Source organism: Phocoena sinus, chromosome 19, assembly GCF_008692025.1.
Source record: "Phocoena sinus isolate mPhoSin1 chromosome 19, mPhoSin1.pri, whole genome shotgun sequence".
NCBI lineage: Eukaryota > Metazoa > Chordata > Mammalia > Artiodactyla > Phocoenidae > Phocoena > Phocoena sinus.
Genome location: NC_045781.1, coordinates 30993115 through 31108071, shown reverse-complemented (window position 1 = coordinate 31108071; position 114957 = coordinate 30993115). Strand labels below are relative to the sequence as shown.

The window sequence follows — 114957 nt, the reverse complement described above, 5'->3', positions numbered from 1 at the left end:
CTTTCCTGTTCAAACAGAAGCTACTGTCCGAGGCAAACTCTTTTGCCCTCCCCATCCTAAGAAACAGATTCTCAAGGACCCCAAGGGCAAAGACAACAGGGCATATAGAGTATGCCAATATGCAATGCTGGGCTTCTGCCAGCCCCTCAACCTTTTTTTTTTTTTTTTTAAAGATCTGGCCTTTATCATTGTTAACAGTAAATCAAATGTCCACACCTTCTTCTCAATGTTTCCCTACAGACTGTGCAGCTCTGCAAGTTTCCTTCTTTGAAGGATCAGTCCTGTTTTATCTAACCCCAGGAGGCACTCCCCTCTACCTTCTTTCAGACTGAATGCCTGTTAAAGGCCCCTAAGTCTGAATCCAGGCATGTGGAGCTGGTACAGAGGATGTGGGGAGGGGGCTGGCACAGGAGGCTGAAGCAAAGAATCTGCTCATTCAAACCTTTGCTGAATGAGCCATCGTGGGCTAAATACCTAGGAGAGGGCACACGGAAGCTATTTCAAAAATCGAGATTAGGACAAAGAATTTTCCTCCCTTCCTGGGTTAGCCACTTACAACCAACAGTATTTCCACTTAGATGATCCTGGCAAAAAAAGGAAAGAAAGAGCCCACTTAGACTTCTGAACAACTCTGGGATGGGGACTTGATGACCTGGCTATCCCCAGCTACCTAGCACAGCCCAGCACATGCAGGACTGTAACTGCTGAACTGAACTTAGGCTGACACATCAACACACAGGCCTGTTTAGGCAGGCCCTCCCTCAGCCATAGCCAGTCACAACAGTTACATGTATAACAAGGCAAGGAGAAGCACAGATCACTTGAAAATAATTTTGGAAACATTTTAGTTAGTGGTTTTAAGCTTTTTTCCACCAACCTTTTTAGTTAGAAACAAGTGGCAAGACATTTATTTCCCTCCTGTCCCTGTTCTGTGAGGGATACTAGTATACTATGAAGCTGTCAAAAGATGGGTCGGAGATAGGTGACTTCTGAATTCAACCTACAAAGAATGAAGAACAGGGGACCATCCAGGACCTCAAAACAGCCTCATTTTCCTGCAGGGAGCTACACAATTTCCGCTTAATGAGTTGCTGACTTCCTCCTGATATTCCTGAAATGCAGGCACAAAAGCCTTTTTTTTACTGATATAAAATGAGCATCTTGAAAAATACCATAAAGTGCACATCTCCATTAGGAATTTTATAACGTTTTCTCCCAATTTGCTGGACACAGGGCTCAGTCAATCTCTATGACTGACTGAGGCTAAGTGAGAGTCCAGGCAGGCTGGGGCCTGCCAGCGCTCTGGTGGGCCTGGGACAATGCCCCAGCTTGGGGTTTTATTCAGCGTTTGGCATGCCCGAGTCACTTTCTGAGTGACATAATGGAAATGTGGCAGTGATGTGAACTACCTAATGAGCTAGACAAAGGTTCAGATGCCTAATGGAGAAACAATGATTGTGGGGATCAGTGTAAAGCAGTAGGACGTTGGCACATCTGCACGTTACAGTTAAATTAAGTATTAAAGCTTTGGCCAAAACAGTTCACTCAAACAGAGCGGGCAGGGGTGAGAATCCAAAGAGTAAATGCTCAATTTTTTTCCCCTCTATATCAGCAAGTGCGGGATTCTGTGGGAAAGTCTATAGTACTGTTCTTCAAGTAACCTAAACCCTCGAATTTAAATGATTCATCAAAAGAATAATAGTGGCTGCTCTACTGCCATTACAAGTCCCTAATTAGACGGTAAGTTATTGGAGGGCAGGAGCAGGGCCTACATTCTGGCTTCAGTGTGCGTGGGCATCTCCTGCTCTTTGATGAACGCGTCCAGCTCAGGAGTGATAAAACCAAAGGATTCGCGCTCTGAGAGCTCACTAGTTCCACTTGTTTTCCCTTAGAAGTTAGGCGGCCACGGTTGTTTTAAAAAAAAAAAAAAAATCAAAGGAACAGAGTCCATGCAATCAAATCCCTAGGCCTCTGAAAGGGACTCAGATCAAGTCAGTACATCCCTCTGAGTGTCTCAGTGAGTTTATTATGAGCCACTCGGAGGCAGGAACTGACCCTGTCAGCCTCCAAGTACCCTTGATTTTGTTAGAAAGATTGGAATCTCATCCTGGGAAGATGAAAGACTACCAGGACCACTTTCTCTCAGTTTCTCTGGGTAAATGGTGAAATCATGGACCAGTATCAAGGGAAAGGATTTAGCTCCCTGACTGAGTGAGCTAAGGATGACTTTTAACCTAATAATCTATCACAGGACCATGATTTCTGGCCACAAGCTGTAACCATGAGTACACGGGAACCTGTTAGATGCTGTGACCTTCTAAACTCGGCCTCATGTCTCCTGCATCTCTGCACCCAGCAGGCCTTGCTTTACCACAGAATCCGTCGACAGGACAAGCCCTGGGTTTGCTCCATGAGCCTGGCCCAGCCCTTCTGGTATGAACCAAGTTACCTTATTTCTCCTATAAATGTCTCTCGCTACACAAGTTCTCAAATGCCAACCAGGGACTGCGCTCCTCTCAACTCCACCCAGCTCCCCCTTCAGGGCAGCTTTCCTCTCCCTTCTGTCCAAGGGTAGAGGACCTCATCCCCCTATGCAGGGCTCACGTGCAGCTCTCCTATTTGGAGCTGGCAGAACTGCATGACGCAAGGAAAGGCAAATTCACAATTAATTCTCACAATGAGAATGATGAACAAGAGGTGAGCCAGGGAGCAAATACATATTTAAACACCTTGTGCCTTCTCTCCTTTATGACACTGTTATATTTCTATCTACAAGATCTAGTATCAAAAAAAAAAAAGAACCCTAAATCAAACTTTATAAAAAGTCCTCAGAATACTCTTTTTAAGACACTGTTAAAGCAAACTGTTTGCTTTGTTTAAAATATAATCAACACACATAAATTGGGCACAACTTGCTAAATCAAGTCCCCTGCAGTGCTTGCGTTCTGAGACTTTCTTAGTAAAGCCCAACTGAAGGTGAATAGATGGGACTAGAGGAGGGGGACAGCTCCTTAGGCTACATCCTTGATAGATATAAGGGGATCCAACTGATGAACAGCAGATGGCCCCATTATCTATCTATTAGCTCTTTACTACAAGGAAAGGCAACAATTAGTATTTTTATAACCAGAGGATTGTGAGGGTAACCATGCCCTGTGACGAGAGTTTCCTCTCTAGAAGCAAAAAAGTACCTTTGGAGACTCTGGGAATCTTAACATCCTCCTGGGAGAGCCCACCTCAGGAGCAGTCCATAAAACGGGTAGAGCCGACCATACCCAATTTCTCGTAGCCCCAGCTGGTCCATTCAGCAACAAACACTCGTCCTCACGTCCTCTCTAGTTTAGTCCAAGGCTTCGGGAGAAACAGGGCCAATGATGGGGGACAACCTCTGCTCAGGGACCACACATCCACGGTGCTGATGCCCAATGTAATGAGACCCATGAGCCGGCCTGGCCAACTGGCTTCATGAGTGGGAAAGGGAAGGAGAGGGGAAGCTGTCCAAGCAGAAGAACCAAGCACCAGAGAAGGGAAAAGAGGGGCTTAGAAGTCCTCTTGAAGAGAAGAGTACACAAGGCCAAGCAGTCGCCTCGCAGTACTGCAGCTACAGAGGGCTCCCAGGTTTGCCCTCCCTCGAGCTCCAGCTGAGACCCTGACAAGGTTCGTTTACTAGGCTATCGTTTCCTAGGCCTATGTTTTCATCTCCAGTGGGATTTCAACAGAACAGCAAACCAAATAATTTGGAGGATGGTCTCGGACCCCCGGACGCCAAGGCCCACCTTGGTGAGGTAAGAGGGAAGAGGACATGGAGTGCTTGGTATTTCACACACAAATCTTAACTTACCAAGGCTGAGACTGGCTTTCACATTCAAATAAAAATGTGAAAAGCAAACTGTGACCCTGCTACAGGGAATGTTATATCTAAATAAAAGCAACTCCCAAAGGCTTCATTTCCTTGCTCATTTTGGGTGAATTTTTAATCATTTAAGGTCAACTTTAACCAAATCACAGATGCCTATATAAGCCTATAATTTTCTGGCCCAAGCACTAGTGAAGACATTTCCTCCCACACAAATAAAAATTTGAACAAAATTTCAAAGGAAAAACAAAACAAAACAATGAAAATAAAAGAATGTGAAAAGAAATACAAATCAAAGAAATTTATTGGTGTTGACAAATATACATAATACTAAAAAACAAAACAAAACTAACACAACAGAAACAAAACCAGAAACTCCCCCCACCCTGGCAGGCCCACAGGCCTGAGGTACTGACAGCAAGCAGCCCCAGGAGCCCCTTGGAGCATCGCACTTAATTCATGAGGACCTCCATCTGCACCAGCCTCGCGTTGGTGTCCCCAGATGTCCGGTAGGGTATCATCCCAGCAAAGGTAATCAGGGCTCGGGCTTGGCTGCGGAGTTGCTGAGAGAAAGGGGAAGAAGAGAAGAAATCCAGTTAACTTACGGGTCAGGGCACTGTCCTGAGAACCACCACCCTGGCCTTCCATTTTCTACCCCTTGGGGGTCAGGGCAGATTCCCGGTGGGTGGATGACAGTCTCACCCTCCACCATCATGTTCCTCCAGCATGGTGCAGAGTTAGCAAAGCTCGGCTGCTGGGGCCTCAGTTCCAAAGCCTTTCTGCTTAGCAAAAGATGGATGGGTGTGCCGGGCAAGCTGCCTCACCTGACACGTCTGACCAGCTGCTGACACGGCCCTGTGCTTCAGACTGCCTGCTCTACTTCTCTGAGCCTCTCTCTCTCTCCTGGCTGGTTTCTGTCCAACTGTTACCATGGGGTCCTGAGTTTCTTTCTAGGACCCTCATGAAGCACCTGCACTACCAGAGGCAACAGTCGTGCCTAAGTGAGGCCCATTCCAGCTCTTTCCTCTCCTGCATCTTCCCCTTTCCTTCCTTTCACTCCTTACATTCCTTCCTTCCTGACAGAAGTGCTTGGCCCTCTTTTCTCAGGCAACAATATTTATGAGATTCCTGGATTGCTCCAGGAAGGAAAAAGATTTAAACTCAGGTGTTTCCAACAACAAAAATAGGAACCTTCACTCCAATTTCCAACTGATAAATTACTGAATAAAGAATAAAGAAACGTAAGAGAACAGCTTCAGGTTGCCCCACATTGAGGTGTGTTGGATGCTTATACCAGCAGGAAAGGAAACCATATCTGGAATAGAAAAGGAGGGTCTACACACATCTTTTGGATCAGTAATGAGATTTTTAAGAAAAATTCAAGGGTTACTTACTAGGCTTCTTAAGGACCATTCAAGAAGAAAACTGAAAGGTTAAGTGCCTTTTACCTGATATGTGAAGTAAATTGGCAAGTAAAGGTCCTAATTAATGTCCAAGCCAAAAGAAATTTACTTTATGATGAGAGTATCCATCAGATTTTCTTTAAAAGTGCAAAAATGTGCATGGGTTCTCCTAACTTGTAGCTACTTTACGTAAGCTCTAGGGGTATGCAGGCCAAGGGACACATCCACTCCCTGGCAACACTGCAGCTTAAACCACGAGGCCAATTCTTGGGCAGGCGGCTTTTTTTTTTTTTTTTTTTTTTTTGAGTACGTGGGCCTCTCACCGTCGCGGCCTCCCCCGCCGCGGAGCACAGGCTCCGGACGCGCAGGCCCAACGGCCATGGCTCACGGGGCCAGCCGCTCCGCGGCATGCGGGATCCTCCCAGACCGGGCCACGAACCCGTGTGCCCTGCATCGGCAGGCGGACCCCCAACCACTGCGCCACCAGGGAAGCCCGGGCAGGCGGCTTTTACACTTAAGTCTTTCCTTGACTCCACCCATCCCTTCCTTTCATTACAAAGGAGAGTGGTGGGTAAGGGGAAGACAGGAGAATGGCTTTATCCATCATATGTAAAAACTAAGTGCCTAAAAAAGAGAGACTAAAACACACAGCGTGTGAGTCCAGCTAGTCTTAAATCAGTTCCCTTCAGATGTGGAAAATGGACCTGCCAGGCCACCAGCTCTGCTCTCTGTGAGCAAGCCCTGCTCTGACCTGTAAGCAGTACAGAGAGTATCAGAAACGCCCACCACTTCAGTAGTTGTATTCACAACAGCACTGCTGCCAAGGCCCTAGCACAGCGAGCCCACTGCTGGCACATCTCCTATGTAGGCTCTTGCCTGTCCAAGGGCAGATGGCAGACCTGCAGCTGCCTCTCATGCACACACGGATGGGCCTACCACGTCGGAGGACCACTTCTGAGCACTGCTATGTATGCTGCTAAAGGTGAAAATTCCCACCATCACTCACGAGGCAGAGGTTCTGACAGTGACAATGCCTGTAGGGGTCATAGCAGAGAGAGCCCATGGAGGCGGGAGATAGATTTTCAAGGCTCTAGTTTCTTGATTGCCAAAATCAGGTATGGCTGTTGTACACCATACTGAGAGACTCGCCAAACATTAAGTGGAAATGTTAAGGGAAAGGTAATTAATTCTAAAACACTGCCTGTTTTAATGGTTTAATTGGAAGTCCAATGCGCTATCCATTGCGCGACAGAATTAATGGTTTAATTGTGTCAAACACCTTTCTTTCCCCTTTTATCAAATCAACTGTACACCATACACTGTTGGAATCCCAGGGTTCTATCTACCTGGACTCTGCGTGACCCAAGCAATGCCGGAGGCCCCACAGGCAATGGCCTTGGTATCAGACAGACCCGGCTTCCAGATGTGGCTCCTTCACCTACCACCTGAGGTGCCCACAAAAGCAAGACACCTCCTGACCCAGGCCTCAGATCCCTCAACTGTAAAATGGGGATAACGACTGTCCTAGGTACCTCCCTGGAGTCACTGTGAGATGACAGTAGAAACAAGGGATTGCATCTAATTGTTGACCAAAAGTAAGTATGGTTTTCATGAAAGTGCTGAACTGAGACTCATAAAATGACCTTCTATTTTAAAATGGGCTGGAATTCTTGTGGAATCAGTATAAATTAGCATTTTGATTTTTTAAAAGGTGATATTCGCTGACTTAGCACATCTTTGTTTTTTAGCTTGAGAAGAGTAGCAACCCCATTAATGTTCGATTTCTTCCGGGAGCCCCCGACACAAACTTTACCCAGCTGCCAGGTAGTAAAGAAACGAGCAATTTAGGGTCATGAGCAGTGGTCTCATGAGGTGCAATGGACAGCAAACCAGAAAGGTGGTTCTCAGCGATGGCTCTGGCCAACCATCTGGCTGGGATCTTACAGAATCACGGTCCTCGATGACTCGCTGGGGCCTGGATGCCGATGATGGACTTGTCCCCTTGAGCCTCTTAAACTGTGTGAACAAGATGTTCATGGTGGCGAGAAGCACTTCTGAGAGGTTGTGCCTGACCTGCACAGAGGGACACACATTAAGTAAGGAGAAAGAACCAAGCCCTGGGGCCAACCACAGGTTGGGGGAGGGGGGAGCAGTGCTCCAGGAAGGCCTGGTCACATCACATCTCCACAGCTGCCAGGTGGAGCGCCACACAGCCACCAAAAAGGAGCTGATGGCATTGAAATGTCAAGCGTGAAAGCAAAGCTCAGGCAATGCTACTCAGAAGGTCAGGTAGGTCACTCTTCTGACCCCTTGTTTATGCCAGTCCTCCTAGGCAGGGGCAGTGAGCAAAAAGCATGCCCACTACGTCTGGCCAGCAAGAGTGATTAGCAAAAGCCTGCATTTGAATGTCAGCAGGCAGGGACGCATACGCTGGTTCTCCAGTCCCTACCACTCCCCACTGTCTCAGACCCACCAGACTGTCTCCATGGGACCAGCACAGCCCGAGCAGAGGCCTCGGGAGTGTCTATGAGGACAGGCCCTGGTACAACACTTCAGTCCATGAAACACTGAATGATGTAACCAGGGGAGGGCAAGAATCAACAGAAGGAGTGGCTAGGGGTAGAACTGTAGCAGGTGTGAAGGGACGGTCGGCAAGAGGTAAGACCTCCTGAACTGTGTGTACCACAGCAGGCAGCTGCCTCACCACATGTGCAGAAGCCGGCCTTCCTTCTTCCTCTAGAACAGAAACATGCTTCCATAAAAGGAATGTGCTTACTAATGGTTTTAAATTGAAACACTGTTAGGAACATCCTGGAACCAGGCAGCTGGCCCTCAGTGCCTGTGGTTCTAGAGAAGAGTCTTACCCTTAGCTGCACATGGGAATAACCAGGGGAGTTCTGGGCTGCAGCTCAGATCAGGGAAACCAGAATTTCTGGGCCTGGGCACAAAGATTCTTTTAAAGGTCTCCTAGCAATTCCAGTGTGTAGCCCAGTTGAGCACCCTTGGGCTAAGCAGTGGCAACATGCTAGAAACCCTGCAGAGAGACAGTAGCTCTGGGGCTCTTGGGCTGATAATTGAGTCCATGGTCACTGCACCTGCTTCTTGAGACAAAATGGTTCAGAGAAGGGAAAGAAGGATGTGAATCATGATGCATATTTCATGTACCCAATGGAACTACTTAGACAAGATCAGAGTTAAGCACTGACACACCCTCTAGAACAAGTGCATAGTAAAGAATCAAACCAGATCCCACAGGATCAACAAGAAACCTGTTTCTCCCAAGAATATGTCTGGTCTCTAAAGCGAGTGTATTTTCTGAGTCAGGAACTCAGACTATAATCTGATGGGGATATGTGTACTCACAGAAAAACCAGTCCAGGATACCTGAAATTGGACTCGTCTTAGAAAACTCAGTCTGGATGGTGACTGTAGTAGGACTGTTAAAGTTACTGGCTATGTTAAAACAAAAGCTTTCAGTTAGAAGTGGGGGAAAAAAGAATTTTATAATTCAGGAAGAAAAGGACTCACCTCATCACTGAAATTTCTGAAGGCAGCCACTCTCTCTTCCACACTTTCCTGATTCAGGGGCACCAGCTTCAACCGATCAATTATCTATTTAAAACAAAACACATCGGTCCCATATGATACAACCATCACAGTCATTTCATCTCCTCAAACACATAGTCAGCATCTAACACATTCATAGTGGGCTTCTTAATAGGAAATGCTAATCCCCTCATTCAAAGGCTTTGATTCTAACTTGCTGACTGACTCAATTCCTATCCTCGTTTTCTGAGGCAGTTTTACAATTCAGAGATTTCAAATTACTCTGAGAAACCTCTCTGTTTTTAGACTAAAGAAGAAAGGAAGAGAAAAAGGAAAAAAAGAGCAACACAGAATGGGGAGGGGGAAGGGTGAGTTTTGACAGGGCGAGAGAGAGTCATGGACATATACACACTAACAAACGTAGTAAGGTAGATAGCTGGGGGGAAGCAGCCGCAAGGCACAGGGATATTAGCTCGGTGCTTTGTGACAGCCTGGAAGGGTGGGATGGGGAGAGTGGGAGGGAGGGAGACGCAAGAGGGAAGACATATGGGAACATATGTATATGTATAGCTGATTCACTTTGTTGTAAAGCAGAAACTAACACACCATTGTAAAGCAATTATACCCCAATAAAGATGTTTAAAAAAAAAAAAAAAAAAAAAAAAAAAAAAAAAAAAAAAAAAAGAAGGTATAGAGCCCATTAGATCACAGTTAATGATCCAGTTAGGTTCTAGTATAGGTTATTTACTTAATGGGGAGGAATGTGTCATGTGTGTAGAAATGTTGGCATCAGATCATAATGGACTTTGATGCCAAGCTAAAGAGTTGGTGCTTAATTTTAAAAACAAGTAGAATCTATAAAAGAAAAGTAATAAAATGCCCACTGTCTGAAAAAAAAAAAAAAAAAAAAAAAAAAAAAAGAGCAACACAGAAATCCCTTTTATATTCACAGGATCATACTTGTCCTTCTTCACTTAACAAGCATACTGGTGACATTTCCTTTGTTTTAAATGAATCTCACGAAGCGTTTTGACATTTCCTTTGTTTTAAATGAATCTCATGAAGCGTTTTGATTTTTCAAGGGCATACATTAACCTGCACTTCAAACACCCTTCCTGAAACTTACATCAAAGGCTCTGTCAATATGCCCACTGTGATACTCGTCAAAAAAGGTGATCAAGTCCAACAGAAGATAGAACGTGGAGTCCACAAATTTATTTGCACTGATTCCCTGAGCCCTATACCTGAAGGACAAAAAAGAAGGAAGGGGGGTATATTAGGAATTTCTGTGCAATCTGTAACTTGAGGATAGCATCTAAAAAATGTCAAACAAAACCTCTTAAACTCTCTAGATGAAGTGAACTAAGGAGTGGAAAATAGTGTTTCTTTTGAAATGGCCAAGCATTTGATGGTGGGTTTGACAGAAATCCACCTATAAATGTTCTGTGTGAAGCACAGTTCTCTTGCCTCAGCCCCCATCTCAGCAAGCATCTCCAACCCAGTTTTCACTGGATCACTTTATTAGGCATATCTGCAGAGGGCACAAAAAGTGACAACTATTGCCCCAGCCTGGGAGTTACACTGGTTAAAGTATGATAACTCCTCGAACTCATGGGGAGGAAGGTAGCTTCTGAAACACTGGCCACTACATCTCTAAGAATTTCCCCATCCATCCATCACTAGCTTTGTTCCAAAATGTCTTTGAGATGGCTGCTAATGACATATAGATGAGTATAATGCCTAGAATTAAACCTCATGTACAGGATTAAAATGTTGAGATACCCTTTCATACCCTTCCTTTTGGCAAGAATGTTTACCAAGTGACAGTGCCAAGTGACAGTTGGTTATGACGTGGGGGAACAGGAACTCTCAAACTGTCAGTGCTGGTGGGAGGGTGAGTGAGTAGAGCCATGCTGGGGAACTCTTTGATGCTACGGTAAAGCTGAAGACGTGTCTGGGTGGGCACTGGGAGCCCTGGCCTTACCGCTCCGCGACGGAGAGCGCCATGTTCTTCAGCCTCTCCTTGTTGGACTGCGGGGCACTGATCTGGGGGACGACAGGGCTGAGCAGTTTGTTCATCAGCTCCAGAACCTTGTCAGCATTCTGTTCGGTTTTTTAAATTAAGAAAGGAATCAATTAAAAATAATCAATAAGAGGAAAAAAACTAAATAACCGAAACCAAAGAGGGAACTTTTGTTCTGTATCTTGATCTGGGTGGTGATGACACAGATACATACCTGTGGGAAACCCATCAAGCTGTTCACTGAATATGTGTACATTTTTCTACTTTTTAATTAGACCTCAATCAGAACACTTTTAAATGAAAGGAAAAATGAATTATAACCCTCTTTTTGCCCACGTTGGTCAGCTGATAAAAGGAGAGAATGTATTCTTCTTCAGGCCCTAACAGTCATCAGTATTCCCCGCATGTTCTCACAACGAGCTACTTCCTCCAGTTCTCTCAGAACCCCTCAGCTGTGATTTTGTCCCCTGACACACACGGGGCAGTGTCTGTGCGGCTGCCCGGAGGGTGAGCACCAGGCATCTTCACCAGCAGCTTCACCACCCAAGCGTGATGGGTGCTTCCTCTGCTGCCAAGGGAGGCTTTGCTCAGTGCCCGTGGGACAGCCTTTCAATATGTCACTCTTGTTTGGCCAGGAAGACCTTATGGGCAGAAATAATTCTGTAAAATGGGAATTTCACCCTGACTGGACTATTAACTGCCTAAGCACTAGGAGAAAATGCCTCAGCAGGGAGAGGGGTACAACAATGGCAGCATCGAAATGTTTGTGCATTTAATGCCAAAAGGCCGATGACAGATCTATTAAGTGCAGAAGAAAGAAAAGAGCACATTTTACCTTGGCAAGGTCATAAAGCTTTGCTGCTTCTTCAAACAGTCCTTTATTTTCTGCCACGGAAGCAACTTTGTTGATAATAGGTTTTGTGTCACTAGTAAACTTATCTATGACTCCAGGCTGACAAGACAAATTATGGAGGGGAGGAAGAGAGAAATGGGGGGACAGAGTTGTTATTTTAAACATAGAGAAGCAACTGAGATCCGAAAACTACTTTAACTGAAAATACTTGCCCTGGGCAATGCACATATTTCATCAGCTAGACTCTGGCTTTCTTGAAGATATACGGTCGTATTAAACATATGAAAAGGACCAAGGAAACTACCCATGAAGAGGCAGACTCAAAGGAAGCACAGGAGTCACCAGTAAGACTGTGCTTTCTAGTTTTCCAGAATGACCTAGAGAATCGGTGAAATCATCAATGATTTTAATTTTGCTGATGAGTAGGCACTAGGGGGAAAGAAACCAGGAGGCTCAGAGAAAGTATCTGAAAGATTATGAATTTGTTTTCTAAGACAGATGGCAAAAGAAATCCAGTCCTGAAAAAATATATGGCAAGTGGTGTCAGGATACTAAAAACAAATTTAAAAAATCTGCATCATCACTCAACAGCAAAAAATGGTCAAGAAAGTATGGGAGAGGCCTGAGGTACTGTGAAGAGAGAGGGCAGACTATGTGACGTCTGACTGGCCATCTGATTCTCCATCAGCCCTGGACCAAGTCGGGTGACCTGCTCCGCCACCCTGGCAGCACAGGAGATCAGTGAAGAGCATGGGCTCTGGGGTCAAGAAGGACTGGGCTCAAATTCCAGCTCACTTCCTTACTAGCTGTGTGATCTGGAGGAAAATAACCTCTCTTGTCTCCACTTCCTCCCTTGAAAAACAGATGACGGTTCCCACTGTGTTGGGTTCTTGTGATGATTAAGTGAGAAAATACATGTCAAGCATTCAGCACAGGGGCCTGGCAGTTGTCACTGCTCCATAAGCATGACCACTGTCACCAGCACTGCCACTGTTCTTCTTCTGGATGGTGTGAGCAGTGGGAGGTCATCTTGAGACTGCTGGCTCTAAACCACCCATTTTTACAAATGAGGAAAGTGAGTCCCTAAGAGAGGCATGTGGAGAGTGCCCGAGTGGGTCAGGAGGGGTCTCTGACACCAGGGCCTCTGCCCCTTCTACATTGCCCAATAGCCATGATGGGTCTTAGGGAACCGCTAAGGCTCACGGGAGCAGCTGCATCTCTGGGGTCAGTGTAGAGTTCTGAGCCCTCAAAAACTATCTTTTGAGAGAGGTCAAGTGCATTTCTAACTTTCCCCTCTGGGGAGAGTAAGTGCAGTAACCAATTTCTTTCTTGCATATTTTCTGAGCCAAGAATGGCAGAAATGTAGCCTTCTCAGCTGAAAATATGGCAGGTGTGAACAGATGAGTATTCTGAACATAATAAAAAAACTATCTAACCACAAATTTACATATTTTAAGGAGAAATGTAAATGTATGTAAAATCAAGGTCATCATTTGGGGCCTGTAGTTTTCATTCTTTGTTTTTAAAACTAAGCAACTTCATTCAGATTTGCGTCTTCAGTACCTTGAATCCTAAAATCTAACTGTATTCTTTGGACAATTATAAACCCCCAACTGCAAACTAACACACCTCTGGGGTGCACTTAACCCACCTTTCTACTTCCATCGTTCTCTAGCTTCCCAAGAATCATATCGAACTGCAGAGACAAAAAAAAGTTTACTCAGTTTATTGGACGAGGATATACACAGAATCCACAATTCTTTGAAGACAAGAGAGGAATAGGGGAGGTGGGAGAAGTCTTGCACAAACTAGAGAACAGTGAGACTGAATCAACGTTTTCATTGTCAGAAACCAAAGAAAACTCTAACACCTCCCTGCCCCCAGCCACATCCACCAAACTCATATTGAGGTGACCATCCAGTATCACATCAGCATGAGAACTTGTACACTGTAAATCATGGGGGCGTGGAGAAAAGTTAACAGACATACCTCTCGACTTTCTATCACCAGCTCGCTCACACAACGCAGAAACATGTTTTCTCCTTGACTGTCTTTCTCGTCTCTAGAAGGGGACAAAATCAACCTGGTTTCTGGTGTGGCCCCAAGGTCTCTGTCATTCTCACAGTGGCAGAAATCAAAACCAGCTGAAGTAAATGGTCAAAAGCCAGTCTAACCTGAGGAAGTAGAAGTATTGGAGGGCCTCTCTCGGGTCCGTGGATTCAAACTTCCGGGTGTAGAGAATGAGTAGCCGCACGAAGTTCAGCCTCCGCATGCAGGGAGGGTCGCCAGGCTCATGGCTGACTGCACCGACGGGGACAGAACTGGTCACAACCACACTGCCCTTCTGACCCATGCAATGGAGAGCTATGGGAACTGAGTCCAAAGACCCAGTGGTGGCACCTACTCCTGCAGCCCAGCCAATGTTTGCCACTGTGAGCTTAGGCCAATCCCCTTCACCACCCTGTCCTCAATTTCATCCCAAGTACAGATTGGAGAAAGTGGCATTTTTAGTAAATCACTAGTATGCTGGTCTCTGAGTGAAAAGATGGTGACAACTGACCATTACGGCATGTGTTCTGGAATGAGTCTCCTGTGCTACTAAGGAAGCTGCAGCCATTCATGCACAGGTATCTTCTCTCCCTCCCCGGACTCCCACCCCATGCAGGTAGGCACACAAGATGGCTGGCTACGCCTTCCAATGTCTCCAGTTAGAGCCCTAATGAGAACCAGTCTCACGACTCTAGGGACTGTTTCTCCTGTACCACCCTCCAGGCGACCTGACTCACTGGCCACAAAACTAGCACTTAGCAAAGCATTTTATCTATTAAACACCTCAGGGAATACTAATGGCGGTGGGAAAGGCAAGAACCCTCATACTAATCACCTCATAAGCCCAACCGCCTACAACACTCTAAAATGATTGGTACCCACTTGCCCAAATCCCTGCTGGCTGCAGCTATGTGTCCACTGCCATCTGATGGGGGGATGTGTTATGGATGTGCCACTGCCAACAAATACTCACGGAGTTGAGCGCTCTGTCCCGAGGATTTTAAAAGCAGCTTTAGCTCAAAGAGCACTAGCGCCACGTGCACAGCATGGCAGCGCAGCCGCTCCATGCGGAAGAGAAAGGCAATGGCAGCTTCGAACTGCGCGGTGAGGAACAGCACTTGGAAGTAGAGGAAGGGCTGATGGTTCACCGTGAAGTGGGACTCACCTGTCCAGGGAGAGGAGGTCAAGCTGACTCAGAAGGAGCCGGCCTCTGCTGGCAGCCCCGAGCCCAGAAGAAGCCCTATGTGCTCAAAGGACTTGCTGGGCAGGACAAAAGCACCAGCCTGAGCCTGAACGGATGCGGGGGCTCTGGACACAGTGGATGCCACTCCAGCCGTGGCCTGTTTCCACAGCCTCCGGACCTCACAAAACAACTGGCGAGCGGGGCTGTGTTGTAAAACCCAAACTGCTTGCATTAGTTGGGAGAGAAACAGAGCACAGGACCTTAAAACGGAATACAAAAGGGGCTGTTTCTCTCCTTTATCCTGATAAAAGTCACTCAATAAGGACAGGAATGATTTCAAAGCTTCGGTATTCTCAGATTCACAGATATCTGCATTCAACACTGCGGACCACTAGTCGGAATTTCCTTTTCTTCCCCCATTTTTTAAACAGTGAGAGAAAGAAAAAATGAAAAGCTATTTCTCCCTTGTTTGTGCTCAGATATAGTCACTGCGAGGTCTCTGAGGAAGCAGTAACCAAGTCCTCTTATGTCTCTCCCTGAGCCAGTGTCTGCCAGAGCAGTTCAAAGAACTAGTGGAGTTTACGGTCAACGACCATGTAAGTCACATACTCTGTTTACGGCCACGTGCGTGGCCTCTACCCAAATTTGAACTCATTGTTTTGTTGTGTTGTGTTTTGAAGATCCAGAGGGTTCTGAAGGAGAGACAGAGTTCAGAGATGAAGGATTTTCCCAGAAAAAAGCTAAGCAGTGACCTTAGGTGGACAAGAGAGGAAAGGTAGCTATGTTCTGGGTATCTTACCGTAGTCTTCCAACAACTGTTTCTGGAACTGAGAGAGAGTGAGCCTGTCTTGTGGGGAGCTGGTGCCGTCATCATCGAAACACACCTGGTTCAACTAAACGCCCAAGAGAAATACAGGCATTGGTACAAGCTACTTCCTGTGCCGGGTGCGGACTTGTAGCCGATCAGCTGCCATGCTCAAGGCTACGCTAATGGCTGTGTTACTGGTTGCGAATATTACACAATAAAAAATGGGCCAGGAGACAGGAAATCCACTAGTCCAGTCACCCTATTGGCATTATACATTAAGCAGTAATATCTGTGTGCAGTGTGTGAGCAGGGGGAAGGGGAGAATGCCCTACTGGGCAAGGGAAGTAGCTCCTGCCTTCAGCCACAGGTAGTCCTCAGTTTTGTCGGCCACCTCGCTCTGGTTGTCAGTGATGTCACATCTGCCAATGATACAGTACACAGCCCGTTTGTAGGGGTCCGTGTTGTTCCTGAGGGCCCTGCGGTAATGCAGTCGGAGCTTGTTCTCCGTAGCTGGGGACAATCTAGAGACACAAGGGAACACACAGACACATATGCTAAAGATCCTCACGGGCATCTGAAAGTACCCAGGTCCCAACCACACAGCAGAGTCACGAAGCCTTCCTTCACGGAGGGTAACACTGTCCCACCCATACCCACGGGTACCATCACTTTAACCAGACTTGCAGCTACCAAAACCTGCGTCTCCACCCACTGGCTTCCTCAAGTAGTGGCTGTCAGAGGCACGTGAGAAGGTCTGGGGAATTAATCCTCCACCCACCTCCCTGGCAGCCCTCAAGCAGTGATGGGCAAGAGTGAGTCAGTCCCTTAAGTGCCTCAGCCCCGCTCCGGCTTCTCCACTCCCTTATCCCTGTGAGATCACCTCCCAAATAAACTCCATGCACTCAAACCCTTGCCTCAGAGTCTGCATCTGGGGGAACCCTAAAACACTGTCCCTACTTTACACTCTCTAACATGAGCAAGACAGGGCTTATGGTTTAAGATAATCTCTGGACACGGCATTATTGACACTGCCAAAAAAGTAACCCTGGTTTTCCACATGTATAACTGGGGTAACCACCATTATTTCTTCTACATACATGTATGTATATTGAAACTGGGTTCGAATATGAACTTTAAGTCCTATTACATTAACAAAAACCAGAGAAAAATGAATGCTTAGCAGTTCCTTAATGCAAGAGAACTAAAAAAAAAAAAAAACTTACTGAATTAATTCAATGATTATATCTCAAGTTTGCTAACTTCTAACTCTGGCCTTTGAGTATGAAGCGTATATTGTCATTTGGGTCAACCGGAAAAGCACTAAATGTGAACAAGTGAAGTGTAATACAACAAAGTTTCATTTACTAAAGCATCCTTGATGTGCCTGGGACTTTGTAAGTGTACACATGGTGTCAGAATGGGGCTCTTTTAATGTTTTCCACTGTTATTCTACAGAGTTCTACTTGCTTTCTAAACTTCATTTTTCTCCCAATCAGAAACTTATTTGGAGCCATGCACAAGGAAAAGAGAGCAATGCCAGTGGGGGCCACCCTGCTGATTCCACGTGGCTTCTTCTGGATGCACCATCTCATTCACTGTACCTTCTGTCCTTGCTGTTCATGTACTCCTGGAACCAAGTTTTAAACTCTCCCAGCTGGTGCTGGGCTCGGTTGACCACCTGTGAAGCGGCAAGCAGGTCTCCACAGCGCAGGCAGTAATAAATTAACGCCCACACAGGATGGCCTTCCACCTCTCCATCCTAAAAGAGGAAAGGTTTAACTGACGACTTTCGATGTGCTGGCCCTCAGCTAAGCCCTCTTCTTGTATTAAGTCACTTAATCTCACAACTCCACTAGGCAGGGACCATGAATGGCCTCTTCCTCTCTGTTTTACAAACTAGGAACCTGAGGCATGGGGACGTTAAATAATTTTTCCAAGGTAAGCTGGTAAGCAGCAGTCTGGCTCGAGAGCCTTTCCTCTACAGCACTGTGTACACAGGCTTCAAAGACAGCCAGTGGGTTCTCCGTGGAACCCCAGTACCCACAGCAATCAGGTGACATGTTCTTCTGTGATAATTTACAGATGTGCACTCAGGCTAAGGACGTTCACTGACCAATAAGAGACTATCATCATATTTGAGTTTATAAAATGTTAACCATTAATGATTAGCTAAATGGATTCTGGCACTTCCATTCACCTGTTAGTTGTTCACTCACTTAGTATCTTTGTTTTGGACACCGTGCTACGTTATGCACTGGGGAATCTAAGAAAGCAGCTCTGTTCCCACTCTCCCAGCACTAGAGCTTCTCTCTCCTAAAAGTGGCTTTGCCATCACCTGCGCAGCAGCCCTGTGGTTACTCCTCTCTCTGCTTCTCCCCAACTCCTCCAGAAAAGTGGACCTCAGACTTCCTTTCTTGGCCCCTCCACCCTTCCCTAGGCAGGACTCTTTCTTAAGCCCAGATCTGATCGTGTCACTTCCTCACTTAAACCCCTTTGAGCAATTTACATCCTAAGTGCTTAGCCTGGTGCTCAAGGCCATCACCAGCTGGCCCCAAGCTGGTCCAGCCCTACCACACACCAGATACACCAGATACTCTTTCCTGCCTCCACGCATTTGTTCACGCTCCTCCCTCCTCCTGGAATACCCTTTTCCCAGACCCCTGGCTGGCAAGCCCCTACTCTTTAAGCACAAATGTGGGCCTCACCTCCTGTATGAAGCCAGGAGCCTGCAGCCCACCACCCTTGGTACACAGCTCCGGTTCAGCACTTTGCACAGGGTCTGTATCTGACGGTAACTAGACTGTGAGCTGAGAAGAAAGGCATGTTCTAGGACCCATATCTAACTCTGTTCTTCCAGCTGTTTGAGCCAACAATCTCAGAAGTCAGCCCTGACTCTGCCACATCCAAGTTCTTCCACAGTCCTATTGGGTCTACTTTCAAAACATGTCCAGAACCCAATGACATCATCCCCCTGCACCCTCCTCCACCCTAAGCTGAGCGACCACCATAATCACCTGGACTCCTGCACCACCAGTCTCCCAAGGTCCCCTAGCTTCTCTCCCTGCCCCCTCTGGTCTCTTCTCCATATAGTAGGTCCCACACATAACCTCATTTAAACTGAAAACGCCTAACCGAGAGAGACTGCTCTGGGAAGGTAACTCATCACATAGAGAAAGATGCCAATACCTGAAGTCCAGGCAAGGGAGCCGGAAGTTTGATGTTCAGGAAACTTCGAACCAACTGGTAAGTCCCAGGCACCCCACCCAGCTGGGCCTGATGCAAGTTGCCAAAGACAGTCACAAGGGTATAATTCTTATAACTGGAAAAAATTTACAGGCAAAAAAAGGGAGGTTGAAAACACATATTACATGTATCTATGTCCATATCCACAAACATTAGACTGTGAACTCCACAGGGAAGGGCCTGGATTTCAACCTAACACAGAAGAGGAAACAGTGCATGCTTAATGAAGCAAACTACATTATTTATTCATTGGGCAGTGGACCACTGTGAAGGTTTCTCATCACTGCGGATACTCAAAAGAATCCCTGGAGCAATATAATAGTGGACTTCAAATGCATTAAGGGCTAATGTGCAGAATAGTAATTGCTCCAGCTCACAGCCTAATGCTCTACTGGGATCTTTTCAAATTTTTCATTTCGAAAAATTTTAAACCTAAAAAAATGAATAGTCCAAAGAATGCTCATATATCCTTTACTTAGATTCGCCAATTGTTAATATTTGTATGATGTTTTTTTCTCTCTATATATACGTAGATATACAACATATACAAACACACATACTTTTTTTCTGAACCATTTGAAAATGTTATAGAAATATAGAAATCAGGGGCTACCTCATCTGTAAATATTTCACCATGTATCTCCTAGTTAGGACATTCTACCTAACTCAATACTACCATGACACTAAGAAATTTAACATTAATGTACTGTTGCTATCTAAAATATAACACATATTCAAATTTCTTAATAACATCCTTTATAGTTTTTTTTTTTTTTAAATCCAGGATCCAGTCAAGGGAATGCATGAAATTTCGCTGTCATACCACTTCCATTTCCCTTAATCTAGGGTCTAACACTTTTTATATAAAGACACTGACCTTTTAAAAAGAATCCAGGCTACTAGCTACCTGGTAAAATGTCCCACAAGCTGAATAGTTTCTCATGACTTGATTCAGGTTCAACTTTTTTGCCAAGAACCCCACCTACACAGCTGATGCTGGTACTGCCACAATGAGGCAGGTAATACCATTTTGCCCTTCTTGGTAACATTTAATTTGATCACTTGGTTAAAGGTGTTGTCCACCAGATTTCACCACTGTAAAAGCACCTCCTTTCCCCTTTGTAATTAATAAGTACTCTATGGGGTAATACTTGGAGGTCATGTGAATAATCTGTTCGCCAATAATCTTTCACCCAATAGTTTCCACTGGTGGTCCTTGCTGAACCCATTGTCACATTGGTGGTTACAAATGATTTTCTATCATTTCCTGTTTATTTATTTGCTAGCAGGCTTCTTAAAATCCTTTACAGTGTTTTAAAATTGCTTTTGTATTAAGATTAAATGGTTCAAGTTATAGATACCCAAACATGGGGTTAATACATTGAAGAACTTTCTAAATATGTTTCTTGTCCAAAACAAAACAGACTGCCTCAAAAAGTCAGGTGCTTCATATGTTCAACCACATAATAATATTAATATTATACCACATTAAGTATAATAACCAACTGAGAGAGACAGGGTGAGAGTGAGAGAGAGAAAAAGAGAGAGACACACACAGAGAAAAACACCTAACTATCAATTACAGAAAATAGACTCAATGGAAATTGATGTAGTCATAAAGAATGATACGGACAAAAAATTTTAAAAGCGAACTATATAAAACCATATATTGTACACATTTGGATCATAAGCTGTGTAAAAGATACATATCGAACAAAATATTCATATGTCCAAAAAGGCGGCAGGGATGGTATGGGGGTAAGGAAATACAACAAGGTGCCAGGGGCCTCTGGGCGGGGGAGAGGGGACTTCTCCCTTTTTCAGGTCCTCTTTTTGGCATCTTCCAAAATTTCTATAACAGTCATGTAGTATTTTCATAATGAAAAATGAACACAATTCAATTTAGCAAATGTAATGAGTTCGCCATCACTGGAAGTATTTAAAAGCAGAGGTTGGAAAAGAGATTACAGAAGAGTCCTGTAGCAACCAGGACAAACAGATGCCCACTATGGTCTCTTCAAACTCGAATGAAGACAACTCACATGCTGGAAAGGGCCTCAGAGCCTAAATTCCTTGAGAGCTAAGAAATGTGTACCTTGCTTCAAAGTTGGAATGTGGCAGGAAACAGAACAATGCTGTTTTCTCAACATTTTCAGCCTTATACCCCAAAAATAATTTGGGACCAGGTCTACTTTGCCACCTGGTGTATTACATCACTTGAAATACTGTACGTACGTTACACTGTCAGTGGATTAGCATTAGAAAGAATATTTTTTTTAGTGAGTACGACTATCTGAAATATTCCCTTTATCAAAAGGGACAACAAATCTTAAAAAGGATGCCATCAGAGAGTGATGCTACTAGAGTGAAAAAGAAAATAAGCATCCAATCGTTGTGCACAGGAAACTCCCAAATAGCTCCAAGTGCTGCTAAAGGAATTAATGGAACAACATAATGCCAAAAAAACGAAATGAAAAGAATAATAAAAGAAATGGGATAGCTTACATATATAAAACCAAAAACTGCAGCCTGGTACCACTGGTGAAGTCAAGCAACAACGTTAAGGATGAGGTTTATTGAAGAAAAAGCAGTCACGAGCAGTCATATACGTACACACGTTAAAAACTAAAATCCTCATGTTTTTTATAAACTGTAAGAACTTCTGACTCATATGTTGCTGACTTGTAGCAAATAAATATCACTATATACATTAGGTTCTTTATGGCTGAAGACTTAGAAATTTACATTACAAAAATTTAGTGAAAGCCTGATATAATACTTTATGAACTCTTTGTGCCCTGTGCCAGAAGCAATAAAAAACCATTTGGAGTTCAAGACTTTTCTTAACAACAGAATAGAGGCTAGCGAGTTTAATATGTCTGATGGTGTTCATCTCATGTAGCCATTATATAATTAATTTAGTATTTGGTATAAAAACCTGTTCTCTCTCTGCTGTACCAGGTCTGAATTACCTTGACTTCCTAATGAACTATATTATTTTGTTGACAGAGGGTGACCACACTACAAGGCCATTGGCAGCTGCATGGGCTCAGCAGCAAAGAACTGCAATTGAGCAAGTGTATTCAGCTTGGCTTTCTCTTCTCAAGCTAACAGAGAGAGGCCCAGCACCCTGTCTCTGAAATAAAGAGGGTCTGTTGCACGCTCACGACAACCTGCTGGTCAATTCAGAACAAGAAGTGTCCACAGGGAGTGGATGAATGGCACGGGCCCTACCAACGAGGGGGACAATAGTTAGGGCACAAGGGCACAGCCACAAACCCCTTGGTGACCAACTCCAATTAGTGAGGAGATGGCAAAAAAACCCCAGGCACAAATCAGAGGCATTAGCGGCCGGGAAGGATCTGGACTCACAAGGATTAACCAAGTAGAGCCAGAAGGAAAACAAAGGATCAAGGGGCCTTCCTAAGGTTTGAAGGTGGTAATGCTGGGTGGGAAAATTAAAATGCCTAGAGAAAACAAAGAGCCTAAGCAGTAATGGCTGAACCACAGGAGGGACAAGGATCCTGACCCAAGGCATCGTGCTCTAATAATCATGACTCTGTACTGAGGGACAGAGAGTGGACAAAGAGAAAAAGAAAAGCCTAACAGTGCTCAATGCTCCCACTCAAAATGATTTTATATCGGTGCATAAATAGTTCTGGTAGAGAAGTGTTTCTGAAAACAGCCTAACACCTCTCAGACTTGCTCAACCTTGTTTAAATTATACCAGCTACAAAGCACTTAGCTTGAGGACTACTTGAAACCCAAGAATGGCTGCCTTCGGGGGATTTTAAAGCCAGCCTCTGTGCTGCCGTTGCCTTACCTCTGCTCGAGGTATCCCAAGGCCTGCCTGACGAACTCCATGCGCACTTCCACGCTGTTGCGGCTCTTCAGGGCATCAGTCGCTGGTGTCAACAACACGTCTGTCATTTGTTTTACCATGGTCCACATGTCAGAGATGTTCTGCACACAAATGAGACTGCATGTGACAATGCTGTGGGGCCGGGGAAATTGCCTCGTTCTTCACGGCAATCTGACTCAAAGGCAGGCGGGACATGGAGCGGGAAGAAGTTAACGTCCTGTCTGAGGCCCTCAGGCTCAAGCCCAGCACAGAGGACGCACCTCTTCCCAGCCAGCTGCCAGGCTCCCGTCTTCCCTGCGAGCAGCTCCCATCTCGAGCTGGTTTTCAGATCAATTACGATTCCAGGTCTGACATAACCACCTACATAACTAAGACCACATAAAACTAACAAGAACACTGAATCTCAGTCGGTTATCCCTTAAGAGAGAGTGAATACATTTATAATCATCCAAATCTCTAGGAGTTTAAACTCAAGTAGCTGCATTTCAGTCCTTACAAGGTCACTGGAGTTTTTTAAGGCTTAAAATAAGAGTTTAACCTAAATAATACAGGTTCTGTCCTCCCAGAGGCTCTCCAGGGTCCACTGCTCTTACCCCACCGTGTGAGTGGCACAGCCTCCTTTTCTCCTGCCTATTCACTCCCTTCAAAAGATGCCTTCCTGTGGCCTCCCAGGAAAGGCACTGGTGATCTCTCCTGTGTGTTACCACCACACAGCTGGACTCCCTCTTCCCAGAATCCTCCTGGCTGTAAACCTCTCCTAAAAATGTGTTCCCTGAACGCTGTGCAAAATATAAAGTTAAGAATCCTTGGAAGACAGTAGCGATTAGAGAAAAAGCAGGTTTACACCTTTTCCAAAGGAAAAGAGAAAATCCTGTTTTCACTGTTTCTCTCAAAAATTAAAAATGTAGAAAATCCACCCTAAATGTGACCCTTTATAGGTGGTGAGATGGTAGATAAATTCTTATTTTCTTTAGATTGGTTTGTATTGCCTTATGTTTACTATTAAAAAAAATAAAGCATTTTTGAAGGAAAAATGTGTACGAGTGCTTGCTTCCGTTATAGCCTTTCCTCCTTTCTCCCCTCCTCCTGGCCACCTACCAATCTATCCATCCCCTTTTAAATTTTTTTCCCCCAGCGGGAGAAAATTGGCCAAGGATAAGAACTGAGGGACAGGAATAAAGATGGGGAGTCAGAGAGGAACAGAACCAAGTGGCTTTTAAAGACCCCACCTGAATCAAGTTCAAGGGGCTCACTGGTGTGAAAACCGCATCACCTTTACAATTCACATCTCATGAAAGAGCCTGTTAGTCTGTCTAAGGAGGGAAACTGGCAGGGAGGAGCTGGAGCCTGACAGAACTTCAAAGCAAACACAGCTTTGCTGGGCCTTTTGCAGATGCATAAAGATACATATATCTATATATTTAGGATCATCATCAAAAAACCACCCCAAGGGCTTCCCTGGTGGCGCGGTGGTTGGGAGTCGGCCTGCCGATGCAGGGGACGCGGGTTTGTGCCCTGGTCTGGGAGGATCCCACATGCCGCGGAGTGGCTGGGCCTGTGAGCCATGGCCGCTGAGCCTGTGCGTCCGGAGCCTGTGCCCAGCAACGGGGGAGGCCACGGCAGTGAGAGGCCCGTGTACCGCAAAAAACAAAAACAAAAACAAAAACAAAAATACCACCCCAAAATTATTTAAAATAAAACTCTGAAGAACAGTTAACATCTTCTTCCAGGGCATAGAGTTTCTCTTCAGCACATTTCTGCCAAGTCAGCAAGCTGCTAATCCCATTGGAACACCAGACCCCACACGTCTCCTCGGGTCAGCTCTGGGCGCTACCTTATCATCCAGTTCTGTGACAGAAGCACAGAGGTCCACAAGGTTAGGCTGCAGGTGTCCGTTGACAATCTTCTCGTTATAGATATAAATCTGAAAGGAAAAGCAAAGTAAATCGCACAAATTATATTTTCACCTTTTCTTTTTAGAACCCCTTGAAGCAGTTCTGAAACCAGCTTCTGCCCAATGGTCAGAAGCTTTCCTTCCTCAGAGTGGCTGAGCTATCCACACTGCCTGGAGGGCAAGGCCTCCAGCCAGCTTCCCAGTTTTGTGCCTAAGCTTCAGACAGCAGCATCGACACCCACGAAAGCTAGCCGCTAGCCCAGCCTTCCTAACACCTGAGGAGTGGGAGCAGGGTGGTCCCGGGGGTGGGGGGGGAGTCCCACGGGCAGTTCTGCATTGCTCTACCCAGGAGACCATCAGTCCCAGAGAGCAAGGACCAAAGTGGAAGGTCTCCTGCTGCTGCTTCCTAGGAACCCAGGGAAACATTTGGTAATCTTTCTGGCAAAAGGACTGAATGGCCCCAGGCCCTGGGCTTGTGGACTTAGTAAGGACTGTCAGGTCGCAGCCCTCCACATGTTTTATAAGAGCAGTTGCTGCCCATCTGCAGTACCCATTTGTCGGGAAAGAATCCCAGCTCCTTAGTAAAATTTTCTCAAGAAAAAGGAACTATGTGACGTTCAACGAATGGAAAAGCCAATATTACTTTGGATTTTATTTTTTAAAAACTAACATAATGATGATAAAAACTATTAAGTTCTACTCTTTGCATCTGAAGTCCTTGCTCTACCGAGGATTGAACAAGGTAGTGATGTTAGACAAGTCAGGACCCTGTCAAACCTTACCTCCCTCTACTCTAAATGGGGGAGAGCATCATGCAGCCTCCAGGAGTGTTATAAAGATTAAATGAAACGGTTTTAAAACCAGAATGTGGTGTTTATTCACTCATGAGCATTTATAAGGAGCCTTCCCTGGGTTACTGTGTTCAACACGGGATATAAAGATTCGCTCTCCACTGGAGGGGATAGCCATGTAAACAGATACATGACATTCCAGTGTCCTGAGTGCTAGTAAACCTTAGTTTTATGAAGTTTTAGTCTTCACAGACACAGAAGATACATGGTTTCTCTCCTCAAAAGCTTGTAATTTCATTAGGCCTGAATTCTGACGGTGCCTGTGGCAATGGAAGTCAGTCACATAATGAAAGTGAAATTTAAAAAAATGTAGATGTAGTGTGGGAGAAAAAGAGAGATCTAAAAACTGAAGAAAAAATAAATGAAGGCCCAGTAGTAAAACATGAGGGAGTTGGAAGGAGGGGGACTTATGTGAGGGAAGCTGATGTGGCTGGTTTCAGATGCCTAGAGTTAGAACTGGCAGTGGTATGCTGAAGGAGAGAGGCTTAAAAAGAGCATTTAGAACATTTTTCTCAACAAGGGGTACAAGAAGGATCTCTGATAATACCATCAGCTCACCAAATAATTCAGTTACGGCATCCCTCTGTCAAAGGCACAGGGTCTAGCAGTTTCTCCCCTCCCCCGTTCACCTCTATAGCCACCACGTGTTTTTGTCTCCACCTACCCCACCCCACCCCAGCCCAGGTTGGACGGAAGAAAGGAACTGGGTGATGCTGAGGGCCACAGTGGCACTGATTGCGGGAGGGCTTCCCTGGTGGCGCAGTGGTTAAGAATCCGCCTGCCAGTGCAGGGGACATGGGTTTGATCCCTGGCCCGGGAAGATCCCACATGCTGTGGAGCAACTAAGCCCGTGCGTCACAACTACTGAGCCTGCACTCTAGAGCTTGTGCTCCACAACAAGAGAAGCCACGGCAATGAGAAGCCCGTGCACTGCAAGAAGAGTAGCCCCTGCTTGCCTCAACTAGAGAAAGCCATGCACAGCAATGAAGACCCAACACAGCCAAAAAAAAAAAAAAAAAAAAAAAAAAATGAATAAATAAATTTATTAAAAAAGAAAAAGAATCGCGGGAGTTGGTCACGACAGAACAGATGTTCCTTGGTCACTGCTGGTGCAGGACAATTTAAAGGGGATGGAAGCCCACCACCCTCAATTCAAGAAACAAGACTGTTTCCCCTTCTTGATACTTTGTGCAGCAAAGCAGCAAATTAGAATAAAATACACAGGTGGTCAGCACTGCTTTATTCAAAAAGTCAATTCCAGGTATGTACTGTCCTAAGGGCAGTTTCAGTCAACAGAGTCCCTGAGCTTTACCACAAAGTGTCTCAATCCATACTCAAACTATCACATGGTCATGATATACCACAAGAACCACAACCCTCCAAATATCATAAGCTTCTCCAGGACAGTAATATCAGGTAATGGTGAGTACATTATGCTTACCAAGGCAGAAAAGCATTCAGAAAATTTCTCTCTACAACGGGGTTAAGAAGCATTTCTGATAATACCATTCACTGACCAGGTGATCAGTTAATACAGAACTCCATTTACTTAGCAGTGCAGTTACTCAAAGCTTTACTGTACATGGGCTGCTGCCAAATGCAAAATGAGATGCCTTGGTCAGTGTGTGAGGCAGATTTCAACTTCCTTAAATCAAACCTGAGTCATTCTATTACCCAATTTGATAGACTTCTCCAGGGACCTAGATGGTAAAATATCAACGCGTCCTCTGAATGAAAACCCAACTTGTTTTCAGGGTTGGACTTTCACATGAAGTCTGTGTTCTCTTTTACTTCCCAGCGGGCTCATAGAGGATTTTCCTGGATTTGATCTTCCTTGAGAACACACTCACCTGCCGGGCATAGGCCATCTCGATGCTGTCCAGAGAGCTTCGACCAGGGGGTCCCGCATCACTGATGTAACTTGGCTGTACAGAAATACACATTCAGAATTGGTTCAGAACAGCATTCAGTCATGTAAAGAAAAAAAAAAACTATAAACATATGTTTGTCTTTAACAAAGCTGTTTTTGTTTCCTAGTCAGACTTCCTCAAAACGATGATTTTTAGGGGCTTCAATAGAAGGCAACTCTCTTACCATGATCACATGAGAAGGGAGCAGGCATGGGACTCAACTCAAAAATAACAGGAGGCTGGAGAAGCTGTAAGGATATCTCAGTAACTGTTTCTAGAAAGGCACCTCTTTGTCACATTCGGTTTCAATCCCCCAGTCCACCTCATCTTCCCCCTCCATGTCTTTACACCAGTGAGGCTGTGGTGTATGTGGGTCTCCTGTTTCCATCACTCATATCAGATAGCTGAGGAAATGGAGTTTATAGGGTCACAATACCAGGATTCAGACATGTCCTATCTAGAGTCCACACCATGACAACAGCTACTGATGAACTTTATGCATCTGAAGATATGAAGCCAGCCTAAGTTGGGCATTCATTCATTCAGCAAACATCTGCCAAGTGCCTGCCTGCCACATGCACAGTGTGTACACATCCATCCCCACAGGATGACAAGACAGCCCACAGAGGCTGTTCCCAAAGAGCTTACCATCTGATGGGGAGAGCTAGACACCAACATATGGAAAAAATTATTAGCCTTTTTTAAGAAAGACTAAAGATAATTTTTAGCTAAGTTTATTTCCTACTCTAAAAAAATATGGATCAAAATCAGGTATGTTCCAATTAGGTATATTAGGCATATTCTTAAATTTCCAATATTAGTTTGTACTGTACTGCAGCAAAGATCAAATTCTTCAAGCTTCTCTCATTAAAAAAAAAAAAAAAAAGCAATGCTCTATTCTCTAAAATCTAAAACAAAGCAGCTTAAAGTAGGTTTCCTGGGAGACACATGACAGATAGCAGCAAAACTTCCTAGCACCACCAAAGCTGGTAAAAGGGATACCAACATGAGCATGCACTGGGGCAGGCCAGAGAATAGGAAGAAGCAGGAAGCAGAAAGGTGGGTTGTAAACCCTCAGGTTCTGGAATGAACACTGGACTGTCAGGACACCTGGGTTCCAGGAGGACTGCTCCACTCCCTTGCTTTGGCATCTGGGCAAAGCACATATCCTTGGAGCCTCAGGTTCCCTTTGGTTGATGAAGGGGCTGTCCTAGACAATCTCGAGAGGTCCTCCCCAGCTCTGATTTTCTGCAATCATTGGTATTAAAAGAGCTTTAAACAGTTTACTGTTCAAAATATCGAATTTGATCTCACTACAGTACAGTAAAAACCAGTGTATTGGAAATTTAAGAATATAACTAATATACCTAGTAGAATACACCTAATTTTGATCCATACTTGTTTATAGTAGGGAATAAGCTTAGCTAAAGTTTAACTTTAGTCTTTCTAAAAAATGGACTAATAAACTTTTCCATATGTTGGCATCTTACTCTCTCGGTCAAATGGTAAGCTTGGAAGATGCTGCTGCTTGGCTGACCCAATGACCATTTCACATCCCTACCTCTCACTTCTACTCACTGCCACTTCCCACGCTGGCATATGGAGTTAAATATATCCAATGGTGTGCTGGTAAATGTTTAACAACTGGCTTGGGAAAGGGAACTTGACTTGTAGCGTTTGCTGGTTTCTGGTGTAAATATTCCCACCATGGCAGAAATCAAGCTATTCCAAGTAGTATCAACTAGACGGCAAATTTCCTGAAACTCTAACAATAGGTCCTCATGAGCTGACCCCTACACACTACCCTTTCCCAGCCTCTACTGCAGCTAGGAGTGGCCATGAACCCTGGTTCTAGCCAACCGGATGAAAGCACAAGCCTGGTAGTACATTCTGGCTTAGTGCAGTTTCTGCTTTTCCTAATAAAGGGAGAAAAAGGAGCCTGGCATGGCCTTTCAGCTTTCTCCCCTGAATGCAAACAGGTTGTCTAGAGCTGCAGCAATCAGCTTGTCAGCCCAAAGTAAGTGTCCGTGCTAAAAATGGTGGTATACAGAGAAAAGGAGGTGCCTCTGATGGCACTGCAGAGCTACTGAATTAAGGCCCATACTCTCCACACCTGCAGACTTGTTAGGTGAGAAAAATAAATCGTTATTCAACCTACAAAAACTCAAGTTTTCTGTTACTCACAGCTGAAAGCATTCCTATCTGAAATGATTGAAAACCATCAGGTTAGAGTAACAACAGACACGCTTACTGAGCGACTACTATATGCCAAGCACTGTCTTAATTTCTGTGTATTAACTCCACAACCCTATGAGATACATACTTTTATTATAACAATTTTACAGATGAAGACACCAAAGCGCACAGAAAGCACCTTGCCAGGGGTCACTCTAATAGGAAGTAGTGGAGCCGTGGTTTGTGCCCACAGCCTGGGGCCACAATGCCAGCCAGGGCAGCCTGGGGCAACTGTCCAAGGATGGCCATCGAAGAACAAGAGAGAGTAGCAGTTAGAAATCCTGGCTCCACTACTCACTAGCTATGTGATCTTGATTGAGTATATTGCTTCTTTTGAGCCTGGGTTTCTTTAGCTGTAACACAGGTGCAGCAATGGTATCTCCCTCATAGATTTGTGAAATAATCTTAAATTAAATGGGAAGAAAACAGTACTTATTTCACAAGGAGTAAATAGGAATAAGTAGAAAGAGCTCACTGTCCAACATTTGACCAGTAAACGCTAGCTGTTACCACTTTTTAAATAAAAAATAAACCATAATGAACATGGGACTAAATCAGATGTTGAACAGTGGATAGATATGGACACTACAGAAACATAATCTAAGATATTTTCTTTGTGCTGGCTGGAAATTCTCATCTCACTCCTCTACAGTGAAAACACATTCTCGTAGGAAAAGAATCCCCCACCAGCTCATTTTCTATTTCTGGACTAATTCTGAGTGTTCCCAGTAACACTGCATTTGAGGACTGTTCTATAACGTGGCCATCTTTCTGGAACAGAACTCTCTGAAAGTTGATGATCCCCGAGTCTTTTGAAAGAACAGAGCACTAAGCCTGTTAATTCCAGTAACCTAACTGGGGGGAATAAATGGGGAGGAGAGGGGGAATGGCACTAAACACTTCTGCAAGGACACAGTTGTTTCAGCTAAATATACATAAACAGCCTTGAGAAATATTTTCCAGTACTACTAAAAACCTAATTTTAAAAAGTAGTTCGTTTTTTGGCCTTCAAATTTCCATTTAAATTAATTTTGCCTAATGCCCTTGTTTTCAAACGTACCTTTCCTTCATTTGCCCTTGGCCGAGCCTCTATTTCACCACACACAAAGTCAGTTATCCATCAACAGGATGTGTACATGCACATTCCTGAGCAGAGGAACCAGCAAACATTCAATGGAATTTCAAAGCCAGGAGCTGCTAGAGGGCTGGGAAAGGAGATGCCGGTATGCTGTGTGGGAATAACGTTCCAAACTCTTCAGGTTTTCTCTGTATTGGGGCCTGATCGGAGCACAGTGGGGATAACAGGAGCACAGAATCAGAGACCAGAAAGGCAGGGAAGATGGGTAGGCAGGGCCAGAGAGAACAACAAGGGGCTCACCCAGGAGTCTGGAGATAATGTGGAGAAACAGCAGTCTCTGGGAGCACAGACATGAGAAGGGTCTTCTCAGTGTACCTGGTGTTCCCCAAACAGCCATTTTCTAAGTGAACATTCCTGAACAGGCAGGATGTGGTTGGAGAGTGGTAAGGGAACTGCAAGCTTTTATTAAGCAACTACTTTTGTACATAACATATCCAGGGATGAATAAATCTCTTTTCCCAAGGAGAGCACATTCTAGGCAGGGAAAAAGGAATGTAGCACTCACTTCTAGCAAAACAAGTACAGAGTAAAAAGAAAATGTGATGATACTACAGAAGGAAGAGAGTTTTTAATTTCCAAGTGGAATGTTTTGGCTTTATGTAAGCAAAACAGAACCAAAGTAATTAATGTTCAATAGTTGGCTACAGTATCTGTACACAGAAGCCCAGTACTACCAGAAAAAACACCGACTGGGCACCAGAAGACCCAGGTTCTAAACGCAACCCAACTGTGTGACCTTGGGTAATGACATCTAACTTTTCTGGAGCATCATTCTCCATGGATAAAACGGGAAGAATACTTGGGTCATTTATACAATGAAATCTATTACGGCCACTAAAAAATGACAGACACCTACATGTACTAACCTAGAAAAAGCTCCAAAATAAGTTAAAAAAAATCAAAACATAATGCTAAGTAGTATCATTTATTATATAAAATGGTGCCGTTTATGGAGTAAATTGATAATAAACTGATCAGATGGACATATACGTATAAATGTGCACATAAATACCTGAGAGGGAATTGGAAGGATAGAATGTCAGAGGTTATGTTTGGGTTGGGGGTAGAGGAGAGCAGCTCAATTTTCACAATCTCTATCTCTATCTCTACCAGTAGAATGCTGTGCAAGAAGAAGGTGTTCACGTGATATATCCTGATGTCAAAATGAAGGGCCCGTTGAGTTGGGTTCTTTAAACTTCTTTTTGAAAGAGCAGCTGAGCACTTTCTATACTTGAAATCCTACTCAAATTCCAATACATGAAACAAATTAGGAAACTACCAGGGAGCCATAAAATACAGCTTGGTATCATCTAGTCTAGGGTTTTCAAACTCATACTGTCAGTCTATATTTTTACTGTATTTCATCAAATCTAATACACCATCAACTGCAAGGCATCATGTTATTTATGTACCATTAGGAAAGAAAAATGCGGACAAACTATGACACACCACTGAATTTAAGGCGTATCCTGATTTCAGAGATGTTAAAATATAGAAAAGATGTGTAACTGGGAATTGGTGAAATATGGTATTAAGTCAGTGATCAAAATTAGAGACTACATTCAACACACACTGTTCACACATCACATCATTATCTGTAATGATTAAGCTACAACTTAGCTTCTCTACTGAGCCTATTGCTTGCTAGGCTGAGCCATTTTCCAGACAATACATTAAAGCAACATCCACTGACTATGTCTAATATCAATACAGCCACGACACACTGAGGCTAGGTAAAAATTACTTTTAAATGTTGCCTAAGATATATCAAGGATTCTCAACGATGCTCAAAGCCCGTAGTGTCATGCAAGGAGCGCAGACGGGGGGTGTTCTTCCCCATAGGCCAGACGCAAGGACTAGGGTATGGGAGTTCTTAGCCAGGAGTCTCTTTCTTGCTTCAAAGCACATCATTTTTATTCAGACTACAACCTGGAAAGTTATTAACAATCTTTCGATTCCTATCTTTCTTTAAAAATTATACCTTTTTCTTCAATGATATCCTAAGGAAATTAACTTCCCAAATTGAATTTATGCTACTGAAGCATCATTTCCCTTATTAAAACTTGCCAGGAATAGATATTACTAATGTGTTGTTGCTCTTCTGTTATTGGAAGGCTTGGGGGAAAAATGATTCAGGAACCACCATCTCCTACTTCATTTTTGCTTAAAAATAAAAGCCTCAAGCCTCTCTTTATATTAAATTAACCAAATTTGGACATTTTCCTTCAACTATAAGGTCAGCTCAAAATGACTGGAAGCCTCTTTCCTAGCTAATGACTCTTTGGATTCCAACAGCCTTATTCCTGACAACAAAGTGCCCAGGAAAGAATGGTTTAGATGGCAAGTCATACTTTAATTATTTCTTCTACTTATGTCCTGAGATTTTTTTCATTCCTAGTGACTTTATAGGTCAAGGGACACTTAAAAAGGGATAGATCCATATTAAAATGATAAAAATAAACTTAATAGTGTGTAGCTTACCAAATACCAGCCACCACCATAAACAGTGCTGCGATATGCTGAGCGTGCACTCTATACCAGCTCTGGGCCAGGCACCTTACACACGTTCTATGTTCCTTCCAACGGTTCTTCAAGAGAGGCCTTTTACAATGAGGATGAGAACAGGGAAGTTCCCGGGAGAGCCCCGGGAACTTAGGCCTGCAGAATTCCAAAGCCTGTCTCAGGCCTTCACACTCTGCGGTTTCTTACAAAGAGGGCAGAGAAGGTGCCTGCCCAAGTGGAGATAATACCACCTTTCCATCATTTTGAAGAAAATTACATGGAAAAAACATGGTTCTTCCACATATCCACCAGAATGGTTGAATTGAAAAAGACAAAAAATACCAAGTGTGGCAAAGGTATGGAACAAAGAGAATTCTCATAGTGCTGGTGGGAGGGTACACTAAGAAACCGTTTTGGAACAGTGTTGAATATATGTGTACCCTCTGTCCCAGCAATTGCCCGCTTAGATGTGCCCAATGGATGTGCAAACGTATGTTCACCAAAAGACAGGTACAAGAATGCTCTCAATAGCACTCTTTATAAAAGCTAAGAACTGGTAACTATCCAAATGTCCATCAACATCAGAATGGATAAACAGACTGCAGTCATACTATTCGGCCATGAGAATGAATAGCCTTCAACTACATGTAACAATATACAGAGTGTTAAGCAAAAGCCAGAAACAAGAGTACATACCATATGACTCCATTTACACAGAGTTTAAAAACAGGCAAAATTAATCTATGACATCAGAAGTTAGGACAGTGTTTCCTTTGGTGGTGGTGGTGAGGGGTGGTGAATGAAAAGGCACAGAACAGGGGATGCTGGGAGGCCGACAATGTTGTTTCTTCATCTGGGTGTGTTCCCTTTTGCTATATTCATTGAGCTGTATACTTAAAAAGTGCATACTTTTCTGTATATATGTTATACTTCAGGAAAAAAGTTCAAAACAGCAACAAACAACAAAATCTACAAGGTTCCAGAAATGGCAATTCCCTGGATTATCTGAAGAACCATCTGCATCATTTGCCAGCTTTTTCAGCAAAGCTATCCACTCCGCTAGGTGTCACAACAGACAACAGCAATAGTATCAATAACTCCCTTCCAAGAGGGAGGACTCGAGGTCAAGGAAGCAGAGTCTACTAAATAGATTAGTCTATTTTAAGACAAGAGCAATCAAGAAAGAATATCTCATTAGCGGCTTATAATTACTTCCAAATCCCAATACAGACTACAACCTATTAACACAATTTTAAAAAATGAAGTTTATAAAACCATGAGCTGTTCTACTTATCTGCCCAGACTCACAAGAAATAGAAAGAAACATTAGGCTGGCCAAGGATTTTATACATTAGCTCTTTTTTCCCAAAGACTCTACTCTTCTTTGAAATCTTTGAGTCTAAGAAATGTGGAACAGGGTCATTAATGAGTAATTTCCTAAGATAAATGACTTTAGCATCTATTTATTTGGGGGGCTAATTTAATAGAAAAACTGGGTTTTTATTTTATTTTATTTTTTTTTTTTTTGCGGTATGCGGGCCTCTCACTGTTGTGGCCTCTCCCGTTGCGGAGCACAGGCTCCGGACGCGCAGGCTCAGCGGCCATGGCTCACGGGCCCAGCCGCTCCGCGGCATGGGGGATCTTCCCGGACCGGGGCACGAATCTGTGTCCCCTGCATCGGCAGGCAGACTCTCAACCACTGCGCCACCAGGGAAGCCCTGGGTTTTTAAATCAGGAGCAAACTTGTAGATACAGAATGTGTGAAGTTACCCTGCAGGCATGAAACACTGCCAAGCTACCCACCTTTGACCCAGAGTTCAACAGAACGATGGCCTAGAAGCCAACAGTCCTGGATCTCACCAGCATATTACACATCTCTCTGAGCCTTAGTTGTCCTATCTCCCATGAGAAAAGAATGCTAGCTAGTTAAGAAACAACTTCTGGGGAAAAGATTTATCAGGAAGCACTGGCAATATTACTTGAAATGTCTAACGCTATAATTTTTGTGACATTATAATTTTTAACTTGCACCTCCAAATTATCTGAAACTACTTACTTTAAAACAATAGTAAGGGACGCCCATTATGAGTCAGGTGCTTTATGTTATCACTAATCTTCCCAATAATCCATTTCACCAATGAAGACATTAAATGTCTGCAGGATTAAATAACTTGGATAAGGTCTCAGAACTAGTCAGTGGTGAAGCTAGGATCTGAACCCCAGGGCTGTTCTCTCCCCAGCACCAGCGTGGTAAATGTGTGGTTAAGTCACAGCTCCCACTGGCACAAGGGCAGACATCACTAATCAAGCACGACACACTTTCCTGCTGATCCCAAGATGCAGCCTCAAATCCCTCTCAGGAAAGATCTCCAGGATAAATAAGTGAAAAAAGCATGATATAGAACAGAGCATATAGTAAAATAACTTTTGTCTAAGAAGGAGGGAAGATAATATATTGCCTTGTATTCATATAAAGAGACTCGAAATATTACACAAGAAAGTAATAATAGTGATTACTTCCAGGGAGAGGCAAAGTGGGGAGGGAATGAGCTTCTGGGGACAGGGTACTTTAGTTCTTGAGTCATATGAATACATTGCCTTTAAAAAAATTAGATTTTAGGGCTTACCTGGTGGCACAGTGGTTAAGAATCTGCCTGCCAATGCAGGGAACACAGGTTCGAGCCCTGGTCTGGGAAGATCCCACATGCCGCAGAGCAACTAAGCCCTACTTAGTTGGGCTTAAGCCCAACTACTGAGCCACAACTACTGAGCCTGCACATCTGGAGCCTGTGCTCTGCAACAGGAGAGGCCGCGACAGTGAGAGGCCCACGCACCGCGATGAAGAGTGGGTCCCGCTCACCGCAACTGGAGAAAGCCCTCGCACAGAAATGAACACCCAACACAGCCAAAAAATAAATAAATTTATTTAAAAAAAAAAAGAATTAGATTTTAAAGAGGAGAAACCCCTCAACTTAGCACCACCAGCAATCAATGAACACTGGCAATTAAAATAGACCCTATTAAACATACCCACTCTAAAATCACACTGTTTCAACATATCCCTAATACTCTGGTTAGCACAAAGTTAGCTAAGGCCAAATGATTTATTCAACAAATATTTCTAGAGCATCTAATATGTTCCAGGGACTCTTCTAGGCACTGGAGATATGAGTAAATACAACAAACAAAAATCCTTACCTTCATGGAGCTTACATTCTACTGTGAGAAACAGACAGTAAGCAATATAAAGACATAAAACACATACAATGGTTTAAAGTGAAGAAGTGCTAAAAAGAAAAATATAGGGCTTCCCTGGTGGCGCAGTGGTTGAGAGTCCGCCTGCTGATGCAGGGGACGTGGGTTCCTGCCCCGGTCCGGGAAGGTCCCACATGCCGCGAAGCGGCTGGGCCCATGAGCCATGGCTGCTGAGCCTGCGCATGTGGAGCCTATGCTCCACAACGGGAGAGGCCGCAGCAGTGAGAGGCCCGCGTACCGCAAAAAAAAAAAAAAAGAAAAAAAAGAAAAATATAGCAAGAAAAGGGGATATAGAAAGTGCTGAATGGGGAAAGGGTGGTTTGGATTTCAGATATCAAGGCCCTGGAAGGCCTCACTGAGATGGCACTGGGTAATATGTGAAGAAAGTGAGGGAGACAGCCATGCAGTTATTTGGGGGAAGAGCCTTCTAGGCACAAGCAACAGGAAGCCCAGAGGACCTGAGGCAGGAGGAAGCCTACCCGGTTCGTTCAAGGAACCTGCAACGAGCTTCTTTGGCTGGAGCAGCAAGAGCAACAGGGAGAGCAGAAAAACTTGAGCTGCGAGAGGCAACAAGACCAGGTCAGGTAGGGACTTAGAGGTCATGGTAAAGACTCTGGCTTTCACTCCAAGTGAGAGGGGTGTCACTGGAGGATCCCGAACGGAGGAGTGACACGATCTAGCCTGTGTCTTAATAGTGTCACTCTGGCTGTTGTGTTGAAAAGACTGTACAAGGGCAAAAGCAGGGAGACCAGTGTGGCTGACAACCTCTAAGATGGCTCCCAATAATCCCCACTTCCTGGGATCCGAGCCCTTGTTTAATCCTCTCTCCTTGAGCACAGGCTGAATTTAGTGACTTACCTTGATCAAAGCAAAGCGACAGGATATTACTTTCAAGATTAAGTCACGGAAAGACCGTGGTTTCTGTCTTGGGGCCCCTTTAGCTCTTCCTTGGATCCCTCACTCTTGCTCCAGGGGAAGCAAACTACCATGCTGTGAGCAACACAAGAGAGACCCACATGACAAGGAACTGACGTCCGTAGCCAAGAGCCAGAGGGGACCTGAGGCTTGCCAAGAGGCATGTGAGTGAGCCTGGGAGTGGATCCTCCCCGAGTTTAGCCCTGCAATGAGTGTTGCCTCAGCCAACATCTTGACCACAGCCTCAAGAGACCCTGAACTATTTCTGGTAAACGCAGCTAAGCTAAATGATTGTTTTCAGCCACTACGGTTTGGAGTGATTGGTTACATAGCAATAGATAATGGAAAAACCAGTTAGGAGGTTAGTCCAATAATGTGAACAAGAGATGATGGTGACTTGGACCAGAGTGCTCACAGCAGAGGTGGTAAGAAGTGGTTGGATTCTGGGTATATTTTGAGAGCAGGGTTAAGTAAATTTGCCAACATGTAAGAGAGTCTAGGTGACAGAAAGGGAGAACAAAAATGAATCTGAGGTGTTTGATCTGAGCAAGTGAAAAACTGCAACTGCCCGTTATAAAGAGGATAAACTCTGAGAAAAGAAGGTTGATGCCAGGAGGGAGTTGAGGGCAGTTGCTACCATGACTCAATTCTAAACATGTTTAGCTTGATGGCTCTGAGGCATCTGAGTACAGCCAAGAAGGCCACTAGAAAAATGAGTCTGGGGGTGTTTGGGGCTGTGATGTAAATTTAAGTCTTCAAGTACATAGATGGTATTTAATACCACAAGCCCAGATGAGATCAACGGGGCAGTGACTGAGGAAGAAACAAGAACAGGTCAAGGACAGAGTCCTGGGACACACAAACACCTAGGAGTCAAGGAATTTGAGGAAAATTCAGCAAAAGAGGCTGAGCAGAAGCAGCCAGACATGTTGGAGGAAATCGAGGCAAATACGGGCATCTGGAAGGCAATGAAAAGAGGGTTTCAAGGAGGAGACAGTGATCAACTGTGCTAGGACTGTCAGTAGTCAAGCAGACAAGCATTCTCTGACCTCACAGTTTTCATCGTGGTTTACCTGCTGGACTCAACCTACCTCGCTTTCTTGAGTAAAGTCAAGGGCATCTTCTCCCGATGCCAGCAGGGTGTGGAGAATCCGCTGTTTCACTTGCTCCCACTCAACCAGCATTGACTCTCGATGGTACTCCTCAGCCATGCCAAAGGTCTGTTGGAGAGGAGCAGAGAGAGATGACCCAAATGAGAAGACAAAGAACACGGTTTCCCTTGAAGCGCAACAGAAATTCAAAGCCCTCCAGATCTGCCATCTTTCCATAAGTGGAGCAAAAGCAATCTATTTTAAATTATCCTTAAAGAATTTACTGACAACTGTTTGCAACATGCCCTATTTCATCAAGTCTAACACATTAAATTTTTTAAATTGTGGCAAAATGCACTTAACAATAAAACTTACCATGTTAACCCTTTTTAAGTGTACAGTTCAGTGGTATTAAGTTCATTCACACGGCTGTGCAAACATCGCCACCATACATCTCCAGAACTCTTTTCATTGTGCAAAAATGAAATTCTGCACCCATTAAACAATATCTTCATTCCCACCCTCCCCCAGTCACAGGCAACCACCATTCTACTTCTGTCTCTATGATTTTGACCACTTCTAGGTACCTCATGGAAGTGCAATCATACAGTATTTGTCTTCTTATGTCTGGCTTATTTCACTTAGCAAAATGTCCTCAAGATTCATCCATGTTATAGCATATACAGTCTCGTTCCTTTTTAAGGCTGAATAGTACTCCACCATATGTACACACCACATTTTGTTTATCCATTCATCTATCCATGGACACTTGAGTTGCTTCCAATTTTTGGTAACTGTGAATCGTGCTACTGTGAACATGGGTGTACAAATATCTCTTCAAATTCCTGCTTTCAATTCTTTGGGCTACATACCCAGAAATGGAATTGCTGGATCAGATGGTCATACTATGTTTAATTTTTTGAGCGATTGCATAATGTTTCCAAAGAGGCTGTACCATTTTTCATTCTCATCAACAGTGCACAAAGGTTCCAATTTCTCTACATCCTCTCCAATACTCACTATTTTCTGGGTTTTTTTGATTGCAGCCATGCTAATGGGTGTGAGGTGATAACTCATGGTTTTGATTTGCATTTCTCTAATAAGTAGTGATGCTGAACATCTTTTCATGTGCTTATTAAGATAAATATCTTCTTAAAACCTCTGAAATTAGGCTACATATTACAATTGATAGCATGTCAAAAGCTTAAATTGAAGTACTTTTTCTTTGTAGTACATAAAATAATGACGGATTATAAAGTCAATGGTATCTTAAGATTTAATGAGCCTCTAAGATAAGACAAAAAGTAAGATTCTCCCAGTGTCTATTTTTTTAAGAAACAGTAATATTTTCATATGAGGAAGCTAATCAGTAAAAGAAAAAACAGAGCCTTTTGCAATTAGGTTTCCTATCAGTCTTCTCAAAGTCACTACTGAAATGTCTGGCAAACCTCACTTCTATCTGCTGGTGACACAGCAGGTTGCCAAAACAAAGGCACTCAGAAGGAAAAGAAAAAAGAGAAAGAAGGAAAACAAAGAAAAGAGGAAGGGGGGCTTCCCTGGTGGCGCAGTGGTTAGGAATCTGCCTGCCAATGCAGGGGATATGGGTTCAAGCGCTGGTCCGGGAAGATCTCCCATGCCTAGGAGCAACTAAGCCTGTGCACCACAACTACTGAGCCTGTACTCTAGAGCCCGCGAGCCACAACTACTGAGCCTGCATGCCACAACTACTGAAGCCCATGTGCCTAGAGCCCGCGCTCCATAACAAGAGAAGCCACTGCAGTGAGAAGCCCGTGCACCGCAACGAAGAGTAGCCCCCGCTCACCACAACTAGAGAAAGCCCGTGTGCGCAACAAAGACCCAACACAGCCAAAATAAATAAAACTTAAAAAAAAAAAAATCTAGGAGAGTGGTTAAAGAAAAGAGGAAGGGAAGAAGGAAGGCAGAAAACACACACCAAAAAAACAAGGAAAGGAAAACAAAAAACCCAAACAAAAGCAAAACCAAAACCCCTCTGAGGAGGAGATTAAAGCAACTTATAGAGACATACTGAATCATAACCATTCTTAGCCTATTATTCTTCAATTGGCAGACCAGGTTTCCCATCAGCTTAAGCCCACTTCTCAAAAAGCCATTTCATTTACAATCAGATTGGCATCTAATTAGGCAGCACCAAGAGAATGAGTATTAGTAATGCCTGCTTTATTTTGGCAATGCAGATAATTTATACTGATAATATTCATATATATGAGCTCTGGGAAACTATCAGAAAAATCATATACTCTTTCTACAAATGGGATGTTTGAGTGTGGACCAATATTTATTAAAATGTGAAAAAAAGAACAGAAACCCACAAAAATGATTAGGAAGAAGGTTGGCACATCTTGCAAATTTGATTTGGTCCATCTATCAATGGATCTCTTTTCTAATATGTATTGTAAAGACAAAAAAAGGAATGGTTATCAAAAACTTTAAAAACAGTGTTTCATCTGGTTTTCTTCCCACTGAAGGTCAGGCAAAATGGACCACTCCAAGTCGCCTGGATTGAAAAAAATACCCAGAGAAAAATCATTGTCTCTTGCTACATTAGTGACCTTAAACATGAAAGCTATGCATTTTGAACAGAGAAAAGTATGCTGGAATAGAGAGGTGGGGTAGAGGTGAGGGGAAGAGGTAGTTTCTCTAGAAGCTATCTAGAAATAGTGCACATGTTGAACCACATTTCTTCTAAAACTCTTCCATTTAGTGGGCATCCACCTCCTTAACCTTGAACCTGTCCCAGAAAGGGAAAATAAGAGGGCCATGGGGCAGGAGGACCAGGGAGGGTTGAAATAAGGAGGTGGAGGGCTGGCATACCACACAGCTTTGCAAACTTGTAATAGGAAGTGAGGCACTGACTAAGTGCTGCCACTGACCCAGGACACCACAGTGTCACAAGAATTTTTCTTAAGGTTAAGTCCTCTGGCTGATAAAGAATAGCAGCGCACTAAAGGCAATTGAAGAAAACACAATCTGTCTCAGAGACACTGTTGATGAGGATGGCAGGGGCAGACTTCCAGCATCACGTAAGGGTCAGGGCGACAACAGTGGGAATTAACCATCCCCCTGTTAATCAAGCTGCCCACCTGTGTGCCAAGAGCTCCTGCTTCAAGAACACAGGAAATACTCTGAAAACTGGCAGCTTTCTGGGCTCAAATCCTCAGATGTATCTGAGAAATACGCCAGGCTACTCATTTAGAAACAGCTCCACAACCTGAACAGCACTGTCGTTCCATTCATCATTAGTGTGATAAGGAGCTTCAAATAAAAATAAATGGCCCAACATTAAAATTCTCTTCCCATCACCATGCCACCCCCAGCTTATCTTAATTACATCAGAGATAATGGAACATCCAATTTGTGGGCTAATCAGGGATGATCAGCCACCCATCTGCCCTCTTCCAGTCTATTCCCTTTAGACCCACATCTGAACCACCAGATCAGGTGCAAAGAAGAATGTCAACTAGAGGAGCTAATGAGAGAGAATCAACAGAGCTACTCAAAAGAGCTAAGAACTAAGAGAAAAGGAGGACAGTGAGGGTCTGAGACAAGGTGAGAGACAGGAATAGCAGGGATAAGGAAAGACAAACCACAGAAAATGACAAAGCAGTGGAGAAACTATTATAAATTAAATCCGGGGACTTCCCTGGTGGCGCAGTGGTTAAGACTCTGTGCTCCCAATTCAGGGGGTCCCGGTTTGATCCCTGGTCAGGGAACTAGATCCCACAGGCATGCTGCAACTAAGAGTTTGCATAACACAACTAAGACCCAGTGCAATCAAAAATAATAATAATAAGATTGTCATTGTCAAGACAGGCAGACCTCAGATATATTAAAAAAAAATTAAATCCGAATCTTTCAAGTTATGTGGGGAACTATATCTCTTTGAACATAGTTAAGAAAGGAAGGCAGGGAAAGAACTGGGCAACTGAATTAAGAACAGGTGGGGAGCACTCGAACCCCATTTTCATAAAGGGAAGAGGGCAACCTGCTTTGACTTCACACCCATTTATTATTGAGCTGTTGCTGGCGTTTAGAAACTCTACATATGTTCTGATAATGTTGTTCTGTTTTTGCTGGGATGCACCAAATGGGAAAAGATAGTACACATTTGTGGTTTTGTAGCCTGTTTTCTTGGCATTTCAGCAGCATATTGGCAAGTTATTCAAACGTGAAATGACCACCAATAATGCCAAAAAGCTGCTCACCTTTTTGTTTGAACATGATTCTTGTTCAGCAGCAGCCTCTGGTGTCCAGACAGGTGAAAGGTTCCCCCCCAGGGCCAGCTCCCAACACCGGAACATCTCCCTCACAAACACATATGCACACATTTTGCACTGTGGTATGTCACTTAAATGTTTTGGCTGGCTGCACATTTAGTCTCAATATGGCACAACGTTCAGAGACTGCCAATTTCAGAAACACATTCCGCAGGGTAAATGGATTAATAAGGCTCGGTGGCATTCGACAATCCTAATTTAATTTCATCAGTCCTTTACAGCAGGAGAATCAATGTTGGTGACTAACTCACTCCAAGTGTGAACCAAAAAAAACCTTAAAAAAAATATTTTCAAATCTGGATCAAGTGAATTTCTCTATTTCTAGGAATAAGTACTATTGCCAAAAATATAATTAATTAAATTTTAGGGAATTTTACTCTGATAATTAAACGTATCAGTCATTTAAATAATGTCTCTGAAACATATTCTTATAAATTAGAGCTGGCAAGCCCCCCTGAGGCCCTATCCCACTCATATCAGCCCTACTTAGACACTTCCACCTGTATGGAGTATTTTAATAAAGCACACTGAGAAGCAGCATTTTTTTTTTTTTTACTTTCTTATTTTTGGAACCACTTAAATAATACACAAATACATTTCACTTGATCTAAGGCTTACACAAGTAAACAGCAAAACAGAGATTCCCTTCACCCCTACTCCCTTGCAGAGACAGCTACTGCTTCCAGACTAATGTGAACCCTCTAGCCTCCTTCCTGGGAAAAGCTGCATTTTTAGAACCAACTCCACATGACCACTAACCTTCCTCCTCCCTCCCTCCCCAAAAGACCCCCGGGGCCTGAAAATCTTACTCCATAATGGAATGTATTCTAAAGGTTTTGATCTTTTAGTCCTTGTCAAACAAATGGAGATAACTCACGTTAGTAAAGTAAATGATCTTTGACTATCTTGAGGGAATGCTTGTTGCGAAATATTGCTGCACATATAATGGCTGTTCTGGCTGACTTATTTACTATCCTCTCAAATATCAAGATGTTTGTTTGTTTGTTTGTTTCAAAGAGCTTGGAGAAATTGTTAATTTAAAAGGTGGTGTAGAAAGTCAAATTGTGTGATAAAAGGAAAAGAAATTGAGGAAAATTATCAATATCATAATTGCTTTTCTGAACTGCTGATTCAGTAGAAACCAAAATACCATTTATACTGTAACAATGAAACCAAAGAATTGTCTGGCCCTTCCATTTTATGATTAACTTAATAATTAACTGACCAGCCCAGTGTTTCAGATGCAGTCACTAAATACACGTAGAGTTACGAGCATGGTATTTTCCTCAAAAATGGTTCCTGTAGAACTCCCTCTGGTGAACTATCAAGAGAGCTGGGCCTGGAACACAGAATCCAGTTTCTAGAACCTCCACGCCCCAGTATACACTGCTGCTCTCACAACAGTATACATATACATTTGGGTTCATTTCTTACCCTCTTCCGGGACTCTTCGATGGCAGACAGCAGGGCATTGTCCTTTTCATTCTTTAGGAAGCCCTAGGAAGGAGGAGAGAATGACACAATTTAGGTTAAAATTAACAAAATTAACCTTCAAATAATCAAAAACACACTGTAGGAAAAAGAAGAAAACACCTGCAAGGATAACTGCTACCCTGCCTACCTTCACCCTCACAAAACTCTCTCAAGTTGAATATGGCCCATATTATAGATACACCTTTGGCTATGCAGCCAGTCACAGTGCGTGTAACTGTTCCTTGGTCTATATTTCTCTGTTGTTTTCAGTTAATTCTTCAATTTCTTCCTAACACTGAGGAAGGCATCAGCCATCCCTTTGTTTGGGTGTTTTTCACTTGTTTGTTAATGGCTGGGATACCTGAAAAATTATTTATTTATGCTTTTCTTCTGGGGTTGTGCTACGTGCACTCCCTATTTCAGGCCTGATGACACCTGCTGCTTATTTAACACAGGTGGGGTGAAGAGGAACTGGCCCACAAGGCTGGTTTAATACACACAGGGTTAAATGTCTGCAAAATGCAACTTCATGATAACACAACAGACCTAGTTTTACATCATGGTCCCCCATTTACTACTTGCATGGGTGACGATTTTAGACAAGTCACCCAGATTCTCTAAACCTTAGTTTATTCATATGTAAAATGAATATTAAATGAGACAATGTAATCAAGTGCTTGGCCCAAGGCTCAATACATGTAGCTCTAGCATTAGTATTGATTAGATCTAGATCTGTTGGTGACATTAAAGAAAGATGCCCAGGGTGACTTCCTAGTTGCTATTCATTGTCCTCATTGCTCAACCTGAGATCCTGGGGAGGAGGACAAGGGACAGATGCAGACAGAGTGGGCTTCCATGCTGATGCCTTGCCATTCACACAGGGGTGAAGCTTTCTCCCCACAGCCTGGGATGTGGGGGCCAAGTAGGAAAGGAAGATGATCCATTAACTAATAAGTAGAGATCAAACTCTTGGTTGTAATATGAAAGATTCTGAGTCACCCTATACATTAGATCCACCTACACTATGGAATGCAAGGTACCTGCGTGTCAAGCACACTATGGGTGTTTTTATACATGTCCCAAATCATCTGTTTTTTCAGAATCATGTTTTTGGTCTTTTTCTTTTAGGAACTCTTTGGGGGAATATAATACAAAGTAGAATTAAGCTAAAGTTTTTATTTTGTTTGTTTGTTTTTTTGCGGTACGCGGGCCTCTCACTGTTGTGGCCTCTCCCGTTGTAGAGCACAGGCTCCGGACGCGCAGGCTCAGTGGCCATGGCTCACGGGCCCAGCCGCTCCGCGGCATGTGGGATCCTCCTGGACCGGGGCACGAACCCGTGTCCCCTGCATCGGCAGGCGGACTCTCAACCACTGCGCCACCAGGGAAGCCCCTAAGCTAAAGTTTTTAAAGTGACATGCTAAATTTTAAAACATCTGACAGTTTTCTTGAAAGCTTACTTTCATGGTTAATTAATTTATTGATCACTTATTTATATTTCAACAATTGTAACATTTTAGTATATTTTGTTCAAACAATCGCAGATATAAGGCTGTGATTCTTAAAACAAAACAAAAGAGGGGTAGGGGGCTGGATAAGAGTGGGGACATATATTTAAATAAAATATTACTAATCTTCACAGGATTCTCCACATCTGTTGTTACATCCCAACCTGGGCAGTGCACTGGAATGGACAGAGACAATGGCCAGCAGCTCAGGGAACAGTTCCCTCATAGGCTCCTCCAGGGCAGTCCCTGAGGCAGCTCTCAGGCAGCTCTGAGGACACAACACAGAGGCTGCTCCAAACACCTCTACTGATATTCGGTGGTGGGGGCGCGGGGCTGGAGGGAAGCATCGGCCACTTGCTTCTAAAATAATGGCCTCAATAAACCAGAGCACATAAAGCTAGGACCCCACGTAATCCAATCAGAAGGGGGCAGCTTCTCACCACGTGTCTGTTTCTGGCCATTGCAAGGGAGCCAGACACGAAAACATGGGAAGGATTTTAATGGACCTTGTTCATACCCTTCGCAGCAAATGATTACATCAAGTCAACAAATCTTTATTATGATTTCCCTTTTTCTGAGCGGGTCTTCAGTGGCTAAAGCTAAAGGCAGTTTACAGTGTCACAGTTTATAAACAAAGCTATAGAACTTTTATCTTCGACTGCTGTTCCTGAACAAAGGGCATAGATTGTGCTTTGCTGCACCCTTTCATGGCTGCTGCTGATGGCCAGAGTGGTGGTAATAACCACTGCCTGACAAGGCCTGGTCTCATTTTTTTCTTTTTGGCTGGGGTGGTAAGGAGTGTGCCAAGTGCCCCACCCCCTCTCTGGGCTTCTCTGCTCGTCCCAGTGACCAGCCCATCCCATTCTTTTAACTGCATCCATGTCTGCGTATAACCCATAAACACAATTCAAACACAAATGCAAAGCAATAATCAGACACATTTGTTTAAAAGCAACATAATATTCTGTAAGAAACACAATTTCGAAATTTCTAAGAAATGAAATTTCAAGTAGTGGTTAAGAAAGAAAAAGAAGAAAAAACGGCACTGCTTTGGGGGGCAGATTACTCTCTTCTTTATAAACCTACCTTCCAAAAATCTCACTTAATAAATTAAATGAAGCATTTGTGCATGAGAATCAAATTACAGACATCACCTACATATGAACAAAGATCATGAGACACCATGCACCTCTACAACTGGGCTTTCTCTATAGCACAAACCAAGCCCACAAAATATATAGATTTTGAATTTTAATTTTTCATCCTTTGTTCCTTCTTTCATCATTTATTGCTTATGTAACCTATGTAAAATAGTCCCCTCCTATCATATTTTATTTTTAAAAACAACGTATTAGTGACCTATCTTTTGAAAAGAATCTTAAATAATATACAGTCAGAATAGTGCTGGGATCCGTGTGCCATCTAGTGGCAGTTAGTTTCTTGTAAAGAATATATACCTTAAGGAAGAACAACAAATTAAAGAACTAATAAGTTGGGCAAGAAAATACCTGCCTCAGCCCAAGTTTCCCATGGATCTCTTCTACTTCCCTTTTCCATGTGTGTGTTTCCTTTCCTTCCAGCTCCTCCTGTGAGGCACCTCTCAGGCCCCTCATCTCAGAGATATGTTTTTATAGTTTATCAGAAAATGGGTTTTCTATAGAGGTGAGCTGGGGTGTGAACAGTGTACTAGGAGGTGCCCTCACTCATTGGGTGGGGCTCCCTGCCACACTGAAGACTCCTGGTCAAAGCGAAGGCCCAACAGCTCACTTCCTACTTGGAGATGCCAGCCATCTAACTGACCCTCAGAGACACTCATCATTAATATCTCCTCTTTTTAATATCTCCTCTTTTTGCCAACAAGTACTCCCACCCAGCCCTTCTACTGCTGGCCCACTCAATAAAGAACATTCCATAAACATCTGCAGGCCTGCTAAGTAAGATAACTACCCCTGACTTACCATCTGTATACCGCTCCTCTCTGCCAGAGTCCTGGAAACAGACCCTCTTCTAACTGACTCCTTGAATGGGTTTTGGTTTCAAGCTTTCTGTAACATATAATAGCTCCCATTCGAGAAGCAATTAAGGGCCAGACATTGCTCCAAGCAATTCAAAGACATTATTGCTAATCTTTTAACAATATGAAAGAGTAGACATGATTACTCCATTCTCCTCCCTCCCCCGCCAATCCCATTTTACAGGTAAGAAACAGATTTCAGCATTCAACTAACATGACAAGAGTTTCTGACCAGGAAGAGGCAGAGGCAGAATTCAGCTCTAACTCTCAAAAGACCAACTGTTTCTGAAATACTTAGGGAATAGTAAACTTCTAAATTTAGAAAATAAAGATAAATTTCCTTTTATCTCTAAAAGGATGGGAGCCCAGGAGGGAAGCAAAATATCCTTAAATTTGTTTTCTTCATCAGTTGTTAGTTCCCCTTTAGTTATTAGTTTATGATGAAGTTGAAGGCTCAGAGAATACTAATTCTTACATCAGTACTAGTAAGAGCTAACACTTATATGGATATGGTGATTACTTTGTGCTAAGTATGTTACACACATTTGGTTCACTGGCTTGCTTTTAACCCAATGCTAAACTGTCTCTCAGTAGTACTTAACTGGATGATCCTTTAAAGTATGTTCTTAAAGGGCTGTGTGAGATGGTTTCCAGAGCTTCTATCAACTCTAAAACACTGTGGTTTCATATTAAGACCACCTGGTTCGTAAGTAGCCAAGTTCAGACTTAGAATACAAATTTTCTGACCCCTTTTCTACCTTTTTCCACTCTACCGTGCAAGTAAAGATGAGCCAGACAGCTATTTTACGCTTGCATATTTATTCCTTTCCTCCCCTACTTCACATAGTTAGGTGAGGAATGAAACAAGTTTGGGGCATTCCTTTAGAATGGTGTTTTTCAAAATGTGTGCCAGAACCCATAATTGGGTTATGAAATCAACCAGCATTTTTTAAATGAAATAAAATGTAATAGAGATATGTGGTATGGGTAAATACTGTTTTGTGAAACTTTCTTTCAATTATATATACTTATTTGTATGTATGAAGTGGGTCATGGTGTTAAATGTATTTCTTACTATGGATCACAGACAAAAAAGCTGGAGAAATCACTGTTCTAGCCTGCCAACTCTATAGTGTTCCAAAATATTATTATTATTTATTGCTGTGGAACAATAAACACTGTACTCCTGCACAAGCAATATCTCCAGCCACATGTTCCATCTTTAACAGAGGAAGTGGGCTGCCTTGCAATGTATGCAGTCTGAGAATAACCCAGAATGTAACTGCAAGGTAAGCCAAGCCTCCTATCAAAACTGTAGTCACATCTCAGGGACCTGGCAGCCAAACTGGCTTTTAAATGGCTCGGGTTTAGAAAGACAAGTATGAAAAACTGCCTTATTTTAATCACCATGAAGACTCCGGGTTTCAGAATATAAATGACTGTACAAAAAGTGAGTGGGCAAAGGATGTTTGTTTTTGTCAAATGGCCAAATTCTCTTCACTTATTTGCCTTCCAAAAGTGAAAGCTGTAAGAAAGAAGGGTCTCTGTGAGAAAAATTTTAGTATCCACTTTAGCTAGGAAAGTATGATGGCAAAAAGAGTCTGCATTGATTCTTTCACAGTTCTTTGCTTTCCACCAACAACAAATAAGTGATTTATTGAACAGTTATGCAAATAGTTTGAATTGAAGCATACAGACTTCCTAACCATTAAAAAATAAAACAAAAAAGATAAAATAATTAGTCTAAGTTGTCCCCACAAAACAAAAGCCATATTTTACATGGCCCTCAAAACACAAAAGACCGTTCTAGGTCTCTTCCCCTTCAACAGACCAACTGGCAATCCACCCTGTCAAAATTTAAAGTGAGGCAGCCATAGCAGGCCTGACTTTCTATCAGAAGGTATCTGACATGAGACAAAAACACATGGTGAGTGCTATAAAAAATCTTGTCTCTTCTCTCATTTAATACATAAAATATATACAAATTTATAGGAAGTCAATAACCAACATTCCAAATCCAAATAATATTAACACAAGTAAGCAGTGACCGTAGTTAATGGTCACTGTGGTTTGAAAAAACATTGCCAAGACACAAGCAGGAGTTAGGAGGGCAATGAAAAAGGAAAGAAAAATAAGCAGGGCAAAAAATAAACTTAAAAAACAGAATAATCAAGATGGTCTGTTCCAAGATGAAACAAGAATTCCAATAAGCATTACAAGTATTCCTTAGAACTTTAGACAGTGAAATGGAGAAGTGTCCGCTTTCTGTCAAGACAGGAATATGAGCTGTAGCCATTATTTTGCTCAAGCTCATTCTGAATAAAATACCACTCCCTTAACCTCTCCCAAACCTTCTTCCCAATTTCTGAACGAATGACCTCTTCTGAAGTCTTCTCTTGGGAAAAATTTTTACAAAGGTAAAACTACTACTAAAGGAGAAAGTGAGGAAGGACAAAGCAATATACTGTTTTCAGATGAGCACAACAGAAATCCTGCCAGCACTCGAGCTGCTGGGCTTATCAGATGGTGTGGACATGCTTTTCATTAGCTCCCTTTGTGGTGCCTACAGAGAACCCTCAAGGAATTTTTCAGGTGCAAAGAGATATTCTTTACTGAAAGCCCAAAAGATGAACAGAGAAATTTAAAATTTGGGGCATTTTCAAAATTTGGGGAACATTCATATGGTTTTATAGCATGCCTGGTTATTTTATTAGATCAATATTTAATGCACTAAAATAAGAGTATATAAAACGTCAGCTTAAAAGGCCCAAGAGAGACTGAATCTCCCTTTGTAAGAAATACAGACTAAATAGCAAATCCAAGCTTTATTCTCCAACTCAGATACTCAGAATAAGTTCCACTGCTTGTTTTCTACCAAAATTTTAATATTTTAAATTGTTTGTTCACAGATTGCATTAAATAAAATATTTTTTCAGACTGCATTAAATTTTAAAAATATATATCTCTTTAAAATTTAATTATATATATATATATATATATATATCTTCAAAAAATACTCCTGCAGAAAGCAGTGCTAAGCTGGCAGATTTGACATTGTCAATTGTAATACATTTTTAATGCTGTTGTATGATTTCTCACTGTGCATTTATGCAAAGCCTAGCCACCCTCATTCAGCAGGTGGCAGCAGACCCTGCAAGAGTGGCTGTGGAGTTTGTCCCATCATTTGCCAGTTCAGCAGACCCATCGGCCTAAAGGCAGCTCTGGAGTCACAGGTGGCAGACCTTGGTGCTGTGTGAACACCAGGCCATCTGTCACTGTTAGGCTGCAGGGTCCCATTTCATACATGGTTTCTGCTACTGGCCTAAACAAAGGGTCACACAATTACATGATGGATTTGGGTCCATTAAGGCAAAGCAAATCACTTGCTCCCATATAATCCAAATTGGTTTACAAGATGGTCTACAAATTCTCACAGGCTGAAGAGAACTCAACGTGTGCAAAGAGAGTCTAAACCCAAGAATACAGAGCTCTGAGCAGTGCTTCCTCCTGGGCCCACCTAGGACCTTACCGGCAGCATTCCGACTCAAGTGTACTGGCTTGCCTGATCTCTTGCAGCCATGCCAACACAACTGTGACACAATTCCATCTCCCCTGTGCCTTCTGGAAAAGCCACAAGCCTTCGAGAGAGCCACTCATGTAAGTCCGTCTAATAGCCTTTGTGGATCCCTACCTATTATCCTCTCCATCCCACAAAAGAACAAAAAGAAGAGGAGGCGAGTGGAGAGGGAGAGAGAAGAGGAAGGGGAGTTGGGAGAGGAAAAGGAGCAAGGACCTCAGGCCTACAGCTTCAAGAATTAGCCTTCCCATCTTAGGAGAGGGAGAGGGGGAGATGGGGGAGGAGGGAAGATGGAGGAGGGGGAAGAGGAGGAAGGGGAGGAAGAGAAGGGGAGGTGGGGGAGGAAAGAAAGGGGAAGGGAAGGAGGAGGAGGGGGAGGGAGGGGGAGGAGGAAATAACTATCATATAACAAACACCCAAACTTCCAAGATTTTCATCACTGGGTAAAGAAAGAATATAAGAAGTAGGACTCACTATGATCCAGAAGGAGAAGATCAGCTTTGAGAATGGGGACATGTCATTTCTGTAGGGCACTGGTGAGGGGTGCAAGGATGTGCAGCACACCTCCCCTGCCAACACAATGTAGGCATATAACTACTAGATGCCTCTTCCTACTTCTACACCAAGGCATCAAACTGGGGCTGCTTAGCACATCTGGTTGCTGCACTTGGAGAATAAGGCCAAGGTTAAGGTCTGCAATCCTGTGAGGGCCGTTTAAGTCTCTTGTACTGCAAAGCCAGTTCTGTCTCTTTTAGAGGGCCCAGGGCATCCCTGCTATCTATCTCTGGACATCAAGGAAAGGAAAGCATCTGTCCAGCTCAGTTATTGGGAGACTCTATGGAGAGGGGGAGCAAGTAGTAAGGGCATAATATAAATGAGTAAAATAAAAAATGATGGCCATTTAGTCAACTAGGGAGGGAAAATGCTTTTCAGCAGAAATGCCCCCTCCTCTCAAATCCACCAGAGCCCTTCAATAACCTTTCAGGGTTGTGTAAGCAACTTTTCCCTGCTGGTCACAAGAGGTCTGGGGAGGATGTGACTTGCTCAGCACTGATACCTCACCACTTCCAGAAAACTAGCCAGAGCCTACACCCTAGTGATGCAGCAGATGTGCCATGCTGCAGTCGCTGGACCTCTGCTGGCCATCCTCTCTCCACTCCTGGGAAGGGGGGGGCAGAGTAGCAAGAAAACTAGAAACCAAGAGAGGGAGGGAGAAAGGGAGGGAGAGCAGCCAGCCAACTGCTCTCAGAATGCTGAGGTGGCCCCACAGGAGAAAGCAAGGACAGCAACTCTGAGCATTTTATCTCCTCTCCCTGCCCCCCAAACCCGTACCCCTGCCCCACCCTGCCCCAAACTAGCATACTTGCTAGAGCCACCTTTTGGGGACACAAGAACAGGGAGGATTCTGAAGAGAAAACTTTTCAATCTAGCTTTGCAAATGGAATAAACAGTGTGCCAAAGTATGTGTGGCTTCAAAAATCAGCTGAAGAACCCTGTCCTTACCCAAAGGTATGAACAGATCTAAAAAATATTAATCCCATAGCCACTCTTAGGTGATGGAAAGATAAGGAGGATACACTAAGGGATGATAAAATGTTTTAATATGTCTTTGGGGAACTGATTTCCATCTTGGAGATGAATTAGTCCACGTTCAAAGAACTTTGAGTGCTAAAACCACACTGCAATATAAAATGGGAATGCATCAATCACGGCCCTTATCGTGGCCAAAGTCCCCTCCCACTGCCCCCAAAAACCACTCTAAAAGAACTTATTAAAAGAACCCCATATTATTTTTAAAAATATATAGGTTGCCTGCTTTGTCAGACCTAGTGTCTTTTCCCTTTGGAAACAGGAAACAAAAGCAAGATTTGGGGGCCATGAGAAAGACAGACAGCAGAGTGTGTGTCTCTGAGGCACTCAGGTGGGAGCTGAGTGGTTTTTGCCAGGCTGGTTTCCACAGCACTCAGGATTAAGCCTGAGTTCTACTTAGCAAGCGTAAGGAACGCCGTTAGTCAAGACAATGTTTGGGAACCACGTGTCATATTAAATTCCCTGCTGGTACACGGTGTCAGTCATTTACACTGCAGTCGAAAATCACAGCTCCTCCTGCTATGCAGCACTGTTTACGCTGATGGGATTGGAGCACTGATCATCATGGCTGTCACAGAAAACAGAGCTTTGGTTTTGCTGCAGTTTCTTCTTATTCAGAAATTGTTTTTCAAAAATTCATTTGTCTGGAGACCACTAAAACAACAGACCTTCTCTTTAATAACTTCCCGTTGCCTTAAATGGAATCTGTCATGGTACCCCTTTGCTAACAGTACTTGGGATTTCACACTCTCTTAATTAAGTTTGGAAGCGTTTTGACTTTGCCTTGTCAGAGCTGAGGGAATACTGCAGGATGCACTACCACTGTCACCACGGGTGCAGAAAACATAAAACACTGCTTAGCTAAAATGGCAAATACAAGCAACAGGAAAGGAGAGGGCAAGACCACTTTTCAAACACAAATTGCCCCAAACTTACAGGGAGCTAAAACCTTTCACCCAGCTCATGCACACTCAGAGGAGAAGGGGCAACCCTGCACTGTGGGACCTAGAGATAAAGGAGTGATCTGCTGGGAGGACATGTCAGAATGCCTGTGCCCATCCCGGAAGACAAGCATTTCGCCCTTCATGTGGAGCAACACAGTGAACCTAAAAAGCTTGACTTGCAGGATATATCTTGTTTTAACTGTTTGGTTATAAATGCATATCATCTACAACAAAGGACCAGGAGGACTCCAAGCACAGCTCAATAAGCCATTTCCGGTAAGACTGCGAAGGAACATCTATCTCTGTGAGTAGGTTGCTAAAGCAAAGACAGACTTTGCTGTAAGCTCAATCCATTAGATCCATCACCAACCAGTAAGCCCACAAAGAGAAAGAGTCAAATGCAAGCAGAGGCACAGCACAGATTACGAGTCTGATGGCCTAGATTTAGGCAAAATTGACTGCTTTCCAGATGTATGACCTTGAGAAAGCTGTTTAATGACAGTAAACCTTGCTTTACTTGACTGTAAGATGAGCTGACTGCACTACATAAACTCTAAGGCCAGCTCCAGAAATTCCAACTCCATGAGAAGTGGGAACAGGTAAGAAATTAGCATTGTCATGACTATATAGTTCACTTCTGAAATAATCCATACCTTAAAACCACACAAGAAATACAATAAACTTTGTTTTTGAAGGCAGCCAACATATATTTAATATTTAAAATAACCAAAGCCCACAGAGAGCTAGAACAAAAATCAGAATCAAAGACAAAGTATTTTTATAGGAATGCTAGTTTCATCTTGCCATAAAGCAGAAGCATACTGTCCTGTTTTCTGAAAATTCATCCTATATTGAAAGGAGTACATTTTCACAATTAAAAAAAGAAGACAGCACAAAGCAAGGAAATTCAGAAGTATTAATAGAAAATAGCTATTTAAATTTTTATTTTATCCATATTTTTCACCAAGTTCTTGAAAGCAACAATCAGAAGCTATCTAGATATAAGCGCTAATTAAGTCTTTAGTTCAGGAAAACCTCAAAATTTCTATCTTCTAACAGAATAAAAAGTGATTGTAAATTGGCAGGGCAGTGCTGCTAGAGGTATCTTCAAATTTGATTGAAGGAAAATGACCCTTGCGGTCCAACTCTTATCACAGTGTTCCTGGTGACGCCATTTTACTTCTTCCTCACTGCCATCTTAGTGCCATGAACGTCTCCTAGCGGGCTGGCCAACAGGCTTGCTTATCTACATTTTGGCACTGCCAGAGCATTCAAAGGTTTGGTATGAATATATTTTTTGCAGCAAAAAGAACCAACCTCTGACTCTTTACTACCAGCCAGGCTAAAATTTCAGACTGAAGAGGTTTAGGAATCCCCTACAAGTACCAGAAAGGAGAGACTCTTCCGAGTAGCCAAACTTGAGTAGACCATGATGGGGGTAAAGAAAATGCGAAGCACCTGGGTCTCTGCTATGTCCTCAGAGTACCTGGTACACAGCTTACAGAAAGCCAGAGAAAGAAAATAAGACCAGAATCTTCAACCAAGTTTTACTTTAAAAATTTCAAAGGAAGCCTCTGTGATACCCTTTATGTCATCCAACCAAACATTTATGCAAGCAAAGATGCAGTTAAAATGGAGTTCTAATTTGCTGCCCTAAAAGTCTTATTTCTAAGTGCAAGCCTTGTAAAAACCAAAGGAAAAGAATCCCTTTGCATTCCATTATATAGTAAACAATTAATATATTAAATGTCCTTCTCAGGATTAACAAAATTATATGGAGATCTAGGCTCTTATGCTACAAGCATAAGATTAATGCAAGATTTACGGAATCTTTGTGGGATTCTAAACAGGGCTTAGGAAAACTGAGCCTTCTTATTTCAATGAAAAGACTGATGTGAAAATCCTCCTCTCCCCTAGTTTCAAAGACATCTCCTAATTAGAGAAAACAGCATTCAGTGAGCAGGATGAACAACAGCTTGTGCAACAAGACTTGGAAGAACAGCTGGCTTTATCAATTTGATATCAAGTTAAAAGGTATCTAGTTCTGTGAAGATTCAACTCCTGAAACAGCTACTAGAGCATTTTGAGCAAATTCTTCATGGTACAGTTTACTGTAAAATACACTTACTATAAATTCCTCAGGGTTAAGTGCCTTTAAAAAGATAAACACACAAATCAAAGTTAAAATCCACTTGTTTCCTCTTAGTAACAGCATAAAGGAACAAAGGAATAAGCTGAGTCAAATCCAATTAATTTTAAGAATCAAGATTTCTAAGCTTACAATCACAAACAAGAGTTTTCCACAAGTAGCTTTGAAGTCACAACTATTAATTAAACAGAAGGCACTAAAAATTATCCCCATTAATGAGAGTGAAAGCCCTCAATCTACTGATCTTTTAAGATAAAATCTTCTTTTGTTAAAACATTTTTCTTATATATTTTAATCAGCTATTATAGATCATTAACATGGAAGCATTTTCTTAAAAAAAAAACCAAAAACAATAAAATCCAGCAATTTTCTTCATAAATGGAAAATAAACTATAAGAGACAGTGAAAAGAAGCCTGGACTCTCTTAAATATACCATATTTAGATTTCTTTTTTCTCTGAAGTGTCATTTTCATCTTTGACTACTGATAAATTCATACCTCTCATTAACTTAAATTACCAAAGAATATTTAATTAAAAGCATGTATTAAAACCACTCACAAAACCTATATTTCAAGTATATATACATATATATATACACACACACCAATATATATCACACCTGGTTTCTAACACATACATTAAAAAAATACATCTAACAATCTCTGTATTATACCTTTAATATTTGCAGCGTTCATTTTAAAGTCTATTTTGCCCATTCAACCAAAGACAAATTTTCAACCTCCCACCACTTTATGAGTATGAGAAATACTTACTGTAGACAAAAGGATTCCATTTTCTTTCTGGGAATGCTCTCCACCCTCCTACAGAACTCTTTTATGCAGTGTGCAATTTCATTTTCTGAGTTTTACAGTAACAAAGCTCTCGTGCCACAGAACCTAATGTAAATGAAATGGCCCTGCAGCTGCCTTCAGAACCCAGCTCACCTCAACCATGATACAGCTAATTGTTAAAAATGGTGGCTGAGACATTTTCCATACATTAAATTAAGGAGCTCTGATGAAGGCACTGGCATCCTCCCACTTCAGACAAAGGAAAATAATTTGCGACTGTACCAAGGCACGGATAACTGAGTCATCTCCCATACAGGGTCAGTGTTAGAGGTTTCCTCCATCTTTACAAAATGCAAACCACAGCTCATTGTCTCATCCCAGAAATCAATTCTCTGTAATGCTGCACTGGGTCAGAGTTTTAAAGGAATCTTAGTCATGGGTAAATCCAGACCTCCAACGGCGAGACAAGTGAAATTCTCACAGTTCCTCTCCCTTCCCTGAGCAGCTCTCTTCTATTCCCCACTTGACAGCTCCTCAAGTCTTCCTATTGTTAAGAGTACAGAAAGTCCCACACCTCTGAAGGGAGCTAAATCTCTCAACTAGGTGAGCAGTTTCCAAGTACATGCTTTGGAAAGAAGTCCAGACCCTACAGGTCCCATGATACAAATACATTCCTTGGGGTAAAAAGCTAAACATCATTGTCTTTTTTTGGGGGGGGGGCTTGTTTTTAAGGGAGGACAACTATCAAGCTGCTTTTTAATGCTGAATTAAAAGTATTTTATCTCTGATATTAATCAAGGTATTAAAAGTGGTATAGGCAACATTTATAATTTTACCACCCTCCAGATAATGCTTACGTGACTTGGGAAGTTTTTCATTTCACTTACACAAATCACATTCTCTGCACCAAAAACTGGAAGTATAGTTAAAGCATTCATATCATACTCTTTTGAGGATGAATTTAGGATAGGAAAAGTAACTATCTTAATTCAAATCACCTACATTTGATAATACTTAAGAATCCACATTTTAAAGCCTTGTGCTAAAGCATTTCTTGTGAAATAATTCCAGATATATCAAATAGTAATTTTTCCCTATAACAAAATATAAATGACTGAATTCCTTGGTAAAGCATCTACGCACACACACACACTCACCTACAATCCCAAAGAAGGATCTAATTTTAGCAAAGAAAAATTCTATTTTAATATTTTACCTCTTTTAAGAATTCTGCACTTCGTATGCATCTTTTCAAAAAAATCCTAAAGAAAGACCACACTACTTACTACTTAAAGATGAAGCCTGCAAAAATCCTAAATAACCAACTATTTAAATCTTTAAGCAAATGCTTCTCTGCCCCACCCAACAGATTTTTTTTTTTTAAGAAAAATGTAGAATGACAGGGCACAAATCTGAATAATTATCAGAAGAATCAAGTACTTTTTCTACTGAATGAGTTAAATGCTTCTGAATTCATCTCAAAATTTTAGGCAAACCGAGACTTTGTCTTTCAGAGGTACTGCAACTACATGCTATTAATGTATTTACTAGGGCGCAATAATCTTAATTTCTTTACGAAACATAGGCAATCCTACCTGCAGCTCTCAAATTTAAGGAGTTACAGACCGGTCGACGCTGTTGGTCACGCAGCTCTTCCATACCTTCTGTGTGGGATGAGCTCTGTTGGAACCAGAGCTCAAGTTTTTCCCACTTCGAACAGCCAGAATTGAGAGGGGGGAGGAGGGGAGAGGAGAGAGAGGAAAGAGAGAAAGAAGAGAGAGAAAGAAGAAAAAGGAAAAGAGAACACCCTGCAAATGCTGATATGACTGAAGCACTAAAGAGTCTAATTAGACAATGAGATTGCAGGGTCCCCTTAAAAAGGGTGCACACAGCCCCTGGGTGCAGCATCATTATTTGTGCTGCTCCACACAAATTCAGAGAAGTCAGCCATCAGTTTGAAAGCACAAACTGATGGGAGTAACAGTTTATAGGTTACAGAAGGGTATTTTATTGTTAACGGACTGTACCAAGTTAAGATTTAAGAGGGGGAGAGACAACATGTAGGCAAGGAATGCTATGATACTTTTTTTTTTTGACCCAAGCCACTGCAATTACTCTGATGTGAATTTTTGATGACTTCTGACATCTTGCATGGTTAATAATCGCTTCAGCTGTCATGTTTGGTTAATGTGGAAAATGCATTTGCTGCATTGTAATGCAGTGCTGTGGCCACAGATTTTAACACCAGTTGTGAAGCTGGTCCCTTAACTGAGCAGCAGGAATTTGCACATGCCATGATGCTAAAATAAATGGTGGTTAAAAGATTTTATACAGCAGCAGGCAGATTCTGCCATTTTAGCCTACAGAATTCGTAGATCCAACATCCACAAGCATCTCAGATCACCGTACCCTCATCAAGTGCACTGTCCTTCAAACAGAACAGTAAATTCACCATCTTATATGTTTGGCCTCTCAGTAGTTAAAATATTTCGATACTGTTTAAATAACTATTCAGATTAATTACAGCTTTGAACAGAACCGAGGTTATTTGCATTTCAGGAATATACAGCCAATGAAACTGTCAGTGACACAGGAAAATGCAGACCTTTTATTAACATATGCTCAGCTCAACTGTCACTTCTCTGTATAACATTTAGGGAAAAATATATGATGTGTAAATAATGAATATTCCCATACTACCGTAATGGTTTTTTAAAATGTTCCTCAGAAAGGATTTTTTTCCCTCCGTGTTTTAATGTATAACCTGAAAATTAAAGACTACATCAAAATACTAACATGTGTTTTTTATTGTCACTGAAAGAAATTCAATGCAGCAAACAACTGTGCAATTACAGGAAAGCTTGTGCAAAAGCAGATATGAAACTGCACTGAGAACCAGGCACCAGATGATTAAAGTCAGGCCAGTAAGGTAGTGGACGGTCATTATGGTGCAGATTGCAAAAGAAAGATTGAGAAAAAGACCCTTCCATCTTCAAAAACAAAACCCACAAACGCTACGATGCAATGTGCTGGGTGCAAAACCAATACCTATACTGCGGAACCTGAAGGACACATGATTTGCCAATTTCACAACACACTTTTATACAAATATTAACTTGGCTACTTAGTATCTAGAATTTGGCTACTTAAGGTTCTTATTCATCTATAATAATCATTCTTGTATTTAAAGAAGCAGAACCAGGTTACAGGCTTTGCTGCTTTAAAAGATAAATAACTAATATAATCAACTTGTATTTCTTATATCAGAACTTTTGCCAATTAAATGCTCATAGTTGAGATGTTTCAGACGTTTCTGCCCTGAAAAAATAAAACTAAAGGGAAAAAGAATGAACATAAGAACACACTGGTGTCTGAACAGTGAATAACAATTAAAGAACTTATGTTACTAACATAAAAATCAACCCATGATTTCCTTTGTTTAATTCATTGTGATAGCACCAAATGCATAATTTGGAGGTGCATGTGTTAACAAGAGCTGTAAGGCTGAAGAGCTTTCTAGTTTTGTTTCTTCTCCTAACTTAAAATTAACTGCACCAACAGTGCTATTTGGTGCCACAGCAGATGTCACAGTAGTTGTAGCTAACATTCAACAACTCAAGCTTTTTTGTTCCAGACCCAATACAAGATAGCACTAGCAGCTCAAAACCGTACAAGGAGGGAGAGGGGATCGTGTTGGGGGTAGCTTTGAAATTAACCAGGCTCAGCTTATGCTCCAATTACTGAACAAAAGACAATCCTGGGGGACCTCTCTCTGAACCAGTGCAAGAAGCAAACTCTTTTGTTTCTGATCAAATAAATACAGCATTGGAACACAGCGGATATGCAGCAATAGGAGTCTCTGCCTGGGGATGGAAGGGGCAAGAAAAAAAAGAACTCAAACACCTCAGTCTGGTTACAGTCAAACCACTTCACTGACGGTTAAAACCTATTCCTGAGGGAGACATCTGAAGTTCACTACAGGGGACTGAGAAAACCCCCTTCAATTACTTAAAAAACCCATGTCATGGAACCACATTTTTCCATGCCACTATGGCCAAAGAAATACATTCAGAGGATAGATCTTTATGCTAGAATAAACCATAAACAAGCTCAGCCTCAGTCTTCCCTAATCTATGAATACCCCAAGGAGACCAGATGAGCTGGAGAATATTCTGACTGCAAAGGACCTCAGAGCAGAGACTACTGAGAAGTGTTAACTAACCTGCCTCAGACTCCTAGCCCGAATAAGTATGTGGAGGTCATTAAAACGCTGGACAGAAGCCACCTTACAAAGGAGGTACTTTTCCAATTGATTTATCACTAGATGAGTTAATCCATTCCTAAATGCCTATTTGGTAGTCCATTGTTTAATTCTGTGTTTTGGCTTTATATAGCCCTAATCACCAAAAACTAAAACAAAGAGAAAAGGACAGACAAGTAGTGGACTCAGCACTTATTAATATAAGGGACATAAATGTGCCTGCTTATACAAATGCAAAGATGATGTCTGATTCTTTCTACCAATGGGGATCGATACAATCTTTTCAAAATCCTCTGTACACTGCACTATTCTGAACTACAACGGCAGCTAATTTGTACATCAGATACACACACACTCTATGTAAAAAATGTAGACACCCAAGTGTAAAGACAGATGGATCTTACTACCACAATGACCAAAGTGTATTATGTCTCTGTGTATTTGAAAGATCTGCAAATTTCAGGTGAGGGCTTGAATTTTTAAACAGTATTCCATATAAAATTCCAACAAAGTATGCCTTTAGATAGTTCCTTAGAATTCACTGTAATGAGAATCTTTAATAGAAGTTTCAAGTTTGTTGTTTTTATTTCCATCTCTCTACAGATTTTCCCAATTAGTCCATTAAAGAACTTCTTAGCAAAGTACAGGTATAGGACCAAGAAAGAAAGAAAAAATGTTCCGAAAATAGTAGGAACACTTCCTCTAACTTAAGATATCCAGGTTCCAAAGACTCTCAGACTTTCTCCCTCATGTAGTTAACTGGTTTGAAAGATCTGAGAAGGTTAAAAAAAAAAAAAAAAGGAGGGGGGAAAACAGTTCCAATTTCCTTAGGCCCATGCTTGAAATACACCAAGGATGAGGAGACATTTTTTAAGGGGTGGCATTAGTACTCCTTTAAAAAAAACCAAACAAACCTGTTACCATTAACAAATAAGATTATAGAGTAGAAAAAGGAAGCCACTGAAATTCTATGGTTCTTATAATAATCACTAGGTGGGGACTTCCCTGGCAGTCCAATGGTTAAGAATCCCATGCTTCCACTGCAGGGAGCACAGGGTCAATACCTGGTCAGGAAACTTAAGATCCCGCATACTGCGCGGTGCGGCCAAAACTAACTAAATAAAATAAAATAAAACAAATTAAAAAATCACTAGGTGAAGTTCAAGTGCACAACTGTAAAGCTCTAAAGTACATTAACAATATGCAGGGCTCTACCCAGAAACCAAGCTTTTACAGAACGCTGGTTACCTGTGTTCTGCCTTCTGCCAGGCTCACTGGGCTGCTGGGAAGATCAAGTAATATCACTGGTGGCTAAGTGCTTTTAAGAGTTAAAAATGAGAGGCCTCGTGAGGTCGGGCAGTCACTGTCCCCTACTTGCTAGTCTTCTGAGGCACAGCTGGCTCCCAGTTCCCTTCCCAGCCTCCATCACCAACCTCCTCCCAGCTCCTCTCTCCTTGCTGAGACCTTGGTCCCTTGCCCCATGCTATATGTTTCCTGTCCTGTACAGTCATTTGCACTGCCACAACTCTTACCTCTAGACCAGTGGCTCTGGAAAATTCTGTCTGGAGCTATTTTCTGAGCAGTGTTTCTTATCCTACTTTTAAGTGTTTGAGGGGCATTTCCATGGTGATGTCTTGCCAGAACATCAGAAACTGAAACAAAATCTCAACTCTCAATCTAGTTAACCTTCCTAATTCCTCAGCTTCGACCAACAGCACCAATCCTTCTCTTGCCACAAACCTTGAGTTATTTCTGAACATCCTTCTTAAGCCCATCAGGCACCAAGTGCGGCAGATGTTTTATTCCAAATGTCTCTCACACATCTTTTCCTCTCCGTTTTCTCAGCCACCAACCTGGTCCTGGCCATCATCACTGTGCCTGGATTACTGCAATTGCCTCTGAACAACACCGCAGCAGGTATCCTTCCACTGGCCATGCTAACTTCCATAAGTGTTTCCACACCCTCCCTCCTTCCGTGTTGACATTTACCTACTCCAAAACTTTTAACAGCACGTACTGCCTACACTCTACTGCTTGGCAGTCACTCCTTTCACATTTGATCCCCCCCTCACTGACAGACTTTATTTCTTAGCACATAACTTCTATTCTCATCTCCCTGACCTTGTTCAGGTTATTACTCTCATATCTTCTTTCACTTCCTGCAAGCTAAGCCCATTTAATCTTTCAAGGCCTATTGGGATCCTGACTATTCCAGGGGATCTTCCCCAATCACCCTTGAAGTCATCCATCATTACCCCCTTCCTCTCCTCTGAACTCCGTATGGCATGTAGAATCTCATGTCATTCCCATTCAGTTTTGCCAGTCACTTTACACTGTTTTGGACAGTTTGACCCTATTATATAGGAATGTTAGTCTGGGCTCTCCAGGTAGAAAACAATGAGCTTCTAGGGGACAGTATCCAGAATTTATGTTTATTCTAATTGACTATGTTTATTCTGATGACTATGGTAGGTCATCAGTGCCTACCATAGTGCTGTCCTTAATGTGCATGCAACAAAACCACTTCATTGATTTTCATTAGTGTTCACTAGGCCCCACCCAGGGAGATGGAAGCATCTACTTAAAGGGGAGCTAAATATTACTTTCGCTTATTGTTTGTTCTTTCAAATCTCTTCAGCTCCTTGAGGTGATTGCAGCCTTAGGTACTAAGACAGATGCTGAGGTGGTTCTTGGCCAATGTGCAGAGGCACCAAATTCTTCTTTGTGACTAAGCAATATTACCAACAGTATTCAATTCCCAAAGTCGGCTTCCTTCTCAGTTGCATCTAGAGCCAAGGAGGTTCTGGGAAAATGAGATGGTCCTAGCCAAAGTCAGTGGTGTGGCATTCACAGCTGATCTGTCTTGACAAATCAGCTGAGAATGAAAAAGCAACCTGCCAATTTTATCAACGACATTTCGCCTTAAGTATTAAGTGAGGACCACTAGATTTACGCAGTCACTAAAGAGTCAGAGGATGTCTGCACAGATTTTTTAGCAGTAAAACAAATTAAGGTCCACTCTCTGTTGCTCATATGCAAACTTGTCTGCTCAGGGGTCAAGAAACAACAGGGAAAAAGAAAGCTCTCTGCCTGAGAAGCTGATGAGTTCCTGCTGCCCAGAGCAGGGTTCTGCTTTGGTAAGCCTATAAGCCAAAAGGGGTGGGAACACAGTTTAGAAGTGGGCCAGAAACTTTAAGGCAGGTAGGTGAAGGTAATTTCAGAAGTAAGATTTCCACTTTAAACATGTTTTTGGGAAGTAGTTCCTCAGTAAGTGCAGTTACTAATGGGAATGGGCTAAAATGGGAGGAGGAAGCAGCTCTCCTCAAATATTCCTCCAGGGCAATTTACTGCAGTCCCAAGTTTCAAAAATTCAGAATGAGAGCTCTCTGTCAGTCTGGGTCTGGGTCTGTCTCTCTCTGTCTCTGTCTCTGTCTCTGTCTCTCTCACACACACACACACACACACACACACACACACACACACACACACAGCATCTAATCAAGCCTTAGTATTTAGATAAAGGGAACAAGAGATTTTGGCAAGAACTTGTAGACTATATGAAGAACTTCTACCTCAATAATAATAAATGAAATAATACAGTAAATACAGACTCATTTTCGTTGTAGCCATAAAATTTCAGGGGTGACTCATTTCCCTTGTGGCATAGATTAAGAAAATAAGGCACAGAGAAACTCAGATTCTCACAGCTCCAGGTCCTGGGTTCAGGGCCTGAGTTCTCTGCACAGCACTATAGGACACTGTACCAACAAAACCTGGCCGGGTGTGTGCTTGATGGACTCTATTTCATGGAATCTGAAGTTCTTACATGGAGGATGATGGTGGATAGAAAAGAACAGCTTCTGGCTTGCTAGTTTTGTTACCAATGTACTTTACACAACAGATGTATTTCTTACCAGGTTGATTGTAAATAGAGCTCTTTTAAACAACTTCTATTTTAAATTCAGTAGGGAAGCTGTTATTTGAAGGAATACTAAAGCTAAATATTGCCCCACGATTTCTTTAATAAATGCAGATATTCAGAGTTTGGATTTGCTTCCTAAAGCAAGGTCTATCATATTATTACTATTATTTTAGAGAAAAGACACTAAAACCCCAATTTTCATGCAATTTTTTTGCTGCATATTACTTACCATTTCTGTTATTAACTAGAAAACACTGATGAGGCCAGAAGTTGATTAAAAAAAAGTAAGACTCCTTAATAGAAAAGGATTACTAAAATTACTCAATCCTCAATGTAATTTAAACAAGGGAAAACCTGTATATATTTCATTATCTGGTCAGAATTTCAAATTCCCTGACATATAAAATATAAGTTCCTGAAATTTTTCTAAGAAAAGTTTTATAAGAAAAAAAGTTAAAAATTATATGCAAAATAACAACAAAATGAATTTGCAACAGAAAACATGGTGACAGAGGTCCCATGGGATGTTGGTCCTACATGATGGGGTGGGAGAGGTGAGAGGAGGCCCTGCCTTTCATCACTCACCACTCTTAGGTCAGGACAGACAACCAAGGCAAGTTGGACAGATGGCCTGGTCTAGGCCCCAGGAGCTTATGCTTCCCTGTAAGAACCTCGGCCCAGGTTTCCATCTCAGTACTGTACCCTCCACATCTCGACAACAGGAACATGACGATCTGCAATTCTAAGACAGTTTTTTGAAAACTAGGCTGATTTTAAAATCTGCTCTTCCCACACCATTCTCTCCACCATCCTTCCAGCAGTGACACAGGTGAAAATCATTTAAAAAAACAACAGCCCCGTTTTACTAACGTGCTTCTTACATACTAAATCCTCCAGCAAACTACTGAGGTGATTAAAACATTTCCAGTTCTACTATTTGGCCATCTCACATCCTTAAGTCGATACTGGGACATTTCAAGTAGCTGAATCCCCTTCGGTAGACCTAAAACACTGAAGATCGAATAAAGATGGGGACTATATTATATCCACTTACGGTGCTTAAAAAGCATCATGCACTGGGTTAAGTGCTCAAATATATTTATTGATTAACCTATGAGTTGTTGAAGGTTATTATGCAGATGCTCGAGAAATGTCTACAGAACTGCAGCTTGTTGTCAGCCTTCTCCAACTGTGGTGCTTCTGGGCAAACTCACATTTAGAATTTAAACTGAAGTGTTCCTCTGAAGCTACCTATATATTAGTCACGCTTAATCTAATTAAGTTCTATTTAAGCCTTATGGGTGAAAAACCATGTAAAGCCACCTACATATGATTTCTAAAGGCAAGAGGTTATTAAACCTAGTGGAAAGCATGCTGAAGTTGGGAGTCAAAAGAACTGGGTTCTAGGTAACCCTACCCAAGTTACTGACACCATGCCTCAGTTTCCTCATCTGTAAAATGGGAAAATGCTACCACACCTATATGAAGAACACTATGTATATCTTCAACTGCCTATACAACAGGATTACTCTTCAAAGCAAAGAGAAGCCATTTCAAATGATTTCTAAGACACACAGGCTGCACATTTCAATACATTTTTAAATATTCAGACTGATTTAGACATTTCCAAGGAAATACTTATTCTGCCTCTCTGCTTTCTCTCATGGCATCTGTTGTTACTAGCAGGTAAGGAAAAGTAAAATCTAATGTCATTAACAGTAAGACCCAAGATCTTTAGCACTCACTCAATGCAGGAGGGGGTTACAGAGAGAAGCAAATGAAAAGGTAAACAAAATGAGGATGAGAGGAGCTGAGGAGAAAGGCAGAGAAAATCAGGTTAATGAATAAAAGCAGTAAGTCCATCTTTCATCTCTCCTGGCTCCTAATGATGGCAGACGGTGTATTTAATCTGCTGAGAGACCAGATTTAAGGCCTTCTTTTGGCACAGTCCATCCATGAATTATTAACATTTGCAGAAGCAATAGCACATCCGCTCACAGTGATCAGAGAGGAAAGTGATGATTAACTAAAATGGGATTATTAATCCCTCCACTTCCCTTTCCTCCGTCCCCCTCTCTTCTTCATTCCCCACTGGGCTCTGACTGCTTTTTAGGCAGTGTATTTTAAGCTACAGCCTCGGTATCAGAGTCAATACCTCCATGGTAAAAAAAAAATAATCAATGGCCAATTATAAGTCATAGGTTTTTAATATATGTAAGTTTTTAACATATTTTATTGACTACTGTGTCCTTCATGAGTGGTTACAAATTCTTTATGGACTCAAACACTTAGAAGATAAATACATTGCTTTGCAGGCTGGAAGTTCAGGGTTGGTCCACAGGTGGACTAAGTATAAAAGTTGGCAGAGATGGCTAGAAAAGGGTTTACTTATACTAACTAGACTTCTGTAATAACAACCCAGTGGACCTCATGCTGGAGGACTTGTTCAAACACACATTCTGGGCCCCACCTCCAGAGATTTGGATTCCGCAGCTTTGGGGTGGGGCCTGAGAATTTGCATTTCTAACAAGCTCCCAGGTGATACTGATGCTGCTGATCTGTGCACCACACTTTAGAATCACTGATAAAGAGCTTCTTTCCTGTTGTCAAATGCATTCAGGGCATGAGAGGAATGGAGAAGGAAATTAAAACCAACCTGAAGTAGAAAGTTAATACAAAGACAAAGGTGAGATTTGTAGCTCCTTTCCCCTCCTAACCCCCAAAGAAAATCCTGGAGGCCTGAAGGGCTCTGCAATGTTTGCTGCTCCAAAACAAACCCTATTCCATAACACTCCCCCTTTCCCCAAAATATGAGCTAGTAGGATGAATAGTTAACAAATGGTGAAGAACATATATGAAGTCGAGAGCTAGATTAATTTATAACTTCATTCCTAAAACATGAAAAACAAAATCAAATGTGCCCTTTTCCTTGGTCATTTTCTTCCCCATCATCTTCTCTACTTAGGATTTGGCTTTAATGTATGATCAATCCTCAGAAAACAAATAAGTTGAAACAGCCTCACCCAAAACAGCTATGTACTATAACAGAAAAGTCTTATACACCCTCAATATCAAGCTAAGTCAGGCACCAAAAAAGTAGAATATTAGCAGAGGTTTTAGGCAACGGCCAAAAATAAGGAAATGCACTTCAGAGTACCCATTAAAAGAGCAAAGCATGAGCTGGTTAGCCAGATGGATAAACTAAATTCCACCTCTTCGGGGTTTGCAAAAGCAGAAAACACAAGTAACAAGAGCACGTGAGGAAGAGGCCCACCTCTGGCAGCCAGTAGATCCAGCCTCTCCACCAGGCCCAGCCCCAACCCCACACCTAGACTCACTCTACGGAGCAAGACAGTGCTGGTGGCTGCACACTGCCAGGCTGCAGAAGCCATTCTTGATTGGCTTCTGAAGCCAATTCTTGAAGCCAGCCATGATTTCACAGCTGCCACTTGATTGCAAAAAAGGAGGTACACTCCCATTAGCAATGGCTGCTCTTGATGCCAGCCAGTCTAAAAGACTGGGAGGGACTGGGGGGGTGGGGGAAGAAAGAGGGATGCAAAAGACAGAAGGAAAGCAAGAATGAAGGGAAAAAAGGAGAAAAGACAAAAAGAACAGACGAAAAGAATGAAAGAAGGGAGGATAGTCCAAAGGAAGGAAGGAATCAGGGAGAGTGAAACAGAAAGCAAAAAACTGGCATAAACAAAAACAAAAAATCTTCCCCCTAACCTGCTCTGAACCCTAGTCCACCTAAAGTTTCAAATATGATATTTGTTCTGGTTTGCCACTTTGCATTTGCTTGGCACCAGTGACCTACTCAGCACAAACAAGGCTGATAGGCTCTAGTGTGACAAATCTCAAGAAACCCTGGGCACCTTCACATAAAGGGCATCTGTAAAATATATCAGCAGCAGCAGCACTTTTGTTCAGTATCACTTTTTGTTCCAAAGTATATCCCCGATGGAAAAAGTGAGGTTTGTCCCCATTCAGACTATAGTATTACCCTTCTAAGTAGCATTTTCATACCTACGACTGATTTAGTTAACCAGAAAATCTTTCACATGGAAAGGAATAAATGGAAATGTCACTTCAAAGAAAACAAGTAAGAAAAGGTCTAAGGGGAAAGACAGAACCAAAACATCAAGAAATTTGACCAGTGGCAAAAGAACTAGCTTAGCATCTTTGTGGTGGTGGTGGTGATGACGGTGATGAGGAGGGGGAGGAGGGGGAGGAGGAGGAGGAGGAGGAGGAGGAGGAATTTATCCAAGCAGTCCACCCCTTGATGCCTTCCTCAGCAAGCCATGATAATAAGGATACAGGGCAAGGTATTAAGAAGCATCTGGGTTCAAGTTCCACCTTTGATAATAACTAATCTATCTTGATTTCCGTTTCTTCTGCTTCTAAATAAAGATGATGCTAACACCCATTCACCTCACCTCAAACACTGCAGTAAGGAACAAGACGGTGATGGACAAAGCCCACTGCAAAGTATTATACGAATGGAAAGATTACTATGGTGTGTCCCTCAAAGTTCACATAAAATTACTAACCTGTTACGTCTCCCCTAAAACTTCTAAATTAGGACCAAGTCATAGAGCTTCTCAATAACTATTTTTCCCAACAGTTTTTTAAAAATAATTTAAAAAATTTTTATTTATTTTTGACTGTGTTGGGTCTTTGTTGCTGCGCACATGCTTTCTCCAGTTGTGGTGAGTGGGGACTACTTTTCATTGCGGTGCGAGGGCTTCTCATTGCAGTAGCTTTTCCTGTTGCAGAGCACGGGCTCTAGGCACATCGGCTTCAGTAGCTGAGGTGCGCGGGCTTAGTAGTTGTGGCTCGCAGGGTCTAGAGCGCAGGCTCAGTAGTTGTGGCACACGGGCTTAGCTGCTCTGCGGCATGTGGCATCTTCCCGGACCAGGGATCAAACCCGTGCTCCCTGCATTGGCAGGCGGATTCTTAACCAGTGTGCCACCAGGGAAGTCCTTTTCCAACGGTTTGAGGGGGAGAGTGAAATGACATAATGGTTGCTCATGAAATCTGCACATCTCAGATCCCTTTTCACACATTAGGAAGTTTTTTCCATTACAGAATAAAGGAAAAGACTGTACATTACTTTATAGGAACTGACCAATTCTGAACTATGAGGGCCATTCTTACAGTCTACCTCTAACACATGCTTCATGGACTAATTCCTCACTGCCCTGTTAAAATAAATCAATTTTCCTTGTTATTTCAAAGATGTTCTACAGCTTCAAGTACCTGGTCCAAACAATTCAACACTCCCAAAATGGTGGCAGTCAAGAAAGTACACTATGGAGCCATTTTCCAAGTTCTGTGAACTAAGGACATCCTGCTTTTATAATTAGAGGGAAAAGTGAATTTTCCCTTCTAAAGCCATTCAGTTCTCATTCACACCCTTAAAATCCCAAATTTAATGTTTTCTTGTCATCTAACTCCCTCAGCCCTCACTTACCCTCAATTCCAGTCAAGAGGTGTCCAGGTTGTGAAAAGGAGGGTAAAAGTCTTTCATAGGCAGTGATTGCTTCCCTTCCAATCACTCTGAGCCCAGCTCCCTCCATAAGCAGGCCACTGTACCTGCCCCTCAACTAGATTCTAATTTCAACTTCACACTGGGAGAGTGGCACCAGGCACACGCTGAGGACCACTTACGTGGGAGTGCTTGCTTAGCTGGGACCTACTCTTTGCACACCATCACCCCTGACCAGTTAGTTCCCTGCTGGTCTTCTTTTCAAGATTCTGTTATGTTAGTTTGCATTTATTTCTAAGAGCCAGTTAGACCAAAGAGTACCAATTTGCATGACTTCAGGTATTAATGTTCTGCTGAATGTCAACTCCTCACTTTTGTGCTGTCTCCTAGAAGTGAGTAATTTTGCTGTGCAGAAATTCTTTCCTGTATTCTGGAGCACACACCAAGTTGAGGGCTCTGCCTGTGTCTTTAAAAGCCAAACACAATAATACCCATAGGCAGCCAAATCATATTATAAGATGCAAGATTTCAACATTCCGGCACACTGCCAGAGCTTAATGGCCAGTCAGACGCTAATAAGTAAGGAAATGGGTCTGCATTAAACCTACAAATAAGTCAACAATCAATAGTTCAGGATTACAGTAAAAATTTGATGTGCCCTTTAAATTGCTTCTAGCATCATCCTTCTAACTCCAGCTCAGCTTCAGAAGCAAAACAAAACAAAGATGATCAAGCAAGAAGCTGAACCCAACCTATTTTTACAAGCACAAAGCCTTGGCATTTCAAAACTAAAAGCTGCTCTAGGATTTCACAGAAATCCTTTACAGTGTACCTGTAGGGCAGCAAAACTGAGAAATAATAGGCTGGGCTTTAGACAGTAAATTAAACTGACAGCTCAGCAAGCAGAAAACTATGGCAAAAAAAACCAGCACCTGGAGATAAACGGAGGAAGCACGTTTGGCCTTCCTGCAAAACTCATCTTCCCCCCAAACCAGCAGTGTTTGTATTAAGGTTTAGAAAGCACATTCCAGCTTCTCCCTCAATCAACATTATTTTACTACTAAGCTTATATAAATAAGAGCGATGCCCACCACATCCATTCTCTGTGGGCTTTATACTCTTTATTTTGCTCTAAAGGAGTGATCAATTACACTTCTATTTCCTATTTCTACCATCTTTGTCCTTCAAATATAACCTGAAAATTAGTCTACAATGAAATTTAAAACCTAGGGGAATAAGGGCACAGTACTGAACTCAAACCCACAGAAGGGACTTCAAGTCTGGCATAATAGCCTTTTAGGCCTTAGGCTCCTCCTTGGTGAAATGGAGTTAACAACAGTAACTGCCTCAGAGGGTTAATGGAAGGACTGAATGAGGAAACCCACAAAGTGCTCAGTACAGTGTCTGGACACAATAAATGTTCAGTAAACCTTAGCTTTGCCTTCCCTATTCTAGCTGGGGTAAAACAGAAAACCGGAATTCAAAATTGTCTTTGGTGCCATGTTTCACTGTACCAACAAGTAAACTAAACAAAAGAAAGGAAGGGAGACAGGAAAGGAAGGGGAGAGAGATGAGGAGGGAAATTGGAGGGGAGGGGAGAGAGGAGGGGGGGGAAAGGAGAAAGGAAGAAAACATAGCTACTGAAACTAGTACTCCCCAAAGTACAGCTGAAGAAGCACCCGTCCACAAGTAGTTTGTTCCCAGTCTGCAGCAGGTAAGTACAAAATCTGAGAATCAGCATTTAGAAACTTTTATAGCAATCTGACAGAGTAATTTTATGTCCACTGAATTTAATTTAAAAAACTAAGGCTTACAGGAATTCCCTGGCCCTGGCAGTCGTTAGGATCCATGCTTTCACCGCTGGGGCCCAGGATCAATCCCTGGTTGGGGAACTAAGATCTCACAAGCCTCATGGCATGGCCAAAAACAAACAAAAAACAAAACCTAAGGCTTATATTCTGCATGTCTTTTATTTCATTTTTTTCTAGTAATTCTATTTTGCTGTATTTTATAAAAGTATCTCTCAGTCTGAGATAAATTGGGAAAAAAGAAACTTGAGAAGCACGGATTATGTAAGCACCTTCTGAATACAACACCCATCACCATATTCCTTCAACAGGAAGACATGTGGGGCAGTGTGGGGCCTCATCACAGAGCCAAGTGCTACTGTGAATGCCTTAAACCTTCAAGGATTCACCAGGCCCTGCTCATTTAAAGACTGCTTCTGCTGAGACAGGCTCATATGCACTGTGGATAACAGAGAACCGAGTAAGAAATGAGAAAGCACTCCCAGATAATATCATACAAGTATACTTTGGTACCTTGAGCAAATCAAGCATATTATAACCTTCCATGGCTGTGTCTACCTGTCCCTAAGATAGTAACAGCTTTTTTTAATTAGACAATATTTTTTTAATATATACAGGAGGAATAGAGAAAACTCTGCCCCACATCCTTGTGCTCGTGTCATTTAAAGAAATAAATCAAATCAGGTAGTAATAAAAATCAGCCAGTGAATCCACACTCCCACTTACGTTCTGCTGACCTAATCCTCCCGTTTGTGTTATGAACTAAATGAATAGCCTGGTTCTAGTTGTAAATGTGTTTTATAAGACAAAGGTTCTTTTTGTACAGTTTCTTGGAAGCTGTGTCACGCCCAGCCCTGCTCAGCAGATCCTGCTGCAGTGCTTCAAGTACTGTGGTTTTCTGAAAAGCACAGGCGGGATTTTGCTGATGGCATCTCGGCCTCACAGCCACTCTATGGTGAGAAGCGGGGACTAGCCCTTCTGCCCTCCAGGATAATTGAAGCAGCGCGTGCACCGCTGCTCATCATTAATGTTGGAGACCAGGAGCTGCCTTCACCCTGAGCATGGGACTCATTCAACCTCTCCATATCTGATGTGCAAGATGGAAGCCAACCATTTGCGAGATAGGAAAATGCTCAAAAAGGAAGCAATACACACTGGTTCTGGGAGCTCTGCAGCAAAAGAAATTAATAGTACTGGTCTTGTCAGTAGAGGATGTTGTTCATCCTACCTCCCAGCTTCTTTTTCTGGTCCCTGCCGAACAACAAACAGAAAAAAGCAAAACCAAGAGTATCTCCTGTCTGAGCCCCTCTCTCAGTTCCTTCACAGAATGTGGATTTTTAGTGGAGACAAGGAGAACCTGGGCCCCAAAGTTTTATGACTATGGAGCCACACTTTGTAACCACCACCAATGGAAGGAGCCGCATCAGGCTGCTGGCCTGGAAAGCCTTGGACTGAACACTCCGAAACAGAAATAAGAGATCACAGGGCGCTGTGGCAAGCAGATCAAAGTGGCGCACAGGGTCAAGGGCTGCCATCTGAGAATGACAGACTGGTCTACAGTAGTGCATTCAATATTTGACAAGGTTTTAACCCCCATTTAAATCAAACAGTTTAGCCCATTTCTGATTCCTGAAACCAAGCAATTTAAAGATACCAGAGTGAAGATAACAGTATATGTTCCCCATCTCCGGAGTACTGGGGCATCAATAGATATCGGCAGGTTAAGAGAAGCTGGTAAAGAGGGAGGGGATGACTCAACTCCAGTTCAAAGGCACCAGGGCCTGGCCAATACTTGAAGTGCTCTATTAAATTGTTAGATAAATATTTTAGCCGTGGGCTTCTTCCAAAACACTCTTACAGAACCATTCCCACTTCTTTCTTAAGTTGGTAATTGATATTCCCCTGCTCACTACAGGATATAAGAAACCTCTGAGAAGACAAAAAAGCCTGTCATTTCCTGCCTGCACAGAATGCATTCAGCATCCATTTACTTGCTTGTTCTGAAAGCTCTGCATTCAGGAGTGTGAATGGTTAAGTAAAAAAGCTGAAATCTTATATCCTTGGCTCACATAAAAGCAGTTTTTCACATTTTCCACAGACGATGCCTTTAACAACCATTTTTATTCCAAAGTTACCATTTCTAATTCCATTCAGAGGACACTTTAATGCAACTGCATACTTTGCTACCATACCATAATGTCTACCTTTCCCCTTATCACAAACAGGCAGAAAAATTAAATCATTTCTGTACTTACCACAGCAATCAGCATTAGACTACCTAATTATAAACACAAAATGGGATGGCACATTAACCTGCCTCTGTGAAGACACTATTTTTTCGTTTTTACATGTTTACCGGTTTTTACCAGCTCTCAGATTTACTCTGGGTCAGGGTTTAATGACAAGGAACAGCAAATATACTCATTAAGTGGGGGTGATGTGGGCACCGCAGTGTTTACACAGGATACGAAGCCTAGCACAGCTATTGCCCTGAACAAGAACACAGGACACAGTGTGATGTGTGTCTTTTCCACACGCACCTCAGCCACTACAACTGAATTCTGGCCTAAAACGTACCTGGTATTTGTTCTAGAAAAGGGTTTCTCTCTAACTAACGGGCTTTGGATCCAGTGGGAATTGGATTCATTTGCTAGTGAACCCAAGAGCATTACCTATAGGTTGTTTCAAGTCCAGGATTGGCAGCTGTTATAAGCTGGGAAAGGGCAAGATTCAAATATCCATTAAAGTCCTCTAAAAATTCATAAGAAAGGTTACCATGAACTTCCCACTGACTCTCTTAGGAGCAAGAGGAATATAACAAAGGAGGTCAATAAATCAAATGCTTAACTAAAAATCTTCACACTGTTAGATTCCATGCAACAGTCTCTTACATTTTTATATTATGTGAAAACATCTGAAGAGCAAAGTTTTATTCCTTCAGAGTCCATCAATTCAAAATTTCTAATCATCCAATTTGGGCTAGATCACTATTATTTGCAGAAAAGACTGCTCAAGCACATTAAGAGCAGAAACAATAAGGAAGATAAGTATGTTTTGCCTACTTAAACCATTTCTCAGAATTGCTATACAAATTATCAGTATGCAAATAGATGCAACTCTTATGAAAGAACCTCATCTCTTCCTTAATTTACTAAAGCAGTTTTGGTAAGACCTCTCCTTGGTACACACACTTAGCAGTTTCAGTTTCTAGGAATAGATGAAAATGACAACTACATTTCTTTAAAAATAATTCCAGAATTAAGATATTGTTCACCCATTCAGAATGCACCCTCCCTCAACTAATTTGAGCTAGGGAAAGCTTACTGCACCTTTCCCTCAATATTAATACTTTGCCAGTACTAATCCTGAAGAGCTGCTATTAGCATACTAATCATTCTGAGAAAGTCTGAACTTCTTTTCAACAAACTGCCACAGGATTTCTGGAACCAGTTCCCTACCAACAACTTGCCAGTACTACACACACACAATTAGCACTCAAGACAACTACTTTTCCTCTTAGCTGTAATACACAGCTGCATTTAATTAGCAGTACCTTAATTCTGAAGGTATAAAATTAAAAGATAAACCATGAAAATAACAATTTAGGTGATATGGGATTATACCACCAGTGATTCATTTTTATGCTTACCAAAGCCATTTAGCTTCTTCTGATTATTTAAAAGATAAGCTAAGAGTGGTTTGAGTATACTCTACATTTCCAAGGACAGAAAAAGGAAGGAAATAATGAAAATTTTATTATACATATAGTGTGGTAAGTAGAACGAGTTTTTAACAAGTCAATTATTATTGCACCATTTTCTTATATTTTATCCTCTTTTTAAGACTTCTTTTTCTCTTTATTCATACAGGACAGATTTCCATCTGGAAACTGAGCATATTATGAAGGTGTTTAGTTCCATATAGAGTTTTTTTGTGTGTAGAAGGGGCTACATTTTCATTTATAATGATTTAAATTGGTTGCTAAGTCAATTCCAACAACATAATCTAAAGTTGTTTACTTTGTGGGGGAACATTCAGAAAGTTTTGTTTTTTCCTAAGCAGTAAAGTCAACATGCTATATTTGGAGGCCATGGCAAGAGAGATCTGAGACTATGAAAGAGGTGGCATCTAGGAAAGCCTTAAGAGGGTCAGACTGAAATTATGGCTCAGACATTTTCAGAGGTGCTACTCCACGCTAAAGGAAGGGGGTGAGCAAAGGCCTAAAGTATAAAAGGAAAATGAAAGAGTTTGGTAACTTGGTTAGCTGAAGTAGAAATCTCTTTCTCACACGCCCCCCCCACCCACCCAATTTAATCTTACCTATACTTACCCTGTAAACTAGAGTATTTAAAAATACTTAAAAAAAAATCAGACTGTTTCTAGTTGGAAAATGTCTCTTGAGAAATCTCTTAAACATATTATAGAACATTAACCTGTTTGGAGAGAATGACTATGACTAAACTCTGGAATCAGACAAGGGTAGTCAGCCTCACTTTCCAAGGCCTGAAAGAGAGTGCTGAGGATGAGATCAGATATTTGGTTGAGGTTTGCAGTCCCTGGAACAACTAGAAATAGATGTCTTATCGTGAAACTCCTCCATGAAACAGAGTTAGATTTGAAGATGTTTCATTTATTACAATTAATTGACAGTTTTAAATTTTCGGGCACTGTAAGTATAGTGGGTTGAAGTGGGTACTGCCAAAAATATATGTCTAAGTCCTAACTCCTGGTACCAGTGAATGTGATCTTATTTGGAAATGGGGTCTCTGCAAATGTAACTAAGGTAAGCATCTCAAGATGAGACCACCTTGGAGCTAGAGTGGGCCCTAAATCCAACGGCTGGTGTCCTTATAAGAGAAGGGAGAAGTGGATTTGACACACCTGACAAGAAAACCTATGAAGATGGAGGCAGACTGGACTTATGCTGCCACAGATCAAGGAATGTCAGGAGCCACCAGAAGCTAAAAGAGGACAAAGTCTCCTCTCGCGCCTTCGGAGGGCACTGCCAACACCCTGATTTCAAAGTTCTGAGCTCCAGACTGTGAGAGAATGCATTTCTAATGCTTTAGGCCACTAAGTTTGTGGCAATTTGCTGTGGCAGCCACAGGAATCTAATACAGTAAGTTCAGCAATATTATTACATTCTGGTTTAATGCCATTTGGAAATATTACAGCCTAATGCCGAGAAACTGCAGCTCCCATTTTTTATGGCCAACCCAGGCTATTTCTGCAGAGCCTTCTTGAAAAATACATGTAATCTAGTGAAAAAGCCCAGAATATAACTAAGCTGTGTAACTGTGCACTTTATTACTATATAATACACATCACCCATGGTCCATTAGGTCTGTTCAGACCACAGTAAAAATGTGCAGTCTGCCCTCTATATTTTTTTCCAAAGACAGAAGTGAGCAAGTGGATCTCTGTGAGAGGAACCATACTTGCAAGCACCACAAAGTCACTCAGAATAGAGTAGTCCAGTTGTTTTAGTACCATGTCCTCTTAACAGTTATGGCTCTTCCGTTCCATTACAAAAATGTGCAGGCCTTCTTTATGACCATTTCCAAAAATTAAATCAATAAACATTAAAAAAAATTCCACTAGCATCAGCCATACATGTATTTAAGTGGGTTTATTTAAATATGTTACCTTTGCTGGCCACAGCAGTCTTTCAAAAATGCATTATCAATGCATGCCAACATCACTGTTTATGACAAACAACAAAAAACCTGTATTAATTTCAAGCTCCATTAGAAAATGAAGGAAATACAATCAATGTTTACCAAACAGAAAAGGACAACCTATTCATGGGAAAATGCCTTTCCAAGCTTATAGGTAATGCAAACAATGGATGGTACAAAGTCTTGGACAGCACCTGTCAAAGGATCCTTCAGCATTTCCTTTTATGAATTTATAAGCTGACATAATAAATTCACTCTGACTGATACTCAGTGGGATTAGGGTACGTTCTCATCTCAAAAACTGCACTGATTGGAAAACAAAAGCTCATACACAAAAATCGATCAGATTTATGTTATGTGAATTATATTTCAGTAAAGCTGGTAAAAATAAATGAGAAAAAAAAACGTCCATCAGAAAGTATATCTGGGGCTTCCCTGGTGGCGCAGTGGTTCAGAGTCCGCCTGCTGATGCAGGGGATGCGGGTTCGTGCCCCAGTCCAGGAAGATACCACATGCCGCGGAGCGGCTGGGCCCGTTGAGTCATGGCTGCTGAGCCTGCGCATCCGGAGCTTGTGCTCCGCAGTGGGAGAGGCCACAACAGTGAGAGGCCCGCGTATTGGAAAAAAAAAAAAAAGTATATCTGGCCTTTTTAAAAACAAAAAATTGAAAATATCCAAATTAACTCTTCCTGGACAACTAACACATTAAGAGAAGAATTAAAAGGAGGACCACTCCATGCTAAGGGCGAAAGCTGGCTTGGCTCCTATATTTGACTACTACACAGGAAGTCAGGGAAGGACATGATATTACTATGTGTACAGGAAGTTTAGGCATAGATCAGCTGAGCCACACAATACAATCACTAGAGCTATCTCAGATTAGGCCAAAGACTCAGCCCTTTAGAAGTTAAATTTTCTCCTTTAAGCCTTTGCTGGCAAGAAGATGAAGTCAATAGAGGATTTTATTTTGAAACTAGTTAGTCTTAAATCTTTACTTCAGGTCTAGATGATCAATTCCCAATTAATCAAAACTTACCTTGGAGTGACCATTTCACATTTTTTAAGCTATTCCAGAAAAGCTCAACTGAGAGGTAAAATTTTGAAATGGAGGCATCCTTCCTCTCAAAGACTTCCCAGTGGTGCAGGACCAAAACTCTTAGCCGTGCTCATTCCAAATTAAGAAACTCTCTTTGATGTGACCAAGCATGCATTGCTAGGAAGCCACCTAATGGGGCTATTGAAGGACGGTGTTCATGCATAAAGTAGAAGGTTAGAATAAATGATCATTCTGACTCAATACATTTATAAACCTGTCATTAATATCTCAAAGCAAAAAATGTTGTACCACATCAGTTGGAATTCATGAAGTGCATCACTAAATGTTGCTGGGTATTCCAAATATGTATTACAAATATGCCAAAGAAAATCTAAAACGCAGTTTTTAAAATAAACAACTTATTTGGCATTTTAAACATTAAAAACAACGCAAACAAACAAATAACCTTTCAGCAAATGTCATCTCTTTCCACACTATTAGGAATACTTCCGCACATATATGGTGATTATTCAAATTATCTGAGCTGTATCTCATTCACTCACCTGTTATGGGAGTAAGTATTTGTTTCTAGGGCATCAAGCAGTTGAAATAGAAGGTGGGGAGAGCAACAGCTAAAACTTTAAAAAAAAAAAAAAAGAGGCAAGTATACATGCCATTTTAAGATTACATGGAAAGGGCTTCCCTGGTGGCACAGTGGTTGAGAATCATCCGCTTGCCAATGCAGGGGACACGGGTTCCAGCCCTGGTCTGGGAAGATCCCACGTGCCGTGGAGCAACTAAGCCCGTGCACCACAACTACTGAGCCTGTGCTCTAGAGCCCATGAGCCACAACTACTGAGCCTGCGTGCTGCAACTACTGAAGCCAGCATGCCTAGAGTCCGTGCTCCGCAACAAGAGAACCCACCACAATGAGAAGCCCGCGCACCACAATGGCGAGTAGCTCCTGCTCGCAGCAACTAGAGAAAACCCACGCACAGTAATGAAGACCCAATGCAGCTAAAAATAAATAAATTAATTTTTTAAAAAAAAGATTGCACGGAAATAAGAAGGCATCTATAAGGTGACAGGCAAATATAATTTAGTATATAAAACTGGAAAAAACTGGATTTTCATACTCTGGGAACATATCAATAACAGGGAAAATAATGAATATCTATAGTTACTGAACTCTCAACTCAAAGTTGAGGGTTTTAGGTTTCTCAAGTGGAATAAATGCAGTAGAATTATGGCCATTACTGTAGATGGATTAAAACAGTTCTCAGAAGGGTGGGGTAAAGAGTATTAATTCAAATTGAGCCCAAATAATAAATAACAGATTCATCTGTACTAGGATTTGCCTTTGTAGGACCTGCATCCTTTCATCTCAAAGGTAAATCGACGATAAAAATGGTATCCCACTATCCCTTCACTCTAACACAAGTCAGTGTTCCAATATCTCAGAACTAAATGGATCACGGGACTTCCCTGGTGGTCCAGCGGGTAAGACTCTGTGCTCCCAATGCAGGGGGCCTGGGTTCAATCCCTGGTTGGGGTACTAGATCCCACATGCATGCCACAACTAAGAGTCCATGTGCCACAACTAAAGAATCTGCATGCCATAGTTAAGACCTGGTGCAGCCTGAAGGAATGAATGAATGAATAAATGAATAAACAAATATTTTAAAAAAACCAAACAACTAAATGGATCACAAGATTTTTCCTTAACAATTTTAAACACACACACACACACACACACACACACACAAAAACCAGTTTCTAATTAGATTAAAATAGCAATCAATTGTGCCAGTGGCATGCTAGGTTAAATGAGACAGGACTGCTCTATTAGACCATTTCCTGGTGCCACTAATGAAGCCAAATACTTCCTAGAAATCGATGAGTAGGTTTCAGTAAATAGTAAAGCTATTTAGTTTCCCCAGCTCTTTGCCAAGCCACACAAGCAAGATGTAGAAAAGAAATGTGGAAGACGAATAGTAAAATTATTTGAGATCTAGCAAAGAAAGCAAGAGAAACTTACAACTAACGTCTCCGTGCCTTGGATTAAGCCCAAAGAAGGAAGAGAAATCTGTGCTCATAATTACAATAATTTAAAAAGTGCAGGTCGGAAATGCTTTCCTAAATTCAGCCTTACAGAGCACTCTGAAAATAATCCAATGTTCCTCCAAAGCTGAGCCTCCCATTCTCTTAATATCTGAGGAAGAAGAGAATTAACAAAGAAATGTGGTATTCCTAAACCTGCTGGTGAACAAAAGGCCAGGGCCTTCAGCCTGGGTTGCATGCTCAGGGTTGCACCTGCACCAGTCCTGGTACCTGGCAGCCCTTACCTGAATGTCTGTGTCCTTCACAGGCTCAAGAGGCTCAAAGGTGGTGGCTGCACTCAGACTCTCCAATCGCTGGGAGATGTGGGATATGTCAAGTCCCCGAGACCCGAGGAGAACTGACCTATATGAGGATATAGGGCAGGGAGAAAAAAGTAGAATTAGAACATCTAATATGCTTCCTAAAATACTAGAGAGTATTTTTAGTATGAAACTAAAACTTCTTATATACTGCCCAAACACTTTTGTATGGTTGTTTCATACCTTTCCAAAAAGATCTACCACCTGGGATAACAGACACAACGTTGCATTTGGTAGTAAGAGAGAGTTCTGATTATGCCTAAATTAGAGTGAGGGACCTGTCTAGATAAATTGATAGCATATCAATAAAATTACAGGCTAGACTGCTCCAAACACCTTATAGTGAAGAAAATCGTGAGGTAGATATTATTCTCAATCCATCCCCGTTTTACAGATGGGGGAACCAATGTGCAAAGAGGTTAACCAACTTATCAAAAGTCACAGAGCCAGGAAACAGCAGAGCCAGGTCACCAAGCTCCACAGCACAAACTCTTAACCACCATCCTATATTTACAGCCTCTATAAAGACAGATGTAGTAAACCACAAAATTTTAGAAGCTTCAGGAGAACCTAGTCTAAACTTCATTCATTAAGGAAACTGAAAGTCCTGGGCAATCAATAACTTGCAAAGGGCAGGGAAACCAGAATCCAAGGCCAGTTCTCCAAAGCTTCTCTTCAAAAGCCAAACACCATGTGCAGTACATCTTCAAATTCCCTCTCTGCTGCCCAGTCCAACAGTAGAGGAAGCTGTCACCTGACTAATAAATGCTTTTGAAGAGAGATGGGAACACTACAGCTGGCTTTATGTCTACTCATCTGGAGCAATGTAACAATGGGAGAGCAAAAAAAAAAATTATAGATTCTCACTAATATCTAGAACACTCTCTGGAAGAAAGAAACTTAGGGAAATTAACTGTTTAGACTGTTGCTTTTGGATTATGATTTAGTACCCCCAAATCCCATCGACAAAGTCTGTGCTCATTCTTAGTAACTTAGAAGAAGCTAGACCACCTGGTGGCACAAATAACCCTAACACCTATGGGTGTTACACTGAAGATGACCAATTCTGAACTAACATACTTATTGGAAAAAAGAAAAGACTTCTCATGCTTATTTCCATTCTACTTAGTACCACAGGAATAGATAATGTGCACCCAGAGGGCTCCGCACTGTAGATTTTTGTCTCTTCCGTGCAGACTGGTCAGCTATGATGCCATCCCTGAGGCTTCCCCTCCAGGCTATCATTTCAAATAGATAATCTTGCCTCTCTCTTCTAACAATCCTTGATGGCTAACTTTCTAGTACAGTGGCTCCCAGTCCTGGTTGCACATTAGAATCGTCTAGACAACTTTCCTCCCAATGATTCTGATTAGTGTTGGGTAAGCCTGGAGCACGGGTATCAGTATTAGGCTCTCCTTCCCTTTTTTATTACAGCTTTACTGAGATATTATTAACATATCATACAATTCACCCATTTAAAGTATAGAATTCCATGGGTTTTAGTATATTCACAGAGTTGTACAACGATCACCACAATCTATTTTAGAATATTTTCATCACCCCTCCCTGCCAAAATTTCCCCCACTCCATAAGCAGTCATGGGAATGTATCAATAAAATGCTCATGTCTCCACAAGTCTCCCCCTAGCCACTAATTTATTTTCTGTCTCTATAAATTTGCCTACTCTGGACATTTTCTATAAATGGAATCATACAATGTGTGGTCTTTCATGACTGGTTTCTTTCACTGAGAATAACGTTTTCAAGGTTCATCCATGTTGTAGTATGTATCAGTACTTCATTTCTTTTTATTACTGAATAGTACTCCATCATATGGATAAGCTATATTTTATATTAATGAACATATCATCATTCGAAGGACATTTGGGTTGTTTCCACTTTTTGGTTATTATAAAAAATGCTGCCATGAACATTCATGTGCGAGTTTTTGTGTGAACGTATGTTATCATTTCTCTTGGGTATACACCTCGGAGTGGAACTGCTAGATTATATACTGACTCCCTGTTTAACCTTCTGAAGAACTGCTAGACTATTTTCCAAAGCAGCTACACTATTTTACATTCCCATGAGCAATGTACAAGGTTTCTAATTTTTTCCACACTCTTGCCAATACCTGTTACTACCTTTTTGATTATAGCCATTTTAGCCAATTCCTTTTTAAACTATTATAGAAAAAAATCTTAATATGAAATTAAAATAATAAACCCTGTACCTATCACCCAGCTTCAAAAACTAGCATGTCGTCGCAAACTATTTTCATCCACATCCCTACCTACTTTCCTCTCTCTACCACCCAGATTATTTCGAAATAAATCCAAAATATTCTCTTAATTATTTCATAACATTAAAATGTGTTTGTGTGAATGGAATACAAGTAAGTTCTCTACCTGCAAATAATTGATATGCCTCCAAATGTCTTTTAATCTTTGAGTTGTCCCTCCATCTCATTTTTTTTTTTTTTCTTACAATTTCTTTGTTGGAGACTCTAGATTATTTGTTCCATAGAGCAGTGCTACTCAAACTTGAAATGTGCATGTGAATCACCTGGGAAGCTTGTTAATAAGCATATTCCGTTTCAGCAGGTCTGGGATAGGGCCTGAGGGTCTCCATTTCTAAAAAGTTCACAGCTGATGCTTATGCTGTGGATCTATGGACCAGACTCAAAGTAGCAAGGATGTAGTTTCCCACATAACAGGTTTTACTGATTGCAACCCCATGATGTAATTTAACATGTTCCTACAGCCTCTCCTATCCAATTTCCTGTAAATTGAAAGTAAGTGCTAATGGTTTGATCAGATTCAGGTGGCATTTTTTTTTTTTTTTTGGTTCAATTACTTCAGACTTTTATCAAGAGGTATGTAATATCTCATTACCTGTTTTTGGAATGTTACCAGACACTGATGATCATTGCTTAGATGCATTAATTCCTTAGAGGTTGCAAAATGGTGGTATTCTGTCTCTATTAGCTGGAATATTTCCCCTCAGAGACACTCTTCATCAACTACGTGGTTACTCTGAATAATGAGTTGATTCTCTAGCATTCTCCAAAGGTGACTGATGAGTTTTGCTTTAGTATCATTATGTACTCATGAATTTAAACATATTTGATGTATTTCAATCCACTGCAGTTATTATCCTTATCATGCTCAAAATCATCTCATCTTTGGCCAGTAGAAGCCTTTTCAAGTTGGTTTCTGAGTTCTTTTGACATGACTCAAGTTGACCTACATAACTTCCTTGCCATCTGGTATGACAAGACAAGTTCATCTTGCCCCAGACCTGGAATCGGTCAACTCTCCAAAGAGCCCCAGTTACTTTTTATTAAGAAATGGATTTTTAGAGACCACTATCTGGGCACTAAGATGTGCTCATTGCTACACTGTTTCTAAGCCTTTCAGTAGGCAGAGCTATAGAGTTTTTACTTTTGTTTCAGTTTCCTTAAGATAAATTACATCATGAGTTCATACTGACACTTCCAATTCAAAATCAAAAACGTAAAGTTTGGGGTTAACCTCATAGATTTTCTATCTGTATCTCCTTTCTCTCATACCCGAAGTCCTAGTTCTCACCATCACCACCGTAACTACTTATTTGCTTTATCCTACACTATACACACAATAGTCTCAAAACAGCAGTATCAATCCCTCTACCAACAATATCATTATTGAAGACCGATTAAGATATTACTTGGAAATGTTCCTCTCTGAATGACTATGTCACCAACTGAATGAGCATTCATTTTCCTTCTTTAGGAATTCCTTTTTTTAAATTTGGTTTTGTTTTATAATTACACAAAATATTTATACAATTCCAAAGTCAAATCTATAAAAAAGTCCATCTTCACCTTATTTTTTCCCTTTTCCTATAGGTAACCCTTTGTTTCTTTACACCATTTATATTAATCACAACTTTTTTTTTTTTTTATTTTGGTGGTACACAAGCTTCTCACTGTTGTGGCCTCTCCCGTTGCAGAGCACAGGCTCCAGACGCGCAGGCTCAGCAGCCATGGCTCACGGGCCCAGCCGCTCCGCAGCATGTGGGATCCTCCCGGACTGGGGCACGAACCCGCGTCCCCTGCATCGGCAGGCAGACTCTCAACCACTGCGCCAACCAGGAAAGCCCTAATCACACCTTTTAATTTCCTGTATTTGTTGCTTTGACATCTGGGGCCTTGCTGGCACTGGAGCGACTGCCTCTCCCAGAGTTAGCTAATTCCTAGAGGCCTGTAAGCACATATAAGAACATATGCACACTAATCAATCCAGAGCCCATACCTCAACCACCTCCTTCAATGGGTCACCATTCCCCGCCCTAATTATCTCAGGGTGAGGTACCAGACAACTAGAGACAGCGCCTTTACCCTAGAGCCCACTGAGGCTATTCAAACTAGCCAATCCTAAGCCTGCTCACCCTGCCTTCCCAGAGAAACCTCAGTAAAGGCTCTTGCTTCCTCTGCCCCCGACTGACCTCAGTGATCCCTCAGTGGCCCTGCATGGCATGCCCTGCCTCCTGTTTCTAGAGAAATGTGAGTAGAGGGCTTCCCTGGTGGCGCAGTGGTTAAGAATCTGCCTGCCAATGCAGGAGACACGGGTTCGAGCCCTGGTCCGGGAAGATCCCACATGCCGCGGAGCAACTAAGCCCGTGCGCCACAACTACTGAGCCTGCGCTCTAGAGCCCGAGCTCTGCAATAAGAGTAGCCACCGCAATGAGAAGCACATGCACCGCAACGAAGAGTAGCCCCCGCTTGCATCAGCTAGAGGAAGCCCGCACACAGCCATGAAGACCCAACGCAGCCAAAAAAAGAAAAAAAAGAAAAAAAAGAAATGTGAGTAGAAACTTCTTCCTTCATGACAGTCATGTCATATCCATGTTTGCATGTCTTACCATACCTGATTATAGTAAATCTCAGCTATTTTTAAACACCTTCCTTCTTTTTTTATTAGCAGTTAGGTATAGAAGTTTGTGTTACGTACTTTTTAAAAACAGCTTTATTGAGCTGTAATTCACATACTATACAATCACCCACTTAAAACGTATAATTCATAGATACATTTATAAATGAATCACTTTGTTGTACACCTGAAACTAACACAACATTGTTAATCAACTATAGTCCAATATAAAATAAAAATTAAAAAGAATTTTAAAAAATGGCAGAATGTTGATATGATAGGTGATGGGTACCTGGGAGTTTATTATACTGTTTTCTCTACTATTGTGTATGTTTTAATATTTCCATAATAAAAGTGTTAAAAGTGCAATAAGAGGGGAAAAAAAGAATCTCAAAAAAATAAAAGTATAATTCAGTGGGTTTTAGTATAGCCACAGATTTGTGCAACCACCACTACAATCGATTTTAGAATATTTTCATCACCCAGAAAAGAAACCACCCTACCCACCAGCAGTCACTCCCTATGTCCCCTAATCTACCCACTCCCTTGGCAACCTCTAATCTACTTTCTGTTTCTACAGATTTGCCTATTCTGGACATTTTCTATAAATGGAACTATACAATATGTAGTCTTTTGTGACTGGCTTCTTTCACTTAGCATAATGTTTTCAAGGTTCATCCATGTTGGAGCATGTATTAGTAGTTCATTCTTTATTGCTAAATAGTATTCCATTATATGGATATGCCACTTTTATTTATCAATTCATCAGCTGTTAGACATTTCGATTGTTTCTACTTTTTGGTGATTATGAGTAATGCTGCTATGAACGCTCATGTACAGGTTTTTGTGTGGACAACCGTTTTCATTCCTCCTGGGTATAAACCTGGGAGTGGAACTGCTCAGTCATATGTTAACTCTATATTTAACCTTTTGAGAAACTGCTGGATGTTTTCCAAAGTGGCTGCACCACTTTACATTCCTACTGACAGTTTACGAGGGTTTCAATATTTTCCACATTCTCACCAACATTTGTTATTATCCGTCTTTTTTGATTACAGCCATCCTAGTGGGGGTGAGGTGGTATCTTATCGCGGTTTTGATTTGCATTTCCCTGATGGTTAGTGATGTTGAGCATCTTTTCATTTGCTTATTGGACATTAATATACCTCCTTTGGAGAAATGCCTATTCAGATCTTTTGCTCATTTTAAAATTGGGTTGTCTTTTGGTCCAGCCACTAAGTAAAACAATATGGCGGCTTCTCAAAAAACTAAAAATAGAACTACTATATAATCCAGCAATTCCACTCTGGGGTATGTACTTGGCAAAAATGAAAACACTAAACCAAAAAGATACATGCATCCAATGTTCACAGCAGCACTATTTACAATAGCCAAGATATGAAAACAACCCAAGTGCCCATCCATAGATGATAAAGAAGATGTGATACACACATATGGTGGACTGTTACTCAGCCATAAAAAAGAATGAGGGACTTCCCTGGTGGCGCAGTGGTTAAGAATCCACCTGCCAACGCAGGGGACACAGGTTTGATCCCTGGTCCAGGAAGATCCCACATGCCACAGAGCAACTAAGCCCATGAGCTGCAACTACTGAGCCTGCGCTCTAGAGCCCGTGAGCCACAACTACTGAGCCCACACGCCACAACTACTGAAGCCCACATGCCCTAGATCCCACACGCCACAACTACTGAAGCCCGTGTGCCTAGAGCTCGTGTTCCACAATAAGAGAAGCCACCAAAATTAGAAGCCCACGCACTGCAACGAAGAGTAGCACCCGCTCACAACAGGTAGAGAAAGCCCCTGCAGCAACGAAGACCCAATGCAGCCAAAAACAAACAAAAAAGAATGAAAATCTGCCATTTGCAGCAATGTGGATGGGCTGAGAGAACATTACGCTTAATGAAATAAGTCAGGCAGAGAAAAACAAATACTGTATGATATCACTTACAAGTGGAATCTAAAAAATAATGCAAACCAACATATACGCAAAACAGAAACAGACTCACAGATATAGAAAACAAACTAATGGTTACCAAAAGGGGGAGGGAAAGGGGGAGGGGTAAATTAGGGGTATGGGATTAAGAGATACAAACTACTATATATAAAATAGATAAGCAACAAGGATATATTGTATAGCACAGGGAATTATTATATCCATTATCTTGTGACAACTTTTAACGGACTATAATCCGTAAAAATATTGAATCACAATGCTGTACACCTGAAACTAATATAATATTGTAAATCAACTATACTTCAAAACAAATTGGGTTGTCTTTTTATTATTGAGTTGTAAGTTTTTAATATGTTCTGGGTATAAGCCCCTTATTCGACATATATTGTAATATGCAAATATTTTCTCCCCATTCTGTGGGTTGTTTTCTCTCCTGATAGCGTCCTTTAAAACACAAAAGTTTTTTAATTTTGATGAAGTTCAGTTTATCTATTTTTGATTCTGTCACTTATGCTTTTGGTTTCACATCCAAGAAGGTCAGAAGATTTACACCTACTTTTAAGAGTTTTAAAGTTTTAAAGACACATACATATGATTTCACTTATACGTAGAATCTAAAAACCAAATCAAATGAACAAACAAAACAGACTCACAGATTCAAAGAACAAACAGGTGGTTGCCAAAGGGGAGGGAGGTGGGGGGAATGAGTGAAATAGGTGAGGGAGATTAAGAGGTACAAACTTCTAATTATGAAATAAATGCGTCACTGGAATGAAAGGCACAGCATGGGGAATATAGTCAATAATATTGTAATAACGTTGTACGGTGACAGATGGTAACTAGACTTATTGTGGTGACCATTTTGTAATGTACAGAAATATCGAGTCACTATGCTGTGCACCTGGAACTAACATAGTGTTAAAGGTCAATTATACTCAACTAACAAAAAATTTAAAAAAAAGGAATTGTTTCGGTCATTCTAGGTTCCTTGAATTTCCATATGAATTTTAGGATCAATTTACAAATCGCTGCAAAAAAGCCAGCTGGGATTTTGATATGAATTGCATGTAATCTATAGATCAATTTGGGGAGTGTTACCATCTTAATAATATAAAGTCTTCCAATCCATGAATATGGACTTTCTTTCACCTGCTTTCTTAAATAAATGATAAAGTACTATACCCTTTCCTCCACCTTGCATGTTTATTTTACTTAACGATATGGCCTGGAGTCGCTCCATCCATGGCAGTGTATATTCTCATTCCTTTGTGCTACTGAAAAGCTATGCACATGTACCAATATTCAACCAGTCCCATACTGATGGATGTCAGAGTTGTTTCCAACTTTTGCTATTACAAATAATGCTGCAAAGAATAACCTTGTGCACACATCTTTTCGTACTTTTGCCAGTGTATCTTTGGGAGAGATTCCCTGAAAGCGGGACTGCTGGGTCAAGAGTAAATGCACTAGCTATTGCCAAATTCTGTGCCGCAGGCACTCGATCTCCACCAGAGATACATGAGAACGTATCCAGTGCCTAGTGATTTTAAGGCATACCAGGATTGGGAACCTTGGCATTTAAAAATTAACTATTAGAATTATGAGAAGAGAAAGGTCATCCAAGTGGCTGGTGCCTGGAGGAGCTGTGGGCCTGTGCAGTGCATATGCATAAGTCCTGATGGGGGAGGGGAGGGAGGAACGATGAAGGAGGCAGGGAATCTAGGGTAGGGATGGTTTTACAAATAAAGGCTGTACCAGAAACTTTCAGCTTCTAAGGGTGGAAAAATCCAAAGGTTCCCTGCCCCCAACCTGCCCCAATTTTTGTAAGCCAGGCAGCTTCTCTTGAGCACAGAGCCAGAGAGGCTGGAGTCAAACAGTCCAGTCCCAGGAGAACAGAAGGACAAAAGCTGTTCTCAGTCAGTATACATGGGGAGCAGAAAAAAAGTCAAGAGGCTTGAGTTAGTCCCACCAGTCACTTACTGACTGAAAATCCTGGGTGCATCACTTTTCCAAGCTTCCTTTTTCTCCTGCTAACATGTGAAGGAAAACCCTGCCTCTCTCACCTCTCAGGCTTGTGAAGACCAGTCAAGAGAGCACCTATTATAAGCCTATGGGAACTGAAAGTGCCTTACAAACGTGAGGGATTCTCACTGCCCAAGCTGGATTTGAGTTCTGGTGTGACCGACCACTTACTATCTGACTCTCCTCAATTATAAAACAGAGACAGTAACACTTATTTCACAGGGTTATTTTAAGAGGAAAGTATAAAATGCATGTAAAGTACTTGGCACAATGTCTGACAAACAGTAAGTGCTTTAAAAGGTAAGTTAGTACGAGCATAGTAAAGTTATAATCTGCTCTTTAACTTTGGGCAAATAAATGTTTATACATGCTTTGCTTGAACATGAAGAAAAGTGTGAAAGAATAAGTAAATTAATAACACTGATTACCTTGGAGGGTAAAGTTAGGGAGAGAGAACGATTGCTGCATTTTTCTTTGTACACCTCTAGGTTGTTTGGCTTCTGAGCTGAATGGAAAAATCCAATGAGGCATCTCCAATGAGAAAAAGGGGGGATGCAATTGACGATGTGTACCCAGGGAGGGCTTCACAGCTAGTGATAATATTCCACGTCTTAACTGTGCACAGGAGTATTCATTCATTTTCCTATTATTTACACCAGGAGTCAGCAAACTTATTCTATAAAAGGCAGACAGTAAGTGCTTCAGGCTTTGCCGGCCATACAGTCTCTGTCATCACTACTCAACTCTGCTACTGTAGCACAAAGGCAGCATAGACAATACATAAACAAGTAAGTGTGCCTGTGTTCCAATAAAACTTTAACAGGCAGCAGGTTGGATTGGGCTCCTGGGTCTTAGTCGGCCAAACCCTGATTTATACCGTTATACATATGCTTCTTTATGTGTGAAGGTATTTTACAATTTAAGAATACCACACATGCAAAAAAGCCAGCAAATCTGCTCCCTAAAATGAAAAATCCAACAAAGTCTATTTAAACAAATGAATTTCAACACAGAACAATTCACTCTTAGGTCTACAAGCTAATCTTAAATAAAATCTTGAAGACAGAAATTTTTTTCAAAATTTATTTCGTGTAAGAAAATTTTCCCTATTCACTTCTCTCCTCTGCCCTCATCCAGTACTGAAATATTCACATCACACTTTATGTCTCTGCCTATCAAGGAGATGGAAAAATACAGTCATCAGCCCTTTGGTTTCTTTTTGAGCACCTGCCCCACCCTATACCCATTCTTTCAATGTTCCAACTTCCTCCTCCCTAAAATGATGAATTTAAGGTAGAAAGATATGAGGAAGAATGGAAATTTACAAGAAAGAGAGCATGACTGATAATTGTTCCCAAGAAAACATTTTCCCTTTTTGCTCTTAATAGGCTGTAAAGCTAATGCAATTAAATTATAACTATAGCAACTCAGCTGGCATCACAGTCCTTTCGCTCCAGCAGCATCCTTTCACACAAGCAAAACCCTGCACGCTAAAGACCCAGGGTAACTGCAGGCAACCAGCAGCAGCAGCAGTAGGAGCCTGCAGGGAGGGCAAGTTAGCAGAAATGTCTAAAGGCTGGATGGGGTGCTGAGGAAAAGTGTAGTGGAGCAGTTGGCTGCATTTAGCTACAAGGCTGGATAATGAAAAACCCCTGCCAGGGTTCCCCTGATTTGCCTTTACCAATACCAACAGAACACTAACTAGTATTTTAATAAATAAAATTCTGGGGAGGCCTACATAAGAATTTCTACAACATCCTTACTGACTCAGCAGAGCAGCCAAAACATTCAGCTCTCAAGATTAGTTGGGAAAAAAAAAATGTAGCCCTTATACTCACCCCCTGTGACATTTACTATGTATCCAAAACAATGTCCCCACCTTAACACCAGCACTTAGGTCTTATCAAGTTTAAGGAATGAAGACTGAGCAGATGACTGACGATTTCCCATACAGTATTTCCCACAGAGAATCTCAGCCACTTTCCAGACCCAGCAAGGTCACCAGTAACAGCACCTCTGCATCCTCCCATGACCCTTCGATCAGGGCTAAAGGAGCATACACTCTGAAGTCAACCTCATTGGGTTTGAATCCTAACTCACTACTCACCAGCTGTGTGATCTGAGAGAGTTACTTGCCCTTTCTGAGCCTTAGCTGCTCATCTGTAATACAGGGACCACAGTCCTACTATTTGTTGTGAGGATTAAGCAAAATCTTACTGATGCATAAGTAACCAGTAAATCACATTTCCTATGGAAAGAGGCGAGATTTTTTCCTGCCTCACCAAATAATAAGCTTCTTAAGGGAAAGGACCATGTCTAATTCATGGTTGTAGTCCCAGAGACAGCCCAGGCCTGGCACAGCGGGGATCCCAAACACATGTCTGTGGAATCAACAACCCAAAGCATGTTGTGAGGCAGCAGCAGCCACTGGCCAGTCAACCTGCACTTTTCTCCTGCTGCACTCTCTGGAGGCTCACCCACTTTCCTCTTCTACAATCAATGGCAGCCACCGCATTTCCAAGGCCTTTTAGAAGCAGCCTCTGGGGTCGCTGACAGTAAGCAGACAGGACTCCTCACTTGGATGGCTTCTCATCACTAACTGCTCATCAGTTTCTTCCAAGTACTCTTAAAAACTCTGCTCATCACTGGGCCCTCTCTGGCTTGAGGGTAACATTTATCTGTGTGACCCACATTTACCAATATACTACGTGAGCCATTTATCACCAACAGTCAGTGAACCCAAGCAGGAACGACTGGGACGGTTTCTGTATGACAAAGCCCTTCGCCCTTTCTCACCCTGATCATCTCTGCCTGTGATAGGGGCTCACAGCTTGGTCAGGCAGACAAGTGGAAAACCCAGGAGGCAGGGAGACAAAGCAAGGCTGCTGACCTGTTTATAAAACCTCTCTTGAATTCCTGAGACTCTGGCTTGTATCTGTCTTTTACAGACTACATCCAAATTCAAGGCAGGAAAGAAGCAGATCCTGCCCCCGAGCCACCCAGCACCAGTGCTGCCTCCCCACCAGTACTCACGCCTTGACATCTGCTGTCTCCTGGGATGTGCGTGTGAGGGTACGGGAACGCAGGCGCTCGCCTGCCTGCTGGATCTCCTGTAGGTTCCGTTCCACATGGGGAAGCTCTGAGATGCCCTCGGTCTCAGCGGCAAGCTGTTCAGCTTGCTGAAGGAGCTCACCAAACCCCTCAGTATCCATTGGAGATGCAGATCCTAGGTGGGGGAGAAAATGGAAGAGACCCAAATCAAGAGGAAAGATAGGCTTCAAACACTGCCTGAACCTGTCACAAGCTTAACGAAACACGAGGACTTTTTGTAAACAGACAAGGAGACAGCTCATCAACAAGCAGGATTTGTTCCTGAACATAGCCCAAGAAAAACAGTCCTGACAGAGAAAATGAGTCAGACTGAGAAGAAATAGATCATTTCTGTCCATACTGACATCCCCAAGATTGATTTCTGCCACCAGAACAAACGCAAAGATATTAAAGCACAGATCAGAATTCCTGCCTCACTTCAGACTCAAAGCCGACAAGGCAACAGAAGCCATGGTGGCAACCTCTGGGAGGCGTAAAGAACCCTCACTCAAACTTCCTCTCCCTCCACTTGTCTTAGACAGAAAAACACCTCCACCCGCAGACGGCTGGCAATTTATATGGCCATCTCATCTCATATGATTCCCAAACAACTCCATGAGGACCCTGAGAAGACAGAGAAGGAACTCCAGTCCACAGAGCTCAGTTCTGTGCCTAGAATACTCTCTGCTGCAATGAGGCTGAACTGAAACCAGAAGAACACAGGTCTTCTGACTAATCCCATTAGTCTCCTTCGCTAACATGAAAGACAGTCTTTTAAAATTCATGTCCAAGTCTCCATTCACTCATTCTTCAGCTTTATCTCTGAGACCAGAGATCCATGTCTGCTTATTATATGACATTCAGAATATGACTTGTTAATATATCTACTATTTTTAGAGATACTGTTGCAACTAATAATTATACTAATTTAAGTAGCAGCTGGCTTCTAGACCATGAATATTATTAGCAAGATCACCTGTTTCTCCAACAACTGAGAAAAGCTCTGTGAACAATGTTGATATTTAATGCATATTACACATTTATGAATCTTCTATATACTGTACCATCCTTGTATAAGGTTCATAACTAAGAGAAGGAGTTTTAAACTCCTACCACTATTTAAGTCAACAGAAGATAAATAGTATCAACATCATCTTAAAAAATTACATTGCTAAGAGGTTAACAAAATTATTATTTACTAAAAAAAGAACAATATTCTTTAAATAGTAGCTCTTGATTATATTTTTCCCCTTTGTTTTAAACCCATGGCTTCTATTGTACTTTAGAAATCCCTGTGGTCTAGAATTGTAGTTACAATGTTAATGTAATATATAATTATATCTCAGCTATGAAGCTCAGGTTAATGTTAAAAGAGCATGGTTTCCACCATAAATCCACAGCAGCAGAATAAGGACTTTTAAAAATGAACATTAAAGGACATTAACTTTAAAGGCAAGGGCACAAGGTTAAAACAAAAATAGCTCAGCTGGAGTAAACATGAAGACATTTTGGTATTCTTTATGAAGTGCCAAGCTGACTTTAATCTTTAGACAAAAAGTCATATACACTGTAACTCTTTACCTAAAGTTTCTAGATAATCATTGTCATTTTTTTTTTTTTTTTACCTAATAGAATCAAGCTGTAACTGGCCACCTCTACCTGTGAGAAAATGTGGATCACAGATTGAGAAGGGTATTCTGGGGGACAGAAGAAGAAAGAAGCAGAGAGTATAATTAAACGACGGCTCCTGCTTGATGGAGAAATGTTTTTCCTTAGAAACCTATAGGGCCAGTGATGTTCTATGAACTACCAGAAACATGGTCACTCACCAGAAAGAGAAAAAAAAAGAAATATGCTGCCTTTTACCACCACACTTTTTTTTTTTTTTTTTGCGGTACGTGGGCCTCTCACTGTTGTGGCCTCTCCCGTTGCGGAGCACAGGCTCCGGACGCACAGGTCAGCGGCCATGGCTCACGGGCCCAGCCGCTCCGCGGCATGTGGGACCTTCCCGGACCGGGGCACGAACCCGCGTCCCCTGCATCAGCAGGTGGACTCTCAACCACTGCGCCACCAGGGAAACCCTCCCCACACTTTTTTTTTTTACTCTAGGATAAAAATAATTTGTCTAACAGAGCCAAGGAGAAGGAAATATTTTTTCTTTCATAAGGAAAATTCTGGAACTCCCTGAATAAAACAAAACTTTTTAATGTTCAAAAAAAGAAGAAAAATAAAGGAAAAAATATATCTATCATTTCACGTAACATTTCCATGTCAGACAAATTCAGACAAAGAAAATGCTCAACTTCTCAAATGACTTGCCCATACAAAGATTTAAAGTGATGGATCTGAGGGTAATAAATGCAAAATAAAAGTCATGATTTACTTTAATATGGTCCAATAAATATGATTTTTAAAAGTTAACTAAATAGAATTATTTTGACCATAGTAAAATAAAGGCTGAATCTCTAAACAACATCCTAAACTTAGTATGCCCCAAACTGAGCTTTAACCTTTCATCTACAAAACCTGCTCCTTGGCCTGCTCCAGTCAGTTGCTTGGGCCAAAATCCTTAAGGGCCTCCCTGACTCACATCCCACATTCAAATAGGCCAACAAAGCCTTACAAATCTACCGTCAAAATGCACCCAGAATCTACCTCTTCCCACCACATTCCCCCACCCAAGTCACTCTCACCTCTTCCTGGCTTCCCAGCTTCAGGCCTTGTCTCCTACAGTGTCTTCTCAATCCAGCAATCAATGATCCTTTGAAAGTCTGATCACATCCATCCTCTGTTTAAACTTCTTGTACAGAGTGAAGCCCTACAGAAGCAAGCCATCTCTTCTTACCTCCTAGACTCATCTCCAGTCCTGTCCCCCTTCCTTTCCTGGGCTCCAGCCACCCTGGGGCCTCCTTGCTGGTCCCCCAGTGGGTCAAGCACATTCCTGCCCTAGAGGCTTTCTTTGTACTCCTTATTTCCTCTACCTGGAACGCACCTCTCCCAGATATGCTCATGGCTGATTCCCTATCTCTCTCAGCTAAACTGTCAGCTTGCCTCTGATGCCGACCTATAACAAAATATTTACGAGTGCAACCTGCAACCACCCTCAGCACTGCCCCCCACCCCCAGCTAGAATGTAAACTGCACAAGGATAGGGTTTTTTTGCCTGTTTTGTTCACCGAGGTACCCCAGGTTCTTAGAACAGTGCCTGGCACATAGTAGGTTCTCATCTGTTCAATGAATGGGAGTTTTATTCTTCCGTTTGTGGAGACTGTTCTTCTTGAAGGCTTCCTACACACTCTTGCCAAATCAGCACCCACTGGCAAGCAGAGACCAAAGCAAAAACATTCCCTTCCGACTACCAACTGATACTTAACATTTCTGAGGCTGCACAGCATAAGGCAGAGACAGTATAAATGGCACGAATTCAGATCACACTTGGTCCAGACTAGTGCTTTCCCTCTAAATACCCAGACAAAAACCCAGTGATATTTTAGAAGAAACAGCCCAGTTTTCAGGTGAACAAATTCCAAACTAAAAGAACAAATATACATACAGGAAGAACTGTGCTATATAAGTTTAGAGTAGAAAATAAGCTTCTCCATGTCTGTCTGAGAGAAGAGAGAAATGTATATGATACCATATTTGGGAAAAACTGGATCTGTCCTGCATTATAACTCAACCAGTGGAAACTGATTTACAAAAAAGTTATCAAAGTTTCCAAATGTATACTTTGATGTAGTCATCATCTCATTAAAATTTTTAAACATATGGTTAATTTTACACATTTAAAGATGATTTTTAACCCTTCTGCAAAATAAATATCAATTTAGCCACAAAATATAGGGGTTAAACAAACCAAATATCAATTTTGACCCAAGATACTGAAAACTGATCATGAAAATAACCTCACTAGCTTTGTCCAAACCAGAATGATTAGTGGGAGCGGAGGTGAGAGGGTGAAGTCCAAGCTCTGTGCTGGGAAAAAAATCTGGCCAAGACACACGCAGAGACTGGATGCCAGCTGCACCCCTGGGGAGCTACGGAGGAGGGAGCCAGGAAGAAGCCACACTGAGAACCCACAGAAGTGGGATGTGGAACAGTCAATGCAGCAAAACTGGGGCTGGACCAGAAAAGGCCAGCAAGGACAGACAGCACTAAGGCTCCTCTCTGTCAGCATGACTCTGAGCCTGATTGTTGAGAGGTCTCTGGAAACACCGAAAGGTGCTTCAGAGAGCATGGCAGGGTACCAGGGCCCTAAGCAACAAATTGCTCTCCGTGCCTCTTGGCAGAAGTCCTACTGAGCCTCCACAGACCTCCTCAAACACCCGAGTAAGCCTTAAAATGAAGGGCAAACTTATCACTGCTGTTAGAAGGCAAGACTGGTTATCCTTTGGTGGTGGGGGGGTGGGGTGGGGGGGAACAGGAGGAGGCAGAAAGGAGGCTTCTGGGGGGCTGGTAACTTTGTTTCTTTATTCTGGGTGCTGCTTAATAGTGTGTTCATTTTGAGAACATTCACTGAGATAGACTCGTGATTTATGTACTTTTCTGACTGTGTATTGCACTTCAATAAAAAGTACCCCATCAAAATGAAGGACAATGACCCACTGTTTTTCAGAGGTTGCAGACACCCTGCTATATTAGAAATGGTGGGACTTCCCTGGTGGTCCAGTGGTTAAGACTCTGTGGTTCCAATGCAGGGGGTGCAGGTTCGATCCCTGGTCTGGGAACTAAGATTCCACATACTCCGCGGTATAGCCAAAAAATTTTTAAAAATTGAAAATAAATAATAGGGCTTCCCTGGTGGTGCAGTGGTTGACAGTCTGCCTGCCGATGCAGGGGACACGGGTTCGAGCCCTGGTCTGGGAGGATCCCACATGCCACGGAGCAACTGGGCCCGTGAGCCACAACTACTGAACCTGCGCGTCTGGAGCCTGTGCTCCGCAACGAGAGGCCACAATAGTGAGAGGCCTGCGCGCCGCGATTAAGAGTGGCCCCTGCTCGCCGCAACTGGAGAAAGCCCTCCCACAGAAACGAAGACCCAACACAGCCAAAAATAAATAAATAAAATTTAAATATATATTAATAATAATAATAAATAAACAGAAATGGCGAATGCTCTTAGTGGGAAGTTCCCAAGATCCAGACCTCTTCACCACACCTAGAGGATGCTGAGAAATTAACTAGGGGAAAAAATTAAAGCCACGGCTTTAGAGAGACAGCTCTCACCTAGAGCTAAAACCAAGGACTGGGCAGACTTCCATTTCCTCAAGTTAGTCAGCACTCACCTGTCATTCAGTGTCCAAAAAAATGTCCCTTCCAGGCACATAAACATTCTTAACAAAGAGAAAAAAAAAAAAAATCTCCAAATGGCATATAGGATGAAATGAACTTAAAAATAGGGCAGAGCAAAAATGCATCAAATAATTTTGGTTCACTTGCTATTAACATGTGTCTTAATTATGAAAAATATGGTCATTTCCACATTCCCAATATAACCATGTTAAATATTTAATCAAGCCAAAAAAGAGTAGTGTAGTATAATACGAAATATATCTGGTCTTTGTCCCCAAGTTCCTGGCACACAGCTTCTAAAACCCTTGGAATGTCCTGAAGTTCTGAGTCTTTTGTAACTCACAAGGAACCCCTTTTAAGCACACCTGAATGTATGCAAATGAGGTAACTTGGAAAGGCTAAGCTAGGTGGCCTCAGGATGGGGCTGGTCACCAGAAAGACCAAGTGATTAAAGAGTTGGAACTTTCAGCTTCACCCACCAACCTCTGGGAAGGGGAAGCAAGGGCTGCAGATTAAGCTCTATAAAAACTCTTGGGGGCTTCCCTGGTGGCACAGTGGTTGAGAATCTGCCTGCCAATGCAGGGGACACGGGTTCGAGCCCTGGTCTGGGAAGATCCCACATGCCGCGGAGCAACTAGGCCCGTGAGTCACAACTACTGAGCCTGCGCATCTCGAGCTTGTGCTCCGCAACAAGAGAGGCTGCGACAGTGAGAGACCCACACACTGCAATGAAGAATGGCCCCCGCTCACCACAACTAGAGGAAGCCCTCGCACAGAAACGAAGACCCAACACAGCCATAAATAAATAAAATAAAATTTTTTAAAAACTGGATCATATATTCACCTTTCTCTTTAAAAAAAAAAAAACTCTTGAACAATGAGATTTGTTGAGTTTCTCAGTTGGTGAATGCATCCACACGCTGGGAGAAGGGTGCACCCCGGTTCCACAAAGACAGAAGCTCCTGTGCTAAGGACTCTTCCAGACCCCGTCCTATGTACCTCTTTACCTAGCCATTCATCCTTCATAATAAATCAGTTGATTTACCCTGGGGATAAAACCCAAATCTCCCCTCATCATTTCCTCATCTCTAAAGAGGAGATGATAATGCTTACCTCCTTCAAGGGGTTGATGATACACAGAAAGTATTTTATTAATTCTCCTGATTTATATCACTGTAAAATGCTATTTTAGCTTTTTCCCAAAGTTGCCAATTTGGCAACACTTTGTCAATTATAAATGTCTCTGCTTCAAAAAAATCTTCTAGCAAATATATGATACTAAATTATGACTTATTTAATCACAGCTTCATATCATTCAGTAAGAACTTCTGGGAGACACCTGCAATTTTTAAATGTACAGTTTTTACATTCCCCACTATCAAATATGGTTTTAATTATAAATACAAATTTCCACAATGAAGGTGTGATTCAAAAGAAATTTAGCATTGAATTTCAAGTGGAAATCTTGCCCTCAAACTTATTATTAATTAGACTGTAACAGGATTAAAACACAAGAACAGTGTTCAATGTCCAACACCAAGATTAATGAGGAAAGCCTCACAGGAGGTGTCAAAAGCTGAAGACTCTTTCTGCTCTCCTCTCTTCTTCTGAATACATAAACTATGGTTAAATGACAGCATCATTCTACTTGGTACTGTATCTGTCAGCTGTCAATTACAACAACCAAAAGAAAATTACATCCTAACAAGATACTATTGTTTCAGATGCCTCTAGAAGATGAAAACAATGATTAACAACAAAAAAAGTGCTGTTGGATTAACTCCTTATAGTCCTGTGAAACTAAGTAAAAAAGTTAGACCTAATCATTATTCAGAAGGTAGACTTCTGGAGAAAACAAAGAACTACTTTTGCAAATATGTTCCTATAAAAGGGTTTCATCTTCAAGGAATTCATGGAAAAGACTCTGACAAGTACAGGTTTCTGGTAACTGACTATACTGCTGAACTGAATGAAAAAGCATTTTCAGAACTCTAATGGAAAACTCATGAATTCATAAAAGTGCTAACAAAAGATCAAGATGAAAAAAAATTAATTACATGGGACTGAGTGAACTGATGAGGATGATTATAATTTTTGTGACTTTCTGTTTGAATAAAAAAAATAAAAAATCCCACAAGGACTCAGAGGCAAAAAATATACAAATCAATTTTTACTGAAAAATAAAGGAGCTGTTACAGTGGAGAATTACTGGACTGAATGTCAATATTATGACATAGTATGAGTGTGTTTCATGTTTGGTAACTGCAATCATTGTTGCTTTTGTTGTGGTCATCCATTTACAATGCTTGGTGTCAGTTTATTTATCTCTTGTAAAAATAAAATACAGTGTGTGTGTGTGTGTGTGTGTGTGTGTGTGAAAAAAAAATTTCTTAATAGCTGTTCTCTATTTTAAGTAATAGATTTATTTGTAAACATGTTGTAAATAACTGCTATTGGTTGAAAAAAATTTTTTTAATAAATAAAATAAAATAAATCTAAAAAAACACAAAAAAACAAAGAATTAAAATAAAGTACCCTAGACAGAAGAGAAATTAAAGACCTGAGTGATTCAGTACAAGTATGGGCCTGGATGACTCAGTGTTTGCAGTAAGGAGTGTGTAGTATCAGCTTTCTTGATACATAACACTTGTATTATTTCATCTTCAATGAGCAAAGAGAAGCAATCTGGCATCACACAGAAACATAAAGCAACCACACAGCCTACCTTCTGACAAATTCTTGGAGAACTGTGCACCCCATCCTGGCTTTGCCCCACATCATCTCTCTGACCCTGGGACCGGCCCTTCCTCATCTCTGGTTCCCAGTTTCACCACCGGTGAGAGGAAGAGGTTGGCTCAGGTGATTTCTAAGGTCCTGCCCACCATGAAGAATCTACAGATATTTTAATCTGTAGATTAAATCTGGGATATTTTAATTCAGTCTTTAAACTGAATTAAAGGAAGGAGCAGCCCCATTTCAGCGGTGATGAAAAGTATCTGTATAAAGAACCTGAGGTATGATACAGGCCCCATAATTTCAGCTGGCATAAACAGGGGCAGACCACCAAGTCTACCTCCAAAAGGCTCTGGCTCATCTCAAAACCAACGGTTCTCAGCTGGGGGCAGCTTTGCTCCCCAGGGAGCACTTGCAATATATAGAGGCATTTTTGGTTGTCACAACTGAGAGAGAGAGGTGACGTGCTACTGACATCTAGATGGCAGAGGCCAGGGATGCTGCTAAACATCCTATGATGCACAGCACAACCTCCACAACAAAGAATTATTCAGCCTAAAACATCAATTGTGTCAAGGCTGAGAAACCCTGCTGTAAACTAAGGAAGGCTTCCTGTCCTGAGAGCCATGACACCAGCATCACAGGCACCAGGAACCCTGGGAAATATATGCACACATTTTTTTAAAAAAATATAAGAGAAGCACTATAGTTGTTATCAGATTCTAAAGTCTGAGTCCCCTGCCCCCCCCCACCGACCCCAAATAATCTTAAAACACTGTATATACAGAATTATACCATTTGAGTTTTTAATGGTGGTAGTCATTCCCCGGTATACCACACAGCAACGGAAAAGATCAAACTAAAGCTACATGGAACAACAGGGATAAATTTCACAAACATAAGAATGAACTAAAGCACCAGACACCAAAAAAAGACACTGCATGATTCGATTTATATGGATTTTAATAAGAGAAAAAACTAATCTGTGGTGCTAGAAATCAGAACACTGGTTATCCAGGGGGTCGGTGGGGATGGGGAATGACTGGGAGGAAGCACAACAGAACTTTTCTGGTACTACAGACTGAAATGTGTCCCTCTAAAATTCATATGTTGAAGTCCTAACTCCCAATGTGAAGGCATTTGGAGAAGGGACCTTTGGGAGGTAATTAGGTTTAGATGAGGTCATGAAAAGGGGGCCCTCATGATGGGACCAGTACTCTCCTAAGAAGAGACACCAGAAAACTGCTTCCTCTATCTCCCACCCCTACTCCACACACACATTCACCCAGGAAAGTACATGTGAGCACACTTGAGATGGTGGCCACCTACGAGCCAAAAAGAGAGAGGGTCTTCACCAGAACCCAACCATGTGGCACCCTGGTCTCGGACTTCCTCCAGAACTGTGGAAAAACAAACTTCTGTTGTTTAAGCCACTCAGGCCATGGTGGTTTATATGGCAGCTGAAGGTAAGACACCAGGGTATTGGAAATACTCTATATCTCAATATGGGTGATCGTCACATGATTGAATACATATATAAAAATTCATCAATCTATACACTCAACATATATTAAGTGTATATGTTAATATATATAATACACATATTAAGGTTTGTTCACAGATACAATTTAGAAGAAATAGCAAGAAACATAACATTAGCATAGCAAGAAACTTAGCATTATCTCCAGAGTGAGGGCAAATCTAAGATTTGGGAGATTTCTACTTTTCGTTGTATAACCCTCTGTCAATCTGAATCCTTTCCATAAGTGCATGTGACCTTTTCTAATTTTTAATAACTTGTTCATTTTAAAACTGCTCTAAGCTCCCTGCCTCAGCGTGTTTGTCTCACCACTGCCCCTGACTCCTCGATGGCAATGAATGTCAAATCCACACTCCCATCCTGCTTCTTGAACTCACGCTCCAAACCAGGAGCTTCCAGGCACTGCCGGTGCGTTTCCACTCAAACCCACAAATGCCACACCCGGTGCACCTCAAAATGCAGTTATCCACCCACCACCACCGCTGCCACCAGACGCCCTCCCAAACCCCTTCACCTGTACCTGGGCTGCACTCTCTCAGGTTCTAACTCACCCTTCTCCTTGCACCTGTGCATGACCTCTGACTGTTTATTTACAGCTATTCTCCACTCTCCAGACTCAGAAACCAAAACAGATGCAGACACATTTTTGAGAAAGAACACACAGGTATTCCTCATTATCCAAACTATTGCTCTCCCTGACAAAATCTCAGGAAACCAGATACTACAGATTCAGATAACATGACATCCCTCACTCTCCAAATTTCTCATTACCTAAACAGATTTAGAGAGCAAGGGATACTTTATTTTTGCAGCATCTTCTGTTGCTTTTTTTCCTTTTCCAGCTTTATTGAGATATAACTGACACACAATACTGTGTAATTTTAAGGCACACAACGTGGTTTGATAGACATAAATACTGTGAAATGATTACCACAATAAGGTTAGTCTAACTGTTGCTTCCATCTTCATCACCATCACTCAAGGCCAGACTTCCCTCCCTTTAAGCCCAAGTTCTTGCTAGATGCAAGTTCCAGCCCCTCCCACTGCACATCACTCTGCTCACTGCGACCACGTTCCTCTTTCCACCATCACTTTCCCTATGTTGCTCCTGAACAAAAGCCCTCAATACCTTCCACTCACGGGATCCAGAGGAGGCACTGTTTTTGGAGAAACCCTGTGTACCAGTAATGTGATTCACTCTGCCCCTGACCGTCCTCGTGCATACCCAGCTCTGTGCTCATGCCATTTTTCACAACCAGGAACATCTACTCACCTTCTACCACACCCCTGAGATCCAGCCAGGAACTGTACCCTCTAGCTGGATGACCTTGGGCAAGTTAATTACTCCCTCTGGGCCTCACCTGTGAAGTGGAAAAATAGACGTACCTTCCTCGCCTGCCACACAGTAACCACTCAAACATCAGCTATCGTTTTACCACGAATTCAAGTCCTACTTACCAAAATGGTTTTCCTCAATAGCCATCCCACAGGAATCTCCCCTCATCTAGATTCCTCTCTACTCCATTTATTTATTTGCCTTACATGTTTCTATGTGGCCAGCCATCTGTTTTTGTGCTCCACAGGGTTTCTTTTTTCTTTTTTAAATTTTTATTTATTTTTGGCTGCCTTGGCTCTTCGTTGCTGTGCATGGGCTTTCTCTAGTTGTGGCGAGCGGGGGCTACTCTTCGTTGCAGTGTGCGGGCTTCTCATTGCGGTGGCTTCTCTTGTTGCGGAGCACGGGCTCTACAGCACGAGGGCTTAAGTAGTTTTGGCTCGCGGGCTCTAGAGCGCAGGCTCAGTAGTTGTGGTGCACGGGCTTAGCTGCTCTGCAGCATGTGGGATCTTCCCGGACCAGGGCTCCAACCCCTGTCCCCTGCATTGGCCGGCGGATTCTTAACCACTGCGCCACTGGGGAAGTCCCTCCACAGGGTTTCTGCAGCCTCCTTATTTCACTCTGGAGTTCTCACAGAGCTACTTTCGTCACTATATAGTTGTTTATTTGCTGTTTTTGTTGTTTTTATGGGGGGACAAAGCGTGAGGACCTGTTAGTCCACCACCCTGCTGACATTCTCCTCATTTGCCTTATGTTATCATCTATTAATACCTAGATTCCTTCTCTCCCAAACAGCTTAAAATTTATTTTGTAGCTTTACCTTTTTTTTTTTAAATATGTAACTCCAACAGTGCCCTTAAACAGTAGCTAGATCCTCAACACAGTCACTAACTGCCAGAATAACCTTCAGCAAACCTTTCCCCAAATGCCTAATGACTCAATTTCTAAATTCCTGTGTTTGCCTTGTAAAGTTCACCAAAGTTAGAGCCCCATGTACATGTGAGCACACTCGAGATGGTGGCTACCAACAAGCCAGAAAGAGAGAGGGTCCTCACCAGAACCCAACCATGTGGCACCCTAGTCTTGGACTTCCAGCCTCCAGAACTGTAGAAAAACAAACTTCTGTTGTTTAAGCCACTCAGGTCATGGTGATTTATATGGCAGCTTTCCTTCATTCATTTAACAAATACTTATTGAGCATCTACCACATGCTAGGTACTGTTTGTTCAAAGCAATGGAGATGGAGCTATGGAAAAACCAGACAAAGTTCCCCAGCCTCAGGGAGCTTATGTCTATTAGGAGACAGACAATAAAAATGCATAAACATATAGACACATGATGCCAAGTATTGATAAATGCTATAAGGGAGGTAAAACTGGGAAATGCAGCAGAGTGGATGGTAGGACTGCTTTAGCTGGGGTGTTCTGAGAAGCTTCTTTTAAAAGGAAACCTTTGAACAGAGACCTGATTGAAGTAAGGGGGTGAGCTATGTAGATATTTGGGGGAAGAATGTTCTTGCCAAGGAAACAAGGCAGAAGTGTAGTTTGCATAGTTGAAGAGCAGGAGGCCACGTGGCTGAAGCACATAATCATGGCGAAGGGTGGTGGGAGAAGGGGTTGGGACAGGGTCAGATCATGTCGGCTTCCCAGCACCAAGGACTCTGGATTTCAGCCTACTTATGACAGGAGCCAGTGAAGGGTTGAGCCTTCTCTAAGGCTCATTCCCACTGCTGTGTGGAGAACAGACAGGGGGCTTGAGGGGACAAAGTAAGAACAGGGAGACCAGTCAGGAGGCTACTCCATCACTCAGATGTGATACCTGAGACCCGCGTGGACCAGGGTGATAGTGGTGGAAGAGACAAAAAGTGGGTCTGATTCATGGATACTACATTTTAAGAGTAGATTTAGTGTAGACATGAATTGCTGATGTAGAGTGTGAGAGGAGAAAAGAAGTCAAGGACAATGCCAAGGTTTTAAGCCTGAGTAACTCAGACCATGGAGGTGCCATTTACTGAAACGAGGGAGACAGGGAAGGGAGTAAGCCTGACATCACAGGGTTGCCGTGAGGATGGCATTAGATTATAGAAGTAAAGCCCATGGCAGAGACCTGCGCACAGCCAGAGCTCAGGAAGTGATGGTTGTCCTTTTTTTCCACTGTCATTGGTTCCTTCTAGGATTTAGGTCTCTCCTTCCCTAAAATAATTCCTCACCAGTAGGGGAAACTGGGTGAGGGGTACAGAGAACTCTGTACTATCCTGCATGTGTTCTATAAATCTAAAACAAATCTAAAATAAGAAGTTTATTTTTAAAAACTTCCTCGACCCCGTGTCCTCCTCTGGCTCCCACTCCCTTCATAAAGAGATGGCCATCCCCTGTCACGCATCATTCATTCATCACCACTGCCATCTAACTTTTGCTTGCCTGCCTCCCATTTCCTGAACTCCCCGGCAGTCACCACTGACCCAACTGCCAAATCCAACGGACTCTTCAATCCTTCCTTTCTCACAGCCTTTGACATCCTAACCACTCCTTCCTTCCTGAAACTCTCTCTTCCCAAGACGTGGAGACTCCACCTTCTCCTGGTTCTCCTCCTCCTCCTCCCTCTCTCAGCCTCCTCTGCTATGCCTCCTTCACCTACCCACCCCTCAAATGCCAAGCTTCTATCCTTGGACCTCCTCTTCTCACACTATATATTTCTCTGGATAACATCCACTTGAACTTCAACTACAATTCCTACCACAGCCATCCATCTCCCAGATGGCTACAGACCTCTCTGAATCCGTTCACATACACATGTGCATCCAAGAGAACCACACACACACTCCTAAGCAGGCAGTGCCAGGAGGCTCAAGGCTGCCTTTCCATGGACCTCGGAGGCCTATCTGGGCCCAGGCAAGGACACTGACCTATCAAAACAAAGGTGACTTCCATATCTCTATGTCCAGCCCAGCTCTCTCCCAGGGTCAATATTTCCAACTGTTCACCTGACATCTACAGCTGGCTGACCAGTGGATGCCTCAAACTACATATTATCCCAAACGCTTCACTTCTCTCCCCTCTTAGCTGCCACTGCCACCACCACCAGCACCACTTCCTCCTCCTGCATTTCCAGTCTCTCTTGATAAAACAATTAGCACCAGTCAATTCAGCCAGAAACCACCTCAGGCTCCCTTTCCTCTCCAAACAACCAATCTCCAGGTCCATCTCCTAAACCTTTCGGAAAGTCGAACCCTCATCTCTTTTGCCCCCACTCTAACCTCACGCTCTTCTCCTGATTACCTCAACAGTCTAAGCCTTCTTTTTCCTCTAACCTACACTCCCCTTGGCTAGAGAGGTCTTTCTGAAACGTTCCCCTGGCTTTATACCCTCAGGAACACCTTCCATCTCCTATAGAAGGAAGTGCTCTGACGTTGACACGGCCAATAGGGGCACCCTCCAAAGAATGGGCACTGCCACCCTTACCATCTTCATCTCTTACTGCCTCCCGGCAAAGATACCCTAGCAATTCTCTACTCCTTGGGATGCCTCATGCTGTTTCCTCCCTTCACACACTGGCACATACAGGCGTACACTCTGCTAGAACACAAACATACCCTGGCACATGGGAACTCCTGTGTACCTTGCAAAGTCAGCTGGGACAGTCCTACCTACCTCAAACCCCTCCCACACTATTCTCAACCATCTATTACTGTTCTTCCCTGGCCAGGTGAAGAGTTGTGATGATTTTATTCCCAAGACTGTTTCTCTCTGTACATGGAGAATTCCTGTAGGGTGAGGTCCACAGACTGCTCAGCTTTGAATCCTCAGCTGCTAAGTTTGGTACAAACTTAAAAAAGTTACCGAATAAAATGTCTGCTGAATTAAAGTGACCTGTTCCCTGAACATACCTCAGGTCCTCACCTCCAGGTCTTTGCTCTGACCCCTCCTTCTCCTTGGCGTATCTATCTTTCTCTCTACCTTATTTTCTACCTCAGCCCATCAGGAAGCAGGTTTAGACACTCAAGTTCACCACATCTCTAATGTTCCCACCTCAGGGTATTTGCACTTGCTGTTCCCATTCCAGGAATGCTCTTGCCCGAGATACTCCCCTCTCTGATTTCAAACAGGTCTCTGTTCAGACATCCTTGCCCTCTTTTTAAAAAGGCCCTGCCACTACATGCTACCCCTGCGGGCTTATTGCTGATGATGTGCTCCACAGAAACAGCAGCTCAGTGAGCGCAGGCCTCAGTCACCAATGGATCCCCAAGCCTCTAACAGTGTCAGGAACATGGATTTATTTTCTATTTGTTGAGCACCTACTGTGTGTCAGGTCTAGGTGCTGGGGATACATCAGGGAACAAAACAGATAACGTTCTAGAGGGGGAAAACAAACAATACACAGATAAATGAGTAAAATATAAGAACGACTAAAGCAATAAAGGAAGATAGGAAGTGGGGAATGTCTCACTAGGTGACCCTTGAATAAAAACCTGAAAGAAGTGAGAGCGAACCATATGAATATTGAATTGCAAGCACAAAGGTCCTGAGGTCGAAGCATGTCTGCCATGTGGAAGGAGAGGGTAGCAGAAAACGAAAGTGGGAAAATAACAGTGGGTCATATTATGTAAAGCCTTAAAACTCACTGTAAGGAGTTCATCTTTAAATGAGATGGGGACCCACTGGAGGGTCCTTCTATCTGCTGTGCTGAAAATAGGGGCCAGGGCAGAAGCCAGGAGACCAGGTGGGAGACTATTTCAATAATCCAGGAGAGGTGATGGTGACCTGGCCCAGGATGCCAAGCATTGGATGTGAAGTAAGAAAGAAAGAGAGCAGTTAAGGATGACTCATAGGTTATCCGTCAGAGCCTTTTACATTACTGAGAAAAAAAAAAACAGCAAGAAAAGCAGTCTGGGAAGAGAAGTGGAGGGAACCTTGCTAGCCCTATCTTGAAATGTTCAGGTTGAGTTCCCTACAAATCATCACAGTGGAGATATTAAAGTAGGCAGCTGGATATAGGTCAAGGGAGAGGCCCAGGCTGGAGATATTCATGTGGGATCTGTTAACCTAATAAACAGGTATTAAGAACGATGAGCCTTGAGTGAGATCACCACGAATAAAAAATGAAAATGTCCCAAACACAAATTCACAAAGAAGAATAACTGAAAGAAAGAAAAAAGGATACGATGCCCAAGGGCACCCTCTCACAGCCCCCAAACAGAACAGAAAGGTGACCCTTGCTGAAAAACATTTTGGTCTAAACAAATCATAACCTCTTCTCACACCCGACAGAGGGGCAAACCTGGACCAGCAGCTCTGTCAATGGGTCGTCCAAACTTGGAACAAAGACCCCTGCGGTCGGCCCCGTAATTTTTAAAAAAGAGACCCAATAAATGCAGGCATTGCCTTTGCAGAGGATGGGGTGCTGTGGGCCCTGAGAAAGTGCGGGCCACCTCCAGGTTCTAATCACTAGCATCTCCCTGCACGGGATGGCGCATTCCGCTGGATGCAGACAGAGGAGATAGGCCAAGGCTCACAGGGTAGTCCCTTTCCCGGGAGGGAAACGCCTCCCGATAGAGTATCCCCGAGGAGCGAGCGAGGAAGCTGACAGGGCGCGGTCAGGAAGATACCAGGCGGAGTGTGGTGGCGGGGAGGGGCACCGATACAGCCAAGGGTAGACTCGGAGGGCAGGGGTGGGCGTGGCGCGCCGGCAGAGCGCTGTAGAGGGATAGGAGGGTCGCCAGGGGGCCGAGGCTCCGCATTCAGAAAGAGGGCAGATAGAAAGCACTCCCGGAGCGCAGCCCGACGCTATAATGGGGGGCGGTTCGACAGGGCGCTGTGTCGCAGGCGTCAGGCGTGCCGTCTGCCATGAGGCGAACGGGAAGTGTGAGCAGCACGGCTCCGAGCACGGGGACCGGGCTCCGCCCAGCCTCTGGACCTTAGGTTCAAGGACCTGCCCCGCGTCGAAACGACGGGGCCACAAACACCCTTACCTGGCGTTGCAGCCGCGTCAGCCGCTCAGGTCCGGGTTAGAAAAGGCGCCGGCCGCGTCTCGCGCCGCTCGCCCGCGCTTTCGGATTGGCCGAGACAGGCCTTCCCAGAAGACCCCGCGCGGCGCGCCGCCAAATGAACTTTATGGAGACCCGAGGAGGAGGACACGGACAAGGGCGGGGTTTGGGCGGGGATTGGGCGGGGCCTTCGACTGAGCTCTCCCTCCCCACACGCACCCAGCCACCGCCCTCACCCCTCCCACTTGGTTAGAGTCGGCTCCTGCCGGAGAAAGCGATCCCACAATTGCCTGCGCGGATTTCTTACCCTTCATTGAACACCATCCGAGTGCCAGGCACTATTCTAGGTACTGGAGGCATAGTGGCAGCCACGGCAGACAAGATCCCTGCCCTAATGGAGTTCTCAAGCTGGTGGGGGAAACAAAATATAATAAATCACCTCCAGTTTGTAAGGAGGGCAATGACGAAAAAAGCAGTGTGATGGGAGAGAGAATGTGGTCAGGGAGGGCCTCTCTGAGGAGGTGCTGGCTGAGCTGAAACATGAATGATGAGAAAGGGTCAGCCTTGCAGAGTCTTGGCTGCAGAACATTCTAAGTAGAGGGAACAAATCTGAAGGCTCCACCGGGAAACAAGCCTGGTGTTTGAAGAATAGAAAGAAGGGGAGTATGACTGCTAGAGGATGATCCAGCTCAGGTGCGATAAGACTCACAGTTGGCTGGGGCCAGACTTTCAGGTCCTTCAGGCCACAGCAAGAAAGTTGAAGTTATTCCTCATGCAAGTGGAAGCCACCGGAGGATCTGAAGCCAAACTGTGACATGAGCTGACTTACCTTTATAGACGATCTCTCTAGCCCTCTGGGTAGAAAAGAGGGAAGCAGAGAGGAGCTGGGAGGCTATTTCTGTGTCCAAGACATAAGGAGAGTGGACCTTTGATTGTCACAGTGCCCACTCATGCAACATACATTAGTGCTCACAATATGCCCAAAATGAATGAGACCCAGTCCTTACGATCTGGTGAGGAAGCAGAATGTATTTCAATGTAACGTGCTAAGTGCATGACAAAGCTATATAAGGATGCTAAGGGTGTTTAACCCGGTCTGGTGGGTTGAAAGTCAAGCAGGCCTTCTCAGGGGAAGTGGCACCTTAACTGAGCCATAAGGATGAATAGGGCTTAGAATGGCAGAGAGAGAGGAGGTTTTTCCTGGCCTAGGGAATGGTGTAAGCAAAGGTAGAGAGGAGAGAAATAGTGCTATTCCCACCCTCACCACACCTTTCCTCTCACTTCTGACAGATTCTCTCCTTGACAGAACTCTAGCCAGGCTCCTCTGAGCCCTGTTCTCTTCTAGGGCCTCAACCTCAGCCTGTAACAACTTGAGCAAAACAACCAACATAGTTTCTAACAGCTCAGGGCCACATCCTTAGGTGACCCTAGCCCCTCTTAAAGTATCTGCCAGAGAAAACTCAAGGCTGCCAAAAGAATTTACCATTTTTTCCAGCCAACACCTGAAGATAGGGTCCCTGTCTCCCAGCCTCTGTGCGAGGGCAGCAGCCTAACTTCAGTGAGCACCAGTTAGCAAATCCAGATGAGTTTCACATGGACTGACACCTCCTTCCCACTTTTGGTAATTTTTCCCTAACTCAGCAGAGGTCAACCCCCTCCCTATTCTCTGATTCTCCCTTTGAAACGCCCAGTCACCTCTGTACAAATCAAAGTTGAGTTCCATTCATGCTGGACTCTGTTCCTTACTGCAATAGAATATTGCTGATTAAAATATGTCCTTACCACTTTAACTAGTGTCCAGCTTCGTTTGTCTTTAACAGCTCACACCAGCATATTGTGGGTTCTGTATAAATGATTGATGCTGATTGACAATATATATGGGTGTGGCCTTTGTCTTAAAGCTATTAAATATAACCAGATCCTGCTGTGGTCAGACAATATCCACAAATATAACAGCATCTTGCATCTGAATAATGTTTTATCCTTTTACCTTGCTTTTTTCTATTATGTAAAGAAGAATTTTTAATACCATAGACAAATACTCATGAAACATTGCCAAACGGAAAATCAGGACCTTTACCTTTTGGAGCTGAATACTTCCATATTGTAAACCCCAGCAATTCCACTCCTTGATACATGCCCAGGAAAAACTCTTACACATGTGCACCAGGAGATATTTGCAAGAATCTTCACAGCAGCACAGTTCATAACAGGAAAAAAAAAATGTCCATTAACTAAATAAATAAATAAATTGTGGGTATTATAACAATGGAATATTATTCAGCAGTGAAAATGAGTGTGCTATAGCTACAAACACAACACAGGTGGATCTTGGAAACATAATTTTAAGTGTGAAAAACAAGTAGCAGAAGACTACTAGTATAGTATGAGCTCTACCCTGGCTAGAGTGGCTGGTTCAGGGATGGGCCTATGACTCAACAGAGTCAAGAAAATTCATTCTCAAGATGTTCTTCTCACGCAGTTGCTCTCTTTACCACTGGAATTGGAATTGTGAAGGAGTTTTCATAGAAGTCCTCACTCCCTGAAATTAAGCTTTTAGAACTTTAGTTATTAGCCATGAGGGAAGAACCTACCTAGGAATGAAGCCATTACAAAAGAGAACAATGTAGTGATGGAGAGAGAGTCAGAATCCAATGACATTATGTGAGCTTCTAGATCAAACTAAAGCTAACCCTACCCCTGGAATGTTCTGTTGCATGAGAAAAAAACATTCACTTTCAGTTGGGTTTTCTGTCACTTATAATCAAAATAATCCTGAAGGATGCAAGATTACTTGAACCCTTGCAGCAGCTCATCTAACATGCTTGTTACAAAGTCAGCAGGCCAGAATTCAGTAAGCTTTTCCCAACTGAATGTGGTTGTCCCTCACATGCTATGTAAGGAGGTGCTTTCAACAATGTTAAGAAGAATGTTTTCACCATCATGTTACATTTTGTTCTATACATTTAAAAAATAACATCAAACAAAAAAAATATTAAACAGCTCCATTTTCAAAGAAAGAAACTGAAGAAGTCTTTTTTTTTTTTTTTTTTTTTTTTTTGCTGTACGCAGGCCTCTCACTGTTGTGGCCTCTCCCGTTGCAGAGCACAGGCTCAGCAGCTATGGCTCACGGGTCCAGCCGCTCTGCGGCATGTGGGATCTTCCCAGACCGGGGCATGAACCCATGTCCCCTGCATCGTCAGGCGGACTCTCAACCACCGCACCACCAGGGAAGCCCAAGAAGTCTTATTTTTATGTTCATTACATTTTATTTCAAAATGACATCATAATTTGGCGAGACTACAGAATTATATAGCAGATTTTTGTCTCTGTATTAAGTCTGATGGAGACCCTAGGTGATATTTATTGTTAAAAATATAAGACTTGATGATGAACATCCTCATCATTGCTCTTGTCTTCTGGCGATTTTGTGGGGAAAGGATCTCTATCTGGCTTCCTTTTATTCATTTAGTCACTTGAAAAATATTTGTTGGGCAACTGCTATGTTCTGAGTGCTAAAGATTCAGAGGGGAACGAGATTGACAAGGTTCCTGCCCCACAGAGCTCAAAATCTAACAGGAGAGAAAGAGAGTAAATAAACAATTTTTTGGAAAGGTTAATTTTAGGGAACACAAGTCTACAAAAAAATGGAAATTGTAGCTGAAAGGAGTGGATGCTACTTTAGCTGGGGCAGTCATGGAGGACATCTCTGAGGAGGTGGTATTTGAGCAAAGAACTGAATCGCTGAAGGAGCAGCCATGTGGAGACATGAAGGACCAGCAAGTGTCATGGTCTCTGGGACAGAGAGGATTTCAAAACACACCCTTTACTTCCAATGAAATAAAATAAACACACCCCAAAACAAAAAATTCCAAGTCCAGATGACTTCACTGGCAAATTGTTTCAAATATTTAAGGATGAAATAATACTAATCTTACACAAACTCTTCCAGAGAATAGAAAAAATTAGAACACTACAATTTGTTAAATGAGACCTTTATAACCTTGAATTCAAAACTTGGCAGAAACCTTACAAGAAAAGAAATAGGACAACAGCCTGAGTAAACATAAGGCAAAAATTCAAAATAAAATATTAGAAAACCAAATACAGCAATACAGCAAAAGATAATACACCAAAAGATAATACACCATAATTAAAAGGGATTTTTTTTGCCAAAAATGCAAGGTTAATTTAGCATTAGAAAATAATGTAATTCTCCACACTAACAGCATAAATGTGTATGGAAAAAAATGTGTATCTTAATAAACACATTAAAAAAGCATTTTATACAACACTCATTTATGATAAAAAATTTTTTAGCAAACTAGGAATAGATGGGAACTTAATTTGGTTTTAAAAAGCCTTCCTCAAACATCACACTTAATGATGAAATATAAATATTTCCCCTGAGAAAAAGATGTCAGTTGTTACCATTTATATTTGACATTGTACAGGAAGGCTTAACCAGTGCAGTATGACAGGAAAGAGAAA

At 42.3% G+C, this 114957-nt stretch overlaps 1 protein-coding gene across 6 annotated transcripts; it reads right to left on the bottom strand.

The window, feature by feature from the left end:
* Window positions 1–4130: 4130 nt before the first annotated feature.
* Window positions 4131–110557, bottom strand: NUP93 (nucleoporin 93). 6 transcript variants are annotated; one of them, XM_032613723.1, is made up of 22 exons: window positions 110452–110557; window positions 93529–93721; window positions 81512–81629; window positions 44368–44430; window positions 38618–38746; window positions 27422–27496; window positions 24661–24750; window positions 22788–22927; window positions 18908–19040; window positions 17323–17480; window positions 16077–16242; window positions 15713–15806; window positions 14704–14895; window positions 13856–13982; window positions 13671–13743; window positions 13333–13377; window positions 11664–11780; window positions 10790–10908; window positions 9932–10049; window positions 8788–8871; window positions 7204–7332; window positions 4131–4419 (listed from the first exon to the last, which is right to left on the bottom strand). In XM_032613723.1, exons 2-22 carry the CDS (start codon window positions 93705–93707, stop codon window positions 4309–4311), a joined length of 2460 nt encoding a protein of 819 aa, XP_032469614.1. In that variant the 5' UTR covers window positions 93708–93721; window positions 110452–110557; the 3' UTR covers window positions 4131–4308. The 6 variants fall into 6 exon arrangements, 5 of the variants coding, with proteins under 5 accessions (XP_032469614.1, XP_032469615.1, XP_032469616.1 ...); XM_032613724.1 differs by having other exon boundaries at window positions 78100–81629; window positions 110452–110507; XM_032613725.1 differs by lacking the exons at window positions 81512–81629; window positions 93529–93721; window positions 110452–110557 and adding exons at window positions 55782–55787; window positions 67404–67414 and having other exon boundaries at window positions 44368–44433.
* Between the last annotated feature and the right edge of the window lie 4400 nt (window positions 110558–114957).

Excerpts from the sequence above, each read along its gene's own strand:
- NUP93 (XM_032613722.1), bottom strand. The coding sequence starts at position 93,707 with ATGGATACTGAGGGGTTTGGTGAGCTCCTTCAGCAAGCTGAACAGCTT. Across the intron at positions 81,630-93,528 it reads GAGACAGCAGATGTCAAGGC|GTCAGTTCTCCTCGGGTCTC; the intron begins GTGAGTACTGGT and ends ATCCTCATATAG. Across the intron at positions 13,983-14,703 it reads GGGACAGAGCGCTCAACTCC|TCAGCCATGAGCCTGGCGAC; the intron begins GTGAGTATTTGT and ends CCGTCGGTGCAG.